The 118,553-nt window shown below is 57.2% G+C and overlaps 13 protein-coding genes across 17 annotated transcripts; 8 read left to right on the top strand and 5 right to left on the bottom strand.

The window, feature by feature from the left end:
- Positions 1–626: 626 nt before the first annotated feature.
- On the bottom strand, positions 627–1,508 carry FOXS1 (forkhead box S1). The gene has a single exon (XM_088523625.1). The coding sequence runs from the start codon at positions 1,506–1,508 to the stop codon at positions 627–629; it is 882 nt and encodes a 293-aa protein (XP_088379751.1).
- A 1,188-nt stretch (positions 1,509–2,696) lies between these two features.
- Positions 2,697–5,463, bottom strand: LOC104568584 (interferon regulatory factor 4-like). The gene is made up of 8 exons (XM_088523569.1): positions 5,264–5,463; positions 4,792–4,981; positions 4,342–4,445; positions 4,145–4,241; positions 3,763–3,864; positions 3,162–3,557; positions 2,967–3,085; positions 2,697–2,860 (listed from the first exon to the last, which is right to left on the bottom strand). The coding sequence occupies exons 1-8, from the start codon at positions 5,435–5,437 to the stop codon at positions 2,720–2,722; spliced, it is 1,323 nt and encodes a 440-aa protein (XP_088379695.1). The 5' UTR covers positions 5,438–5,463; the 3' UTR covers positions 2,697–2,719.
- A 2,132-nt stretch (positions 5,464–7,595) lies between these two features.
- Positions 7,596–12,163, bottom strand: DUSP15 (dual specificity phosphatase 15). Its single transcript, XM_010215477.2, has 7 exons — positions 12,142–12,163; positions 11,347–11,380; positions 9,405–9,487; positions 9,102–9,151; positions 8,792–8,866; positions 8,184–8,355; positions 7,596–7,808 (listed from the first exon to the last, which is right to left on the bottom strand). Exons 1-7 carry the CDS (start codon positions 12,160–12,162, stop codon positions 7,596–7,598), a joined length of 648 nt encoding a protein of 215 aa, XP_010213779.2. The 5' UTR covers position 12,163.
- A 952-nt stretch (positions 12,164–13,115) lies between these two features.
- On the top strand, positions 13,116–22,592 carry TTLL9 (tubulin tyrosine ligase like 9). Its single transcript, XM_088523626.1, has 13 exons — positions 13,116–13,130; positions 13,226–13,437; positions 13,540–13,651; positions 14,573–14,758; positions 16,464–16,532; positions 16,835–16,925; positions 17,590–17,630; positions 17,718–17,805; positions 18,596–18,654; positions 19,453–19,649; positions 21,303–21,416; positions 21,824–21,945; positions 22,494–22,592. Exons 1-13 carry the CDS (start codon positions 13,116–13,118, stop codon positions 22,562–22,564), a joined length of 1,377 nt encoding a protein of 458 aa, XP_088379752.1. The 3' UTR covers positions 22,565–22,592.
- A 2,140-nt stretch (positions 22,593–24,732) lies between these two features.
- PDRG1 (p53 and DNA damage regulated 1) lies at positions 24,733–26,367 on the bottom strand. Of its 2 annotated transcripts, none has more exons than XM_088523650.1 (5): positions 26,273–26,367; positions 26,080–26,155; positions 25,919–25,993; positions 25,687–25,767; positions 24,733–24,816 (listed from the first exon to the last, which is right to left on the bottom strand). In XM_088523650.1, exons 1-5 carry the CDS (start codon positions 26,312–26,314, stop codon positions 24,734–24,736), a joined length of 357 nt encoding a protein of 118 aa, XP_088379776.1. In that variant the 5' UTR covers positions 26,315–26,367; the 3' UTR covers position 24,733. The 2 variants fall into 2 exon arrangements, with proteins under 2 accessions (XP_088379776.1, XP_088379774.1); XM_088523648.1 differs by having other exon boundaries at positions 26,231–26,367.
- A 2,445-nt stretch (positions 26,368–28,812) lies between these two features.
- XKR7 (XK related 7) lies at positions 28,813–34,276 on the top strand. The gene is made up of 3 exons (XM_088523647.1): positions 28,813–29,252; positions 33,043–33,242; positions 33,330–34,276. Exons 1-3 carry the CDS (start codon positions 28,813–28,815, stop codon positions 34,274–34,276), a joined length of 1,587 nt encoding a protein of 528 aa, XP_088379773.1.
- Positions 34,277–36,930: 2,654 nt separating this feature from the next.
- Positions 36,931–41,806, top strand: CCM2L (CCM2 like scaffold protein). Of its 2 annotated transcripts, XM_088523651.1 has the most exons (11): positions 36,931–37,002; positions 37,070–37,339; positions 37,404–37,544; positions 38,261–38,444; positions 39,119–39,546; positions 39,622–39,757; positions 39,875–39,938; positions 40,357–40,359; positions 41,077–41,224; positions 41,323–41,461; positions 41,526–41,806. In XM_088523651.1, the coding sequence occupies exons 1-11, from the start codon at positions 36,973–36,975 to the stop codon at positions 41,804–41,806; spliced, it is 1,824 nt and encodes a 607-aa protein (XP_088379777.1). In that variant the 5' UTR covers positions 36,931–36,972. The 2 variants fall into 2 exon arrangements, with proteins under 2 accessions (XP_088379777.1, XP_088379778.1); XM_088523652.1 differs by lacking the exon at positions 40,357–40,359 and having other exon boundaries at positions 37,070–37,237; positions 37,461–37,544.
- Positions 41,807–44,095: 2,289 nt separating this feature from the next.
- On the top strand, positions 44,096–48,834 carry HCK (HCK proto-oncogene, Src family tyrosine kinase). Of its 2 annotated transcripts, none has more exons than XM_088523654.1 (11): positions 44,096–44,246; positions 44,576–44,666; positions 44,853–44,951; positions 45,048–45,151; positions 45,229–45,378; positions 45,460–45,612; positions 45,773–45,955; positions 46,156–46,232; positions 47,414–47,567; positions 47,809–47,940; positions 48,632–48,834. In XM_088523654.1, exons 1-11 carry the CDS (start codon positions 44,096–44,098, stop codon positions 48,832–48,834), a joined length of 1,497 nt encoding a protein of 498 aa, XP_088379780.1. The 2 variants fall into 2 exon arrangements, with proteins under 2 accessions (XP_088379780.1, XP_088379779.1); XM_088523653.1 differs by having other exon boundaries at positions 44,096–44,212; positions 44,533–44,666.
- Positions 48,835–50,164: 1,330 nt separating this feature from the next.
- Positions 50,165–63,788, top strand: TM9SF4 (transmembrane 9 superfamily member 4). Its single transcript, XM_088523570.1, has 18 exons — positions 50,165–50,219; positions 53,709–53,822; positions 55,324–55,423; positions 56,062–56,230; positions 56,310–56,439; positions 57,295–57,418; positions 58,218–58,336; positions 58,517–58,628; positions 59,083–59,153; positions 59,626–59,758; positions 60,291–60,372; positions 60,456–60,531; positions 60,879–60,962; positions 61,160–61,335; positions 61,690–61,753; positions 62,338–62,457; positions 62,981–63,070; positions 63,405–63,788. The coding sequence occupies exons 1-18, from the start codon at positions 50,205–50,207 to the stop codon at positions 63,552–63,554; spliced, it is 1,929 nt and encodes a 642-aa protein (XP_088379696.1). The 5' UTR covers positions 50,165–50,204; the 3' UTR covers positions 63,555–63,788.
- A 5,975-nt stretch (positions 63,789–69,763) lies between these two features.
- On the bottom strand, positions 69,764–72,281 carry PLAGL2 (PLAG1 like zinc finger 2). The gene is made up of 2 exons (XM_010221834.2): positions 71,981–72,281; positions 69,764–71,070 (listed from the first exon to the last, which is right to left on the bottom strand). Exons 1-2 carry the CDS (start codon positions 72,241–72,243, stop codon positions 69,849–69,851), a joined length of 1,485 nt encoding a protein of 494 aa, XP_010220136.1. The 5' UTR covers positions 72,244–72,281; the 3' UTR covers positions 69,764–69,848.
- Positions 72,282–76,850: 4,569 nt separating this feature from the next.
- Positions 76,851–81,780, top strand: POFUT1 (protein O-fucosyltransferase 1). The gene is made up of 7 exons (XM_010218517.2): positions 76,851–77,052; positions 77,854–77,975; positions 78,532–78,714; positions 79,120–79,232; positions 80,082–80,274; positions 80,547–80,789; positions 81,551–81,780. The coding sequence occupies exons 1-7, from the start codon at positions 76,851–76,853 to the stop codon at positions 81,737–81,739; spliced, it is 1,245 nt and encodes a 414-aa protein (XP_010216819.2). The 3' UTR covers positions 81,740–81,780.
- A 2,428-nt stretch (positions 81,781–84,208) lies between these two features.
- KIF3B (kinesin family member 3B) lies at positions 84,209–93,977 on the top strand. The gene is made up of 9 exons (XM_088523571.1): positions 84,209–84,274; positions 88,524–89,962; positions 90,558–90,659; positions 91,226–91,348; positions 91,468–91,586; positions 91,795–91,908; positions 92,578–92,683; positions 92,892–93,070; positions 93,328–93,977. Exons 2-9 carry the CDS (start codon positions 88,580–88,582, stop codon positions 93,419–93,421), a joined length of 2,220 nt encoding a protein of 739 aa, XP_088379697.1. The 5' UTR covers positions 84,209–84,274; positions 88,524–88,579; the 3' UTR covers positions 93,422–93,977.
- A 3,730-nt stretch (positions 93,978–97,707) lies between these two features.
- Positions 97,708–113,014, top strand: ASXL1 (ASXL transcriptional regulator 1). 2 transcript variants are annotated; one of them, XM_088523573.1, is made up of 12 exons: positions 97,708–97,819; positions 101,985–102,067; positions 104,683–104,791; positions 105,921–106,041; positions 106,117–106,214; positions 106,517–106,610; positions 106,918–107,070; positions 107,517–107,680; positions 107,788–107,884; positions 108,355–108,460; positions 108,935–109,550; positions 110,235–113,014. In XM_088523573.1, the coding sequence occupies exons 1-12, from the start codon at positions 97,760–97,762 to the stop codon at positions 112,992–112,994; spliced, it is 4,461 nt and encodes a 1,486-aa protein (XP_088379699.1). In that variant the 5' UTR covers positions 97,708–97,759; the 3' UTR covers positions 112,995–113,014. The 2 variants fall into 2 exon arrangements, with proteins under 2 accessions (XP_088379699.1, XP_088379698.1); XM_088523572.1 differs by having other exon boundaries at positions 105,921–106,214.
- The last annotated feature ends 5,539 nt before the right edge of the window (positions 113,015–118,553 follow it).

A 118,553-nucleotide genomic window follows, 5' to 3' on the forward strand; every position in this document is an offset into this window, starting at 1 on the left:
GCCGCGGCGCTGCCGGTCCCAGAGTGACGCCAGCGCTGGCCCTTGCCCTGGCGCTGGGTGGCCCCGCGGGGCTCCCAGGGCTCCGATGGCCTTGGAACAGCAGGACGGAGGCCAGGTGAGGGCTGGCACCTCCTAGCAGCCTGTGAGGGGTCCCGGGTGGGAGCTCCCCTGGCAGCTCCACCGCAGAGCTGAGGGCAGAGCTGCCGGCCGGGATGGTGAGCAGAGCGTGGGAACGCGCCAGGGCGGTGGGATCTGTGGGGCGCCGTGTCCCCCCGGGGCCCATGGGCACCGCGACGCCCTGGGGTCTGCACCGTGACTCAGCCACTGCCTCCCCCCGGCAGCCGCCTGCGCTGATTCAGCCCCCAGGAATCCCACGGAGCCGCCGCCACTTTCCCACCCGCAGGGACCAGCAGCGGCTCCAAGCCGGGAGCTGCTGCATCAGGGAAGGGAAACGCAGCCCCCACGGCCACTGCTGAGCCCGGGTCACTGACACACATGGAGCCCGGAGCGAGGCTGGAGCACATGGAGCCATCTTCAACGCAGGGCATGCGGGACCCCCTGTTTCCCCACGGAGCCGGGCGCAGAGACAAGAGCAGGCGGTGCTGGGCACAGAGCTTTATTGGGCCTCACTCGAAGAAGAACATGCCGGGGCTGCGGTAGAGGCAGGGGGGCAGCGGCAGCGGGTACCCGCCGCCGGCGCCGGCGCCCGGCAGCCCCCCCGGCCAGCCCTCCTTGTGCTCGGGGCCGCGCGGCGGCAGCGCCTCGCCGCTCACGCAGAAGCTCAGCGCCTGCAGCCGGCACTGGAAGCTGCCGCCCGCCGCCTCGGGCCCCGCGCAGCCCAGGCCGCGGCAGCCCTCGGCCTCGCCGAAGGGGCACGGCGGCGGCAGCGGCCCCGGTGGCAGCGCCGAGGCCGGCGGCGGCTCCCGCGGCTCGTACTGACCTGGCCGGGGTGCTGGCGGCCCGAACGCAGTCTGGGCGGGCGGCGGGAACGCGCAGGGCGGCCGGGCGCGGGGCGGCAGCTGGGCGCCCGCCACGAGCTCCTCGGCGCTCAGCGCCCGCCCGCCCTCCGCGGCGCCCGGCGCCGGGGCGGCCGTTGTCCCGCGGGCGCGCGGGGCCCGGGTGCCCTTGGCGCGCGCGGCTGCGGTGCCCTCGGCGGCGTCGCGCGGGCTACGCTGGCGGGTGAAGCGGCGGCGGCGGCGCAGGAAGCTGCCGTTCTCGAACATGTTGTAGCAGTCGGGGTCGAGCGTCCAGTAGTTGCCCTTGCCCGGCTTCTTGTCGTCGCGCGGCACCTTCACGAAGCACTCGTTGAGCGACAGGTTGTGGCGGATGCTGTTCTGCCAGCCCTGCTTGTTGTCGCGGTAGAAGGTGAAGCGGCCGCTGATGTAGCGGTAGATGCCGCTGAGCGTGAGGCGCTGCTCGGGCGCGCTCTGGATGGCCATGGCGATGAGCGCGATGTAGCTGTAGGGCGGCTTGGCGGGCTCGGCGGCGGGCGCCCGCTCGGGCTGCATGCTGCCTGCCGGCCCCGGCGCCGCTGCGGCCGGCCCCGCCGCCGGCCCCGTTAAGACGCGCGGCCGGGCGGGCCGGCCTCCGCGCGGGCCGGCACGGGGGCGGCCGCGGCCCCTCCTCTGCGCGGCCGCCCGGGGCGGAGCGGGGCTCCCCGGCCCGGCTGAGCCTCCCCTCCGGGCATCCCGGTGCCCCACGGCGGGGCAGGGCCCCTGCGCCTCGTCCTGCCCGTGGTGCTCGGCGCTGGCATCGCTCCCTGCCCGGGGCAGGACCGTGCAGCGCGCGGTGACACCGGCAGGATGGAGGCAGAGGGGCCGTGGGCAGCCGGACCGGCTGTGGCAGTCACTGTCGCCGCCGTCCCGCACCAGGGCTCCCCGGGACGGTGCTTGTGTCGGCCCCACACATCGTGCGGATCCTGCCCCACGCCTGGTCCTTGCACTACACAGGGGCCCTGCACAGTGCTCCCCAACCCAGGATCATCCCTGTCCTGATGCCGCATGAACCACCTCTCTGGAGCCACCTTGTCCCAGGGGAAACTGAGGCACAGGGACAGCGGGATGGGCTGCCACAGGGCAGAGCAGCCGCCAGCCCTCGCCGCTGCCAGCAAATCCCACAGTCAGGAGCGGAGCGCGGGATGGTGCCCACCAGTGCGGTGCTGCCCACGGTGCCAGCAGTGCGTGATGGTCTGGGCATGGTGGGTGGATCCTGCTGCCCTCCCTGCTGGCACAGGGTGCCAGGAAGCCGCTGGGAACACGCCGGGAAGCCCAGCTCCAGCTAGGACACCCAGTGCTGACAGCATGCTCAGTGCCGGGGTGACGGCGGTGACCCCCCATCCCATGCCGCGTGGAGTCTGTGCTACCAAAACACCTTTATTTCTACTGTGCCCTCAGGGTAAGTCCCCGCGGCGCCAAGGGGGAGGTCGCTGTGCCCCAGTGCATGAAGCAGTGATGCCTCTGGCAACCCAAAGCCCAGGCGGGATCTCCAGCCGCTCCCAGGGAATAAATACGCAGAGCAGGGCCCCAATCCCTTGGAATGTGCCAGGCAGACCAGGCAGGGCTGGCGCACGGAGAGGGTGGCACATCCTGCTGCATCCCACTGCAGTGCGTCCCGTTGCATCCTGCTCTATTGCATCCCGCTGTGTCCTGCTCTGGAGCATCCCACTGCATCCCACCATGGTGCATCCCGCTGCGTCCCGCTGCCGGCTGCAGCTGAGGGCTCAGGGCTGGCAGAGCTGCCTCAGGACGTGCACGATGTGGTGGGAGGCTCCGGGGGCGCAGGGCTGCGCGGCCTCGCGCAGCAGCTGCGGCCCCATGCGCTGCGCATGATGCAGCAGCTCCCGGGCGAACACGGGCTCCACCTGCGGAGGGACGGAGCCGCCGGGAGCGCGGGCGCCCGCTGCGCGGCCCGGCCCGCCCTGCCCCGTGCGCGGTGCCGGGGGGTGCCCAGTGCCGGCGCCTACTCACGTGGGCCATGATGAGCTTCTGGAAGCGGTGCCCAGCGCGCGTCGGGTACTCCTCGCCAAAGCACAGGTTGATCTGGTACTGCGGCGGGGGCTGCCCGTGGCTCAGGAAGCCGCGCAGCTCTGCGGGAGCCGGGGCTCAGCGCGGCCGGGCTCGCGGCGCGTCCCCGCGCCGGCCGGGCCGCGCGGCCGCACTTACGCTGCAGGAACTGCTGCGTGTCCAGCAGCTTGTAGGTCTTCTCGCGCTCCAGCTTGTTGGGCCAGTTGCTGTGTGGGGCCAGCGGCCCGTTCCAGTACACGCGGCCCTGGCACTGGCGCTTCATGAAGACGCCCTCGGGGGCCACCCAGAGCAGGACGCCGCGCTCCAGGTGCGGCAGCAGCCGCTCCAGCACGTCGCTCATGCCGGCCACCCGGCTGTTGCCGCCCAGCGCCCGTGGCGCCGGGAACTGGATCTGCTCCATGCAGGAGGGGCCGTAGAGGCGCTCGCTGTCGGCCGGCACGGCGCGCGACGCGATGCGGCAGCCCTCGGCCGTGCGCGTCGTCAGCTCCTTCACCAGCACGTCGCAGTAGTAGAGGCGCACGTGGAGCCAGCAGTCTGCGCGAGCGAGGCGTCAGCGCGGGGACGCTGGTGACACGGCAGCCCGCAGGGAAAGCTGCTGGGCGCCCCGTGTCCCAGGCGGGATTCCCTTGAGGACCCCATGTCCCCTATATCCCCCCCAGTCCCTGCAGCGAGGGCCAAAGTGGGGTAGCCAGCAGGGAACCCGATCTCAGCCCTGCCCTGATCCCGGACGGGCTCCTACCTGAGTGGTTGATGTCCTCAGTGGGGCCATAGGACAGGGGTCCCGGGAACAGGGGGCTGACGGACGGGTTCCAGCCATAGAAAAGGCCCCGCACGTGGTACCCTGGGTCGGGGCAGAGGGCAGGATGGTGAAGGGGTCCTGCGGGTCCGCAGCACCCGCATCCACAGGGGCTCTCCAGGCATCCTGGGGCGCTCCTCGCTGCTGCTGCATGTTTGGCAGCTCTCATTAGAGCGCAGGGGCAGGTGACGGGCTCTGCTCCCACGGAACCCCGGGGAGCTCCCTGAACCCCAGCCCCATCCTGCTGCTTCCCCGGAGCCCCGGGAGCCAGATCCAGAGCCGTCCACGGCGCCCCCGAACGGCAGAGGAGTTGGTGCTGCCTTACCCCGGTCTGCAGGGTGGGCAGGGGATGGGGTCAGCGGCGACGCCGTCTCCGTCTCACCCTTGAGGCTCTCCATGTCCGGGCTCCCCGTGGTGTTGCCCTGGCGGGACAGCGGCACCCGTGAGCGCGGCCAGGTGAGGACATGGCCGGAGGGAACTTGTGGGAAGCGGGAAGGGCTGGAGAGTGAGGGGAGCTCCCACCTTCTCTGGCCAGGAGCTGAGGTTGGTGCCAGAGGGCCCAGAGGGTGAGGGCCGGCTCAGCCGCTGCTCCTTGCAACCCGGCGACTCTGTGTGGCCATCCTTGTCTGTGGAGACACGGGAAAATCCGCTGAGCCCCGGCAGAACGTGGCTGGGCTTCGTGTCCTCTTTGCCGGGATCCTGGGAATCAACCCCAGCCCGATCCACAGCCCAGGGTGGCCGGAGGAGCCGCCCTGTGTCTGGATGCTCCCAGGATGGGATTGCATTAACGATGTGACCAGGGCACGGGTGAGCTTTTCTCCTCACCCTCCCGTCCTCCCTGCCCCGCTGGCTGCAGAGCGGCCTGGCCTGGCAGTGCCGAGGAAGAGCCCTGGGGAGGCAAGTGAGGCCCATGGGCCACGGAGGAGCCCCAGCTCCACAGCAGCCCCGTGCCAGGGGCAGCCGGGCACCCACCTGCATCACGGGCCCCATCGGACACGATCTGATAGACCTTGTAGGGCTCGGAGATGTCCAGCTGGCTCCGCTCGGGTACCTCCTGGAAGTCGGTGCTCTTGTTGAGGGCGCAGCGCAGCCGCGTCTTCCAGGTGGACGGGTCGGCCTTGTCCGTGCCCTCGTGGTACTTGCCCTTGTAGATGGCCCAGGCCTGGGGGGCAGAGGCGGCGGCTGTGGGGCACTGCGGGCAGCGGCTCCAGGGGTGTGGGAGGACACTGAGGACACTGAGGGGGGCAGCGGGATGCTGGGGAGCGGGGGGATGCAGGAGGAGCGTGAAGGGGGACACGGGGAGGGGGTCCCAGGGGCACGGGGGTCCCGGGGCAGTGGGGATACGCGGGGGTCTCAGGGAGGCAGGTGAGCGGGAGGCCTCGGGGAAGCGGGGGGTCCCGGGTGGGGGGTTCCCGGGGCAGGGCGGGTCCCGGGGGGCCGGTACCCTGAAGAGCGCCGCGTCCTGCTGCTGCCGGTAGTCCTGCTTGGCCGCGTGCTTCCAGGGGATGCGGAACAGCGTCCGCGCGCGGTTCTCCCAGCGCAGCCCCGGGTAGCGGCCGCTGTCGATCTGCGCCACCAGCCAGTCCTTGAGCCGCATGTGCGGCCCCGGCGCCGCCATCGGCCCCGCGGCGGCGGCGAAAGCGAAAGCGCCGCCCGGGTTTCGCTTTCCCTTTCCTGCCGCCGCGCCCCGGCCCCGGGCGCGCGGGTGGGGACGAGCGGCCGCCACCGGGGCGGGCACGGGGCGCCCTGCACCGGGGACAGGGCAGGGGTCACTCCGGCCCTGCGTAGGGGACAGGACGCCTGCACGGGGACAGGGGACACAGCACCGCTGCACCTGGGATAGGGGCACCTGCAGCAGGACACAGCACCCTGCAGCGGCATAGGGGTCCCCTGCACTGGGACAGCGCTCCCCTGCACAGGGAGAGGGGACAGGGCACCTCTGCACCGGCACAGGGATTCGGACCCCTGCGCCGGGGACACGGGCACCCTGCACCAGCCAGGACCCCTTGTGTCAGGCCCAGGGCACCCTGTGCTCCTCCTTGGCACCTCGCTGCAGTGTTAGGAGCCTCCTTAGAGCTTCCAGCTCCGCAGGGGAACAAGGGCCTTTCCCACTCCACAGGGACCAGGATCCCGCAGCACCCCGGGGTGAAGGGCTGGCATCCAAAGGCCTCCTGCCCAGGTAGAGGTGGCAGCTGTGATCCGTCCACAGGCCACCGCTTTGAGCGGTGTTTGCAAGAGCTGCTGGAGAAGCCCCGGAGTTTCCCGGTGCCAGCGTGACGGGCGTCCTGGTTTCGCTGGCTGCGTCTCAGCTCCGCTCCGCTCCTCGCATCATCCGCCCCCGCGGTGCCACGCGGGCCCGAGAGCTGAGTCGAACCGGGACCTGGTGCGAGGGCAGAGATGAGCTGTGCCGGGAGCCGGGCCAGGCCACGGAGCCACCTGACTCATCCCGGCCCTGCACAGCCCAGAACAGGGTCTGTGCCCAAAAAGAGGAGCCGCAGCCGTGGCTCCCCTGCCTGGCTCCGTGCCCGGAGGCAGCTCGCTGGGCGCGATGTTCGTCCGGGCGCTCAGCGGCCGCAGAGGTCTCAGCTCTGCCGTTCGCTCCCCAGCATCCTCCCACGCTGCCCCTGCCGCTCGTGGGGTCAGGGGGACCGGCCGCCCGCCCCTGCCTCCCGTCTGCCGCTTTCCTTTTCGGTTGTGACTAAGAGCGATTCGCGGCTGCTCGAAGACGGAAACCCTCGAAATGAGTAAGAAGCGACGTCGCTGTGGGCGCGGGTGCCGCTGGGCAGCCCTTGGGGCGCTGCGCGGACCCCGCTGCCCGCGGAGGCAGGACCGTGGCCGGGCTGGCAGAGTGGAGGCTGCGGCAGGCCAGGGGCTGCGCTGGGGGCTGCAATAGCAGCGGCATCGCTCCGAGCACGGCACCGTGTGGCGGCGGCTGCTCCGAGCTGCTCCGGCCGGCCTGGCCCTGTGGCCTGTGGAGCAGGACCGTGGCGGGGCAGGGACCGAGGCCGACGAGGGGATTTCCACCCGCCCGCGCTGTGCGGCGAAGGCTGCAACACGGCCCTGCCCCGGCCGCTCCTCGCACCGTCCCGCGGGCAGCACCGCCGGCTGCAAGGGGACGTGCCGCCGTACTGGGCACGGAATGCCGCGCAGGGCCCTCATGTCACTGTGGGGGACTCGCGCTGAGCGTCGCGCTGCACAGAGGGAGCTTTATTAACCCGCAAGGACCTGGAAAGTCTTCAAGCAAAGTGGCTTAAGGTTCTGCTTTAGCGAGGTCTGGCCAGGTTAAACATTTCTATTCCTGCTTTTTACAGATTGCGCCGTGGCGATGGGAGGAACCAGCCCCTAAAGCTACGGTGGCTGCTCGTGCTTGGCCAGCTCGGGCCGGCCCTTCACGCGCCGGGACCCGGCACCCTGGTGCTGACAGTGCCGGAGCCGCATGTCCCGCCATGCTGCTGCGGGCGGTGCGGCGCTGCCGCGGGGGAGAGCGGCTCTGGAACAGCACGTCTGCTCCCAGCCCCGTCCCCTGCCCCTCTTGCAGCCCCACAGCCTGGGTCCGGAGCTGGCGGAGTCTGCGGAGCAGAGCAGCGCGAGCGGATCCCTCCCGCGGCAGAGGGAGGCGACGTGCTCGAACTCCAGGGAAGGGAGAAGCGGCTGAGGATTCGCGTCCCCGGCTCGTGGGCTTGTACGGGCCCTCCTCATCGCTAGTGTTGCTGCTCATCAGTCTCTCTGAGGCTGTCGGGGAGTCTGGTTTGTCTCCCATCCGCCCTGGGCCCGGCTCACTTGAGGCACGCGGGGATGCAGGAGAACGTCCTCTTCACGCGCAGCAGCAAGGGAGCGCCGCTCTTGGCATCCCGGGCTCTGGGTACCAGTCCCTGCAGGGCTCCCTCCGCCCTGGCCGCTCCTCCTCTCTCCGTGGGCAGCAGGGCCTTTATTTCTTCCTCGTCATTGAAGGGGACGGCCCCGTACCTCTGCCGCAGGTGCCTCCGGACCTGGGAAAGAAGGAGCAGCGAGCGGATGCGCCTGAGCCTGGGAAGCACGGGGTTTTTTTCTGCCTCCCCAAAGGGGGTCTCCAGCCTCCCCTCAGCTGTGGCCTCCAGCTGTGAGCCCCGAAATCTGCTCAGTCAGGGCCGGACCTCGCTCGCCCAAGCTGAGGCGCTCAGTGGACTCGTGCCCAGCTGGCCATGCCCAGCAGAGCAGCCATACTGCACGGTGGGACTGGACACCGGCCCCACCGGGGATCTGGGAGCAACCTGGTCCTCCCTCGGCTCTGCTCCTGCTCTGGGAAGCCAGTCAGGCTGTGCCGACCCTGAGGACATGCACGAGGCCAGCAGGGCCGCGGGGACAGGGCCACCTCGCGCGCCCACCTTCCGCGCTGCGCCGCGGCCAAACTCATCCAGCTGCCGTCGAAAGCCGGGGTTGGGGTTGGCGATGGGGCGAACCGTCCTGATGGCCTCGAGCACCTCCGGGCAGCTCAGCTCGGTGACAGCCATGACGTAGGCGACGACGACGGTCGTGCTGCGGGAGATGCCCGCGAGGCTGCGAGCGGAGGAGAGCTCAGCCGCTGCCCCGGCGCGGCCCGCGCGGCTGCCTGCGCCCCTGCGCTTGCCCCTTCCTCCCCCCTGCGGCTCCAGCTATTTCGGTTCCTCTTCTCAGAGAACTCGCGCCCTGGGAGGCCGGAGCGCTTCCAAGGTCCTCTCCTATAAATACCTCCTTCTCCCTGGGGGAAGTGAAAGCATCGGCTGGATCCCTGCCCCTGAACTGTTCCCACTCGCTCGGCTGAAGCCAAAAGCTGCCCCGTCTCCAGGGCAGGCGCTTCTCCAGCCTCGATGGCCTCTGTAAACCCTGCTCGTACTGAGGCCACCGTCAGTCCCCATGTGGGTCCCTTCACGTTACGTGACAGGAGCCGAAGCGGCGGCCCCGAGGGCTGCGCGGCGCTGGGGTCGAGCGGTGCCTGGCTCGTCAGGGGCTTTACCAGTGCACGAGGCAGTTCCCTCCGCGCAGGCGGCACTGGTGGATGAAGCCGATGCATTCCCTGAAGTGCTTCTTGCTAGTAGGAAAGAGTCAAGCAGAGTAAGAGGCTGTGGAAGGGCCCGCGGCCGGGGCAGCCCCGAGCGCACCGGGGTGCGCGGGGGTGGCTGCTCTCGGCCGGCTCTGCTCCTCGGACGCTCCCTCCGGCCTCGGCCGTCCCCGCAGAGGGGCCGCTGAACGGCCGGGGGCAGCGTCCCCGGGAGCCCTCCCGGCTCGTGGCCCTGCCAAGGGGCCGCCCGTACCCGGGCACTCACATGTTGGCCTCCGGCGTGTCGGGCAGCGGGATGCGGAGGTAGGTGATTTCCTGCAAGGCACAACAGGGCCATGGCCAGCTCGGTGCTGCGGCCGCCGGGCTGCCGGGCCCCGCGCCGCTGGCCTGGCAGCAAACGAGCAAGCCGGGGATGTGGACGTTGTTCCTAGCCAGGATTCAAGCCAGGCTGGATTGCGGGAAGGCCGGAGGGGCTGCTGGCTCCCCGGCGCCGGTGCCGTGGGGATGCTCAGCCAGGGAGACGCTGCCGAGAGGAGCCAGCTGCCGACCCCGGAGCCGGAGCGCCTACCTGCAGCAAGGGCTGCGGGGACTCGTGGATGGAAACTATGTGGGTGATCTTGTTCCGGCTGAGCTGCTCCAGGTCCTTGGCATCTACGGAAGGAAGCAAGGAGCTTTTAGCACGAACGCATTCCCTGCCCTTCCTTTCCCAGCAGAGCGTGTGCTGCTCTCCGGTGGCCGCGCGCTGCTCCGGGCAGCCGTGTCCTGAACCACCCGGCGAGCATCGACGCACTTGGTAGCAGAGCGGACACAGGCAAATACGCAAATGCAGCCAGGAAATCTAGGAATGCAAACCCACACGATCCCGAAGCAGAGAGTGACTCCCTCCAAAGGCCTTGACCTTGCTGCTTGCGCTCAAGATGAAAACTCACATCTGCGCAAACACAGTCATCCGAGCAGACCTGTTTGCACTTGCGTCTACTTGTTCCCCAGCTTATGAAGGAAGCAGCGCGCTCCCCGCCTGCACCTCTCCCATGCAAACCTAACAAACAGCAGCCTAAATGATTTGCTTTATCTTATGGACTGCAGAAGTGGGGCTGCAGCCTTCCCTGTCAGTTCTCAACTCGCTTTAACCTGTTTGACTTCCTTTCCAATACCTGGGGAACCCACAGAAGACGGTCACTCTGCCCTGTGTTGCAATTCTTTCATTTCCTCCCTAAAACTGCAGGTCTGGACCTCAGGTGTCTGCTCCTTCCTGGAGAAACCCCCCAATTCTGGCGATGCTGCACTGCTGCTCCCGGGCTGGCGCAGGAGCTGCGGGGCTGCGCGCTGGCTTTGCTGCCCGAGCAGGACCTTGGCAGCTGATGTTGCACGAGCTGCTGGAAACACACGTTGGTCTCCTCTCATCTCACAGCTTTGGCTGGCTAAACTCCCCGCCTCTGCTTCTGAGCCTAAACCGCGTGGCGTGACATCAATATTTAATAAAAGGGAGTCCCAAGATCCACGCTTCCTTTCAGAGGTCACGTTTCCTCTGTGTGTCCCCCGCTCCGTCCTAGACCTGGACATCACCCATCACCTTTCCGCCTGTGCCCGACAGGCGGAATGAGGGTGATGAGAGTGACGTGGCTGTAAAGGCTACAGCCGGGATGGGACGTGCTTTCAGGCGAAGCAAATGTCTCTGTGAACTCTTAGCGCTTAATTTAGCAGCCTTAAATCTCCACCGGCACCCTGCGTTTCTTGGTGGGAACTGCTTTGGGAAGCGGGAGCAGCAGCAAACACTGTTTTTTCTTGGCAGACGTTCGCACTTAGTCACGGATTGTCCTTGACAGTGAAATCCCATCAGAGGAGGGAACTGGCGCACCCAGGGCTGACGCAGAAACTCTCCCTGCCCCAGCACGGGGTGGGTGCAGCTCCCTCCGGCTTGTCCAGAGCTGTCCCACAGCTCGAGGCTGCCTGAGCCTGTTCCCAGCGGGAGCCGAAGGGCATCCGAGCCCGGCCGGCAGCTCCCTGCTTCGCTCGCTTGTCACATCAGCTACATGTCCCCTGAATTGCACTGAATGCAACTAGGAAACCTCATTATGTAATGATGCAGCCTCATCACCCCCCAAACTGGCACCGAGTCTGCGCTGTTTCCCAACAAACTGCCTGAAGATTCCGTGCCTGCATCTGCTGAGGCCTCTCCGGACACGGACACCTCCTCTGCCGGCTCCCAGCCCCAGAGGGTCCCTGCAGCACAGCCGGGAGGGACCGTGTGCCGGAGCGACAGCACATGGGAAGGACAGCGCATGGGGGGGACCATGCACGGGAGGGACAGCGCAGCGGGATGAGGCTGGCGGAGGCAGCGAAGGTGGCCCAAGGGAGCCCCCTGCGCTGTCCCACGTCTGAGAGCAGGTCCCATTTAGGAGTAGCCGAGGCTGCCTGTGACCCCGGGAGCCCTGGGAGCCCCGGGAGCGGGAGGCGGGTGCCGGGGCAGCGTGGAGGTGGCAGCGGGACAGCCCGGGGGCTCTGCTTACCGATGAAGTTCCCGAGGTAGAGGCCGGGCAGCACCTGCGGAGCAAAGCGCAGGGTCAGGCGCGAGCGGCTCACGCTGGCAGGAGCAGGGCACCGCGCGTCCAGTTTTACCCTCATCTGTTTCTGCATTTCCCACCTCTCTCATTTTGGCTGATGAAAATTAACAGTCAGCTTCGTGCCTGTTTACAGCCGATGTTGCGATCGGCTTCTCCCGCTTTGGTATTTTGTGGGAACAGCACGTGGGAAGTGACCACCGCCAGAACGGTTGTTCTTCCTGCCCACATATGAAGGTATTTCTGTGGGTCTAACACTTTCCAGAGCCTTTTTATGACTTTTGAACATTTTAGACCCATTTTGCATTGTCAGGGTGCCCTTGGCAGAGTGACGCTGCTGGGCCTCTCATATCCAGGACAGCTCCCGGGGTGCAGAGCCTGGATAAAAGCACGTTCCTGTGTCCCGCACTGCTCCAGCCTCCTCCCGGCTGTCTGGAATGGGGCTTTATGGCTCCACCTGGAACCCCAGGAGACGTAGACAAGGAGAGGGAAGTTTCTGTGGGAAGATGCTGGCTCTGGTCACCTGTGTCCCCCCGGGGATGCTCCAAGTGCTCTCAGTGCTCACCTGGGGCAGAGGCCATCACAGCCCCAGGCTCCCCAGGACCTCACTCCCTCGCGGGGAGGTTTCCAGATCCAGAGTCCTCGTTCCCAGTCCCCTTGGCCCGGCTGTCTGCTCTGTCCCGGCTCCCCTTGGTGAGTCCCGCATCCCGCATCCCATGCGAGCGGCGCCGGGTGCCTCTTTACCTTGCTCATGCCGTTGCCCATGGTACGCGGGGCGGCCACTCTCCTCGAGCGCCGGATTTCCGTCCCAGTGGGATTCAATCCTGCAGGATGGCAGCCCTTTGCTGGAGCACCAAAGCTGCCGCCGTGCCTCTCCTGGCAGAGAGGGAACGAATAAGTCCAGGGGGACAGAAGGGCCGCGCAGGGAATGTGCCGTTGTCCCCGGCGGGCGCCCGCCTCCCGCCGCACGGCGGCTCCGGCGCTGCCTGACACATGGGCCGGGCCGGAGCCGCTGCGGAGCCGCGTGGGAGCGTGGGGGCAAGCGCGGCCCAGCGCACAAAGCGCCTCTGTGGGGAACAAGGGCCTTTGTGTGGCTGCGGACGGGGGGGACATAAGGATGGGGCAACTCTGGTCTGGTCCCCACCATCAGGGACGGGGCAGAAGCTGCAGAAGGCCACGGGCACTGGAGGGTGACAGGGCGCAAGGGGTGTCCTGGGGTGACCAGGCTCGGGGGGCGGTTACTAGACCCGGGGGGGTGTCATGCGGGAGGGGGTGTTGGACGGGATTGCCCACCGGGGGGTGTTGGGGGTGGGGACTGGCTCAGCGGGTGTTCTGGGGGGTGTCACTGGCCCGGGGGTGACAAGGAGGGTGCTGCGGGGGGCGGTCCCGGGCCCGGGGTGGGTGCTGGCTGCGGCCCCTACCCGCGGGCGCCCCCTGCTGCCCGACGGAGGCTTCCCGGTTACCATGGGGACGACGCCCCCCCCGTTGCCGTGGGGACGGCGCCCCCTCCCACCCGGTGACCATGCTGGTGGCTACGCTCCCTCCCTTCCGGTCGCCATGGGGACGGCGCGCCCTCCTCCCTCCCGGTTGCTATAGGGACGGCGCCCCCCACCCCCCAATTACCATGGGGACGGCGCGCTCCCTCCCTCCCGGTTGCTATAGGGACGGCGCCCCCCTCCCTTCCGGTCGCCATGGGGACGGCGCAGGCCGGAAGCGCTATGGCGAGGCGGCAGGTGAAGGGTCCCGTCCCGGTCCCGGTCCTGGTCCCAGCCCCGGTCCCAGTCCCAGCCCCAGTCCCATCGCGTCCTCACCGCTCCTCGCCCCGCAGGGCGCCGCGCCCCGAGCGCCGCCGGGCGGCCCGCGGCCCAGGGAGCGCCGAGCGGCGGCGGCGGCGGCGGCGGGGGGGCCGCAGCGCGGCGCGGCCGGGCCCGGGCCGGCTCCGCCGCCGCCTCCCCGCGGCTGCGTGCGCTTCAAGTGCGGCGCGGGCGGCGCCGTGCGGGACGTGCTGAGCCGCCGGCCCGGCTGGCTGCCGGCCCAGGGGTAAGCGGGCCGGGCCGGGCCGGGCCGAGGGCCGGGGGCTCGGGGCGGAGCGGCCCGCGCTGGGCGCGGGGGCGGCTGGTGGCGGGCGCGCTCTGCCCGCAGCGAGGAGCGCTGGGACTTCCACTGGTGCGACGTGGGCTGGCTGCACGAGCACTTCGACCACGCGTACCTGGACGAGCACGTGCGCGTCTGCCACTTCCGCAACCACTACGAGGTGGGCGCGCGGCGCTGCGGTGGGAAGGGGCTGCCTGGGGCCCTCTCGGTGCCCGCTCGCTGTCCCGCTGGCCTGGGGCTCTATGCCGTGTTCTGCCCCACGCTGGGGACATCGTGGTGCCCCCCAGACCCGCTGCAAACCTGAGGAGCAGCCGCCTCGGGGGTCCGGTTAAAACAGACGCTCTCTTCTATGGGCGAAGCTGCGTTTCCTAACGTAGCACCCACAAATCCCGGGCGTTAGGGTGGAGGCACCTGTTGCACCTCACTTTAAATATGCCCTGTCCTTTAAATATGTTTGAGGGTGGCTGCTTTACAGCCTGTCCTCCAAAAGGGCTGTACCTGGGTGAGTCTGACTTGTATTCGTGGGCTGATTTAGTTGTAACAGCTAAAAATCTTAGTGTTTCAGGGGTCTGGCCTGGTGCTCTCCTGGATGCCGCTTCCCCCGTGCAGCTGAGCAGGGTGGGCGCCTGTTCCTGAGCTTTGTGCTCGGCCCTCCTGGCAGAAACCAAGGCTGACAGGGGTTCGTGTTGCCTGTCTGCAGCCTGCAGCAGTTCAGGAGCTGATTCCTTTCCACTCAGCCGTGGGGATCGCGGCTTCCAGGGCAGCTCTGCCTCGAACGCCCTCAGACAGGTCCCGATGCTTGGGGTCTGTTCTGGAAATTAGTATGCAGACTGAAGAGTTACATAAAAATGGGAAAAAGAAGAAATCAAACATTTTTCTCCTCAAAGAGGGAAAAAGACCCCAATTCTCAACAGTACCTATATAAATGTGTGGGCTTCTTTTCCCCTCTGAGGAATCTGAGATACAGTTGATTCCTAGATGTCAACAGAAACATCTCAAGGGCAGTTGAAGGGAGAAGAGGGTGATGGTTCAGAAGACGTGAGCATCTGCTGAGCCTAATCTTATGTTTCTTTCTGCTCAGCTGACTCGGAAGAACTATCTAGTGAAGAATCTGAAGCGGTTTCGGAAGCAGCTGGAAAGAGAAGCAGGAAAGCTTGAGGCAACAAAATGTGACTTTTTTCCAAAGACTTTTGAAATGCCTTTAGAGTATCACTTGTTTGTGGAAGAGTTTCGCAAGAATCCTGGCACCACTTGGATTATGAAACCAGTAAGTTTGGTGCTGTCCCAGGAGAAGTGAGACAGAGATGAGGGATGCTTTCAATTTTTGGAGGGAGAGCAAGATATCCAGGAAATCTGCAGGAAGAATTGTGCATAGCAAGGTGGCTAGGAGCAGTGATGCTCGTGGCAGCTTCCTGCACAACTTGTACTACAAAAATACTTCATTTTGCCTAACAGTTTATTCCAGCAGTGGAAAAGTAGCTCTGTTTATTTTTTAAGCCAAAGTTAACTCAATGGTGAAAATGGAAAGTGCTGAATTTGTGTGTGAAGAAGTAGACTGTGCTCCCAGGGCTTTGTGCTTGGGGCTTAAGGCCAAGATCATGCTCTAAAACCTTTCAGTTCAGCTGCATCTGTGAAATAAAGCATGTGTGTATGCAGACCAGCTGCTTAATTGGACTTAATAGTAAAGCAGCATGCTTGGGGAGTCCTTAAAGATGGAGCTGTGGAAACATCTGGTGGTTTTAAAGAAATCCCTCTATGTTATGTGGCAGCCCTAGCAAGTCCAGCCAACCTACTAAGCTGCCTTTCATCCTGGGATTGTGAAGAGCTTACAAGAGTCTCCACGAGCAGCCTGAAGTGCAAGTTGGGGGGATTTGGTTGGCATTATCTGCTCTCTGCTTCGGTATTAGAGGCCTGAAGTGTAGCCTCATGTTCCAAATCTCATTTGTCCCTCAAGACCTGGATGGGCTGAATGCAGTAAGTTCCACTTCGGCTAATGTCCCGGGAGCGAAGGGATTTTGCTTCCTTTAGGAATGGTGATATTACTGTGTGAAGCTGTGAAATGCCTTGCTGCTGCCAGCTGATTCGGGACATTTAACGTCACCAACATTGTGCTGCAGTGTGCAATTAAAAATGCACCCCTCTGTGAGACCTGCGCGAGGACAGGCGTTCCGTCTTGCACAGAAGCTCTGGCAAGGACTCTGGGGCAGGACAATTAGCCCTGCTCTGCTCCCAGGCTCGTCAGGACGAGTGTGCCTGGGAGAAGAGGACAGGAGGTGACTCCACATTCTAACCTGTGAGTGACAGCCAGGAGGAGAGCAGCTAGTGATCACCCAGCTCTACAAACGAGCTCGTGTCAATTGGCAACAAAAAACCTTACATTAAGCTGATTTTGTGCCCACAGCCTCAATTAACACTGTGAATAACCAGAACAGAGTAAATGAGTAAACAAAAGACTGTGATTACTGAAATTATAGTAACAACTGAAACAGTTGGTGGCTGAAGGCGCTCTGCGGAGTCCCTCTGCCCAGGCCATTCATCTGAGCTTCTCTTCAGCCACTTTAAATGTACAGTACAGGCTAGGCCATCTTCAGGGTGTTCTGCTCTTGTTGGTCTTGTCCTCTGGAATCTTTCGTGCCTTTCCTGGTCAATTAAGCTCTTCTATGCATGCACAAACTGAAAATGTAACTTCAAAATTCCCAGGAATGCAGCGTTGTGTTACTGGCGTTTCCTCATAGGCTGTCTGCATGTTCTGCCCCTTCCTTCAGGGATATTTCTAATGCTTGCAAGTCTGAGCTGTTTGCAATAGAGAACTGTTCTTGGATCATTAATTCCCCCTTCCTCACCTTAACCTTAAATAAATAAGCTTGGATACAAGCCTGTGGTGAATCAGGTTATACAGGTCTTCTATACTCAAATTCTGGGTGATAGCAAGAAAACACTGAAGTAAATAACTTTACTCTTCTGTGTTGCAGGTTGGCAGGTCACAAGGTAAAGGAATTTTTCTATTCCGGAAACTCAAGGATATCATTGAATGGAGGAAGGTGAGAACTACTCTCTGTTCTTTTGGGAAATTCCGACTGGAATTTTGCTCTTTCACTATTACTTAAGCCTCTGCTTCTGCTAGTGTCTTGTTTTGTCTCCCTGGGCCTGTCTCAGGCAGTTATTTCTTCACAATTCTCTAGGGAAGCAACAAAGTTTCTTATAGTAGCTTTTCGAATGGGTGGATACTTCTTCTGGGATCTATCATCTTATATGGAAAATGGGCTTCAGGAAACCTATGGGGTTTTCACCTTCTTTTCATATACAGCCCTAAAGGGGAAATTGTGTGTGGTTTCTTTTGCAGGATGGGCTCCGCACAGATGATCAGAAAGATGAAACACAAGTAGAGATTTATGTAGCACAGCGATATATTGAAAATCCGTATTTAATAGGAGGTAAGATGCTCAGCTAAGACTATGCTTTTCTGATACGTGGAAAGCTACGTCCTAGTAGATGATGTTCCTGTTGGAAAAATAGGTACTCATAGATCTGTGTGGAGAATCGGGACTTATTTTCTCCAATTTTCTTATGGGCCTAAATGTACCTGAGAGTAATGTGCAGTGTCATGCTCTATAGCATGGTAGCTTTGTGGTTTGCCGAGAGGAAAAATTATAGAAGTTACCTTCTCAAAACATGACTGGCCTTGGTTGGTCCTAACCTGCTCTAGCTGAGCCTGCTTTGAGCAGGGGACTTCTATTAGCTGATCTCCAGAGGTCCCTTCCAACCTCAACTATTCCATGTTTTTAAAAACAAAAATCGCACACTATTTCTCTTAAATTAATCATTAATTCATTAGTGTTTATGCCCAGGTATTCATCAAAATAATTCAGAGGAATACTAACTTAAACCTTGCATTATTTTTTTCCAGAAACGTAAGTATCTAATCTTCACTTTTTTAAAGATTAGATAAATATTCACATATTTTCTCCCAAAGTGAAAAAAATGTGATTAGAATCATTTACTTCTGCATTTATAGACACATTTCTCATATTGGATACTGCTAATATTACTTGGCAGAATCAACTACTGTATCGTATTTTATATTTCTGTGTTTCACAGGAAGGAAGTTTGACTTAAGAGTTTACGTTCTAGTGACATCCGTAAGTGCAAAACACAATTTTGTGATTATTATGCCAGAACTGTTATTTTCTTGCTTCAATGCTTGGTTGCTCTTCTCCTGCTCTCAGTACATCCCACTGAAGGCCTGGCTGTACAGAGATGGATTTGCTCGCTTCTCTAACACACGATTTACTCTGAACAGCATCGATGATCATTGTATCCTACCTGTCTGCTTATGCAATAAAGAGGGGTAAGAAAAGGGATTTACCATTTTAATCTTTGGGGTTGGATCTATCTTATTGCTTCTGATTTCTCCCAACCTCTGTATGATCCCCCTGTCCTGTTGCTGCCGCTATGATTCTCTCATATCTCTTTTCATAGGAAGAATGGTCAACAAATGACTAGAAATGTCAGCATGAAAAATCCACTAGGACCAGTGGCAAAATGTCAGTTCTGGTTTTATTATTAATGGCTGAATTTTTGCAGCCTTTCTTCACTTCATAGAAATTAAGAACAGAATGATTCATTGAAAAGAACTATTCAATCTTTGTATGTGTCACACATGCTACTCTATTGAGTTTGATAGATTTTAGTTGATTAAAATGGCCTCCTAAAAGGCATCACACCTTAATCTGACAGTTTAAGAGCCAGAAAATCCCGCTGCTTCTCTCAGTGATAGTTCAGCAGAGTTCATCCTCACTCTGAGCCATTGCAGAGCGGTACAGCGAGCGTTCTTGGATAGAGGTGCACAGACAGAAGTAGCTCAGGACAGACATATATTCCATGGTTTTTTTTTCTTCATTACTTTGACTTGTTCATTTTCCTGTAATTTTGATCAAGGTATCTTCGTGTGGTATTGAATGTAAGATTGGGTGGCTGAAGCCTGCGATTAGAGACAGGGAGGATAATTAATCGGCATCGGGGCAGAAAAGGATGATTTAGAGCAATAATTCAACACGTGCTCGTTCATTTTCTGTCCCTGGTCCTTATCTCGGCGTCTCACCAGATGTTCATCTCACCAACGTCGCGGTGCAGAAGACAGCCCCTGACTACGACCCAGAGAAGGTGAGTGAGGGGCGCCGCCGGGGCTCTTCCCTCGGTGCCTGCTGCTCGGCTCCTGGCAGATGGAGCAGCCTGACCTCATCGTGCCAGCTGCCGTGCCGGGATGGCAGCCACTCTGTCCTGTCTCCAGATACCCATAAATGTGATTTCTTTGATAGAAGCTTTACAAGAGAGCGAGTAGGCAAGTTCTGCTGTAACGGTTGCTTTACAGCTGTCAGCCCATCTAGGAGGGTGACCTTTCTGACTTCAAGCACAATAACTTTCTGGTTAGTGCTCATCTGAGACGTAGCTACCTTATTGCTTAGCCCTGCGCTTCTAAGACCACAGCGGTGCAACAAGCTGAATGTGTCCACACACAGCTGTCCCTGTTAAGCTTCCTGTCTCAAGAGGGAGCAGCTGAAAGAGAGAAAAAATGATGTCAGAATCTTAGTGAATCTGAGGCAAAAGTCAACATTTGATAGTCATAGAGGACTGTGACAACCTTCCCATTTTACAGGCTGCTCCTATCTATAAATCTCTCTCCTCCATGGAAAGGAGTGTCTCTGCAATACATTCATAGTAGATGACATGGCTGCTGGTAGGTAACTTCTGGTGGAACCTTCACATTTTCTTCCAGTGCCACACAGTAATAGAGCTCAAAGATGTTAACTGCGCTGGGGGATTAGTGGCCCTACCTTTTGATGCCTGTTTTTTTACTAGGAATTTTTGTTTGGCTGTCGAGAGGGTGGTGAATTTTAGCAGACTGAAGGCATTGCCATCTGCTGGGAACAGTTTAGTGTTAATTGTGTTTGGATGTCTCAGGGCTGCAAGTGGATGATTCAGCAGCTCAGACAGTACCTGACTGCCAAGCATGGAGCAGACGTGGTGGAAGTTCTCTTTGCAGATATGGACAACATTTTCATCAAGAGCCTTCAGAGCGTTCAGAAAGTGATTATCAGTGACAAGCATTGCTTTGAGCTCTATGGATATGACATCTTGATCGACCAGGATCTGAAACCGTAAGGGTGCCAGTAAACATACAAGGGGTTGCAATAGCAGGCGAGCTGCTTTCCTGGGATACAGCACTACTTTGGGATGCTTTTGTATCCTGTGGTTAAGTGCTCGTAAACTGGCTTAATCGGCCAGTCCAGGAACTGTAAGTGAAAGGTAAAGATGTTTGAACTGTTTTGTATGTAGGAAGCTACAATCTGGAAGTAACAGAGCTGGTTTTGCTCAGAATCTCAGGGCTTTAGCTGAGTGCAGCAACATGTAAAATTTCTCTGCGCTTCCAGTGCTCTGTTGTGTAAACCTGCTATTTTAGGCAACATTTTTTTCCACCAGTATCAACATATCTCAAGCAGAGCAGCAATTACCACAAATGGTCTCTTCTGCTGTTTATGATTCTAGACACAGTCTATTACAGCAGCGTCCCATGAGCATTCATAAATGTCCAGCCACTGCTATTAGGCTGCTAGCACCAGCACAGACCCCTTTATCTGTGATACCCCAGCCAAAAGGCAGATCAGAAGTGAAAGAAAAGATCTTCTTCTGTTTAGAGGGGTGAGAAAAAGAGCTCCACAGGAGTTGAGGACTTAAAACAACAAGAACAAACAAAAAAATGTAATTTGACCCCATTTAGGGTGTTTATTTCTTAAACACAGCTCATTTCACTGGCTAAATGAGAAGTATGTAGCAATTAAAGATCAGCTGAAGGTCTCACTTTCATCTGCTAGGTTTTCAACCCAAATATTGCCACAGCAGGAATCTGAAAGTGCAACTAACTTGTCATTATCCAAGCTGAGAAAAACAGAAACCGCAACTAGTTCTTCAGAACTGACAAGCAAATATAATTGTTATTTTTCCAGCTTTCATCATGAAAAGCGCTCTTAGGAAGGACGTTTCCATAGGATGTATTTTATGCTGGCAGTGTTTATGAAGCCTCTTCTCTCAATTTTTACTCTTCTTCCTTCTACAAATTCAGTTTGCTGTGGTATCTGTTGAAGCCCTGTGTCCTGACAGCAAAAGTCCAATATTTCATGCACTGCCCCTGGGGACAGCTCTATTTCGAGTGAGCTCAGCTGTGGTCTTGGATGGCCCTAATTCATCCAGTCTAGTCTGTTCATAGCCTCAAACCAAATTACTGCTTAGACAGCACATAAAGAAGTGGAGTAACTTTAGTTGTTCAGGAAACTAATCTAACTGTAGTGAATTGGGATGAAAGTCATTGATGTCGCTGTATGTCTTGGATCCTGTTATTGCAATTTGCAGCTTTTACAGGGTTCTCACAGGAGAGTTATTTGACTATTTTTTGCATTGTCTAAGGAAACTGTTCCCAGGATACATCTGTGTAGGGTTAATGTTTATTCTGTGAATTATCCCCAGCATTTACTGCTTCATCTAGACTTTGTTTTTAACTTGTATACCTTTTTGGATGCTGGAGGGATTTTTTTTTCTTTATTACCACTGAGAACAGGAATAGAAACTTTGCAATAAGCTCAGAATGTTCTTTGGCTCAGCCTACGGGAATGAGATTTGGGTTAGATTTCCTATTGCTTCACATGCTTATTCCTGCCTCTAGCAGTGCAAAGTTTCTGTAGAGGGACTTTCTGTTAAGTGAACCATTGGAAAAATGTCCATCTCTCCATGACTGGCTGCTCATCTCTTCTCCTCAGCTGGCTTATTGAAGTAAACGCTTCACCTTCCCTCACTGCCAGTAGCCAGGAAGACTATGAACTCAAATGTCACCTCCTCAATGACACGCTTCATATTGTGGACATGGAAGGCAGGTAGGCAACATCTTTATTAAGATGCATGAAGTGGATGGTCTGGTTCTGTCTCTTCTGCACAACTGATCGTAATGCTCTAAGCTGTATAACTGTGAAGATTTTCCAAACATGGCAAGGTAAGCAAACATAGTGCCACTGTGGAGTGGGAAAACAAAGCAAGAGGGCCCTGAGGAGGAGGGAGTTAGCGCTGGAGCTGGGCCTGGCCCAAGGATGCTCCTTCAGGGTCTGCTCTGTGCTGTGCCTCCCATGCCTGCCCGGTGCTCAGGAGTGTGGTCGGTCTGTGAGTGACTTTGCAGCCGTGCCAGTGCTTCCAGCTGCTTGGCGTCGTCTCTGATTCCCTGGGAGTTTGGTCGTGTGCAGGCACGAGTGCCATTGCCCAGTCCTTCGCTGCACACTTGCTCTTGCAGGCTGACGGGGAAGGAGAAGCGTGTCGGAGGCTTCGACCTCATCTGGAGCGACGGGCCCGTCAGCCGGGAAGGAAACCTGGACACGCCGCTGAGCGAGAGCTTCGTGGCCAACTCCCACCTAGGTACTCGCTCGTGCGGAGCTGCAGGGCCCCGCTCAGGCTCCTGGGCTCCCTGTGCCAGCCCGGAGGGCGCCCATGGAACACGGGGTGCGGGGCTCTTGTGTGACAGAGTCCAAAAGGAGCAAACGTTTCCCAAGAGCGGATGTAAGTTACTGGAGCACAGGAGCGCTGTTGGAAACTATTTATAAAAGCAGTGGTGACAGCCTTGTTTATAGGCCTGTACTTCAAGCCACTGCAGACTTCTTCATGTACCAGCCTTGCTTCAAAAACTTCTCCACAGTGATTGCAGTAGCTGTTTATGGGGCACTTTTTGGACAGTGTGTTTTACTGATGTGAACTAGTTCTGGGACTCTTAAACCATACTTACAAGGCTAAGCACGTATCATATATTTCTTTTGTTATGCACAACTCAGGGTGCCTATAGTCATCTCTGGCTGTAGTTCCAAACCAGCGAACAGAGCAGCTTTACCTGAAAGTGGGCAAGTTCCTTATTCCTTCACAGGAATGAACAGTTTGGTCACGTATAACTGCAGCTCATGCTTTCATTACAGGCTGCTACAACGACAGGAAGAAACAACTGAAGCAGCTTTTCAGGAGTCTCCGTGCCCAGCAGAAAGCATAATGCTGACCCAAAACTTAGCGTGTGAGAAGTCCCACGGAAGGATCTCTCTCTTCCTCATGTTGCCGTGCAGCAGTTCCCGCTCTGTGGACATTGCTGCCTCAGCACAAGCCTCTTGGTCATCTTGGTTTGTAAGTTTAACTGTTGCAGCTCCCAGGCTGGAGCAGCCCTAATGAATGAATCCTGTCTGTTGTGTAAACCAAGAGCAGGAGTGCACGGAGTTTCCATACGGTCCAGTGAAGTGTCCTGGTTGTGGGGAGCTGTGGCTGGAGCCGACCCTATGGAAGACGAGTTCTCAGTGCTGTTCCCTGCGGTGTTGGGGCCCGGCAGGAAGGGAATCCCGCTTCCCACTCCGAGTGGGGCTGTGGATGTGCCATGGGGATGGGAGCAGGACCGAGGGGCTCTCGGGCCAAGTTTGCTACCTCCATATCTTAGAACCAAGTGGCTGGAAGAACTTGAGTAACGGGTGACACTAGCAGTGCCAGCTTCTTCGCTGCCCTTTGGGGACACTTAGTTTTGTACAGTGTGAGGAGACAGAGGAGCTGAACGCGTTCTGCCTGGCAAAACGAAGCTTTTAAGAAAGGCAGGCAGCTCATCCTCCTGCTGCCACTACTGTGGAGACGTGTCAGACCCTTAGACCTGCTGCCTCCCCGTGCCGAGACGCGGGCTGCGCTCCCGTGTGTGCGGGAGCGGCTGCGCTCCGGGGCTGAGCCAGGCGCTGCCGCCGCGTCCGCGGGGACGGAACGGTGTGAAGAGCTGCAGGGAGAGCAGCTCGGCTCAGCGCTGGACTGCGAGGAGCCCGGAGCGGGCACTTTAGCATCTGGCAAAGCTACACGATTTGAAAACTCACATTTTAAACTTACTTTCTTAATATATATTTTTTAGAACCCTTAGTTTAAGGAATCTGAAACAGGATTTTCCTGTCTAAACTCAGCTTAAGTTTCACACATATGTGGACCTAGTTGTCAATGCAGGGTGGTCTAGAGGATTCACGTCTGACATGGACCTGCAAGGCTGGTTAGGGAGTTAGGAAAACAAGGTCTCCTCTTTTGCAGCTTCTGAGCAGAACTTCAAGCAGGGCTGAGCAAGCAGGGGCTCAGCTGCAGCTCAGTGTTGGGCACCTAAAGCACAGAGCAGGAGAAGGAGCTAGGGAGACAGTGAGACAAGTACCACTTCCATGCCTAAACTTCCATATTTTTTTAACAAAACTTAAGAAGGTCATAAGAAGAAAGAACTTCTCAGGACCCAGAAACCTTCCTGTATGCAGAAGTCAAACTCAACTTTGTCCATTACTACTTAAGTTTAATTATTCTTGGTCTTATTATAGTCTTAACTTGTGTTGGGGGAGCAAATTCAGACTAACTAGGGTAACAGAGAAGATAAAATATAAAATCTTTGAGGAAACAACTACTGGTTAAATCACTTGCCCTTTTATTACAAGACAGGCAAGGCTATTTTAATTTATGTAAGTGTTTATTTTTAGCATTTTATTCCTTCATCCACTCTTGAAAGCCTTGTTTTCCCTGTTCTCTTGCCTTCCATGTTGACAGCAGTGTTTTCCCATGGAGACTGAAACGATGCTGCCTTCTTGCGTCCCTCCCTACACGTATTCTAAAAGATTCTCGAAGTGTTTTCCATGTATTGCTTGACTTTGTTCTAACACCCCAGGCTTACACAGCTCTTCCTTTATGTTTTGGACACACTGGATTCACAGCTCCTTCCCTCCTACTCCTGTTCGTGACACTAAAATGAAATAGCTGTGAAGCTAAATTACAGAAGATATTGCGTTAAAAAAAAAAAAGAGGGCAACAACACAACCCGAACAAAACACGCACGCTGTCAGGAATGCCCCATTTCTCAGATTTTAATAATCCCACTTCCACCCCAACAAAGGCAGTTTGTCAAAGGCCCTGAATGCGCCTGTGTTCCAGCATGTTCCTCTGCGCGGCTCCAGCATCTGGGCCTTATCCAGCAAGAAGGGGGGATGTTTTATAATCCCAAGGAATGGCAAAGAATGGGGAAGTCCTGGCAGTGCTTCCAGGGAGATACCCCTGGAGCAAGGTTGCAGGAATACAGCTAAAACCCTCCCTGGGTCGCTATGGGGCAAGGTGAATTCCCCGCCGCCAGCCTCAGCACGCCCCGCGCGGCAGCACCGTCCACGCTGGCGCAGCCTCAGCCTTCCAGGATGCGGTTGATGAGTTTCATTTCCTCGGGCGTCATGGGGTTCAGGTTAAATCCTTTCAGCTCGGCTTTGCCTGGGGGAAAGCAAGCGGAAAAGCGGGGTTTTGTGACAGCAAACGTTAAGGAGCCCTGGCTGAACGCCGCAAGGTTTGAGGGAAGGCAGTGCCGGCCCTGGAAGTTGATATGGAGTCCCCCGGAGCAGCCTGGAAGCCTCTTCAGCAGGTCTGTGCAGGGCAGCTTTGCAATGGGAGCCATGGGAGCAGGGGCACGAGGGGAAAGTGAGCGGCAAGGTGGTGCCGGGAACACGCAGAGCTCCGGGCGAACCCGGCCGCTCCAGGAGCGCACAGGGCTCCGGAGCGAACCTGGCCACGGGCCGGCCACTCCAGGAGCGCACAGAGCTCTGGAGCGAACCCGGCTGCTCCAGGAACGCACAGGGCTCCGGAGCGTAGCCGGCCGCGTGCCAAGTCGCTCCAGGAACACACAGGGCTCCGGAGTGAACCCAGCCGCTCCAGGAACACACAGAGCTCCCGAGTGAACCCAGCCACTCCAGGAACATGCAGAGCTCCGGAGTGAACCCGGCCGCGTGCCGGCCGCTCCAGGAACACACAGGGCTCCAGAGCGAACCCAGCCGCCCTGGGAACACGCAGGGCTCCAGAGCGAACCCAGCCGCCCTGGGAACATGCAGGGCTCCAGAGTGAAACTGGCCACTCCAGGAACACGCAGGGCTCTGGAGTGAACCCAGCCGCTCCAGGAACACACAGAGCTCCGGAGTGAACCCAGCCGCTCCAGGAACACGCAGGGCTCCAGAGCAAACCCGGCCACATGCCAGCTGCTCCAGGAAGGCGCAGAGCTCTGGAGCGAACTCGGCAACTCCAGGAATACAGAGGGCTCCAGAGCGAACCCGGCCGCGTGCCGGCCGCTCCAGGCGCCGCCGTGGGCTCTACCTTGGGCCTCGAAGAGCCGGTTGACCTTGACGCGCAGCTCCTTGCGCAGGGTGTTGATCTCCTCATCCAGCTGCTCCTGGTCTGCGAGCAGGGACAGGCGCAGGGGGGACCCCGCTGGGGCGGCTGGAGGGTCCCCCGGGCGCTGCCGCCGCGCAGGGACCTGCTCCCGTCCCCCGAGCGTGGAGGGGACGCGGCGGACGGGGCTGCCCGCGCTCCCCCCGGCTCCGCTCACCTTTCTGCACCATCTCCTTGGTCTTGGCCTTGGGCAGCTCGATGAACATGTTCCCGAAGCAGACGGTGGCGTGGCCTGCGGGCACGGCCCGTGGCCGCCTCGTTTACGGACCGATCCCCGCGCTGCTGCCCCGACTCCCCCCTCGCGGGCGCCGCGCTCACCCTGCGGCTCGGGGTCCCTCTGCAGCGCCCGCAGCGCCTCGCGGTTCCGGTTCCGCTTCACGTCCAGGTCCACGATCTGCGGAGGGGACGGGGGGTTGCAGGGGCCGCGCGGGGCCCGTGTCCCGTGTCCCGTGTCCCGGCGGGGCGGTACCTGCTGCCGCGCGGCCAGCACGTCCTCCGCCAGCTCCTCCACCTCGGCCAGGTAGCGCAGCACGAACGCGGGATCCCGCGCCATGGCGGCCCCGCCGCGCCGGTTCCGCTCGGGCCCCGCCGCGCTCCCCGCTGCCGCCGGGCCCGGTCCGCACCGCTCCCCGCCGGGCGGCAGCCGCGGCCGCGCGCGCGGGTTCCGGGCGGCGAGAGGCGCCCTCCGCCGGCGGCAGCGGGGACATGGCGGGGACCGTGTCCCTGTCCCCATCCTCGCCCCATCCTGTCCCCGTCCCCGTTCCCAGCCCCATCCCATCCCGTCCTTGTCCTCATCCTCATCCCAAACCCCATTCCATCCCTCTTCCCATCTCTTCCTATCCCATCCCCATCCCTACTCTCGTCCCCATCCCTTTCCACATCCCTGTCCCCATTCCCTTCCCCATCCAATCCTTGTCCCTAACCCCAATCCTATCCCTATCCCTGTCCCCATCCCCATGCCTGCCCTTCTTGCTGTCCCCATCCCGCCCTCGTCCCCAATCTCCTCATTCCTGCCCCGCTGGAGGTGGCTCTGCTCCGACAGCAGCTCCGGCCGCGTTGGCTCCGCTCAGGCTCAGCCACATGCCTCGTTTCTGCTGTGTCACCAGCACTCCCGCGCTGTCCCTGCTGGCAGATGGGACCCTCTGGAGCAGCAGGTGGCCCCGCTGTCCCCCCGCCAGGCCCCAAGGGGCACTCAGAGCCCCCGCTGCCCCATGCCGTCACGCTGCGTTGTGTGTGGTGGCCCTCATGGAGCCCTGGTCATGATGGGATCGGGGCCTCGTCCTTGTCCTCGCAAGGAGGCTCCCAGCACCAGGCCCTGCTTGCAGGAAGGGCCAACAGCCCAAATCCCAGTGGTTTTTGGCCACTTTTCCTTCCAGCCACTGCAGTTGGAAGTGACACCGCCCTCTGGCACCGACCTCCAGGTGGGATTTGCCCCAGGATGTTCCCGCTCCCGGTCCCTGTTTGGTCTCTGTCTCAGCAGTGACCAAGCAGGATGTCACCCTCGCCGCATCCTCATGGCTGTGGTGCTGCCGGCTCCATACGGGACACGGGGCTGATGATGGCTCCTTTCCGCACACTTGGCACCGCACGGGTGCCCAGAGAGCTCCCATCGCTGGCCCCAGGCGCCTGCTGGGCTCGGGCGCTGCCACCTCCTGCACCGCTCCGCAAAAGCCCCTTAAAATCCGGCTCCGCATCCCCAGTCCCACCGGGGCCGGCCGTGCCAGCCACGCAGCCGGCTGGTCACCGCACTCGCACCGAGGGATCCCACGAGGAGATTACGCAGCCAGGCAGATTAGCAGCGCTAATCACATAAGGTTGTTTGCTGCAGTTAAGTGGAGCTTTCCGCGCCGCCGCCTGCGCCGCGGTGCTGCCCATGGCCGCGCTGCATTTCCCTGCTCTTTGCTTTGGATAGAGCAGGGTTTCACTCTCCCACGTCCCCTGTCCCCCCTTGCCAGGTGGCTGAGAGTCCCCCGGCTGCGAGCAGCCGCACGGGGAGGCTCCTGGGCTCTTCATTAGGGCACTTGGGGCTTTTTCGCTGTTTTCCCTGTGGCTGCTGGAATCTGTTTGCATAAATTAGGTTTCAAACTACAGGCCTCATTTCCAGCCCCTAGGCCAGGGTGGCACTGTAAGCGCCAGCCTGGGCTGCTGTGGGCCGGGCACCAGCCAGGAGCATCTCCGGGGGTCGATGCTGCCCGAGGGGACGGCAGCGGCTCCTGCTCCCTCCCCGCTGGGTCCCTGCCTGTCCGTGGCCCCTCCGAGTGCTGGGCAGCTCCTCCGCAGGGGCCGTGCTCCAGAATGAGAGGACAGTGCCAGGGCCCTGCTCTGCACCGGGAGGACACGGTGCCCCTCTGTGCATCCAGGACCTGCTGCATCCCGCTCTGTGCAGGTCCCGGTGCCTCTCCATGCATCCAGGCCCCGGTGCTGGCCCTCCCAGGCCTGCCGGGCTCCTGCCTGCCCTGGGGCTCGCAGCGGGGCCGGGGGAGCCCGGGGGCCGGGGCGCTGTCCACGGAGCTGCTGTCCCTGTGCTCTGGGCAGGGGCCCGAAAGCCCCTGATGTCCCGGGGCTCCCAGGTGGGCCCCGGCAGGGGGAGGCGCCGCTGGCCCGGGCTGCTCCGGTCCCGGAGGGGGCCCGGCGGGGCCGGGCGGCCCTTGGCGGCAGCTCGGGGGATGGAATCTGCCCTTTCCATGGCGGGGCGGGCAGGGGGGCCCGGCTGCCGTTGCTAGAGGCACCGGGTCCGGGGCGGGTGGCGGGGCCGGGACTGGGGCCGGTGCAGGGACCGGTGCGGGAGGTGGCGGGAGGCGGTGCCGGCGCGGAGGGGCCGAGGCTGGTGCGGCGGGGCCGAGGCCAATGCGGAGGGCGGCGGCGCCGGTGCGGGGAGTGGCGGAGCCGGGGCCGGTGCGGTAGGGCCGGTGTCGGTGCCGGTGCCGGTGCCGGTGCCGGTGCGGGGGGCTCGGCGGGCGGGGCGGGCGCTGCCGGGGCGGGCTCGGCGGCGCCGTCCTCCCTCCGGAAGTCTCTCCCGCTCCCTCCTTTCTCCTCCTCTCCGCCGACAACATGGCCGCGAAGTCGGACGGCGGCGGCGGCGGCGGAGGCGGCCCGGCCGTGCGCCTGGAGAGCCCGGGCGGCGGCGGCGGCGGCGGCAGCGGCGGCGGCGGCGACGGGCGGCGGCGGCGCTACCGGCTGCGCGACGGCGGCTGGGTGCTCTGCGCCCTGCTCGTCTGCTTCGCCGACGGCGCCTCCGACCTGTGGCTCGCGGCCCATTACTACGTGCGGGGGCAGCGCTGGTGGTTCGGCCTCACGCTGCTCTTCGTGCTGCTGCCCTCGCTCGTGGTGCAGCTGCTCAGCTTCAGGTGGTTCGTGTACGACTTCGCCGCCACCAAGGACAGCGCCGGCGCCACCAAGGACAGCGCCCGCGGGCCGCGCGGCTGCTGCCGCCTCTGCGTGTGGCTCCTGCAGGGCCTCATCCACCTGCTGCAGCTGGGGCAGGTCTGGAGGTACGGAGGGACCGGCGGGGACAGGACATGGAGCCCGGCGTGGGATGGCGGGGACGGGGTGGGGGACAGGGCCACATCCACCTGCTGCAGCTGGGGCAGCTCTGGAGGTGCAGGGGGGACGGGGGAGGCGGGTGTGGGCAAGGGCTGTTGGGGTGGCGGGTGCAGCAGCAGAGGGGACAGCTGGATGCACTGGGGACGCTGGTGGGAATGGCCGGGACACAGGTGGGGGTGGTGGAGCAGCAAGGACATGGGTGGCGATGGCAGGGACATGGAGCAGGACAGCAGGGTGCAGTGGCGGTGCCAGTGGGGACAGTGGCGGGGGTGCCGGCGGTGCTGCCTGCAGCAGGGCAGGGCGGCAGGGACGCGGGCAGGTACGGGCGGGCGCAGAGGGGCGAGTGCAGCCGCAGCAGGGGCAGCCCCAGCAGAGCCCACGGGAGCTCCGGCGGGAGCAGCCGGAGGAGCCGCGGCCGCGCTGGCTGCAGGCCTGACTCCCGTGACGGGCAGCGCTGCCGGCTCCTGCGCGGCCCTGGCCATGGCCCCAGGCCCGGCGGTGGTACCAGATCTGCCCCGGAGCATCTCCCTGGTCCTGCATCCAGAGCGGGCTGCAGGCAGGGCCAGGCGGTTCTGCTGCTTGTCCCCCTGTGACTGTCTCTGCTCCCTGGGCCTGCAGAGCTGCGCGGAGCTCCGGGTGGCTGGTGGTTGCCATACTGCTTCCCTCCGAGCCACCCTTCCCTCCCGGTCAGCGCGGCTCCCTCCCGGTTCCCTCCCGGCTCCTCCCGGCCCAGCAAAGCGCGGTCTGCGGCCGGGCTGGGGAATGGCCAGGGCTCTGCCACGATTCAGTTCCTGGGAAAAGCTGCTGGGAGGGGAGTGGAGACAATGGCAAATTCCTGGAACAATGCTCGGAGCGAGCCACGCTCCCAGACGCACCGGTGCTTGCTGTGGAGCGGAGACTCCTCTAGTGCCTGTTGTTTCCTGCTGCTTTTCCGGGAATGCTCTGGGGAGCTCCAACTCTTCTGCACCCTGTAACGTGCTCCCGGCTGCAGAGCTGTTCCCGGCATGGGGCCTGGCCAGGTTTGCTGCTTTCTGGGAGCAAGCGGCCTCCGGATCCGCAGCGCCGCGGAGGCTCCTAAGCCAATTAAAGCGGTAACAGAGCGCTGACCCTCCAGGACACGCTGCTCCCTGACTGCAGCTGAGGCTCTTCCTAATCTCGGGATTTGCGATTTGCTCGGGTGAGCAGTTAAAGGCAGTTTGCTAAACCCATTAGCGAGGCTGGAGCTGGTGCGGGAGGCCGGGGCGGTTGGCATGGTGCGGAATTACAGCGGCACGAGGACCGCGCGCAGGGAGGCCGGGAGCTGCCCCCTCCCCGCTCCAGCTGCTCCCCGGCTCCTCCGCACCTCTGGGCCTCGGAAATCGATGGCTGCGCAGTCCAGGCCCCAGCTGCGCTGCAGCCGGCGCCGCAGGGAAGCAGGATCAGGGAATACAGCTGCCGGCCTCAGCAAGGCGGGAATGGGGGCGGTTGCAAGGAGCTGCTGAACGGGTTGCAATTGGCGGCCGCTGCCCCCCCGGGACGGTGCCAGTGGTTTGGATGTGTCCCGGGATAATGGGCAGCCGTGAGTGAGCGCAGAGCGCGTGCAGAGCGCGCCGGAGCCAGGCGCTTCCCTGCGCCACCCTCCTCTGGCTCCTGCCCATGCGATTCTGCAGCTCAGGGACTCGCATCCCAGGGTTTCGCATCCCCTTTGCTTGCAAAAGGTCAACAGCGTTTGCGCCACGTGTGGAAATGCCAAAGGGATGGGCTGCACCGCGGGGCTGCCCGCGCTGGGGACGGGGCCTTGCACTCCCTGCCCGCGGCCGGCACTCCCTGCCGGACTGGGAATGCCGGATCCGGATGGTGCCTTTGCTTCCAGCCCCATGCCCCAGCCAAAAGCTGTGTTAGGGCCATACCGAGTGTTCCGGCTGCAGGGAATGCGGGGCCGGAGGGGCTGAGCCCCAGCCCCAGCGCCGATGCTCCCGAACTACCTGGCTTTGAGATGGATAACGGATTAAGATGGCTGCAGCGGGAAAGCAATTTCCTCCTTGTTTAAATGAGGGATTAGGGAAAGATGTCCCAAATCACCCCTGAGGAGAAGCGTGCTCCGTGTCACTTGCGCTCAGCTGGCGAATCCCTCCCGCTTTTTCATCCAGTTATACCAGGGCCTGACTTCCTCTCGTGCTCTTTTCTCCCCAGCACTTGAGGATGGGATTGGGGCACGGAGCCGGCTCGGGGCCGGTGTGCGGAGCCGCTGGCATCGCTGGGGTTGCTGCTGCCTCCCGGAGATCCCGGGAGAGCCCGGGAGGGGCAGGCCGGCCGGGAGGGACGCAGCGGATGAGCTGCCCTCACAGCCCTCCGGACCCGCTCCACGCGGCTTCCCTTGCTGTGTTCTTCCCAGCACAAAGGAGGCAGTAATTAGCCTGGCGAGGCTGCTCGGGAGGTTTCTGCCTCCTCATCAGGTTTTGAAAATTAAATGATTCTTTTTTTTTTTTAAGCAACTGGTTCCGCACATCTCCTGCCGCTGCCAGGCAGCAGCGCTCGGAAGGGCTGTTGGCAGCTCCGCGCGCCCCGGGAGGCGGCAGTGGGAGCAGCCGGAGCGTCGGGCCGGGATGTTGGAGCCAGATGGGAAGCCGGGAGGCCCCCCCGGGTCCTGGGGCTCCGCGGGGCGATGCCGTCCCCGGGCGCCCGATTCCACCTGCGCTGGGGCCGCTGGAGCGGCCCGGGGCCGGCGCAGATGGTGGAGCGGGAGATCCGTGCGGTGCCTTGGCCGCTCACCGGGCTCAGAAAGGAGCTTTTTAGGGACAGCGTCAGGCGCTGCGAGAGCCTCCGGCGGAGCCGGCGGCCAGGCGGGAAGTGCCGGTGGGGGCTGCTCCGGAGCTGTGGAGCGCGTTCACGGAGCCGATGGAAAGGCCGCTCCGTGGGGCTGGGAGGGACCCTGCGGCCGGTGCCCTCTGCTCATCCTCGTGTTTGCATCGTCCTCCTCCTCCTCCTCCTCCCGGGGCACAGGGGACCCCCCTGCCCTCCCTGCCGTGCCCAGGGCCGAGGGGAGCCCCCGGGCGCGGGGCCTTGGCGGAGCCGCCAGCCCCACGCCTGGGCCGCTGCCGCGAGCAGATGGCCGGGCCGGCGCACGAGCTCCCGCGGCTCCTGGCGGGCGCTGCCGGACCAGCTGCTCCCTCCTTCCTCCGGGTCCGGAGGGGAAGACGGGCCCTGCGCCAGCGGGACAGAAATAGCCGCTTTGGGCAGCGGCCGGGCGCAGTGCAGGGTGATCCCGGACACCCGCAGCGCCGGCCGGGGCCGCGAGCCCAGCGCAGGGTGGGAGCCGGCCCTGGGCGAGGGGAGATGCCGCAGGGAGCAGGGACACGGCAGCGGGATGGTCCTGGAGCCCTCGGCGCGGGGCGCTGGGCTGGGGGCTCTGCGCTGCTGCTGCGACCACGGCTCCCAAGCAGTGCGGGCCTGGGGCCAGTGGGGCCCAGGAGTGGCTGGCACCCGTGTCCTGCATGGGCACGGGGACCCCCCAGCTGCCCAGCCCTGCTGGGACGGGGTGCCACACTCAGCATCGGCACCACGCTTGGCATTGTCACAGCACTTGGCATTGGCTCTGTGCTCGGCATCGTCCCCATGCTCGGCATTGTCCCTGTGCTCGGCATCGTCCCCATGCTCAGCATCATCCCCATACTCAGCGTCATCCCCATGCTCGGCGTCATCCCTGTGCTTGGCACCGTCCCCGTGCTCGGCTCACGTCTCTGTGCCCTCCTCGTGCAGGTACCTGCGCACGCTCTACCTGGGCCTGCAGAGCCGCTGGCAGACGGAGCGTCGCCAGCGCCACTTCTATTGGCGCATGATGTTCGAGAGCGCCGACATCAGCATGCTGCGCCTGCTGGAGACCTTCCTGAAGAGCGCGCCGCAGCTCGTGCTGCAGCTCAGCATCATGGTGCAGCAGAACAGCGTGGAGCCGCTGCAGGGTAAGGCCCCGCCATGGAGCCCCCAGCCCTTCTTGTCCCGCCACGGTGTCCCCCGCTGTCACAGCCCCTCTCCCCCTGTGCCCGCAGGGCTCTCGGCCTCGGCCTCGCTGCTCTCCCTCGCCTGGATGATCGCCTCCTACCAGAAGGTGCTGCGGGACTCGCGGGAGGACAAGATGCCCATGTCCTACAAGGGCGCCGTGGTGCAGATCCTGTGGCACCTCTTCACCATCGCCGCCCGCGCCATCGCCTTCGCCCTCTTCGCCTCCGTGTTCCAGCTCTACTTCGGCATCTTCATCGTCACCCACTGGTGCATCATGACCTTCTGGATCATCCAGGGCGAGACGGACTTCTGCATGTCCAAGTGGGAGGAGATCATCTACAACATGGTGGTGGGCATCATCTACATCTTCTGCTGGTTCAACGTCAAGGAGGGACGGAGCCGCTACCGCATGGGCATCTACTACGTGATCACGCTGTCGGAGAACGCCGCCCTCACCGTCCTCTGGTTCCTCTACTACGACCGCAAGACCACGTCCGACTTTGACGCCTTAATCCTCGTCTGCGTGGTCAGCTCCAGCTTCGCCCTCGGCATCTTCTTCATGTTCATCTACTACTGCCTCTTGCACCCCAACGGCCCCATGTTCGGGCCCCCGTCCGGGGGCTGCATTTTCCAGGAGGCGCCGGCGCCGGGGCCGCCGGCGGACGCGGTGACGAGCCCCCCGCGCTCGCTGCCGCGGACTACAGGCGCGGAGCGGGACGGGGCGCCGGCGGAGCGGGACAGCTGCGCGCCCGTCTTCCAGGTGCGGCCCCGCGCCCCGGCGCCGCCGCCCGCCCGCCAGCCCCGGACAGAAGGGCCCGTCATCCGCATAGACCTGCCCAGGAAGAAGTACCCGGCCTGGGACGCCCACTTCATCGACCGGCGCCTGCGCAAGACCATCCTGGCGCTGGAGTACGCGGCGCCCAGCACGCCGCGCCTGCAGTACCGCACGCCCGGCGCCCCGCAGGAGCTGCTGGAGTACGAGACCACCGTGTAGGGCCGCGACCGCAGGGGACGTCCCATTTCTTAGCGTTCTGCCTTTTTTTTCTGTTCGCCAGCACTGAGGTGCCGCTGGCGGCCCCCCTTTTTCCCCCCCTCCCAAGTCACTGCGGTGGGAACCTGTGTGGGTCCTTGGTGCTACTGCCCCTGTGCCGGCTGCTGCGGGGCTGCGGCTGAGACCCGGCAGCTCGTCACACCGGCCCTGTGCCCACGGGGCCATGGCTGAGACCTGGTAACTCATCACACCGGCCCTGCGCCCATGGGGCCATGGCTGAGACCCGGCAGCTCGTCACACCAGCCCTGTGGGAGGCCTCCCCTGCACCGGTTCCCCGCAGCTCCGTGCTGCCCGGGTGGTGCAGGATGTACCCGGCACTGTTGGGTGGCCGGGGACGGGCAGCTTCGTGTACCCAGTGGGATGTGGCAGGAGCGCTGGGCGGCACAAGGGGCCCCCACGTGTCCCAGGGTGTCCGCGCGGGGCCCCGGTGTCCTGGGCGCAGAGCCCCGGGGCGCTGCCAGGGCTGCGGAGGGGCCTGGGCAGTGGGACAGGCCCTGTGTCATCATCCCCGCTCCCCACCGGGAACCCGGCCACCGCTCCTCATCGTGTTGAGTTTGCTCCTGCCCGATGGGTGACGTTTTCTACCTCCGCTGGCGCTGACGGGCGGACAGGGCCCAGCGGCACCACAGGGTCCCCGGGGCAGGAGCCCCCCAGGCGCCTCGTCCGCCTGGGAGCGTCTCCGTCCGTCCCCTCCATCAGCACCAGCCTCCCCGCTATCCCGGGGCAGTGCTGAGCTGGGATCTGCCCTTCCCACTCCCTTCCCGCTACCCGGGAGCCCCTGCCCTGTCGCGGTGTGAAAGTGTCCCCGTCCCCAGGGCCTGGGTTGGCTGTGCCGGACCTGGGTGCACACGTGTCCCTGTCCCAGGGACAGGTATGAATGTGTCCCTGTCTCCAGGGCTGGCATGCCTGGCTGCACCCGGACCCGGGTGCACGTGTGTCCCCGGGTGTGAATTGTGTCCCCGGGTGTGAATGTGTCCTTGTCCCTGCATCCGCCTGTCCCAGAGGGCTGTGCTGAATGTACCCGCGCGGCGCCGTGTGCCTTGTCCCGTGCCCCAGCCCAGGGCAGCCCGCCGGGTACCCGCTCGCTGCGGTGCTCTGGTGCTCCCCGGTGCTCCCCGGTGCTAACCCGGCCCCTGCAAACTGCTCTTGGAGGCGGCTGCGGAGCGAGGCCGGGCCGGGCCGCCCACCACCACGAGCCTCCTTTGCCACCCCGGGAGCCACATCCTGCTCGGAGCAGCCTCCTGCACGGCTCCCAGCGCTCCTGTATCCCAGGGGCTCCGAGTATCCCGGCAGCTCCGCAGCCCCAGGTGCCCGGGATGCAGCAGCTGCCCGGCCCCGGCTCCTGCCCCGCTCCGTGCGGGCGCTGGGTCCCCGGGCGAGCCGGGCGCAGCGCAGGGGTCGCTCCTCTATGCATTCAAGCCACGGTATCCGCGGCCCCCGGGCTGCGCCCAGGCCCGGCGGCAGCCACAGTAGCGCCCGGGCAGCTGCATGGGCGCGGGGCCGGCCACGCGCTCCCCGCATCCCACCGGGCAATGCCGGGGCAGGCAATGCCGAGCTGGGCAATGCTGGGCAATGCCAAGCTGTGCCGAGCTGTACTGTGCCAGGCAATGCTGTGCCGGAGGGAGCTGGGCAGAAGGACCAAAAGGAGGGGAGAAGGAAACGCAACTGCCGGGGCCAGGACTCCGGGAGGGCCACGTGGGACCCGCTCCCCGCGCTCTGTGGGCACCGGCGGGACGGGGGCCACGCGGTGCCGGGGGCCGGCCGAGGCCTCCCCGCCGCTGGTGTAAATACTCTGTGTGTGCCACCTTCTGAGAGCGGGCGGTGAGCGGGGGCCGCGGGGGCCGTCCTGAGACTTTTTTGTATACCACAAACTTTTTGTATATTTTTAATTTTGCTGCGACATGAGATATTAAATTCATTTCAATAAGCACTGCGTGCGGGACGCCCTCCTTGGCGCTCGGAGCGGGGCCGGCACCGAAGGGGTGCGCGCGGCCGCGGGCAGGATGCGCCGCGCCGGGGAGGAAGCCGCCGGCCACGGCGCGGCCGCTGCCATCCGGCCTCGCGCAGGGCCACCCCCCGCCAAATGCAGCCCCCAGGCCCGGCCACCCCCAGGACTTTGGGGTCCCGTGGGAGACGGGGACCCTCAGGGGTCCCTGGGGGTCCGGCCCATCCGAGGTCTCCGCAGGTTCCCACCGTCCCCGCATGTCTGTGCCATTTGCTGCAAGGTCTCCGTGGTGGCACCTGCGGGTGCCCGGGGCGCCCTGCGGATGCTCTGGCTGGGACGCAGCGCGGGGCAGCACCTCCAGTACCCTGGATCCGTTGGGGTTGCAGCTCTGTGCAGATCCTGGGGGGCACAAACCAGCCCGGGGGGCACAGCTTTGGTGACACAGACACCGCGGGCACCGCCGGGGCTCAGCACTGGGGTGCCCGTGGTGCCCACGGGTGCAGCTCAGCTCTGGGTGCCACTGGGGAGCCCAGGGGAAGCCGGGGGGCCGGGGCTGGGTCCGGTGGGGCGGGCAGGAACTGGGCGAGCTCCGGCCGGGCCGGCGCTGGTGGAGTTTCCGACACAGGAAAAAAACAAAGGAGCCGGGGCCGGGAAAGGCGGCGGCGGCGGCAGCACGGGGGGCCCCGGCCGCGCCATGGACGGCGACGGCAAGAAGGGCAAGAAGGTGGGTGCAGGGCTGGGGCTCGAGGGCCACGGCCCCGCAGGAGCCCTCACGTCCCCGCTGCCGCCAGGGCTTCGTGTCACCCATCAGGAGGCTGGTGTTCCCCAAGGCGGCGCGGCGCCCCGCGCCCCGCGGCACCGGCCACCGGCGCCCGCTGCACTCCGTGCCCCTCTACCCGCCCGACTACCTCATCGACCCCCAGATCCTGCTGCACGACTACGTGGAGAAGGAGGTGAAGGTACCGGCCGGGAGCGCCGGGGCAGGGAGCGGCGGAGCCAGCGGAGGGGATGGATGTGGCTGCCCCAGGGATCTGCGCCTGGGCAGGACCCCATGGCGAGGGGTCCCTGGGGTGTTGCAGGACGATGGGTGTCCCAGGACAGTGGGACCTCCCTGGGGTGCTGCAGGACAACGGGTGCCCCGGGGTGGCCGGCGCCCTCCTGCCCGGGCTCTTGTCCCCGCAGTTCCTAGGGCACCTGACGTGGGTGACGGCCTCGCTGAACCCCTCCAGCCGCGATGAGGTGCTGCAGCTGCTGGACACGGCCAGGGTGAGGGGTGCGCGGGGCGGCGGTGACGGTGGCATGGCAGGGTGGCAGTGACATGACGGGGATGGTGGTGGCACGGAAGGAGTGGTGGTGACATGGTGGGAGTGCTGGTGGCACAGTAGGGGCTGCAGTCACATGGCGGAGGTGGCGGTGACATGACAGGGGTGGCAGTGGCACAGCAGGGCTGGCAGTGGCACAGCAGGGGTGGCGGTGACATGGTGGGGGTGGCAGTGACAGGGCCAGGGTGGTGGTGACATGGTGAGGTGGGGGTGGCAGTGACATGGCCGGGGTGGCAGTGACATGGCAGGGGTGGTGGTGGCACAGCAGGGCTGCAGTGGCACACCAGGGATGGCAGTGACACGATGGGGGTGGCAGTGACATGGCGGGGGTGACAGTGACAGGGCCAGGGTGGTGGTGACATGGTGAGGAGGGGGTGGCAATGGCACGGCAGGGGCCGCAGTGGCATGGTGGGGGTGGCAGTGACATGGCCAGGGTGGCAGTGACAGGGCCAGGGTGGTGGTGACATGGCAAGGTGGGGGTGGCAGTGACATGGCCGGGGTGGCAGTGACACGGCGGGGGTGGTGGTGGCACAGCAGGGCTGTCAGTGGCACAGCAGGGCTGGCAGTGACACCACGGGGGTGGCAGTGGCACAGCCGGGGCGGTGCTGACACCGCGGGTGGCGCTGGCCCGCCGGGGCCGCGCCGGCCGCTCGCCCGCAGCAGCTGCAGGAGCTGCCGCTGCGCACGGCGCCCGAGCAGGACGGCATCCTGAGCCTGTCGGCGCGCTGCCTGCTGCTCACGTGGCGCGACGACGAGGAGCTCATCCTGCGCATCCCCACGCACGAGATCGCCGCCGCCGCCTACCTGCGCGACGACGCCCTGCACCTGCTGGTCCTCAAGACGGGTGCGGGACCCCGAGCCCTCCCCGGGCACCCCCGGCCGGGGCCGGGCACCGCCAGGGACGCGGGGTCTGGCGGGGGGATGCTGGAGGCGCCTGCTGCCCCCTGCCCCCTGCCCCATCCATCACCACCCGCTGCCCCTGCCCCACTACAAGCCCCGCTGCCTCCTGCCCCATCAACCACCACCCACTGCCTTTGCCCCACTGCCCCCTGCCCCACTACAGCCCCCACTGCCCCTGCCCTGCTGCCTCCTGCCCCATCAACTGCCACCCCCTGCCCCCTGCCCCACTACAGCCCCCGCTGCCCCCAGCCCTGCTGCCCCCAGGCCCATCGACCGCCACCCACCGCTCCAGCCCCACTGCCCCTGCCCTGACACCCCCAGCCCCATTGCAGATCCCATCACCTCCAACCCCATCATCTCCATCCCCACGGCCCCAGCCCCACTGCCACCCCATCGCCTCCAAACCCACCGCCCTCCTCTCACTCCCCTCAACCCCGGGGTCCACTACCCTCAACCCCGTGCCCCTCATCCCACTGCCCCCAGCCCCACTGCCACCCCCAGCCCTGCCTCATCCCCGGGGTCCCAGGGCATCCCCAGGCCGGTCCCCAGGGCTGCGGGGGCCGGCGGGGAGCCAAGCGCAGCCTCCAGTGCCACATCCCCGCTCTGCTCCCCGTGCAGGGCTGGGAGTGGACGCGGTGCCCGCGGGCGGCCTGGCCGAGGCGGCGGGGCCGGGGGCGCCGGAGGCGGCGGGGGCGGCGGCGGAGGGTCGCGCGGGCGGCGCGGCGCGGCCGGGCGGCCCTGCGGAGCGGCGTCACACCATCTGCAGCCTGGACTGGCGCGCGGCGCGCCGCGGGCAGGAGGCCCGGCGTGGCGGCAGCCTCGAGCGCCCGGCGGCCGGCGGCAGCTGGGAGCGGCGCCAGGGCGGGCGCCCCTTCGGCAGCTGGGAGCGGCGGCAGCCGCGCGGCGGCGGCGGCGGCGGCAGCTGGGAGCGCGGCAAGGCCTACGGCAGCTGGGAGCGGCGGCACGCGGGCGGCAACCCGCTCGACCCGCAGGAGCCCTGCGCCGGCGCCTACTCCAACCTCGTCATCCTCGCCGTGGCCAACAGGGTGAGGCGGCGGGGGGCACCGCGGTGGCCGCGGGGACACCGGCCTGTGCCCAACGCCCGCCTCTGCCCCGTGCAGGACGTGGCCGAGGAGTCCTGCGCGCTCATCTGCCAGGTCTTCCAGATCATCTACGGCGACCAGAGCATCGAGTGCGTGGACCGCGCCGGGTACCACTACACCTGCACGCCCGAGCGGCCCTGGCTGCGCAGCCGCAGTGAGCGCCGGGGACCATGGGGACGGGAGCGGCGGCACCGCCGCGGCGGGGGCACGGCCGCGCGGGCGCCGTGAGGCGCTGCCGCCCCCCGTCCCGAGCTCGGCTCTCCCTGCCCAGGTGAGAGCTGCCGCACGGACGGGACGTACGGCTACGACGCCGACTTCAGCTGCTGCAGCTCCTTGTAAGGCTGCGTCCCGGAGCCCTGTCTGTGGGGTGGCCCTGTGCCATGGGGTGGCCCTGCCCTGTGGGGTGGCCCTGTCCTGTGGGGTGGCCCTGCTCTTGGTTGAGTGGCCCTGCTCTGGTGGGTGTTCATGCTCAGCTGGGTGCCCGTGGCCCGAACGAGGATCCATGGCCTGGACTGGGTGACCGTGCTCAAGGTTGGGTGTCTATGCCCAGGCTGGTGTCCATCACCACACTGGGTGTCCATGACCACATTGGCTATCCATGTCATGATGGGTTTCCAGGCCTATGGTTAGTGCCCATGCCATGGTGGGTGTCCATGTCATGGTGGGTGTCCGTGCCAGGCTGGGTGTCCATGCTAGGCTGGGTTTCCATGCCCATGGTGGGTGTCTGTGCCACCGGGTGTGCCCATGCCATAGTAGGTGTCCATGCCAGGTTGCGTGTCCTGTCCATGCCATGCTGGGTGTCCATGCCACGGTTGGTGCCCATGCCAGGCTGGGTGCCCTGTCCATGCCATGGTGGGTGTCCGTGCCATGGTGGGTGTCCATGCCACGGTTGGTGCCCATGCCATGGTGGGTGTCCATGCCACGGTTGGTGTCCATGCCAGGCTGGGGGTCTGTGCCAGGCTGGGTGTCCTGTCCATGCCATGCTGGTTGTCCATGTCATGGTGGGTGTCCACGCTAGGCTGGATGTCCTGCCCACACCATGCTGGGTGTCCATGCCATGGTTGGTGCCCATGCCATGCTGTGGTGGGTGTCCTGTCCATGCCAGGCTGGATGTCCATGCCATGGTGGGTGTCCATGCCATGCTGGGTGCCTATGCCAGGCTGGGTGTCCACGCTAGGCTGGGTGTCCTGTCCATGCCATGCTGGGTGTCCTATCCATGGTTGGTGCCTATGCCATGCTGGGTGTCCATGCCATGGTGGGTGTCCTGTCCATGCCATGCTGGGTGTCCGTGCCATGGTGGGTGTCCATGCCATGGTGGGTGCCCATGCCAGGCCGGGTGTCCATGCCAGGCTGGTGCTCACCCAGCTGCAGGGCGGCCCCAGCGCTGCCCACGGAGGTGCCCACGCGGGGCAGGGGGCAGCAGGCTGGGCTGCGCGGGTGAGGGCCGCCCGCCCTGATGCCGCCCTCCCGCAGCGACGGCTCCCACGACACCTTCGAGGCGCACTACAGCGGCGCCTCCTCGCCCTCCTTCCACCAGTCCCACCACAGCCTGGCCACGGCCGGCAGCGGCAGCGACCAGAGCAGCGCCGGCCTGGAGCAGCTGCAGGACTACATGGTGACGGTGAGGACACGGAGCCGGGCACGGCGCCGCGGCGTGAGCCCCGCGCGCGGAGCTGCCGCACGCCCGTCCCCGTGCCCATCCCCGTGCCCGTCCCCCAGCTGCGCAACAAGCTCTCGCCGCCCGAGATCCAGCAGTTCGCGCTGCTGCTGCGCGAGTACCGCCTGGGGCTGCCGGTGCGCGACTACTGCTGCGACCTGCTGCGCCTCTACGGCGAGCGCAGGAAGTTCCTGCTCCTGGGTGAGCCCCGGCCCCGCGCGCCGCCCTGCCCGCCCCGCGCGCGGCCTCATGGCGTCTCCCGCAGGGATGCGGCCCTTCATCCCCGACCAGGACATCGGCTACTTTGAGAGCTTCCTGGAGAGCATCGGCATCCGCGAGGGCGGCATCCTCACCGACAGCTTCGGCCGCATCAAGCGCAGCATGAGCACCACGTCGGCGTCGGCCGTGCGCAGCTACGACAGTTGCTCCCTGCGCTCCGAGAACGAGTCCTTCAACCGCATGATCACGGACATCACCCACGACATCGAGGCCCTGGCGCGCGACGAGGATGAGGACGACGAGGAAGAGGAGGACAACTACCTGTGAGGGCTGCTGGCACCGCAGGAGGCACCGGTGGCTCCCTGGGATGGGGCCCAGCTGGCGGCGGTGTGTGCTGTAATTAGTGCAGATTGCAATTAAACGGCAGGGCGGGGAGCAGAGCGGGTCCTTCAGGGGTCTCAACCAGGGTGCGTGAGGCTGTGTCTGCTCCGCTGCGCTGGGGTGAGAGGCAGCCACGTGTCGAGCCCGGGCACCCGGTGCCTGCAGGACCAGTACTCAGAGCAGGACACATTCCGGCACGGGAAGGGCCAGCTGGGGACATGCTGGGAGCCTGGAGTCTGTGCCACCCTATCGGGAAGGGAGCTGGGGCCGGCTGCCCCAGTCATGGCCGAGGGGTTTGGGCTCCTTGTCCCTGGCCAAGGTACACATGCGCACACGCGTGTGCACACGCACGAGCACGCGTGTCCCTGGGGTGGCCGTGCATGGCTGCCCTGGACCCCTGCTCTCTCGCAGCGCTTCCCTGCGCGCTCGCGACGTGGGGCCGTTTTGCAAGAGGAAACTCGCGCCCGGCCGCTCCACCTCGACTTCCCCCTGCCCCGCTCCGGCCAGTGGCACCGGGGAGGCAGGGGGTCTCTGGCAGCGGGTGGCAGTGGCCCCAGGGGGAGCGGGACAGCAAGCGGGTGCCCTGGCTGGGCGAGCGCAGGGGCTGCTGTGTGCGTGGGCGCGCGTCCGGGCGGCCGCAGATGTTGATTATTGCAAAACCACTGAGCATGCAAACTGCATGGCGCTCTCCTCCGCTTCCTGTGAAGCGCATGGGTTCGGCAGGGAGCTGAGGGGACGATCTTGCCATGGCCACCCAGACGAGGTGCGCGGGGTGGGCGGTGATGCCACCCCACAGCCCTGCCAGCAAACGGGAGCCAGGGCGAATCCGTCGCTCCCGACCTGCCACAGGGACCTGCGGAGATGCCGGTGCCCGGAGCACGGCTGGGGGCCGGGACCGGAGACCGCCCGTCACCGCTGTCACCAAAAGGTGCCCCGGGCGCCAGGGCCGCTGCCAGCGCTGGGGGCGGGGCCTCGCTGGGGGAGGCGGGGCCTCACCGGGGGGCGGGGCCCCGGCTGCTCGTCCCGGTGCAGCGGGAGCAGCGGCTGCCCCGGGACAGGGACGGGGACGGGGACGGGGGCAGCGGCGGCGGCGGCGGCGGCGGCGGCGGCGGCAGGAGCCCGGGCCGGCGGTCGGAGGTGAGAGCGGGGCGATGCCCCGAGCCCCACGCGCAGCGGGGCTGCAGCGGGGCGGGAGGCTCCGACGGGGATGCCCGGTGCCCCAAGGGGATGATGCCCGGTGCCCCAGGGGGGTGATGCCCGGTGCCCCAGAGGGGATGCCCGGTGCCCCAGGGTGCCTCGGTGCCCCGTGCCTGCGGGGACAGCCCCGGGCGCGATGCTGCCCCGGGCAGCAGCAGTGCTGGTGCTGTCAGGCGCTCGGGGATGCGCTGTTGGCACGTGCCAAAAGCCCCGGTGCTGCCGTGGGCCGCTGCGGTGCCAGGGGCTGCTGAGGCTCCCCGGCTGTGCCGTGACTCCGCTCCCCACAGTGGCATGGGGCTCACTGGCAGCTGGTCACCGTTTCGAGGCTGTGCCAGGTCTGTCCCCAGCGCCGCGGGGTCCCTTGCTGGGGCTCCTGGCTTCCTCTTTCCCCTCTACCACCCAGCTCCTTCCTCTGAGGTCTCCTCCGGGCAAAGGAGGCCTTTTCCGAGGGCTTTCCCCTTGTGCTGCGCTTTCTGCAGCGCCTCTTGCAAGAGGGAGCAGGGACAGGTCCCATGTTTGCCCTTGGGGGCAGCCAACGGCTGCGTGCGGCAAGGGAGGGCAGCGCGGGGTCCTGCAGGTCTGGCACGGCACGGCATGGCACAGCACGCCGAGGGAAGGGACCTGGAGCCAGAGCACCGCAATCCAGTGTTGCTCTCGCTGCCCTGTCCACGGCTGCACAGAGGGGACGCAGCTCGGGCCTGGCTGCTGCTTCAACGAGCACCGCGGGGCCGTCTGCCCGGCTGTGGCTCCTGTCCACGAAAAACAGCAGCGGGGCCATGGGCGCCCGCCCCGCGCTCACCTCTGACACTTCTCTTTTCTCGGAACAAGATCCCCTTTCTTTCCGCACTGAGGCTCTGCTGGGCTCTGTGGCCGCGAGCTGTCCCCGCCGGATGCCCCTTCCCCACGGCACTGCCGAGGGGCCCCGTGCTGTCCCCGGGCAGCTCCCATGGGAGCATCGCTGGTCCGGTACCCCGGCAGCTCTGTGCCAGCACGTGAGAACCGGGAACGGGCTCTACTCCCTCCTGGCTTGTTTGCAGGATGGGTTGTGCAAAGTCCAAGGAAGCGGCACTCCAGGAGAAGGGAATAGAAGCAGATCCGGGCCCCAGTCTCCAGCAGGGCCACTACGTGAAGGACCCCACCTCTGCCAGCAAGGGGGTAAGTGGGAGCTGTGCTGGAGCCGGAGCGGGTGGCACCAGGTGAGAGCGCTTTGCTCGGCTGGGAGCGCAGAGGCCGCCCGGAGCAGGCGATGCAACCCAAGGAATTACGGAGGGGGAAGGATGCTGAGTGGGAACAGCAGAGGCACCTGAGTGTGGGAGAGGGGACACTGGTGCCGGGCAGGTTGGGGCACTGTCGCTCCGGGCTCAGCCACCAGCGTGGGGCGCGAATCCCTGTCCGCTTCCTGCCTGGCCCCGCAGAGCAGCAGCGTCCCCACGGATGGCACAGACGGTGACAGCACTGGGGAGCTCGGGGGACAGCGGTGCGAGCAGAGCCCCGGCGCGGTGCCGGGGACTCCCCGAGAGGACATCGTGCTGGCGCTCTACGACTACGAGGCGACGCACACCCAGGACCTCGGCTTCCGCAAGGGCGAGCGGCTCCGCGTGCTGGAGGAGTGAGTGGCTGCTCCGGCACCATCCCTGATCCCGGTGCCAAGGCATTCCGTGAGCTCGTGTGGTCCCGGCTCGCTTTTTCCCGACTTTCCCCCTTTGCTGAGACCCTGCGGAGCCCTGGGAAGTGCCGGCTTTGTGGCAGCCCCGGAGCTGAGATCCAGTGCTCATGGATACCACTTCCCCCCCAGGTCGGGCGAGTGGTGGAGAGCCCAGTCACTGGCCACGGGGCGCGAAGGCTTCATCCCCAGCAACTACGTTGCCCGAGCCGGCTCGCTGGAGACCGAGGAGTGAGTCGGCCCCGGCAGCCCCTTCTCTCCACTCCAGCCCCGCGGCCGAACTTCATTCCCCATTCCCGCTCACCGGCTCCTTTGCTTCTGCTGCAGGTGGTTTTTCAAGGGCGTCAGCCGGAAGGACGCTGAGCGGCAGCTCCTGGGCCCCGGGAATGGGACAGGATCCTTCATGATCCGGGAGAGCGAAACGAGCAGAGGTGGCTGGAGGGCAGGGGGGAAGCGGCCGCGGCGGTGCCGGCTCCGCGCGCTCCCGCTCACGGCGCCATCCCAGCAGGCTGCTACTCCCTGTCGGTACGGGACGCGGAGCAGGCGCCGGGCGGCCCCGTGAAGCACTACAAGATCCGGATGCTGGACAGCGGCGGCTTCTACATCTCTCCACGGAGCGGCTTCAGCACGCTGCACGAGCTGGTGCAGCACTACCGTGGTGAGCGGTGCCCGCGTGGCGCGGCCCGGGGCCCATGTCCCCGGTGCCCGTGCGCGCGCTGACGTCGCCGCGCTCGCACAGGACAGAGCGACGGGCTGTGCCAGCGGCTCACGCAGCCCTGCTGCGTGCCCAAACCCCGGCAGCCCTGGGAGAAGGACGCCTGGGAGATCCCCCGCGAGTCGCTGAGGCTGGAGAGGAAGCTGGGAGCGGGGCAGTTTGGAGAAGTGTGGATGGGTGAGAGCGCCAGGCGCGCGCGGAGGACGGTGCAGGGTGGGAGGACGGAGGCCGTGGACATCGGTCACCCTTCCCCTTTGTCCGGGCTCCCCCGGGGCCACGCTGGGGTCCCCAGGGCTGTCCCCAAGCGGGGGGATGGCTGACGCCTCTGCTCCCGCAGCCACCTACAACAAGCACACCAAGGTGGCCGTGAAGACCATGAAGCCGGGCAGCATGTCGGCGGCCGCCTTCCTGGCCGAGGCCGAGCTCATGAAGACGCTGCAGCACGACAAGCTGGTGCGGCTGCACGCCGTGGTCACCAGCGAGGAGCCCATCTTCATCATCACCGAGTTCATGGAGAGAGGTGACCCGTGCGCCGGGGCGCGGGGCGGCACCACGGCCCGGAGAGGGACGGGGCGGGCGGCGAGAGCGGCTCCGAAGGGGCTCGGGTGTCTCAGCGTCCCGCGGGGACGGTGCCAGGGAGGCGCTGCGGGCCGACGCGATGCCGCTGGATGCCCCGTCGGGTGCGCCGCTGGCCGCCCGTCATCCCGGCCCTTCCCGCAGGGAGCCTGCTGGACTTCCTCAAGAGCAGCGAGGGGCACCGGCAGCCGCTGCCCAGGCTCATCGACTTCTCTGCTCAGGTGAGGGGAGCCGGGCCGGGAGCGGGAGGAGCTGCCCATGCCAGAGCGGGGTGGGCAGCAGGGCCGGCAGCCTCTTCCTTCGGGAAGCAGCAGGGCCGGCCGTCTTCCCGGCTAGGAGGAAGACCTGTGGAGAGGAAGCAGCACTCAGTGAAAGTATTTCTTTGGGGCTAATATCTATGAGTAGGGCTCAGGGCGCTGCTTTGTGCAATCAGTTCTGCAAATGCTGCCTCGTCACGGCTGCTCGGAGGTGCTGGTCGAAGCCGGGCACGCGCTGAGCTCACCCTGGTGCCACCACAAAAGCGGCAGCAAGGCCAGGGCTGCAGCCCCGGCTGCAGAGGCTGCTGCTGGCTGGCCCCAAGGCTGTGTCAGGGCACGCACACGTGCATGGCAGGGAGGCAGCTGCGCACTGACGTTTTTCCATCAAGCCGCCTCTTGCAAAGCGCCCGTCCCACTCCATAGCTCGGTTCCTTTAGCGCCCAGGTCCAAGCTGGAGCGCTGTGACCACAGGCAGGACCCCGGCGCGCAGGCACGCGAGTCACCGCGCGCGGCCGTGGCAATGAGCCTTCCGCTCCGGCGGTGCCTGTTCCCTTCTGTGTCTGTGGGTAGCACCTGCACGCTGTGCCGGGCGCGTGGGGACGCGCGGCGCCGCTCGGCCCGTCCGCGCGGGGTCCTGCCCCGGGCAGGGCGCTGCCCGCCGCGCTGCGGCCGCCGCTTCCTCCACCTCGTCATAGCAAGAGCTGGAAGAAGGTCACGGAGCCAAGACGAAACTAGACACCAGATGCTGACAGCATCCGGGCTCGTGAAAATTTGGCCCAGATTTGGGTTGTGGTCGTGCGCACTTTTGTTCCTCTCTGCACTGGTCAGGAGTTAATAACTGCACCCAATGTTGCAGTTGATGTTGCAGAGATGGAGCTGGGAGGGTCTTCAGAGCTGAAATGGGTTATATTTCCCCTGGTCCTCCGAAATCCTTATCTGTTCTACAAGGGGCCCCCTGTATGGAGAGCGGGTCCCAAACAGGAGAGTGAACTGGGCTTCCTGCTGGGACTGCCCCGTGCCCGGCCGCGGTGCAGCCTCCGCTCACCCTGCTCTCCAGAGGCAGATAACCCAGAAGCAGTTACTTTTAGGGGTTTTGTGGTATTTCTGAGAGAGCCTTTGCATTTTTCTTATTCCCCTTTTTACAGATTGCAGAAGGGATGGCTTTTATTGAGAAGAGGAACTACATCCACAGAGACTTGCGAGCTGCCAACATTTTGGTCTCGGCAGTGCTGGTGTGCAAGATCGCGGACTTCGGCCTGGCCAGGGTCATCGAGGACGACGAGTACACGGCCCGGGAAGGTGCCTGGGCCCAGCTGCTTGCTGAGCTCACTGGGGATCCCTCACACCCACTCACCAACCTGCAACTGGCAGGGGCCCAGGGAGGGCTGTGCTGCATGAGCAGATACATGACTGGAAGCTGCTCTCATTTGCATCTCTTTACATGTGTCTGATTTGTTTATTGCTTCTTCCCCATATTTCACTGCCATTTGCTCGGTATTTGGGTTATAACTTGTGTTTCTCATTGGCTCTCTTTGTCCAGGTGCCAAGTTTCCCATTAAATGGACTGCCCCAGAAGCCATCAACTACGGATCTTTCACTATAAAGTCAGACGTCTGGTCCTTTGGGATCCTCCTGACTGAGATCATTACCTATGGACGCATCCCATACCCAGGTGAAATGCCTCTTAAAAATCTTCTTCCAAAAGGCGTGCTTCATCTTCCAGGCAGTGTTCATGGTCCCATCCATGGGATCTGCTTCTCCATGAAGTTGGAGTGCAGGAAACAGAGCGAGTGGTGAGAAATCCAAACCAGAGAAATTCAGTGCTCCAAGAGAGTGGCATAAGACAAGATCTCAAGATGATGATTGCCTGAGTGAGGCATGGAGAGGAGCCCAGAGTCTGGGGCAGCCTCTGGTCAGAATGCACCTTTCCTTCAGCTGCATCTACTGCTGGGACAAATGCAGCCCCTGGATGGATAATCAGGAAGAGTCTTGAACCGAGGGACTCCTCAGTCAACACTAGCTCTTCTCACTGACCTGGAAATGCGTGTGAGGTGTAAGCCAGCCCTGGGCTTTTCAGCTTCCTTGAGGCAGAGCTGAGGTCTCCTGTGAGGAGCCCAGGAATGAACCCCAGCGAGTTCAGATTTAGGGCCCCTCTGCACCTCCTGTAGCAACAATAGTCAGATTTGTGTCTCAGCATCTCAGTTGTTTGTATTTTCCCAGGAGTGAAACGAACTCTCCTTCCCTCACCCCTTTCTCCTCTAGCCCGTCCTCTTCCTCCACTCTCTGCACGGTGTCAGTAGGATGGTTTTGCCTTTTAACCCACGACGTATTCACCCAGCTCCTACCCTGCCCTGTCTCTCTAGGGATGTCGAGCGTGGAGGTGATCAGGGCCCTGGATCGCGGGTACCGGATGCCCCGCACGGAGAACTGCCCAGAAGAGCTCTATGACATTATGATGAGATGCTGGAAGACTAAACCAGAGGATCGTCCTACCTTTGAGTACACACAGAGCATCCTGGAGGATTTCTTTACTGCCACAGAGAGCCAGTATCAGCACCAGCCGTAACGCAGAAGCTTGGTGAAGCAGCAGAGCCCTCGCACCGCGCACGCTGCGCTGCCCACGGCCCCCGCGCGCGCACGGATCCCGCGTGCCATTCCCAAGGCTCCTGCGCCTTCCTCATCTCCCAGCCCAGAAACCAAAAACTTCCTGAAATGGCTTTATTGGATCTGGAGGCAGAATGGACCAGAGTTCGGGCAAGCCTCCCTGGGCTGTGCTGCCGCTGGATTAGCTCAGCATGGTTATTCCCTGTGCTCCCTGCGGATATTGGGCTGCTGGGGAAGCCCGTTGCAGGGATGCATGCGGTGGACGGTGTTTAACAGGGAGGGCCTGCCTGCGCCTGCTTCAGCTAAGAGGAAAAAACAAGAGTGTTTTCGATTCTTGAGAGATTTTATCACGCCGGTTTGCAGAAGTAGCGGCTTGGCCTGCGCTGTGCTGGCGCCGCCTGCCCCAGAGGCTCCGCTCAGAGCCGGGCACTTTCCCGCTGCCAGGAACGCTCCGCTCGGAGCCGGGCACTTTCCCGCTGCCGGGAACGCTGTGCTCCCGGCCCAGGCACCACCTCGGGGACCTCTCTCCAGCCAAGGCCAGGAAGTGCCTTGCCACCGGGACACCCTCTCCGAGCGTTATCCGTGATGTTCCCGCACCTCCGTAGCGCGTTCTGGGGCACGGTGCTTTATCACAGACACAACTCGTGTAGATACATAGATACATATAAGCTTTGTACGTCAGACTGATTCTCTGCATGACTGTCCCGAGCAGTTCCTGGGGGTGACAGCCCGAGGGGGACGAGGACTGGAGCCCCTCGCGCCCGGAGTCCCCCCAGCGCCCCGCGGTGACACAGCCCATGCGCGGTCCCCGCGCTGTCGGGGCTGAACCCAGCCTTTCCTGCACCCAGATTCAACGTTTTTGTTCACGCTTGGTATTTCATAGAGGTTATCTGGGGACTGGAAAGGGAAGAGGGTTTGGGGTTTTCTTTTCTTCTTTTTTTATTTTTTTTTGAGAGAGAGAGAGTGTCTTTCCTGTATTTCTGATAAAAACAGACTTCTGAGGCTGTCTATTTTTCTCTTGGAGACAACTCATAACTCAAGAGCTTCTATTTTCAGCCCTGACAAGTGTCTTATTCTGTAGCCAACACAACTTCCCAGCGTGCCGCGGCGGCCGCCCTCGCTGCAGGGCGAGGGGGGCTCAGACCCCCCGTCCCTTCCTTCCCCCTCCCCAGATCCCCCCGTCGCCCCCGTCAAGGGGGTCCCGGCCAGGCCGCAGCGCCCTCATCAAACATGGCGCCCGCGGCGTCGCGGCCGCCGTCGCCATGGCGATAAAGGTCGGCAGCCAACGGGCGGCCGCTTCCGCCGACGTCGGTGGCGACACGTGGATGCAAGATGGCGGCGGCGATGGTGAGCGCGGCGGCCGCAGGGCCTCCCCGGTGCCGCGGGCGGCAGGGCCGGGCCAGGCCGCGGGGCCCGCCCGGAGCGGGGCGGGGGAGCCCTCGGCGGGCCTGGCGCCGGGAGGCCGCTCCGCCGGGAGGCCGCTGTTCCGCCGGGCCCGGGCCGGCGGCTCCCGCGGCCGCGTTTCGCTCCCCCTCCGCCTTCCTCGGGCCGCGCGGGTTCCCCTCACCGGGAGGGGAACGGGAGTCTCGCTGGGACTGGCGGGACTCGGGGAGAAGCGGGGGTTGGCAGCGAGCGGCAGTTCCGTCCCGGGCAGCTCCGCGGGCCCTGGCCGGGGCGGGCGGCCGTGTCTGCGTCGTTTCCAGCGCCTGAGTCGATCGTGCTGGGAGTCTCCCCGTCGCCTTCCCCGCGTGAAGGGCGAGGAGGCCCCCGAGGGCCCTCCTGGCGCCCAAGGGGCTGCCTAAAATCCGCGTGGACGCGCTCGCCTCCCCCCGGAGGCTCTCGGCAGCTCTTCAGCCCGCGAGCCTGAGTCTCTCGGAGGTGCAACAAGGATGAGCTCGGCCGGGTGGTTGTTGAGAGCGGCTGATGGAGCAGCCTGAGGCGGCAGGCTGGCGGCGCGGCCGGGGCGACGAGCGGGTGGCACCAGCGCTGCACGTGTCCTGCAGGTGCCACCCAGCACCCAGGAAATGGTGTGCACGGGAAGGAGCTTTGGGGCGCCCCGCCGCAGGGGTGGGGGGTTGTTTCTTCACCCGAGTTCTAGGCTTGAGCCTTTCTTCCCATTCTCATTAAAAAGCCTCTCGTTAAAAGGCTGCTTGACACTTCATTAAAAAGACTCGATGACAGCGCCGAGATGTCAGATCCCCGTGAGCCTGCTCAGGTTAACTGCCACGTGTAGGTCATGTTTTCCCTGCCCCTCTTCCCAAATGCCTTTGAAGCACGAAGTTTTGCTGTTTGATCTGCACCTTTCCCTCCTCTGCAGAAAAGAGGTGGGAAATTGTCTGGTACTTGTCGTCCTTGCTTATTTTCCTGCTTCCTTTGAGTAAATATTTTATTGTCTTCCTAAGTTTATATTTTGGAACAGACTCGAGCTGACCCCGGTTCAGCAGCAGCCCTGCTGCGTTGTGTGCAGATCGTTTCCAGCGCTGACGACTGGAGGCTCCTTGGTGTCATCCTGGACATGCTGCTTGTGCTGGGGTGCCCGGAGCTGGTCCCGGTGCCCTTGGCCGAGCCCCCAGGCAGGGCGAGCGGGAGCAGCTGGGGGCTCCGTGCCATGAGCTGGCCCCTGCTCTGGGAAAGGGGTGTTTGCTGGTGGGTTTGTGCTCCTGTCCGCTCTTCCTCATGGACAGCCGTGTCCATTTATCCTGTCACTTCAGCGCATGGTTCCCTGGGGCCGTGGGTGCAGGGCTGTCACCCGAGTGGTCCCTGCTGTGTTTTGGGGTGCGTTGTTGGTTCGGGGCGGTCTCCCTTGCCGTCTTAGTGCAGGGCTGCAGTCCCCGCGTGCCGGAGCTCTGCGCTTGCCTCGGGCGAAGCCCCGTCCTGCGGCCTGCAGCATGGCCACCCAAAGGTACCTCACTAGGGCCGGTAGCCCTGGCCTGTGCCCACGTCATCCTTGCTTAGTCTATTTCTTTGTGTGGGGAAGATGAAGTGTGTCCGTGTCGGTGAAAGCTCCCCGCAGCCGAGGCCCCGGCCTGACCCCTGAGAGACCCTGCTGAGCCGCGGGTCCAACGACTGCTGCTTGGGAGCCTGTTCTGGACGATCTCTTCCCGCTTTGCTTCCGAGGCTCCCCTTGCCTGCCGCGTAGCTGGCTCCCGTTTCCGGAGAACAAGCGCCCGCTTCCTAGCGCTGCCCTCCCCAGCACCCTCTGGTCCTTTCTGTTGCCTGGTGCTCTTGGAGTTATCAGCATCTGTGTGTGAAGAGCCTGTCCCCTGCCAAAGCCATCAGCAAAACCTCCGTTTTCCGGGTGCTGCCTCTGTGGAGCTCGCTCAGGGCAGGGATTTGCTCCGGGGCAGGGCTGCTCCTGTGTGTGGCTTTGGGAAATGATGACGTGTTCTGCGTTTCTGCCCCTTCGCTGACGGGGAAAGCGAGCTCTTGGCTGCAGGCAGGAGCAGGGCGCAGGAGGAGACGCCGTGTCCGCACTGCGCCTGCCCCAGAGGCCCTGTCCTCATTGGCCCCAGAGCCATAAAACCCTCTTTTACAGGAGGAGAGAGGGAAGGGCTTAGTGTGCAGGTGCAGGGAGCAGGAACCTCCGTTGTTAGCCTGCATCAGTGTTTAAGTCCAAGTGATTTAGAAGGTATTTTAAAGGTATTTTAATTTTGTTCTGTATTTAGACTTTCCGGCTACTTTCCGCGTAAGCTTTCTATCCGCTGCAATCGCGTTAAGCAGCACTTGGACTAGGTCTGGAGAGCCCTCTTGTAAGCAGGAAAACGTGTGTCTGGTAATTTAGTGTTACCACATGGCAGGTGCATTGCTAACCTGGTCTTGGTCCGTGCTGGGTTGCTGGTTTAGGGACACGAAAAGCTCCCTCCACCGCGCTGGGGCTGGCGGCTCCTCCGCTCCCCACTCCCGTCCCCTCGCTGCTCGGAGGCCACTGAGTTTTCCAGCCTGAGTTAAACGTCGCATTTACACGCGACAATTTCAGGGTGGGCTGAGTCTTAGTGATGCAGAGATTGAACAGGAGTTGATATTCTAATCCAGCCATTCTGCTGCTATCGAATGTTCTATAAAGCTTATTTTTATTTCGGGGCCTTTCTGCTCTTGTACGCGCTGTGTGGGGTTGGTGGGGTAGCGGCACAGACCAGTGAAATGGCAGGGTTGGTTAAGGGCTTCGCTGCCACCCGTGTTAGGCTGTGTCTGGTTCTTGCAGGATCCTGTGCTGAACTGAATCAGCTTGCTAACCGACCCTTCTCCCCACCCTCTGAGAAGGGGGTGACTCTTTCTTTCTTTTTATTGTTATTATGATTATTTTCTCCGTGTTGAGCCCTGCATGGGGGAGAAGCCTGTGGGCTTGGAAGGAGGGCCCGTGCGAGCAGCCCCGCTGGGTGCCGTGATCTGGGCAGTGTCAGGCCATCCCTGTAGAACTACTGCCCTGGGGATGTGTGTGAACAGCAGCCTGTCACCCGCCCGGGGTGACTTCCGCAGGGCCTGGTGCCAAGGCCAATGCCCTGTTCACTCATAATCCCTGGCGTTACGCTGTTCTTCACGAGGGCTTTGCTGGACGGGAGTAGTAAAGTCAGATGATGGCCTGGTAAGTGAAGCAAGCTACAAATATTGAGCTCGTCCTTCTCACACCTGGACAAGCACAAAACTTTCCCAGTTATGCAAAAACAGCTAATGAGGAGCAGACAGACCGGAGTGCCGCGGCGCAGTTCGCTTTGCTGATGGCTCCAGCACGGCCCTCCTCGCCGCCCGGGGAAGCCGTTCTGTCGCTGCCAGCTCTGATACTGTTCCCATGTTCCTAGCTGCTGCCCTGTAACGTCACTCCTCTCTTCGTTCCCGTAGGAAAGGCTAAGGTACTTGCTGGTTTTGCTGCCGCTGCTTCACGGTACAGGCTCTTTCTACGTACCCGGTGTGGCTCCTATCAACTTCCACCGGAATGATCCCGTGGAAATTAAGGTAGGGTGGACTTAGATGGAGCTGCTGGTTTGTTTTGTTTTTCTTGTTTGTCATAGCAACTAAGTGGGTCTGTCAAGCCAAACTGGGAACTGATTATTAAAATTTGGGGCAGATATTTTCCTTTTCATAACATTTGTGTTGGGGGAAAAGGGGCCTTCAAGTAGTTGCTGTCATCACTATGCCCTACTATTGCCATCTTGACTCTTTCTTTCTCCCCATTTCTTCCAAGCTCCTTCAGCAGCTGCACCAAAGTCCTCAAGGTATTGCTCTACTGGGCAAAACAGCCGCCTTTTTTTTCTCATTCTGGTTTTGAAGTGAATTTTGTCAGGGATTTTCTCTGGTATTATACTGACTCTCAAAGTGTTGATGGAGACTGAGTCTGTAGGCTGAAGTAAGGGGTTTGAATTGGCCTTGGCAATTTTCTCTTTACCTGATTTCCATGTGCTGTGTCTCCAAGTCATGTGAAATCCACGATAATCCAGCCCAGGTGCCGGCATTCGTCCTGGAGCATCGCAGGTCTGACAGCCCCGGCTGCGGAAAAGCCCTTCCTGGCAGCGACTCATGGGACTGCTGCTCCCGGGCAGGCCGAGGCCGGGCTTCATTTCCAGGCACCAGCAGTTTATGGCCCTTTTCATCTGTTTTTCTACAGATGTGGCCTGTGTCTCGGCACGGCTGGCACCCTCAGGGGTGCTGAGGTTGCTGTCCCTGTGTGGAGCGCAGCACAACTCGCTCTCTGGCCGCAGGCTGCCAGACCTAAGCTATTTTTAAGCAAGTGAGACTGGCCTGTGGCTACAGTAGGGTTCCTTGGGGAAAGGGCCATTGAAATGGCTGTTTGCAAAGGCATTTCACGAGCCAAATGTTTTTTCTGTGGATAAGAAGTTGGTGAGCTTGCCAGCACTCTTCCAATAAATGAGCTTGGCCACGGTACAAAATACTCTGGCTTTCCTGAGCAACTGTGGGCTAGGCTGCGTGTGGAATGTCTGCACTTCTCTTGGGCTGTGTGATTTGTGGTTACTCTCCCAAAACGTTTGGGTTTTGCCACTGTCCGTTGTTTTTCCGGTGTGATGGTGCCCTGGCTTTCTTTCCAGCGATGAAGGCTGCTCGGTTTTTCATATCAGTGGAGGTCAGACCTTTAGGTCCAGTGTGACATTTTTGAGACTATAACTGCAATCTTATGTGGAATGAGGCTCTCAAATCTCTCAGGCCCTTTGATTTGCAGGATTTCATTGGGTTGTAAATTGGTGAAACCAATTCACCATGCTCTTCTACAGGTATTTCCTTATTAATAAAGGAATTGCTAGCAAATCAGAATGCAGAGAACGTACAGCTAGAAACTATGCGAAAATGAAGAAAACAGGAGCTCTCTCGGGATTATCTCCTCTCTTGCTGCTTCCACGAGTGAACTTTATGGGGATTGTTTCCGTGTGAGCTTCCGAGGGTATGAAATCACCCGAGCTCTTTCACGCAGATAATCGTTCTGTGTTTTTTCTGCTCTTGGCAGGCTGTGAAGCTCACCAGTTCCCGCACGCAGCTCCCGTACGAGTACTACTCGCTGCCCTTCTGCCAGCCCACCAAGATCACGTACAAGGCGGAGAATCTTGGTGAGTGTCTGCGGAGCGGCAGCCCCCGCGCTTAACGGGCTGCCGCTTACAAGCTACGTGAGGGTTTGTTTACAGGAGGAGTAATTGCAAATGTTGTAGAATCACAGAATGCTGAAGGTTGGAAGGGACCTAGAGGTCATCTAGTCCAACCCCCCTGCACACGCAGGGTCACCTAGAGCACGTGGCACAGGGCTGTGTCCAAACGGGTTTTGAAGATCTCCATGGAAGGAGATTCCACAACCTTTCTTGGCAACCTGTTCCTGTGCTCTGTCACCCTCACTCTTAAGAAATTTTTCCTTAAGTGAAAGTAAGTCTCACCTCTAATAAACTGCCTGAGGAGAGCCTGCTCTAATTTGTTAAATGATGACTGCTTGCAAACTAGAATATCCATGTATGAGAATGCAGAAGCACCTTTCAATGGAGTATCTGTAGCTAATTTCATAAGCAGTGCTTGGTATGTCAGACAAATAACAGAACCAAAATACCCTGTGTTTTTTTCCACCCAGCTGACGTCCATAGCAACACAGGAGAGTTGCTCTCCACACTGCAGTGCTCTGTATGACTAAAAACCCTGTGGCAGGATGAGTGGCGAGAAGCCCAGCAGCCCTCAACCCTGCCCTTATTTTCCTGTTTTCCAGGTGAGGTTCTCCGGGGAGATCGGATTGTAAATACACCTTTCCAGGTTTCCATGAGTGTGGAGAAGAAATGTGAGGTTCTGTGCAACTTTCCCAATAAGCCAGTTACTCTGACAGTGGAGCAGAGCAAGCTGATCGCCGAGCGAATCAGGGAAGATTACTATGTCCATCTGTGAGTCATCTCGAGCACGGGGTTGTGTCAGTGGGATTCTGTGTTGTGGACAAATTTGATCTGAAATCTGTGATTTCAGCATTGCTGATAACCTCCCAGTGGCAACACGGCTGGAGTTTTATTCAAGTCGTGAGGAAGAGGAAAAGAAGAAGGAGAAGGATGTGCAGTTCGAGCATGGATACAGACTGGGGTTTATGGACGGTAACAAGGTAGAGAATCCAGCTGCTGACTAAGGGGTGCCTTGAGGAGCTCTGGGTGTCTGTCAGATGAAGTTAGAAGTTACCAAAGAGCATCAGGGCTGGGATTGCAATCAAGGGGGTTTTATGAAGGTATGTGATATTAGGAAGAAAATAGAGACGTGCAAATCGTACAAAATGGAACATTTTTTTTGCTTGTAAATATCTTGGGGAAGATGCCTAAATTTGCAAGTGAAAAATCAGCATGGCTGTTGCTGCCTCTGTTCAGTGGCTGTGTGCCCTGTGGATGAGCTGTTTGGCTGAACAGCTGCAGTTCTTGTGCATGGAGCAGCTTAATGTGGCTGGGCAAAATTGCTGCTCTGTGTGTGAGAGCTTGTATAAATATATATATATGTATGTATATAAGACTTCTGGAAGTGCAGGCCTAGGACAGCTGTGTCCTCACAGGATGCGAGTACTGTTTGTTTGTCTGGAGGAGAAAGCAGCCAGGAAAATTGAGGTTGTAGCTACCAAGGTGCTTCCATCCTGACTCTATGATTTTACTGCCATTGAAGACTTCACTGAAAGCACAGTTGAGATGTGTCTTTTTACTGGTATTCTCCCAGCCGGAAATTGACCCCAAACATCGTTGCTGGTGCTTGCAGTGGTTGATATGTCACCTTTTCAACAACTCTGTTCTCCCGCTTTGTTTCTTTATCATTGGAAAGCGTTAGGGAGCCTGGTCTTGCTGTGTAGCACATCGTGTCTGGAGCAGTTGGAGTCTTCAGTTTCCAGCGCTGAAACTGTTTTCTCCAGCTGTTGTTTCTAAACATTGCCTGTTCTTCCCTTGGGACACTAATGCTTTTGTTTAATGTCAATCCATTTTAGTTCTACCTGCACAACCACCTCTCCTTCATCCTTTACTACCACAGAGAGGATGTGGAAGAGAACCAGGAGCCCACCTACAGGGTTGTGCGCTTTGAAGTGGTACCCCAAAGCATTAAAGTGGAAGGTGAGAGATTTTTAGGCAAGAGAACTGGGGAGGAGAGTGTCTTGGGGGGTTGGGATTTGCACTCCACTAACATGAGGGTGGTAATTGCTGCTTCCATTGGAGATCTCATGGCACAGAAATGAGGGAGTCTGTATTGGAAGACCAATATAGCTTTCTATTTAGTAAGGAAATACCAAAAATAGGGATATATGTTAAACTGCAACACATGGGAAATGAATAAATTTCAAGAGATTGGGGTTGTTTTTGCGCTGTCATCCTGTAGTGTGCATGGCATCTAGCTGGCATCGTGGCCCACGTCCCCCTGGGACAGAGCAGAAGGTGTGCCAGTCCAGAGACCCCCAAGGTGTTTGGAGTTGTTCTAGAGGGATTAAAACTTAAAATGAACTTATGGGGTTAATCTTCTTACTTCAATGAGCCCAGTATGAAATGGGAATCTCAAAGGGAGAGCTTGCCCATGTCAAAATCACCCCTGCAACTCCTCCAGGGCAGCGGGCCCTGCTGGAGAGCCCTGGTTTCTCTGGGTCCTGTGTGGAGCAGAGCACTTGTTCCCTGATCCAGATCCTTGTCTTTAGAGCCTCCAGGTTTTCTCCCTCTGGTTAAGGAGAGGCTCTCACATAGCTTTCCTGAATGGTTCGTTAATGCCACTCCATTCCTGATTGGAAGAACGTTCTTGGTAACTGCAGAGCACCTGGGAAGGACCTGGGAAGAGCGTGTGGATAAATGCAGCGCGGTGACATGTGCGGGGGGCTGGTGTGGCTCAAGGGAGGTGTCACCTCCTCTGCTCTGTGTTCTCTCGTAGACCTGAAGGCTGATGAGAAGGGTCTGTGCACCCTGCCCGAAGCTGCGGGCTCTGCTCCTCAGGAAGTAGATCCTTCCAAAGAGAACCAGATGCTCTTCACCTACTCCGTGCACTGGGAGGTGAGGGGGCGAGGGCAAGCTGGCTGGCAACTACCCACCCCTAAGTGGCCACGATGGTTCGTGCAGGGGTGCCCTGCTGCAGAGGGAGGCGTGGGGAACACCCTGGTGTGACATGGCATGGGGCTGGGCCAGCTCCTGGGTGCCAGAAGGGCCTCTGCTCCTGTAGCGTTGTTCTTTCAGGAAAGTGACATCAAGTGGGCTTCCCGCTGGGACACCTACCTGACCATGAGCGACGTGCAGATCCACTGGTTCTCCATCATTAATTCGGTCGTGGTCGTCTTTTTCCTTTCAGGTGAGTGGAGTTTGGCACGAGGAAGCCTCTCCCATTTATCTGCAGGGAATTTGCTGTGAGCTTCAGCTGCAGCCTGAGGAGGATGTGGCCAGATGGGAAGTGTCAGAGGGGCAGGAAGGGAGTGTTAGACTGTGTCAAACCTGCCAGTCTGGGCAGCACCTTGCAGGGTCAGACTGTCCCTCACCTCTGTGCCCAGACTGGGGCACCTGGGGGAGGGCTGGAATCCCTGATGTGGTTAACACACATCTTGCATGTCCACTTTTAAGAAGAATGCACAGGAAGGCCACAGTGCCCTGTTCCTATGCGAATGCTGCCTCTGTCCCCTCTGGGGTTGCTCCTGTCCCTGCCGAAGGCTTCCTCGGCCAGCCCAGAGCCACGTGTTTGGGCAAGCCGTGGAGTTACCTGGCGGGAGGGCCAGCTGGAGCCTCGGAGCCAAACTCAGCTTGTGTTTCAGGTATCCTCAGCATGATCATCATCCGCACTCTCCGGAAGGACATTGCCAACTACAACAAGGAAGATGACATTGTATGACGTGTTCCCTTGTGAGGCTGGGATCCGGGCGGGAGGGAAGCACCAAAGAGGGACCCACTTTGAAGGAACTGGATGCATTTTGTCTTCCATTTTTCCAGTTTTGCTGTTAGCCCTGAGGATGGCATGGGCAGTTCTGCAGTGCACTGTCATGACACTTTTGGTGCTCTGCATACAGTGGCAGATCACCAATTTGGGCATTTTCTGACCTAAGTAATGACTGCCGACAGTTTTGTAAATGGTTGCCTTGACATTGGCAGCCCAGGCCTAAGCTTTGTATAGACCTTCTATATATAATCTATACTTTGTATAGACTTAAAGCCTAGGAGGAAAGAGGTTTCTTAACTAGAGTGATGTAATTCTTTAAAAGACCTGGTTACAGGGGATTCACCAGTTAGGCTGGCTGTGGTAGGACACATTTGCACTCGCAGGCTGCATCTGAGTACATCTCTTCCTGTTCTTGCTGCAGGAAGATACCATGGAAGAATCTGGTTGGAAACTTGTGCATGGAGATGTCTTCAGGCCTCCACAGTATCCTATGATCCTCAGCTCTCTCCTGGGTTCTGGGATTCAGCTCTTTTGTATGATCCTGATCGTCATCTGTGAGTGGCACATGCTTAGCTGGGGTGTTGTAACGGGAATAGGGACGTTCTCATTGCCTTGGCGTACGCTCGCCTTGGCTCACGTCAAGGCCTGCTTCTTGTTGCAGAGTCAATCTAGGCTGCAGGCCTGTGCTCAGCATTTCTAAGTTTCTAGATACCATTTCCTAAATTAAGGCCTTCTGTGTTTGTATTTTATCAAGTTATGAGGAAGTGATTTGTGGAGAAGCTGGGTGGTAGCAGGCCGAGGGGCTGCTGCAGATGTGAGCCTTGTCCTCTGCGCTGCACCTGTTTGATTCTCTGGGGGAAAAAATGAGGCTAGAGCATGTTCTGTAGCTCGAGATCAAAGCTGGGGCCTTCTGTCTGGCTGCTGCTGGCGGCTGTTGATATATTTTGCTGCAGGGGAAATGAGATCTGTGCTGGCGGCAGAGTGATTCCAGGCCGCCCGGGGTGTCGTGCGGAGCAGGGCCCCCGGAGCGCGCGTGCCGGCTCTGCACGGACGCCGGAGCTGTTCTGCTCTTTTTACCTTCCACAGTTGTTGCCATGCTGGGGATGCTGTCGCCTTCTAGCCGGGGTGCGCTGATGACTACCGCCTGCTTTCTCTTCATGTTCATGGGGTAGGTGTCCCCCGCTGCCCGCCGCAGCGCCACGTTCTCCCAGGGAATGGAAAGTAACTTTGCTTTGGCTTGTTTTTATCCAGGGTTTTTGGTGGATTCTTTGCTGGCCGCTTATACCGGACTCTGAAAGGACACAGGTGGAAGAAGGGAGCTTTCTGTGTAAGTCTCCTGGTGTCTGTGCTGGCTGGTCAGCCCTGCAGATGGGTGGCACCTGCGGATAAGCTCCAGGTGTATTGCTGGATAGCCGGGTGCGGCCTGGCTGGATCACAGAGATTTGGTGCGGATTGAGGCCAGAAAGGGAGGACACAAGGGCATGTACGATAGTAACATGATTATCAAAGATCTTCCCAATGTACTTCACAGCAGTTTTACAGTACTACTAAACAGAGGATGGGAAAGGGATGTTGCTTCCATGTGTGCTTCATCCTGGCAAGGGACTCATTAAGAAGAAACATCTGGTTCATTGCGGTCTGACGTTTTCTCTTAACTTGTGTTTGCCCTTGCAGACAGCTACTCTGTATCCGGGTGTAGTCTTTGGCATCTGCTTTGTCCTGAACTGCTTCATCTGGGGGAAACACTCCTCCGGAGCGGTAGGTACCCTCTGTATCCTGGAAGTGCTCTGGAGAGGGAGGAGGGTGACGGCAGCGTCAGGGAGTTGCTTGTTTTCCTGACAGCTTTGAGAGTGTGGGTGCCAGTGCCGTGGTTAGCTGGAGAGCTGCTCTGGCCAGTGATTTCAGGTGAGGGAACTTTCTGGAAGCCTCTCTTGTGACACTCGGCGTGGTTCCAGGTGCCTTTCCCAACTATGGTGGCCTTGCTGTGCATGTGGTTTGGGATCTCCCTGCCCTTGGTCTACCTGGGTTACTACTTCGGATTTCGCAAGCAACCGTATGACAATCCTGTACGGACCAACCAGATCCCAAGGCAGATCCCGGAGCAGAGGTGGTACATGAATAAATTTGTCGGGTGAGTGATGAGTGTCTAGGAAACATGGTGAGTTGAGACCCCCTGCCCACCTCGGTCTCTTCAGGCTGGTGACCATCCCCTCTCGGCTGGGCTTTGGACACAAGCAAATTGCAGATAGACTCCCCATGCTGGGCGCAGTAGGACAGCCGTAATCCTGACAAGTGCAGCGACTCTGCGTGTAGAAGTGGCATGCACCAAAAGATAGGAGTAGCAGTACCATTTGTTGCCTGAAATTTATTCCAGTAATCTTGAAGCTGCAGAGCTCTTGTAGGAGTGCTCTTGTGTCATTATGTGTAACTTAATAGCTAGACAATTACTTCATGCTGCTAACAATTTTCTTTTCTCATTCTGTAGGATTCTTATGGCTGGTATTCTGCCGTTTGGAGCCATGTTTATTGAACTGTTCTTCATTTTCAGTGTAAGCATTAAACCTACCTAGTTTCCGAATAGGATACCTGTCACGTCAAGCCACCCCAGTTTGGAAAGGAAGGGGGCACCTGCTTGGCATGGGGACACATTCCTGTACCTGCAGAAGGGGGTAACGGCTCCGCTTGGGGCCTCCTGGTGTTGGTCCTGGGGCGCTGGGCCCCGGGGCTCTTTGGCCTGTGTTCCTGCTGGGGGTCCCAGAGCCGTCTGTAGAACATTCTTGGATTATGTGAAGCAGCAAAGACCAAAGGTTACTCTTACATCCCGTCTAGGAGGGTTCCTAGCCTCAAAACATTCCAGTGGCACTTTTCCAGCAATTATACCCATTTTAACCTTTCTGTGGACAGCAATAGGGGAAAAAATGGATATGAACAAGCTACCCCGTAGCTATCTTGGGGCACCTTGCAATCCGATTCTTTTTGAAGACGTGTTGTGAAGTGTGCCTGATCCAAGGCTCTGTCTATATGAGGCCAAGGGGGCCCTTATATCTCCTAGGGTGCTCTAGTAGAAGTTAGTCTTGTATTCCCTGTTCAGCTGCAGTAGTGTGGAGCCAAAGTCCTGCTGTGTCTCTTTCAGGCAATCTGGGAGAACCAGTTCTATTACCTCTTTGGCTTCCTCTTCCTGGTGTTCATCATCCTGGTGGTGTCGTGCTCGCAGATCAGCATTGTCATGGTGTACTTCCAGCTCTGCGCCGAGGTGAGCCGGCCCCGCTGCCGTGCGGGAGCTGCAGGGCCCGGCTGCTTCGGGGCGCCTGCAGGTCCCATCCCGGTGGCCCTGCGCCCCCAGCGGCCGTAATGTGGCCAAAGGAGCGGCCTCCTTTGCATGCCCAGGAGAGCTGAAGCTCCTCAGGATATCCGGAGCTGAGCAATGGGGTCTTCACATCGGAGACTCCGCTCGGGGCAGGATGCTCTGAGCTCATGTCTCTTCCTGAAGCAGCAGCTTCGTTTCACCTCTGTGCGAGGGGAAAGGCGAAGCCAGAGGCTGAGCCTTGTTCTTGGGGAGCAAGTGCTGTAACGCTGGCCTGGTGTTGCTTCCCTCACAAATTTTCATGCTCTTTGCTTGGAAACACTTCAGTTCCTACCCCTGTAACAAAGCGGTTAACCACAGCTTGGAGGTGGGGATGTTTTGGAGGAAAACAAACAATGCTCCCACGATCTCAAACTTCCTGGCTCAGAGGCCCAGGAGTTGTGGGGTAATGCTGAGGCTTTTCCCCTCTCAGGATTACCGCTGGTGGTGGAGGACCTTCCTGGTGTCTGGAGGGTCTGCCTTCTATGTGCTGATCTACGCCATCTTCTACTTCGTGAACAAGGTACAGGCAGCCCCGCTGTACAGAGCCTTTGCCCTTCCAGAGATCTGGAGAGGATCTGGAGGAGGAAGGAGCAGGGCTGCCTACTCCTAGTGCATCTTAGGGCAGCTCAGCAGACAACTGGGCTCATAATCCTGCCCCAAGAAAGGAGCAGGCCGTGAGTACGGGAGGCCCTGCCTGTGCTCAGCTGTGAGTGTGACTGTCCCTAACCCTCCTGTGAAGAGGTCCCTCTCATGGAGGGTTCCTTCTGCTTTCCTGGCTGAATGTGATGTGGGAAGGCTGGGGAGCTGAACTCCTCTTTCCCTGTATTCACTTGTTTTCTCCTGTTCTCTCTTAGCTGGATATTGTGGAGTTCATTCCCTCCTTGCTGTACTTTGGCTACACCGCCCTCATGGTCTTGTCCTTCTGGCTCCTCACGGGCACCATTGGCTTCTATGCAGCCTACATGTTCGTGCGGAAGATCTACGCGGCCGTGAAAATAGACTGAAGCTGCCCAGATTGAGCAGAAAGGAGACACCTCCGTCTGCCTGTCCTCTTGGGAGCGAAGGGGCATCTTCTCCCCACTCCTTTAAGGAAACAAAACCCACTGGGAGAGTGACAAGAGAAATAAATAACTCCTCATTTTGGAATGTACCTTTTGGCACAGCCTACATGGATTCTGGGCTACTTCTGGGGGGAAGAGGGGTCTGTAGATACCTTGCATTTTAACTTTATTATCCTATTCCAATTTTGAGATTTTTTTTTTAGCAGAGAAATGTCCCTCTGTATAAGCAAACACCCTTTTTTGTTGTTTTTTTTTTTTTTTATGATGATGAATGGATTTGAAACAGCAGTGGAAATGCTTGTGAAAATGTCTTCTTCCAGCCCCGAGGGTGCTCTAGGATTCAGGGAGACTCTTCAGAGCAGGATCAGGCCGAGTTTCTGTCCTGCCTCCGTGTCTGCGTGGAAGAGGGAGCTGGACTGCGGCAGCGCGGAGGATCCCGCGGCTCCGGCGGCACCGGCCCTGGCTCCGGCTTGGTCACAGCTCCACGGAGGTGCCGCTCCGGGCCTGGGAAGCGCGAGTGGGCGCTGAGAGCACGAGAACTGCAACCGTCTGCATCGCTGCCTCCCTCGGCCAGCACGAGCCGCCCCGGATGCGTCTGTGGGGAGGTGGGATGTCCTGTCTGGTGGAAGATGCGGCAGGATGCGGCGTTCCCGTGGGAGCAGCGCGGCTGGAAGGTAACTCCAAGGCCTTGCTCCGTGCCGGGATGGTCCGTGCTGCCGTGTGGGGGAATGGGGCTTCCTCCCTGCACCCCCCGGGATGGCACAGAGCCCCGTGGGGAGCAGCCCCCTGCGGTGCCACCTCCGTGCCAAGGACCCGCCGCAGCCCCGGGGACGGGACCACGCGCCCTCGCAGGCTGCTGCTCTCCCCTCCGCTCCACGTTCTCTACCTCCAGGCTGCAGAAAGAGCGTTCACCCCACGGGTTGTGTTTTGTCCTTCTTTGCAAACAGTCCAAGATTCCTGGAATAGCTACTATGGACTATTCCGCAGGGCTCCTCTTTTTCCATGGCTTGATGTCTGAAATGGCACGTGGGAAGTTGCTTTTAAATGAGGTTCAAGTTTTATTTTGGTCACTTAAATGATGTTTACCGGTAAAAAAAGGTTCCACGTTGCAGTGAAGGCTCCTTCCATCCCTAGATTGGCTGGATTTGGAGCTCCAGGGGAGAGTTTTTGCTCTTGTGTTTTCCCATATGAGAAGGAAGGTCTCCAGGAGCCGCCGTGGGCAGCTCGTCCCGTGGTGGGTGCCCGTGGCAGGGGTTGGGGGCTGCCTTTTACCCAAGTCCGGGAGAGCCCCCCGGGCCTGAGAAGGACCCAGGTGGCTCCTGGTGGCCTTTGCTTCCTGCAGGGAGCTGTCCCCGATGGGGATCGGGTCCTGCTCCGCATCGGGTCTATACGGTCTTGCCCCATAAGGCCATCAGCCGCCCATCGTGCCAAAATTCAATCATCAGGGATGGAAAAGGGAGCGTAGATGCAGGAGCCGGCTGTGCTGTGGAGTCCTCCGCTAGTTCTGATTCCCAGTCTGAGATTTCTTTTTTTTTTTTTTTTCCCCCCTCTCCTCGCTGCTCCATGGAGGGGTTCCAGCATTGCTCTCTCTCCCCGGAGTGTTTTCTCTGTATTCTTTGTAATTTTTAATTAATGTATGTATTCTTTGTGTCCTACTGTAAATAAATCTGCCATTGTCCTGTTGTCCTGCTCTCCCGGGGTTTCTCCAGCCGCCTTTGGTGAGTTCTCACATAACTGCCTCGGGTTTTGAGCGCCCACGTGCTCCTTGCCCCGTCGCTGCGGTTAGAAGCAGCCCGGGGTCCCCACGGACCCGTTTTCCCCAGTGGCCGTCACTGAGGGATGCAGTTGGCTTTCCCGGTGGGTGGCATGTCCTGGGCATGGCCACGTGCTGTAATTAAGATGCCACCAACCAAGTGGCACTTTGCTTCTCGTGTCACGGGTTGTGGAGGAGGCTGCTCAGGCAGCCCCTTCTCGCAGGAGAACCGCGCGCTCTGGCTTGCGGAGCACGCGGGGATGGAGCATCGTCACTGGCAGGTGACACCGGGGCGGCGCTGTCCCTGCGCCCCCTCCCCAGGGCTGGGGGGCCCTGGGGCTGCCCCGGGCAATGCAGCCACTTTCCCTCGCAGAAGCAGTGGGGAAGGGGGTCCCTGATTCCCTTCTGCGTTTATTTAAAACGATCGTGTCCCCCCCGCAAGAAGACACTTGGGGCAGATAATTCAAATGCTTTTTATTAAACAACTTTGTTGTAAAAAATGCTTTCAATTTGAACTCCATTTTGTAAAGCAATGCAAAAAAACCTAGAGATGAACTGTGTATTTCCTAATGGCACTTGAGTTTTTTACAGTCTAGAAAACTTCTTATAAAGCCCCCCGCCCCGAGTATCTCATTAAAAGAGGTTATTTGCTGTGTGTAAAAGTGCTAGGTTTGTTTTTAGATTTTTTTTTTTTTAAAAAGGCAAGGTTTAACCCCAGGTTTGGCCTTGAGCGTGAGCCCCATCCGGCCCCGCTCCCCGGAGTGGCGCCCGTGGGACTCGGGCCCGGCTGCGGAGCCGCCCGTGGCTCTTCCTCCAGCAGCAGTTCCGGAGCGGGGCTGCCCGGAGCTCCCTGCCCGGCCGGCAGCCCCGTCCTCCTCTTTGGTTGAACAGCCTCGGTCAGGGGGGATGCAGCAGCACTGCGAGAGCAGCGGCTCTTCCTGCGCCCGATTTTGGCGGCCACGTGGAAGGTTTCCTGCCTGAGCGGCCTCCCTGGAGCTCCGGAGGCCTCGGCGGAGGCTGCTCCAAGGGCTGCGTGGAGGAGGCCGCTGTGGAAGCGCCTGGGCGGGAGCTGCGACCTCTCCAGGTGGGTGCAACCACCGGCTGCGGCGGCACCAGGAAGGATTCCTGGAAATGCCGGGTATCCACCTGGGAAGCGCAGGTGCCCTGGCAGCGGGACACAGTGCAGGGGAGCCCAGCGGAGGCCGCGGCTGGGGGGGCTGCCCGGGCCAGGGCTCACACGGACGGTGTCGCCGGGACCCTGCCGAGGGCTCCGCATGGTCAATCCCTGTCTTGGGAGGATGCGGAAAAGATACCGGCCCCGGGCCTTGGGCCTCTGTTTGAAGAGCGCTGTCACCTTCACCCACTGCTCACTACGGTCCCCCTGTCTTCATCTCATGACAGAAAGCCTTGCTCTTTCAGGTATTTTTGGTGTTTTTAGGCCCTTTCTGTGACAAAGCTACTTCCTTTTTCCATCCCATAACAAGCGTAAGGGGATGCTGCTGCCTCGTGCACAAGTGTCACAAACATACACAGCTTTTCAGACTGTTAAGCATCGTTCTCACAACACAATAAGTTTAACATTATCCTTCATCTGCAATTGCATGAGCAAGGACTCGTCTCAGATGATTTATAATCCTTTTATAATAATTTATTGAAGTTCAGTGCGCATTTCCTAATGGATTCTGAAGGGTGCAGCTCCTTCAAAACGTTCTCGTACGAACTAGCCAAAACTTTCCAGTAACCACACAAAATAACCTCTTGTGCGAGTGAAGTGCTCGGTGCTGGGCACTGAGGCAGTCTCACTAGTTCTAGAGTGGCTGGGAAACACCCGCAAAGCCCAGGCCCATGTGGCGCTCGGGGCTGGTGCCCACAGGCACCCGCGGAGCTGCCGGCCCTGCTTGGAGCAATCCTTGAATTCCCGACTGCGCCCACAGCCTGCTCGGGAGAACGGCTGCAGAAAGCAAATCACACGTGCAAGTGGTAGTGAACTGAATTCCGTTTATTCTTTGACAGGCTACTGGGAGGGAAGAGATGTCTGGCTCTACATTTAGCTGCCGCTGCTAAAGAAATTCCAATGGTGACAGCCGGTCAGAGTACAACGCGGGCACAACGCGAGAAAGCTGAATGTTGTGGAAAGGAAGGGAAAGATGTAGGATGGCATTGCATAAATCCCACACATCTTCATCTGCTGGAAGCGATCGGTTCTGACCACTTATTTCTCAAAAACACAAAAAAAAAAAAAAAAAAAAGAAATCTCTCAGCTGAAGATGGGTAAGGCTGGCGAACGCGATGACATGGGGAAGCTCTTTACTTTGCAAAGAGAAAAGCACTAGATTGAGGTATTCAGTGGTGGCAAGCAGGAGACGAGCTGAGGTGCCCTGCTTACCTGTCCTGTGTAGAGAACAAGGCACTCGTTGGGCTTGGAAAGGCAACGCTGGAAGTGGAGCAAAGGAAGTACTGCATTCAACTCGGGGAGCTCATTGCCACAGGATATTGTTGAGGTAAATAAATCTTATATTACATTTTGATACAAAAGTATTATTTGCAGCATTGCTGGCTAACCTAAAACAACTGATCTATGTTTTGGAGAATCAATGGATCACTAAATAGTCATTCTGGGAAGAATCACTAAGCTAAATTAAAAATAAACTTCTCGAGTAAAACGGAAGGGGGGGACAAGCGCGTGAAGAGCCGCAGCGGCCGTCGCGCCGCGGGGCCGCCGGCATGGCAGGAGGACGCGGAAACCCGACGGGATGCGGCTGCGGGGAGGAGGGACGACGGGCTCCGGCTTCACCGAAGGAGCTGAGATAACAGAGTAGAGGTAGACTTTGCATTTTCTGCATTTATGGAGAACAATATTGATAGATTTCCTGGTTTATATTGGCCTATGCTGATTCCTCTGTGCTGAGGTATGAGTATCTGCGTGCCTGTGCTCGCAAACGTGCACGAAGGCACAGCAACATTGACCTCCATGCTACTGCCTTGAGTACAAGCGCCCAGGAAAGGGAGGCAGCAATTTCAGCAGGTGCTAAACGGCACGAGCAGCTCGGGCCACCTCCTGCTCCGGCGCTCGGTGGGTAAAACACCCATTAAAACCCACGAGAGAACTGAAGAGGGGGCCCAGGGAGCGAGGGAGGCAGAAATTTCAGCTCGGGAGGCAAAGCTTGAAGAAAGAGAGAACAGAAAGGCCTGGGGCCCCAAATCTTGAGTGAAAAGGCAACTGCGTGTCCAAGCCCTCCGCTTTTGTTAGAACTATTAGTGTTGGGGAAAACGTTTCAAATACAGTGGCAAAGTGTAAGTGAACCTGGCACCAATTATTTTCTCCTGATTCCTGGATGTCATCAGCCTAGAACGGAGGTTAAAATGAACCTCCTGAGCTTAGCCGAACGGTACTGACCTCACTGCACGGTGCAAAGGAGCAGCCCTGGCAGCGCGCGCTCCGCTGCGGCTCCCGACGCGGCGCTGGGGTCCTCGTCCCGGCCGCTCCAGCCCCGGCTCCTCACGCGGCTCCGGCGCCGCTGCGGGCTCGGAAGGGCCGCGCGACCCGTCGGCTCCATCCCCACACGAGCCGAGCTGCGAGAGCTGCTCCCGCCTCTCGATGCACAGGGATACACAGAGGGAATATGCAAGAAACTGCCAAAAACAGCGGCAGGGCTGAAACGGTCCAAAAAAGCAGTGTATTTCCCCATGGGGGAAGAATGTGAAAGTGAAGAGAAATCAGTGCAACCTGACTTCGTTGTGTAAACAGTGTTCTAGCCACACCAGATAGAAAACCAGTGTATTCTGGTGCCTCCTATTTTTGTAGGGGTGGGAACAGATTTGTGTTGTGTAAACAATGTTCACTGTAATGAGTTTAACCTAATGGCTCCGTAAAGAAAAACGAGGTGCTGCGTCTGAATTTGCTGCGTAAACGGTCTAGCTCCTTAACACTGATGTGGAGTAGGCGGTACGGGGGGAGTTAGCTGCGCTGGGCGAGAGGACGAGAGGTAGCGGGGAAGGGCGGCCTCCTCCCCGACGCTTCGTACAGAGCCGTGTCCTTCCTCCTCCCTCTCCTCCGTGGGGAGGTTTCCATTATTTTGCCAGAATTGCAGTGTGATACAGCATGAAATGGAAGTTGGACTCTTCACAAGCTTAGCCCAAGGTGAGAGTCTCAACTCCTTCTCAGGGTCAGGCCCTTGCCCGAGGGGAACACAGCTCCAGCATCCCGGGAAGGTCAGTGCTAAGTGTGGCTCTTGATTCACAGATTAAAAATTAGATAAAATATATCCAGTCTATTAGCTGAAATCTTTTCACTGTACAGGACTGGGACTTGCCCGGGGGTATCTGCTGTTCCAGTCTACAAGTGCTCCCTGCAGCGCTCAGAAACCTCCCGTGCGGATCAGCGGGGAGAGCTCTCGCGCCCCGAGGGAAGGAGGAGTTGTGCGTTTTTAAGGCTCTCCACAAAAGGTGGCTGAAAGATCTGTTCTCCAGTGCTACTTTTCAGCTTATTGGAATGCCTGGTGGAAACGTGGCAGTGTGGTTGTGCTCAGGCTGGAGGTGAAAACGGGGGGCAATGAATGAAGGGGACCAAAGTTCAGTGAGGCCCCAGTTCCAGGAGCTTCTTGAGGTTGATGTTGCAAAGTGGAAAGCAGTGGCTGTGTCTCCCCCTGCGAGTAGCCCATGACCAATCCCCCTGAAGACACGGGCGGATTGCAAGGAGGAAGATTTAGGGGGAGGAAGCCGAGAAGATGAGAGAAGTCCATGTTAGCAGCACAGAGAGCCTCGGAAAGGTTAGCGGGGCTCTTGGAAAGCAGAGCCTCATCCAGAGCGGGCGGCTGAGGCGAAGAGGACTGAGGCTCACCAGCTGAGAGAGACAGGCTGCCAGGGAAGTCTGACAGGAAGCTGTCCACCTCGACTTTGGGTAGTTTCTCAGGCAAATATGAGGTAGATCCAAGCTGATACTTTGGAGGAGGTTGCGGTGGGGAGGAGATGGGAGAAGAAGACTCCAGAGGATAGCTCATTCCCATGGGAAGAGAGTTAGGAACCAAAGAATGGGGCATCCCTGAGCTGGGCATGGTTTGCAGGTGTGTGCCGTACATGCCCACGGGCAACATGCCAGGGAAGCTCTTACCACCCATCATGTCTCTGGATGCCATACACAGGACCGGACTCAACTCCTCCTTCACGGCTACAGAGGAGCCGCAGCTGAGGAGACCCAACATGTCCACAGGCTCCGTCTTGATCTTGAGCAGCTCCTGCGAGTGGCTCTTCTTCATGTGCCGGGTGAGGTGGTCCTTGCGCCCGAACCGCTGGGCGCAGTACTGGCACAGGAAGTCCTTCCGCCCCGTGTGCACCACCAAGTGTCTCCGCACGTCCTTGCGCGTGTAGAAGCGCCGGTCGCAGTGGTCGCACGGGTGCTTCTTCTCCTTGGCTCCGCCGGAGGCGCGCCGGGAATGAGCCTTGAGGTGCTCCAGCAGGACCTGGGTGCTTTCGAAGGTCTGCAGGCAAACCTTGCAGCTGAGGTCGCCGCTGGCGGCCGCGTGCATGGCCAGGTGCCGCCTGAAGCCCAGCTTCGTGTTGTAGTTCTTGCCGCACTCGGGACAGTGCAGGGCCTCCTTGTTGGGGTCGTGGGTCTGCAGGTGGTTGCGCAGGTGGTCTTTGCGGTGGAACATCTTCTCGCAGTACATGCACTGATGAGGCTTCTGGGCAGAGTGCGTGGCCATGTGCCTTTTGGGAGGAAGCGGGAGAGTTTAGCCCAGAGTCCAGCCCCCTGGAGAACACACGCTGCTTTCTCAAGATTCCACTGGGCTCTGCACTTAAGGGCACCAAACCCCCAGCTGGAACTGGAGTGTGACTAAAAAGCTGCTGCACAGCCAAGCCAGGCAGTGGGGACTGCCCAGGCCCGGGAGCACAACGTGTCCCACAACAGCCACGAGTCCGAGTGGTGCCTGCCCTGCCCAGAACGTGTCACCCCTGCCCCGAGAGCTCCAGGCATCTACGAGCTGCTGTTCTCTCTGCTGAAACTGCCACAAGGGGAAATGACAAAGAGAACCCTGGTCGTTTATGACGAGAAATGCTCGTCCACGGGTGAGACCACCTCATTTCATCGAGAGGCATCAGGTTGTGGCAATGTCTGTTGACTACCACTGAGGACTGATCCCGCCTTGATACCTTTTTAATCTATGAAACCGTGGCTCATCCAGTCTTCACGTTCCTAATCATCTTAGAATATATTTTTCTACCGTATATTTCAATACACAAATGGAAGCTCTACTTCTTTATGCTAGAGCAATAGTTGCCATGGAAATGTTCCTGTGATTAAGGTTACAAAGGCAGGACCTACGTAATCTGAGTGCTATTCTTGCTTTTCAGGTTGTTTTTCACTTTATGCTTCAATTTCCTTCTTAGTAATACAGAAAATATCCTGAGCTCAGGATAAAATGTTATCTGAGGCCTTCTGGAAGGGGCTTACGCAGATGCCAAGTATGGTAATGTCTGGCACTCGGCTGCTTTGCTGGGTAACAAGGGCATTCCCCCTCCTCCACCTTCTCAGAAATTATATGAAAACCCATCAGGAGGGGTTTTCCCCACCCGGAGCAGGCAGAGCTGCTCTGCAGAGGCACCAGCCGTTACCTACCTGTACAGCTTGTACTTAGAAGCAAAGGCCTTGCCACAGTGCAGCTGAGGACAGTTGTACGGTCTCTGCTCAGCGTGAGAGAGCGTGTGAGCTCTCAGCTTGTCCACGTTAGGGAAGGAGGTCTCTGATATTTCACACTGGCATTTTCCCTGACTTGCGGTCTCTTCCCCTCTTGGCCTGGGGACTATTTTCCAGCCTGTCTCCTCCTCCTCCTGCTTTGCATCTTGAATCCAGTTGGGGACAGTGGGGAAAAATGCCGTCATGGCAGGTCTAGTAGAATGTGGCCATGTCCAGCAGAACTGGGGCCTGCGGGTGTCCGGCCGCGCCGCTGTCCGGGGCAGCCGCCAGCTGGGACCTCCTGCGGCCACCAAACGTCGCTACGAGCAGGACATCTCCATCTGCAACCACAGAGCAGTGGGGTTAGGACACGGCCTCTCGCACCCGCGCACAGACACACACGGGGGGTTCAACGAGCACTGCAACCACGCGACGGTGCCGTGTGGCCTGGGCACACACCAGGGACGCTGCCACCCCTTCGGCGTGTTTTGCAGAACAGGACATGGTTGTGTGACAGCAGACCGGCCGGAAAGGGCTTTGAACAGGGAGGTGCTGGATTTGAGCCTAACTCAGGTGTGTATCTACCCTCCATGGGAGATAAGTGCCAGCAGCAGGTGACGCATTCTGAGCACAGCAGGGATAATTTACTGCTGAGCAGAAAGACATTAAATCACTGCTCTAGCACAGTGCATGAGGTTCTTTTCTCCCTTAACTCCTGTTTCCCTTGGATTCCTCGAACAATTTCTGAATAACTTTTATTGTCACTATTAAGAGCCAGTGACACTTGCTGTATTGTTTTCTTTGGAAATATTGCAGGTGGGTGTCTCTCTGCAGCTCTAATTACCTCATCTCTCCCAGCTTTTTTGCAGATCTCTTTTCATCCCTTTTTTGCAGTAACTTTGAAGCTTATTCTCACCTGCTCTTGATCAATCTCCATGTGGGGTTCTCTTCTAGAGCTTTTCTGAGAAGCTAAGGTTCTCATGCAATTTGTTTTTTTCATCCACTCTACTCCAAACCTGGCGAGCTGGTAAAACTACCTCCTAGCAAACCAATCTGAATTACTGTACATGGGTCAACAGGATTGTGGATGAAAACCTGCTGCCATCAACAACACCACATCCTTTTTCAAGAAGCTAATAGATGCTACTTCTCTTCAGAGCATGATCAGTCACTGTGTTTTTTCTACTGCAGAGCAGATTCTACCTCTCAGGATTAGCAGATTTTCTACAGTAATGAATAAATATCTCTCTCATACTATCTCATCCACTCATACAGAAGGTGAAACTGTTTCCTCTCAACAAAGTATACCTCCTACAACCTCTTCATCTATGGGTACTCTCTGTTGGCTTTCCTATTGGTGAACATCCATATTAACCGCTGTTTGCAGGCTGGTCTTCAGTTGCGTTTGCCTTGTGAATAATATCATGCATTTTTATATGGTTCCACCAGCCCCAGTCACCACCCCTGGAAGGGGGTAGCTGGAATCAAAGGCTCGGAATGGATCTCCTGCCTTGCAGTTAGCTGCCTGAGAAACTCTCCTTAAAATAGCATCAAAGCCTCAAGCCCTGTCCTCCAGGATTGCTTCAGAGTGAGGAGCTTCCTGCCTGCACACCAACACGAGGGCCGTTGTGGGCAGGATGTGCAACTGCAAGGGAACAAACCTCACCACGAAGACAGCGCGCCGGAGCGCGTGAATAGCTGCAATGGCAACAGCTCCACAAACAAATCACGATACCTCCAATTGTTCCCTCGGGGTGGGCACACTGGGAAAGGGCATGATTCTAGGAAAATGTTTCACTAAACATGAGGTTTCAAAACGACCGTCAAGAGCAGAACTTGATTTTATGAGGACTCAGCCTTCTTGAGCAGAGCACAGCACGGAAAGGACTAAAACCGCGGAGATGTCACAGGGTGACGTGCTGGCTCCTTCTCCCTCTCAGGATGCAGGTGTCCCGGGCTTCAGAGCCATCCTGTTTTGTAGGCATCTAAGACTATGAATATTTCACCTCTGTATGAGATGGGTTCCAGAAAGGACAGAGGTTCTGTCTCCTGCTTCAGAGCTTTGTGGGCGTTCCAAGAGTCTCTTCCACTTTCGCCAGGTATTTGCTTCTTTCCCTTTGAACAAGCTCAGCCATCTGTTCCAGTTTCAAAGCCACCTAAAAAAAAAGACAAAGTTTGAATGTTGCTGTCTTTAATAATAATGCACATAAACTATCATTTTTTCAGAGCAGAAACCCAAATACCCACAAATGAGGTAAGAAATAATTTCCTTGTAATCAACTACTGTAAAATTTCACGAACCCTCCTTTAAAATTTTAAAGTCCTAGGAGGAAAAAGGGCTAACTGTTTGGGTCTGTTTCTAATTCTGAATACTTAATACAGGACGCTAGCAGCTGTGCAATAAGAAATACAGATGAGGAGCTTGCATAGTTTCAGTGCACTTCTATTGCAAACTGGTTCAGTTAAAAGTAATAGCATAAGAATAGGAACAGATCTTAAGATTAAAGTCGTAATTCATGCTTGGCTAATAAAATCTCTGCCTGATCTATATTTTCATTTTAAAACGATCTCAGCTCGTTTTTTTAATGCAACATTTTCCTAAAGAATGTTTCCAGTGTGCTCACTGTTGAGTGTAACTCCGCAGCCACCAAAGAGAAATAGTCACTTTTTATTTGGAACTCTTGGGTATACTTCATCTATACTTGTCCAGAGAGAGTCGTTTTGATCACAAATCTACACCAGCACAACAGGTTTGGCGCTAGTCCTTGAAAGTCCTTGAGAAATACTTCCAGCCCAGAAAACTCGAGAGCTCTCAGATCGGACGGTTCCGAACGTCCCAGCTCCAGGTCACTCTTTCCCCTGCAGCTCCCCAGAGGACAAGAGTTCGTCACGGTGAACAGAGAGCTGGAAAAAGTTTCACCCATCTGAATGCTGTGTTGCCATCAGCTGCCACTTAATATGAAATATTTTATGTCTTTATACGTCAGGTTTGTGCGAATTAAAGCTAGAACAAATCACATCAGGTGATGGAGCAGAGGCTGTGCATGGGATTCCAGCCGTTTCTCCTCAAACGGACAACGCTACAGTCTGAGCTAGCACAGAGCACACCCGGCCCAGGGAAGCACAAGCTGCGCTGAGGGTTTGTTCCAGGTCTGACCACGCTGCGAGGAGGGCTCCCGCACTGCCAGCGCACGCGGAAACCTGCTCTGGGACCAGTTAAAAATATCAGGAAAAGGTGCCTGGATCAACTCCCTGATCCGATGAAGAACAGGGATCTGCTCCTTTCAGCACAACAGGTGCAGCGCAGCAGGAAAGCTGCCGGGGGCTGGTTGTTGAGCCTGGTGTCGTGGAGCTGCAGTTTCTCTTTGCACAGAATCGAAACAGCCCTGGGGCTGGCAGAGGCCCCGGGCCCTCGGCTGCGGTGCTGCCCGAGCAGGCGGTGCCAGGCAGGTCCCGCGTGCCCGGCGCCGTCGTTCCCGCGTGCCGCAGCCCCGGCCAACGCGCTCCGGGCACCGCTGGAGCTTCCTGTGTTTCGCTTCACGCTGGCAGCCCTGTCGCTGCGCCGAGGAGCCTCCTGCAGCTCTGGCGCCTCCCGCACGTCTGTAAGAGCCCTGCGAGCCGCCGCCTCCCTCACGCGTGACACGAGTTTGTCCGTCCTTGGGGTGGCTGCTGAGTCTCGGTGTGGCCTGGCCAAGAAGCAGCCCCGGTGCTGCCCCTTCTCCTCCCGGGAGCTGCTGCTCAGCCCAGGGTTTGTGCTGGTGCGAGGGCTCCTGCGCTGCACAGTGCAGGTGCAGCCGTGTACAGCCACAGCCACGTACAGCTGTAGCTACGTCTAGCTGTAGCGGCGCACACCTATAGCGGTGTGCGGCCGTAGCTGCGTACGGCTGCAGTCGCGCACAGCCGCAGCTATGTACAGCCGTCGCCGTGTACAGCCGTCACCTCGCATAGCCGTAGCTGTGCACAGCTGTAGCTGTGTACAGCCATAGCCATGACCGCACACAGCCAGGCTCTATACAGCTGTAGCTGCGTACAGCCATAGCCGCGCTCAGCTGTAGCCGCGCACAGCTCTACCTGCACAGCTGTAGCCGCGCACAGCTCTACCTGTAGCTCTGCACAGCTGTAGCCACACACAGCCATAGCTGAGTACAGCTCTACCTGCACAGCCGCAGCCGCGCACAGCTTCACTTGCACAGCCATAGCCACACACAGCCGTAGCTGTGCACAGCTCTACCTGTACAGCCGCAGCCGCGCACAGCTCTACCTGGCCGCGCCGCAGCCCTCCTCTCCCGCCGCCGGGCTCGTCCCCGCTCCGCGCGGTTCAGCCTGCAGCACCGACGGGGCAGCCCGGCCCGCGGCAACCACCGGCCCGGGCTGCCGCCCCCCGCTCACCGGGGCTGCCCGCGGCCCCGGCGCCGCTCGGACCCTCTTTCCGTCCCCCAAACAGCCACCCCAACACCCCAACACCCCCCATCCCGCCGCTCTCCCGCCGCCGGGGCTCGCCCGCACGGCCGCGACGGGGCGGCCCGGGCACCCGCAGCGGCCCCGGGGGGGTGAGAGCGGCGGTTCCGCACGTGCCCCCGCCCCTCCCCCCGTCTCCACGGCGCACCGCGGGGGGGGGTGGGGGCGGTCCCGGCCTCCGCCGCCGCCGCGCGGGGGAGGGGGGTCGGCGGGGGGTCGGCCCCGCCCCGCCCCGCACTCACCCGGTGCCCCCGGGCGCCGCCCGGCGCGGCGCGGGCTCGGGCTGCGCCCGCCGCGGCCCCATTGTGCGGGGCATTGTGGGAGCGGCGCCGCCCGCGCTCCCGCTTCCGCCGCGATGGGCGCCGCTTCCCGCGAGCGCGGCCGTTCCGGCGGGCCGCGGGGCATGCCGGGAGCGCCGCGCGCCCCCGCCCCCGCCGCGCTCATGGCGGCGCTCGCGGCGCTGCTGCTGCTGCTGCTGCTGCTGCTGCTGCCGGCGGCGGCGGCGGAGCAGCCCGCGTGGGACCCGGCCGGCTACGTGCTCTACTGCCCGTGCATGGGTGAGCGGGGCGCCGCGCCCGGCCACAACCCGAGCCCCGGCCGCGGTCCCGGCCCCGCTCCCGTCCCGCTCTCTGTCTTCGTTCTCCATCCCCCATCCCCGCGGTCCCGATCCCCTTCCCCATCCCCGCTCCCTATGCCCGATTCTCTCTTCTCGGCCCTACTCCCAATCCCCCCTCTCCGTCCCCGCTTTCCATCCCTGCTCTCCCTCACTACTCCCTATCCCTGCTCCCAAGCCCCAGCCCTGCTCCCTATCCCCATCCCCGATCCTGTCTTCCCAGCACCACTTCCAATTCCCCCTCTTCATCCTCGCTCTCCATCCCCCATCTCCTCGGTCCCGTTCCCCTTCCCCAGCCCTGCTCCCAATCCCCTTCCCTGGTCTTGCTCCTGATCCCTGCTTTCTATCCCCGCTCTCCTTCACTACTCCCTATCCCTGCTCCCAATCCCCTTCCCTGGCTCCGCTCCCGATCCCTGCTTTCTATCCCCGCTCTCCCTCACCACTCCCTATCCCTGCTCCCAATCCCCTTCCCTGGCTCCGCTCCCAATCCCTGCTTTCTATCGCCGCTCTCCCTCACCACTCCCTTTCCCTGCTCCTGATCCCTGTGCCCCAGCCCCGTTCCCCACTCTCCATCCCCAGTCCCCATCCCTGCTCCTCCTGCCTTGGCCCCGCACCCTATCCCTGCTCCTGCTCCCCACACCCCATCCCTGCTCCCCATGCCCCAGCCCCACACCCCATCCTGGCTCCTCGCGCCCTGTGCCCCATTCCCGCTCCTCATCCCGCTGTTTTGGCCCGTGTCGCGCAGGCCGCTTTGGGAACCAGGCCGAGCACCTGCTGGGCGCGCTGGCCTTCGCGCGCGCCCTCAACCGCAGCCTGGCCGTGCCGCCCTGGATCGAGTACCGCCACCAGCGCCCGCCCTACACCAACGTGAGTGCCGCGGCTCGGGAACGCGCTTCGGCACCGCTCCGAGCGCCGGGGGCTCTTCCTCGCGGTGCCGGGCGCGCGGGGTGGCTCCTGCTCGCGTGCGTGCCCTGAGTTGCATTAACCAGAGCTGGTGTTTCTCTGTTATCCACTTAGGCATGAAATTGCCCTGAATGATCCCACATATTCATTCTGTTTCCTATAACTGATTACAACATATCCCACCCTCGTGCCCCTGTGCTCTTCTGGTGGTCCCTGGGGGTTTTTCCGGACCCCTGGTGCTCATCTTTTGGGGTCCTTCTGGTGAACTCTGGTAACTCACCTCCATATATGGTGTCATTTTGGCTCAAAGAGCCCTGGTTTGGCCCCACTGCGCAGTTTCAGCTGCTCCCTTGATGGTACCCTGGTCCTTATCTTCCTCTTCACCCGCTGCTTGCTGTTTTGTCCCTACTCTCATGATGTACCAGCAACAGCAGCAAAAAGCACATCCTGGGGTGCATCCAACGCGGGGAGCGGGGCGGGAGCGGGGCCGGGCGGCTCAGGCTGTCCCTGCCGCCCGCAGCTGCACGTGCCCTACGGCGAGTACTTCGAGCTGGAGCCGCTGCGGCGCTTCCACCGCGTGCTGAGCCTCGAGGAGTTCATGGAGCGCCTGGCGCCCGCGCGCTGGCCCCCAGGCCGCCGCGTCGCCTACTGCTTCGAGGCGGCCGCGCAGCGCAGCGCCGACCGCTCCGCCTGCCCCATGAAGGTGAGTGCCCGCGGGCTCCGCCGCCTCCGTCGTCCCTTTGTCACCGAGCGCGCGGGCTGCGCCGCTGCCAGGGTGTGGGTGCCTTGGGCTTGGCTGTGCAGGAAGGTAAATAAATCCCTACGGAAAAGCTTATCTGCTGCTGGTCCGTGCCCACGTCCCGCCCGTGCGGCGCGTGGACGGTTTGGAGCTGCTGCCCCCAGTGCCAGCTGTGGTGCTGGAGGTTTTCGAGCAGCCTTTTCACTAGTTCCCAGCGGGTTTTTGAAACGTTTCCCGCTCCTTTCCGTGGTGGCGAGGGCCGCTCCGTGCGGCGCTCCCTGCGGAGCTCCCAGCTGCCGGTGCCTCGTCCCGTCGGTGCCGCCAGCCCTGCGCGCGTTACATCATGGAGTGCCCATCTCTCCTCTGCAGGATGGAAACCCCTTCGGTCCCTTCTGGGACCAGTTCAAAGTGGATTTCGATAAGTCTGAGCTCTTCAAGGGAATTTCCTTCAGTGCCGCGTACAAGGACCATTGGATCCAAAGGTACCGGAAGTTGGGAAAATATTTACGGGCCAGTGGAGGGTTTTAAAATTGTGCCCTTACTGTAGGGTCTTGGTCATTTGCAGGGAGGAAATTTAAGTGTTTGTTAAGTAACATAACTGAAAACCTTAATGCCTTTTTTTTTCCTTGAAATACTGGCTGAATGGGCCCTTCCTGCAGACAGTGCTAGGTGTGAGCTCTGTTAGGCTGATGGATTTCTGAGCTGATAATTAACATTTAATGACTGTGTTTATTGATTAAGTGCTTTATTACCCTTCAAAAAGATCTTGGTTCTCAGTTGCTGATCATGAAGCTTTGCAGGTTGCACCATGTTATCAGGGCCACGAGTGACTCTGATCATATCAGTAGGATTGGGTGACAGTTGCTGTAGCCTGGGATGAAAAACATACAGCTCTCGTTGCTTGCTAGTTCGTTACTGCACATGCCAGATTCTTATCTCTGTATTGTCCATCGAGTGCGGTTAATCCCTTTGTTGGGAGGTCGAGGTAAAACGTGGTATCTGAGTCTCTTGCTTCTGTTTACGTGGCGTAACGAGGTGGGTTCATCTGTGTCAAGTGCTGTGTTTTCAAGGGTGCATCATGATTTCCATTGTAACCTTCAAAAAGTCAATGTGCATCGTTCTTTGTGCAAGGTTTCAAACTTGGAATATGCGGCTAAGTCACTTTCTGTGCAGGACTAATGAGCTACCCAGCTAATTAGTTCAGGCCTGACCTTGGCGCCAGTTTTATACGTCCTGTACGAATGTTTGTGTGTTGTTCTGACAGGAGCAGGAGCCCTGTCTGTTCAGCAGATACGGGGAAGGCTTCTGTTCTGCCTGTTTTGAATTCATAGGTTTCCACCATCTGAGCACCCCGTCCTCGCCTTACCTGGAGCTCCAGCCCAGTTCCCAGTCCTGGAGGAGCACCGGCCTCTGCAGAAGTACATTGTGTGGTCTGACAAAATGGTGAAGCAAGGAGAAGCCTATATCCACTCTCTCCTGCTTAGGCCCTACATAGGAATCCACCTGCGCATCGGCTCGGACTGGGTATGACTCTGGGTTACTGCTTGTTGATGTAGTTCCTGTTGTTGTCGTAGGCTGGTCATTCCATGGAAAAGACCATCAAAAAAGGAACTCTCGTTCTGGGATGGTGAAACTCAGCTGGCATTCAGTAACGCGCTGTTTGAGTGGTAGAGATGCTGCTGGGATTCATATTTCAGACAGGCTCTGTGTAACTGTGCCGGCAGCGCAGGGACTTGGTGCTGTTTTCCTTAGCTGCTGCCATTGAAACGTGGTGTTTTCTTTTCTTCTTCCAATAGAAAAATGCTTGTAATATGTTAAAGGATGGGACAGCTGGGCCTCACTTCATGGCTTCTCCTCAGTGTGTGGGCTACGACCGAAACACGGCGGTGCCTCTTACCATGGACATGTGCCTGCCAGGCCTCAAGGAGATCAAGCGCGCTCTCAAGCTCTGGGTGCAAAAGACAGATGCTAAATCTGTGTATATTGCTACTGATTCTGAGCCCTACACCAAGGAAATACAGCAGTTCTTCCAAGGAAAGGTAAATATTTCAGAAACTCATTCTAGCAGGAATGCCCAGTAAAGACTTTCCTTGGTTTCTGCTCTGTAGCTGCCCTAAGCAACACAGTTAGCCATGGAACACGTTTTTGGTGAAACTGAGATGATGTCCTGCAGCTAATGGGAAGCATTAACGTGACCTGTTGTTAAAGAAAAACACAGACCATCTAGCGAGGGAGTCAACGCACTGAGCAGCCATAGGGCTGCGGGTCCTACCTCGAGATACTGGGGGGGATTTGGAGCCTTGTACTAAAATGCAAACTAATAACTGGCTGCTCTGAGAACCTCAGCCTCTTCTCTCCTTGGATGGGCACTTGAGCTGGGTGTTTCCCGCCTCTCTTGCAGTTTAACTCTGAGAGACAGTCTAAAAGGCAGCCAGGATTAGTAAGTTCTGTGACTTTTGCAATATGCCACCCAGGTGTGGGGCCTGTATATCCCAGACAAATCCTAGCATGCTCAAGTGAGTTTTGTTCACAGCAATAAAAATAAAACTAACTTCCTGGAGAACTCTCTCTTCCTTAGAGGTTGAAGAGCATCATCCTGCCAGGCAGTGAAGTTCTCACCGAAAAAATGCTTCAGTTAAATAGTCTTGACTTCATAGAGCAGTTACAGGGCAACTTTAGATAGAATCCATGCCTTTTCCTGTTGTAAATCTATGTTCCCATTTCTAGTGCTATGCTAAAAGCTTTGGATCATACAAATAGATGACTGGTTTAATTTATTTGCCTTATTTTTCCCGTACAGATCAAAGTTGTGAGCTTGCAGCCTGAGGTGGCCCAGATTGACCTGTATATTCTCGGCCAGTCCGATCACTTTATCGGGAACTGCGTCTCTTCGTTCACCGCCTTTGTGAAGCGAGAGCGTGATGTGCATGGAAAACCCTCCTCCTTTTTTGGCATGGACCACCCGCCGAGGTTACGGGATGAATTCTGACCCAAACTGAATTGGGCTTGATAGTTCTCAGAGCTCTGGGCTCACTACCTTGCTGAGGGACCCGTCAAACACCGTTCTGCTGTGTGTAGAGCGCTCAGCCAGACTCTGGCTGTGGACTGATTTTCAATCTTTTTTTTTATAGTTTTCACAGTGATTTTTAGACGGCTCTGGCTGACTTCTCAGTTCTCCCACACTTCTGGCACGAGATCAGACAGAAAGGAAATTTTAAATCATGTAGTTTATAGGAAACTACATAGTTTCCTGTTCTCATTATTTGGGATTTGACAACGATTATGATCAAGCAGCTGCTCAAATTTATTCTCCTTCTTGTTCCCCCTTTTTTTTCCCTCTTAAATCTTTGTCAGTTTACCTAGAGATATTGAGAAGCTGCTTATTGTGCAAAACTGACCATACATTCTCTTTAGCGCACAGTATTTTCAGGAAGATCATGGAAGGCTTGAGAGAAAATCTGGGTTTTATCAAGTATTGCTGCTGCCTTATTAGACCCAAATCACCCGTGTGCCTCAGTTCCCATTCCCCTGGGAAAAGGGGTTTAGCATCTGCTTCCCAGTGGCTTTGTGAGAGTCCAGGCTCATGGAGCTCCCTCCTCTGAGGTGCTGGGGACACGCAGTGGGCTCAGGGTGTGACGTTGTCATTGCCAGTCCAGCCGCCCTTGGTCTCTGCTCTGCCCTGGGGAAGGAGGGTTTAGGGGTAATTTTTGTAGACAGTCTTGAATGGAAACTGGGGGCTTTGTAGCTGTTAATTTAAGGTGGATGTTGATGGTAGAAATGTAACTTTTTAAATAATTTTTTATTTTGAGTTAAGAATTAGTGTAGGTTGAAGTATGTCTTATCTAGGTCCATGTTAATGGTTTTCTGATTTTTGTTGTGTAAAATAATCCCTCTGACAACAGTAGGATTATTTCCCATTGTAGCTTTCTGCAGAAAATGTTAGCTAATAGCGGAACAATAAGCACAAGAAAAATCAGCTTGACCTAGTACAGTTTGGTGCTAGTAATGGTGATAATCCCTGTTAAATCTCAATTTGACTGATGTCTGTAGTTATTCCAAAGACTTTTCAAAGGCTGAGTGTAGAATTTACTGTTTACTTGTTAAAAATGGTGAGTAGTTAAAGCTGTGGGGCCGTGGTGGCTTCCTCTGATGGGATCTTATGATCTATGTAACGCGCTCTCAGAGCGTTTACTTGGGGTTAATTCTGAATGCCTCTTCTTTTCTTTTTTTTTTTTCCCTCTCCCTTGGGAAGTGTTCCTGTGGCTTGAAGGAATTTGAAGGTTCACAGGAGCAAAAGAGGCCAAGTGGAAGGAGTTACCTGCGCTGTTAGGGTGGCATGAACTTGTGTCTTGATTCCTCAGCGCTGCTTTCCAGAAACGCGTGGGCTTTGGCTGTTGCAGGGAATCTAGCAGTTAGGTCGTGCTGTAGGTGAGCAATGAGCTGACATCAGGTACATGTTTTTGGCTAAAGCACGGGCAGTTTCTGTAGCTGAAGGCTGCTGTTGAGGAACGCGAGGTCGGGAGATGGCTGGTGGCCGGGAACGGCGTCTGCGGCGGAGAGGCCCTCGCTCCAGGATGTTCCCCAGTCCATACACAGCCGCTCATCCTGCATATTCCGTTTTTTCTTACACTATTCTTCCCTAATGTGGGCAAAACATAAGCTTCAGACTCACGATCAGTCATCCACGCCTGGAAAACTGTTAAACGTGCAGCCCTATCAGCCGCTCTCCCTCTGCCCGCTCCGCATGCTGCCCCGCCGAGTTAGAGGCATCGATGAGGAGGGGGAATCTGCACAAAATGGCGATTTTCACCAGCAAGATGGAGGTGGCCCAAGTCTCGCTGATGGTCACCAGTTTTAGTCTCCCTGTGGTGCTGTGAAAGGGTGCTGGGGGGCTGCCTCGCTGTGCTCGCGCCTTCCCAGCGGGCTGGACTGCTAGGGGGCAAGCAAAAATAAAGCCAATTTTGTATTTTTGTACCAGTAATGCAGAGTGAAGCTGGTGCCTGTGTCAGTGCGTGGGCCTGGGCTCCCCAGCCCCCTCTTTGCTGCCCCTGTGCTGCTCCCCCTGCGGCGGTTCTGGGGGGTCCCCTTTGTCTGGGGAGGGAGAAAGAGGGCCCTGGGCCGCCGGGGGTAGTGGCAGTGCCTGGGGGTGGTGGCGGCCCCATTCTTCCCGTCCCGGAGACCCGGCCGGATGCCTCCGCGCAGGGTCCGGTCCCGTGAAGGGTGCAGCGTTCGGTCCGGTCCCGCGGGGGGTGCAGCGCTCGGTCCGGCCCGGCCCGGCCCGGTCCGGTCCATCTGGACCGGTGTGTGTGGGGGGGCGTTGCTAGGGAAGCGGCGTGGCGCTGCCCCGCCCTGTCGCTAGGGAAGTGCGCCGGTTGCCAGGCGGCGGTCGCTAAGGAAGTCCTGGCTTGGGGGCGGGCGCGCGCGTTGCCAAGGAAGTGCGCGGGGGGGGCGGCGGGCCCGCCCCGCCGTATCCGGTGCGGCGGCAGCGAGGCGGCCGGGCGGGGGCTCCATGGTGACGGCGCAGGTGAGGCCGGGTCGGGGCGGCTGCTGCTGGGGCCGCGCTGCGCGCCGGGACCGGGGCGGGACCGGGGACCGGAGCGGGGAGGGAGGGAGGAAGGGAGGCAGGGAGCGGCCCTCGCAGCCGCGGCTGTGAAAGCGGCCCCGCGGCGGCCGCTCGCACGGGCCTGGCCCGCTCCTGCCGAGGCACGCGCTGTGCGGGGTCAGCGCTGCCGTGGGCACGCGCGTGTGGCGAGGGCGGGAGTGTCCCCGTGTGCACACGCGTGTGGCAGGGACAGGAGTGACCCCGTGTACACACACGTGTGGCAGGGATACGAGTATCCCCGTGTGCACACACATGCGGCAGGGTTATGAGTGTCCCTGTGTGCACACATGTGGCAGGGATACGAGTATCCCCGTGTGCACACACATGTGGCAGGGTTATGAGTGTCCCTGTGTGCACACACGCGTGGCAGGGATACAAGTGTCACCGCGTGCACACATGTGGCAGGGATATGAGCGTTCCCGTGTGCACACACGTGTGACAGGGATATGAGTGTCCCTGTGTGCACATGCGGCCACCCAGGGCACCGTCTTGCCCACACGCGCGTGCAGGTTGCGGGGCACCAAGCGCTCTGTGCCTCCCAGCTCAGTCCACGGGGCCGTTTCACCCCACGCTGTCCTGAAGGAGCCTCGTCGCGGAGGGGAGGGTTTGGTGGCATCAGGGAGCTGGAAGCGAGAGGGACAGCGGTGACAGTGTGTGGCCGTCACAGCAAGGAGACGGAGCCCACAGCGTGGGGCCTGTGAAATCTGCGCCCAGGCAGTGCTGTCCACACGTGCCTGCTGCTCCTTCAGCCTCCAGGTGCCTCTGAATAACTCTGGAAAAGACAGCAGACAATAGAAGGATAATAAGATTTGTTTAATTGTAGCCAACATCTCTTAGAAAGCCGCGCTACTTATCTAAATAGTATTTTGGCTATTAAGCTTGCTATAATAAATTAAGGCTTCTCTTTCCTGAACTTGTGCCTAATTTAATTGTTTGCCAATGTGAACGTTCAGCACAATAGTGCAGGCAGGTGAAGCCTCATTTGTTATATGAACTTAACCGGGGAAAAAAAATGGCCTGGTGTTTTTGGAGCAGTGGGATTATCTCAGGTAAATAGGGAATAAGCATATATTTGGGAGTGTAATTACTCATGAGGAGTAGAGGCAGAGTTGCTTTTTCTGTGCGGATCAGCCAGCAGGGAGGTTTGATCTGGGGCTGTCGGTCGGTCGGGAGCCGTGTCCCTGTTCATGGTGCAGCAGCACCCTCGGATCCCTGGAGCGGGCTGGATTCCATGTGCAGCTTGTCAAGCCCTTTGGGAGGGCTGTCCGGTCTGGTCACCTCCGCAGACCTTCCTCTTCTTCCCCTTCAACTACCAAAGGCTTTGGTGGGAATTACAAGGGAGCGTTGTCCTGAGGGAAAGCCCTGAGGACACCGAGGGAATTCCAGAGGTCATATTGACTTTCCAAACAGGTTATTAACTATGTTTAGTTGTTGCCCTGATGTTATTTTTGGTGGAGCCTGACATAAGGATATTGGGGTAGAAATGTGCTGCTTGCTTTCCCAGTCCTCTCGCTCTGCTCCTGACGTTCTGTCACGTTGTTCGAGAGCATCTCCTGAGACAATGTGCAATTACTGATTAAAAAAAGACCCAAAAAACCCATAGGTGAAATATCTCAGTTTTGCTGCAGATCCAGCTGATAGTGGAGTAGCAAGAAAGTCCTGAGGAGGCCAAACCGAATGTGTTTCAGTACTGCCTGGGATTTCCACGTGGTATTTGTTCCACATTTACTTGCACTGTGTGCAAATATTCAAGATCCTACCTGAAAAAAAAACTTTTTTTAGCGCTTATTAGAACTTCCCTCGTTGCAACAGTCCGTGCAGTTGCAGGTCTCCGTGTAAGGCTGCCGCTTAGCTAGGACACAGTCGCCTTGTCCCGGTTGAAGGGCGCTCCCCGTGCGGGTGGCTGGTTCGTCTCTACAGCAGAGTCAGGAACAGCCGGATCCGCAAGCGGGATTGGTGCGACGTGAGGTTAGTCTGATGGGGAATCTTGGAAAGCCGATGGCACTGGAGCGGGCGGTGTGGCAGGTGGGAATGCACTCTGGAGCGGGAACGTGCAATGAGCTTCGCTCCGGAGTGGGAATGCGCAGTGTGCTTTGCTCTGGAGTGGAAATGTGCAGTGAGCTTCACTCCAGAGCAGGAATGCGCAATGAGCTTTGCTCTGGAGTGGGAACGCACGATGTGCTTTGCTCTGGAGTGGGAACGCATGGTGAGCTTTGCTCCGGAGTGGGAACGCACGGTGTGCTTTGCTCCGGAGTGGGAACGCACAATGTGCTTTGCTCTGGAGTGGGAACGCACGGTGTGCTTTGCTCCGGAGTGGGAACGCACAATGTGCTTTGCTCCGGAGTGGGAACGCACGGTGTGCTTTGCTCCGGAGTGGGAACGCACAATGTGCTTTGCTCTGGAGTGGGAACGCACGGTGTGCTTTGCTCCGGAGTGGGAATGCGCAGTGTGCTTCGCTCCGGAGCGGGAATGCGCGGTGAGCTTCGCTCCGGAGCGGGAATGCGCGGTGAGCTTCGCTCCGGAGCGGGAATGCGCGGTGTGCTTCGCTCCGGAGCGGGATTTACGGAGCAGCCCGTTCAAAGTATGTTGTCAAAGGAAAGGTGCTGGCATAGCTGCTGTGAAGCGGTTCTGCTCGCAGGGTTTGGGACAGGTGGGATTGTCTTCTGTTTCCCCTGACCAACAGCTGCGTGAGCTCGAGCCGGGGAGGTTCCTGGTGTGAATGTGCAGAGCCTGCCTGCAAGATCGGTCACGCGAGAGGAAGGACAGGGTGAGCTCCTGTTATGGAGTGCTTTAGCATTCCTTTAATACAATTTTTGTATGAAAGGAGCTACAATCCCCCTTCTAAAGCTGAGAAAGGCAGCTGCTGGCAGTGTCCTGCGCCCAGCACGCTCTGGGTGCCCTGGGGTGACAGCACGTGTGGCAGGTCATCCCATCGCCCTCGGCTCTCTGGAGAGCCCTACCTGGGGACATTGCCCTCCCTTTTGCGTGGGTGAATGGGATTTTGCAGCAGATCCAAAGCGCCATCGCTCCTGACAGAGGCATTTTGGCCAGGATGGAGCGGCTGCGAGCAGAGCACGGCCCAGACCGTGAGGATGTGTCCCTGCGTTGGTCCCCCTCGTGGGCAGTGCTAGAAGTGACTTCCAGTTTTGTGGCACCAGAGATCTGACTTTACGGCCCTGAACAGCCGTTCTGGGGTGCCACAAATGTGGGTTCCCCTGGCATTCCAGGCAGCACCAGTTGCCAACTAAGGTCAGTGCCTGCCTCGTTGGAGCCCTTGCGGTAGTTGGCAGCATTAGGAGGTGGCGCCGTGCGTGCCTCTTCCACGTGTCCTTTGCAGGGAGCTGGACTGCAAGGCTGCGTGCATATTTTTGAAGAGCAGTTATCCTTTGTCACTTGAGTCTTTGTCACTCAATAAAGTTAACTTTATTTTCCCCCACTGCAGGAGTGCAGAATGTGCAGGAGCCCTGATGCCCTGGGAACGGAGCCAGGGGGAACTGGTTTGATCTTTGTCTGAGCAGTGTCCAAAGGGAACACCTATTGCTGTATCTAGGCTTTGGGAACGTGACTGAAAAAGTTTCCGTACAGAGGACAGAAAAGTCCCTGGGCTGCGTTCGGAGATCTGTGTTCCTTAACAAAGCCAGCTAGGAGTTGGAAACCCTGCCGACACCTCCCATAGTGTGCACAGGGGACTGGCAAGGTTATCACAGTGTCTCATGAGGATGAAAGCGTCTCCTCCGCAGACGGGCGGCTCCAGAGGTGCCGTGTTTTCTGCCCTCGCTCTGCGGCCCTGGGGACAGCTGAGGCACCCTATGTGCACGGCCAATTCCTTTCAAGAGCCTCTCCATGGCACAGAGTTATTTTCTTTACTAGTTTAGAAAGCATTATTACTGTCCTGAGGATCCCTGCCACTTGTAAAGATATGATTCGCTCCTGCTCCTTTGCAGCACGGCTTGTATAAATGATGCTGATTGACACGCAGGCTTTTGTGACATAATGTTGTGTCAGTTTAGCGCTTTTAACAGTTTTTTTTCTTGTACATTAAGTTGTGAGGGATTCTGAAGCATAAAAATAATGAATGCAAATGCCGCTCAAATAGATGAGCTGAATCTTTGGCTTTTGTCACCCGCTGAAAAGTGCATTCACATATTCCTCTTGTGTTTCTTTTTCTTAGGTTCCCAGTATTGGATCATCCGTTGGTCAGGTCACACCAGCCGCAGAGCTGCTGTCATGTCCAAGTTAAAGAGCTCCGAGTCCGTGAGGGTGGTGGTGCGATGCCGGCCGATGAACAGCAAAGAGAAGACGGCCTCGTACGAGAAAGTCGTTAACGTGGATGTCAAATTAGGGCAGGTCTCAGTGAAGAATCCAAGGGGAACAGCTCATGAACTGCCCAAAACTTTCACCTTTGATGCTGTGTATGACTGGAATTCCAAACAGGTTGAACTCTACGATGAGACCTTCAGACCTCTTGTGGACTCTGTTTTGCAAGGATTTAATGGGACAATCTTTGCATATGGACAAACTGGGACAGGGAAAACATACACCATGGAAGGAGTGCGTGGTGATCCCGAAAAAAGAGGGGTCATCCCCAACTCATTTGACCACATCTTCACCCACATCTCTAGATCTCAGAATCAACAGTACTTAGTTAGAGCCTCTTATTTGGAAATATACCAAGAGGAAATCAGAGACTTGTTATCAAAGGATCAGTCCAAGAGGCTGGAGCTGAAGGAGAGACCCGACACGGGTGTGTATGTCAAGGACCTGTCCTCCTTTGTTACGAAGAGCGTCAAAGAGATAGAGCATGTCATGAACGTGGGAAACCAGAACCGCTCGGTGGGTGCCACCAACATGAACGAGCACAGCTCTCGTTCCCACGCCATCTTTGTGATCACCATTGAGTGCAGCGAGTTAGGGCTGGACGGAGAGAACCACATCCGTGTCGGCAAACTGAACCTGGTGGACCTTGCAGGGAGCGAGCGCCAAGCGAAGACCGGGGCGCAGGGGGAGAGGTTAAAGGAAGCCACTAAAATCAATCTCTCCCTGTCAGCTTTGGGCAATGTTATCTCTGCCCTCGTAGATGGCAAAAGCACCCACATTCCGTACCGGGACTCCAAACTAACCCGGCTTCTTCAGGACTCCTTAGGTGGCAATGCCAAGACTGTGATGGTGGCCAATATAGGCCCTGCCTCTTACAATGTAGAGGAAACACTTACCACACTGAGATATGCCAATCGTGCCAAAAACATCAAAAACAAGCCAAGAGTCAACGAGGATCCAAAGGATGCTCTGCTGCGAGAGTTCCAGGAGGAAATCGCTCGGCTAAAAGCCCAATTGGAGAAACGGTCTGTTGGCAAAAGAAAGAGGAGGGAGAGGAGGAGAGATGGTGGGGAAGAGGAGGAGGATACTGAAGAGGGTGAGGATGACGGGGACGACAAAGATGACTATTGGAGGGAACAACAAGAAAAATTAGAGATTGAAAAGAAAGCTATTGTTGAGGATCACAGCTTGGTAGCAGAAGAAAAGATGAGACTGCTGAAGGAGAAGGAGAAGAAAATGGAGGACCTGAGGCGAGAGAAAGAAGCAACAGAAATGCTGAGTGCTAAAATCAAGGTAGAATTCTTTCTGTCAGAAGGGAATTTAGGGTTCTGGGGAGAATGGCAAATTTCCCAGTTTCAAAACAGTGATGAGTTAAGCTTAAGTCAGAAGATTTTAAAATAATTATTTCTAGATAGAAGCTGAAATTATTTTAATTTGCACTGTTAATTTCATACTTCAACATTCACAAGTTGCTTTGTTTTTATGTGCTGTTCTTATAGGATCTTAAGCAATCAGCAGAACAAAATGTGATGATAAATCTTTTTTACAAGCCATAGCACAAAAATGCTTCATTCTGGAATGAATTATTAAAAAGTTTGGTGGTTGTTGTGTTTTCCATGAGCGTTTGCATTTTAGTTCTTCAAGCTTGCCACACATTGCAGCAGCGTGTGATTCTAAGCAAGTTACTGTTTTGTTAATGTTACAGTTTTATAGGTATTTCAAGAAATAGTAATTCTTGAAGCAGGTGACTTAACCAGGATGCTAGGTAAGGGAGCTGCAATCATAAGAAGTTGTATACACAGGAGAAACGGTTGTATTCTGTGGAAAGGATTGATTAGATGGTCCCCGGGGGAGAAACTGAAGACCTTTTCTTTCTTTTTCTCTTTAGGCAATGGAAAGCAAGCTTCTGGTGGGAGGGAAAAATATTGTGGATCACACAAATGAACAGCAGAAAATCTTGGAACAGAAACGTCAGGAAATTGCGGAACAGGTACGAGAAAGAACATTTGTTGTATCTGCAGAACTTTCCTGGAACACTATATTGGGAGAAACTGTAAATGAATTCGCCCAAGATTAACCCTGAAATTTGTTTAATAGCAATCCTTAATTTCAGAAGAAAGGGGAAGTGGCTGGAAATATCTCTGTGTGATGAACTAATTGGAAGACCCCAGAGAGTGACAGTTCAGCACTTAGCTCAAGGGAGGGATATTCACTGTGGGATAAAAGTTGGTTTTGTCTTACGCATTTTTCTTGATGATTGTTTAACTGAAATGTCTAGTATGGATTGATAAGAAGGAAGAAAGAATCTAAACACAGCATTTAATTCCTTTAATTGAAGCCTGAGCACTTATTCACACTACCTGATGACAATTCTAATAGGCCCTTCAGCAAAGTAAAGATCAAGAAGAGCACTTGGTATTTCTGGGGCAGGAAATAGGAAGAGCTAGAAGCTAAAGCAAAAGCCCTGAATCCCAGGGAAGTAAAAATACCTTGAGTGTTGGCTTCATGCATGTCAGGTGCAGTTGTGGTCTCTAATATAGTATATCATGTTTTTAGAAACGTCGGGAGCGAGAAATTCAACAACAGATGGAAAGTCGGGATGAGGAAACACTGGAACTGAAGGAGACCTATAGTTCTTTACAGCAAGAGGTGGATATAAAGACCAAAAAGCTCAAAAAGGTAAATCAATAAATAAATAAGTAAAAATCCATGCACAGTGGGTTAGGAAAAACTCAAGGTGTATGTGAAAGTGAGGAAAACTGAGGAGTTATAACTTTGACTCTTCTTGTTTGTGCCAGTTATTTTCCAAGCTGCAGGCTGTGAAGGCTGAGATCCATGATCTCCAAGAAGAGCACATCAAGGAGCGTCAGGAATTGGAACAAACCCAGAATGAGCTCACCAGGGAGCTAAAGCTAAAGTAAGTCCCAACACTTCCCTGCCTGCCGTTAACTCCAACAGAGAAAGTTTCTTTGGATGGGGAGTGGAAGGAGGGAGAGCATTCCACATGCTTGCAAAACGAGATTTGAGCATAGGAAACATTAGTATTACTCTGTGGAAGACGAGTGGTGAGGTAGGTCAACCATTGATTTTCCTGTGTATTTTCCATTTTTTGTGTTTGCCTACAGACACTTGATTATTGAAAATTTTATTCCCCTGGAAGAAAAGAATAAGATCATGAACAGATCGTTCTTTGATGAAGAGGAGGACCAATGGAAACTGCATCCCATAACCCGTCTAGAGTGAGTGTTATCCTAAACTTTTTCTTAGGCTGGGATTATAGGTCATGTCAAGCAAGCCCCCGGGTTGTCAAGAGTTACCCTGACAGAGAGATTGAACTGAGATTTAAACTGACCCTCTCTTTTTTACTGCGTTATAAAATAAAGTTCTTATTCTTCTTAGTAGACTGATTAAAACAGGACTGTAGCCTTAAGAAAACTCTTGGAATTTTCCAGGTGATCCCAATAATTATATGTAATTTAGATACAATTTTGCATTTGCCGTTAAAAGGGCATAAATCCATATTATATTTCTTTCCCATTTTAAACAAGAAAGCTCTCAGAAATGATTGTTCAAGAGCTGTGGATAGATCTGACCTTCTACACAGGAAATTCCCTAGAGCAAATTTAGAAAATTGGATGCAACTGAACATATCTGTGGTTTGTGGGGTAAAAATATGTAGAAATCCTCTGTGTTGTTGGGGAACAGATAAGACAGGATAACTATCTCACCTCATTGTCTCTGGTTGTAGAAGATATTGTGGAGGACTGTTCCTAGAAATGTAGCGTTGATGTTTTCTGCCCACTTGGGACATATTTCCTTGTGGGATTTGCACGTGTTTTCACTTACGTAGTCAAAGAGGAGTTTTGGTCTTGGTGTGTAATGGACTGAGTGTCATCCTTGTTTTGCAGTAACCAGCAGATGATGAAAAGACCAGTCTCAGCTGTAGGGTACAAGAGGCCATTGAGCCAGCACGCCAGGACATCCATGATGATCCGTCCAGAAGCCCGGTACAGGGTAAGCCTGGGTGCGGTTACAGCCTTCAATATTCCCGTTCCCGATCAGAGGGGGCATGTGGATTCTGAGGTTTGATGGTTCTTTTTTATGGGATGTAAATTTTGAGTGCCTTCTCTCTATTTATAAAGTACTTTAGAATAAGCTCATGGAGGGAAAGATTCATTCGCATGAGAATGTGGAGCCTTTGTCTCTGCTTCTGCTTTCTCAGGCAGAGAATATTGTATTACTGGAGCTCGACATGCCTAGCCGAACCACGAGGGACTATGAGGGTCCAGCCATCGCCCCCAAAGTTCAGGCTGCACTAGAAGCTGCTCTGCAGGATGAAGATGAGATACAGGTGGACGCTTCAACCTTTGAGAGCACTTCAAATAAGAAATCAAAGTCCAGGTAAGCTGAATTTTTAACAAGCAGGCTAGCTAACAGTAGAGGGGTGAATACTGCTGCCTCTGTCTGCGCTTGTCAATAAGGCTGAATTGGCTGTAAAGCAGAGACAGAGAGAGGGGAATGTAGGACAGAAGAGAAAGATGAGAGTGGTTAGAGAATAAATCCAGTAAAATTTGTCAGCTTTGGGGAGATTAATTTTGATGAGTAACAAGTGACATTGTTGGGTTTTTTTGTTTATTTTTTCGTTTTTACTTCTTCAGGCCTAAAACTGGAAGGAAATCAGGGGGATCCTCTTCAGCAGGCACCCATAGTTCTCAGCTTTATCCACAGTCACGAGGGCTGGTTCCAAAGTAAACCCAGCAGCTCCTCTCCAGGGTGTGTGCAGCCTTTGCCTCCTGAGAGCAGAGACAAGTAAAATCCTGCAGCGAGAACTCCCGGCCAGACTCCAACCCCCTGCCCTGGCCATGGCCTCTTGGCTGTTTAACTGACTTGTGCCAGCCCAGGTGCACTGAGCCACAGGAAGATACGTGTTTGCAATTCAGCAGTTGGCCTCTGTGGGAAACAGATTTTAGTTAGGCGATCAGAAATGCATGAGGTACGTTACCGTGTGTCAGCAGCGATGGGAAGCATGGGGATCACCTCACAGCGTCACCGTCTCTCCTTCTGCACTAGCCCTTCTTGCTGCACTGGGCTTTATTTTTTTATTTTTTTATTTTTTTCTGTTGGGCAATAAGAAGATAGAGTTGAAGGTCATCTCCACAGAACCACCGCTACATGCAGAACTTCATAGTGAGAACCTAATGCAGTTAAAAAGCAGAGGGTATATCCAAGCTAGATGTCTTTTTTTTTTTTTTTCTTCCTGCTTAAAAGACTGGCATCATCATTTGGGATTAATAAATTGGTCTGAACAGCCAGGATGGCAGCTGTCATCACGCACTCACAGCTAGATAGCTAGGCCTCCTTGTACAAATGTAGAACAAAAAGGGGTCCTGGGAGCATCTCTGTGCCCTCTGGAAAGGAAGCAATAGAAACTGAAATCCTTTACTTGTTTACAGGCCTAAGTTAAGAGCTGCTCTAAACTGACCTCCCCTGGCGTTACCCTGTCAGTAGGAACCACCTCGACAAGGAAGGCACCTGCAGCCCAGCGGCAGCACCGCAGCTCTACTCCTCCCTCTGCCCCTGGCATTTTAAGCCAATCTCCATTTGACCCTTTAAACTTGGGGTGGTGGGTGGCTGTTTTCCCACATCTCCCACTGTTCCTATGAGATGGAGCCTTGGCTTGGAGCCTTCTTCCTGGCAGGCTCACAGGGCTGACTCTACTCTCCCGTTTAGGCTGGGCAAAGAGCAGTTCCTTGGTGTGAAGCTGTCTCTGAGTGCACTGTTCTTGTATGTATGGAGCCTGCCCTTGGTGCCTAAGGAGGCCAAGGCGTCGAGTCCTTCTATGTCTCACCTGTTCCGCACTACAGCTCTTCCCTTTCCACCTCCCAGAGCACGCGGGGCTGGTGGGAATGAAGGCCCCACGTATCCAAGTCTCAGTGATGGAATCTGGCGTTAATTCCGGGGGTTGCACTTTGAAACAAGGGAGGACGAGCTCCTGCTTTCGAGGGTCTCTTTCTAAAGCTGCCCGATGACTGAAGCAGGCCATGACGCTGCGGGCTCATGCAGCCGGGGAGGAGGTGGAGCTGCAGCAAGGTGCTCCTGTCTAGTGTCTCACAGCTCTGCTGTCCGTTTTAGTTCCGTGTGTGTTGAGACTTGGGATGTTACTTTTCCTGGTTGCTGTTGGCTGTCATCCTATGAATGTTTTTACCTGTTTCCTCTCCCTCACTGATGACTTCCTCCAGACTGACATGCGCGAGGGTGTGAGGACTTGCCTGGGTGTAGAAATGCTCTCGTGTGTGGACTCTCCCTTGTGTGCTCGTTACGAATCCGCCGAGTGACTCGTCCAGGCTGGAGAGCTCCATGGAATCTGACCCCGTGAGCAGAAGGCCCCGGCGCGCAGCAGAGCTCACCTGCATCCTGCGGGCACGATGCCTCGGTGAGCTGGCTGCCCGCTGGGCCCAGGGGAAATTCTGCCTCAGCTGCTTTGATTCATGGAGTGCTTTTCTGGATCACCAGATTAATATATATATATTTTAGTTTTGGTGGAGGAAAGAGGGGTTTCCCTATAGCTGAAAGAGTAGCAATCTGACAGATTTCTTTCAACCTGAAAATGGAAACCTGGCCTAATCTTTCTTTCTGTAAACCACTATTTATGTACAGAGAGTCCTTTAATTGGCTCTTGTTGCATAACATAGTGTCACCTCCTTTCCCTCTCCCTGCTTTTCCCCTCTATCACATAATCTTCTGTACTGCAGCATTTTAAAAAGATAATTGTATGGTTTAACTGAAATGAAACAAGGGGGTTCTACAACCTAAAAAAGCAACATAGTACATATACACATATATGTACCTATCTGTGTACACATATGTTTCTATATGAATATGCATGCACAGACACAATTGTGTTTGCACATGTGCACACTTCTTCGGTCACTGCTATTCCACAGGGAATTCTGTATTGGCACAAAAGCTGAAAACTCCCCTTGTGGCAGGTATTGGTACAGTGGAAATCACAGTGCAAACCCAAACTGTTCTCGTTTTAGTGTTAATAAACTAGCTGGTTAATATGTCAGAAAGGCTCTGCTTTTAATTTTGTAGAAATTCATTAGCAAGGTGAAAGAAATTCAATAGGATGGAAAAAAGAATAAAATTGGATATTTAGTCAGTGTATTTATATCAGAGCTGTGGATAGAGATGTGGTTAGTGTATTCATGGGCAATCTCAGATTGTTACAGAGCTCTTAGACTCTCATTTTGGTTGACTTACCCATGAACAGATAGGCAGAGGCACTGATACCAAGATAATATTTATTGTTATAGCTCTAGAAAACGTCCTGAGTTCTGGTGTGAAGTTTTTTAAAAAGATCCTGCCGAGTTTGCGTCTCCCTGGGCGTTATCTGCCCCATCTGGGCTTCCTGCAGGGTAACAGCCAAGGACAGGAAATCCAGCAGGCTCCTGGAAGAGGCCCTTGGACAGTGTGTGTACTTGGAGACTCTTCACAGGAAGGCTTAAAATCCTTCTCCTCTTTGCTCTTGTCTGTATAATGGGATCTGAAAAGGAAGCATAGGAATTAAAGCACTTTCTTAAAATCCTTAATATAGGTTGGATTGCCTTTTAAAAAATATTTGCATGCTGCTTGAATCGTCAAACCACACACTTCTGTCCCAGCATTCTGGACTACACTGACGCGTTACACAGATCAGGCGTCTCTTCTAGAGGGCTTTTGTTCCTGCGGATGTAGGAAACCTGCCTTCACCCAGCACAGGGCGTTCGGCGGCTTTGAGACACCTCTACACTGGGCCTGTCCTCTCCTCTCCTCTGTTTGCCATGCACTGGGGCTTAGAGGAAGCAGTGTGACTCTTGGACGTGCTTCTGCTGGGTCAAAACGCCAGCTGGAAGGACATAACCTGCAAAGCCATAACTAGACGCCGGATGGGGCCGAATGAGAGCGCTCGTCCCGTTTGCGCTGTACAGGGTGGGTTTCACCCTCCAGGCGCCCACACCTTCTCCAGGCTCCCCCTTTCTGCAGTGTGGAGCCCAGGGCTCTCCTCACGTCCACGGGGCGCCTCGCAGCCCCCTGGAGATCCACTGACCTTGGCCTTCTCCTAGGTGACCTGTAGACAAGGAACCTGTCAATAGTTCTGTCCATAGGTTTTACAGCTTATATTTATTTGTATCATCTCTTTCTTTTTTTTTGTCTAGGAATGTAAAAGTGATCCTCAAATACGACGTGTAATAAAGGTTTATGGCATCTATGAGAACGCGCCCTCTTTTTTGGTATTTCCAAGTGAAAGCTGACCTCATTCACCATGTGTGTTACTGAACCCCATGCGTTCTGCTTCCGCAGAGAGACCGTTTCAGAGCAGGGCAAGTTCCCACCCGAAGGGCAGGGTGTAAAGGCGCGGGGCCCGCTGCTTCCGGCGGGCGGGAAGGGGGGGGGCTCTGCGCATCCGGGGGCACCGAGCGCGCCCCGGGACAGGCGGCGGGCGCTGAAGCAACGTGCAGCGAGGCTGCCCCGGGTCCTGCATCACGCGCAGCCCCGGGGAGGCGCAGCCAGAGGCCGCGGGCGCGGAGCCGCCGGGTCCCGCTGCGCGGAGCTGCCCGGAGGCCCCGCGCGCGGCCTGAGGCGAGCGCGCAGGCCGAGCGCGCGGCCCAGCATGCCTCGCGGCGGCGGCGTGGCGCTACTCCTGCCGGGAGCTGTAGTTCGGCGGGGGCGCGCGCGGCGGGCGGCTCGCGGCGGGCGGGACCACAGTTCCCAGCGGCCCTTGCGGTTTGTTTTCCTTCAAACGCGGCCGCGCGGCTCGCGCGCGCGGGCCCGCCCTCTCCGCCGGCGGCGCGCGGGGCCCGCCGTGTCCCGCCGCGGCCACCGTCGGCGAAGCGCCGCCCCGCCGCCGCCGCGCCGAGCCCTTTGACCCCGTTGTTATGCCGGGCCCGAACCGCCGCCGCCGCCTCCTCCCGTAGCGCCCGGAGCCGCCGCCCCGCCCGCGCGCCCGCCCCGCCCCTCCCCGCCGCGCCGCGCGCGCCGCCGCCCCGCCCCGCCCCGCCGCCGCCTAACGGTCCGCGCCCGCCGCCCCCCGCGCCGCGCGGCACCGACATGAGGGACATGAAGCAGCGCAGGAAGAAGGAGCGCACGTGGGCCGAGGCCGCCCGCCTGGTGAGGCGGCGGGGCGGCGGCGGGCGGGCCGGGACGGGCCGGGCCGGGCCTCGCGCAGGCCCCGGGGAGGGGGTGCCGCCGCCGCGGTCCCGAGCGGCCTCCCGCCCCTCTCCCCGGTGCTGCCCTCGCTGCGACGGGGCGTGGGAGGGGGTGACCGGGGCCTCCTGCCGCCCGCGACGTGGCCCCCTCCCCGCAGACCGGGGGACCCCGAATCTTGGGAGTTTTGGCCCTAAAGAGGCAACGGCCCCAGGGCAGCTCCCACCCCAGGGCTGGGGCCTCAAGAGGACACGGGGCCACAGACCCCCCATAAACCCCCGGCAGAGCCACCCCGTGGCCGGGGGTGCCGTGTGCTGGGGGTTCCAGCAGGGCCCCCGCCAGTCCCGCTGCTCGCCACGGGCCGCCCTTCCTTGCTGGAGCCCCATTTCTAACCGCAGCGCAGCAGCTCGCGGTCAGAGCCGTTTTGACCCCGGGAACAGTTTGTTTTCCTTGTTTCGGGTGTCTCGAAACTCGGGCGGGAGGAACGGGAGCCTCCTGAGAGGCCTCGCGCGGAGCCCGAGCGCTGCTGCTGTCAGAAGTTCTGTGTTGGTCACCGGGGCCGGAGGTTCCTTGGGCAGCGGCGATGGCCACGCGCAGGCGTCGCAGGTGACGCTGCACGCGGTGGCCACGCTCTGCGCGAGGTCGGCGTCCTCGTGATCAGAAGCGGTTTTGTTGCTTGTTTTCAGAACATCTCCCAGGACCTGTGTACATACCTCTCTTTCCCTTGGAAATCTGTTTATTGGGAATTGAGACTTAGAAGTTGATATCGACTTGATTGTGTTTCTGGTGTCTGCTGGGATGTGGCTGGTATTCAACCACCACGCTGGAAAAACAGTCATTTCTCTCTTGATAAAGAGTTGAAATCACATCTCAATCATGGACGCCTTTTACAAACTGGGGAATATGGGTGCTAAAACAACTTGAGCATCTTTCCAGCAGCAAGTGGAGCTGCTCAGCAGGGCGTTCACTGGGTTGAGCTCTGCAGGTTGAGGAACTTGGGGTGGGCGCTGTCTTTTAGTCTCCTTTTAGTGTGAGTGGGGAAAAAATGTGCCCGCTTTGGCCTCGCTGCCTTCGTGGCACATGGAAATAGGCCTGTGCAGACAGATAAATGCCAGTGTTTGGGGTCCGGAATGATCCTGCTGCCTCTCTGCAGCTGCAAATGGGTCCCTGGGGCTTCCTTTTGTTGGCTCTATGAGGGTGCTTGAGTGCTGGTTTGAGAGGCTATGGGTGTATTTGCTGTGTAGGGCTCGAATATCCATAGGAACAGCTCTATAGGCCTTGGGGGGGGCGGGTTATCTGCTTGTGTTTTCTTTGGTGGTCGTTTCTTTTGTTTTCAGCTGCTGGGTACCAGTTGGACCTGCAAAGGAAATAGTGTGGATGAGCCGCTGGTGTTGAGGGTGTTCTGGGATGCAGGATGATGCTCCTTTGAAGAGGGATTTTCTGGATATCACAGAATTTTCTTAAAGCTAGCCAGGAGGAATCCTAAGCGAGCTGCCTCTACCCACCTTGCCTCAGCTAGCATGATCCTTTGGGCGAAAACACTCATTTACACCCTATGGTTTAGCCTGAAAGCTGGAGAGAGGCACAAAGTGGCCACTGTGGTGCTTGGATGCCTGAATTCCAGGCTCTGATGGGCTGTAGAGCGGTTTATAGACCGCCAAAATGTGAGGCAGAGCTGCAGCTTCTAGGAAGCCCCCTCATCACATAGTCCCCCAGCATCTCTCCGTGCTGGAGATGGGCCCTCCGCAAGCAGAGCTCCTCTGGCCTGGCCCCTGGCCCCCAGGTGCACGAGGTGTCTGAGCCCCGACCACGGCTTTGAGCACTGGTGAACCAGGAATAGACCCATCTCACACCAGATTATCCCCTTAGCGAGCCCTGCGGCTGCACTTCCAGCTCGCAGGACTCGCTGTGAACCCACTAAAAATAGATCTGTATTTAACGCTAGGCTTACACGTGCTCCCTGTCAAGACGCTTTTCATTTTCCTTTCTGGCACTCGCTATTATATTTTGTATTCCTCTAGGTGTTTCCAAGAATTGCAGGCAAAAGTGCTTTTTGGTGGTGCTGCTCTCACAGAGCTAACATGCACGTGCCCTAAACCTTGAAGGATTCACGGGGACACGCAGAGCCGTAGGACTCCCCAAGAAGTGCTGCTGGGGCCAGACATCTCTGCTGCCAGGAAATTATTTGGGGAGTGATGCAAACTTTGGTAACTATGGATGTAGGAACCCTTGACTACCAGCCCTATAAATAATCAAGGGGAAAATATCTTGTTGTAGGGAAGGAAGAAGCTGGTGCTGTTTAAGTCATAGCTCCTGTTGAAAGGTTACGCTGGTAGTTCCAGGATGGAAATGCATGGGGATAATCACTGGAGACGGGACTCTGGGGGCAGGGATGGAGGTTCCTCTGCCTCCTGCTGCTTGTGCAGCGGTTTCACCTGCCTGTGACTGCAGCTTGTTCCCCTGTGCACGGATCCTGCTGCCTTGTGCAATGTTGTTGATGCTGAGGTTTGGGCTCTTGTTTTGCTTTGCTTGCTGCTGCGTCTGACACTTGAGAGGGGTTTTATAAGCTGTGAAGAATTTCCTTATTTTTCCAAAAGGGGCCTGTTCCGTCTCCTGGATCTTGTGTTTGATTCTCGAGTGACGTCTTTCCCTGTCAGATGTTTATTCCATCTGAGTGATGAGGGGTGACAGTTTGTGCGGAAGGCATAGCAGAAATGTAACCTATGGAGTTCTTTGATTAGCGGAGGAAAAAAATGTGATGGAGCTGCATTGGCTCAGAATTAAAATTGTTTACTCTGTCTCAACATGGTTCGTCACTTTGATCTTTTCTTCCAACTCCTTGTGTTTTCCGTGTGTTTTATCTCAGGTTACGGAGTTCTCACATTGCTGTCCCCTGCCAGGCTAGCGCTAGGGATTCTTATGATCTTCAGGAATCTGGAAAAAGAGAAATCTAGGGTGGATATGATTTAAGAAATTATGTTTATGCCATATGTTGTGGGAGTGCAGAGCGGGGTGACGCAGGGGTGGGTTTTTGTGTGCTGTGGAGCACGAGGGTGGCAGGGCCTGGCCGCGGGGACGCTCGTGCCACCGCCTTCCCGCCCGGCCTGCGGTGCTTGTCACGGGCCTCGTCTGCGTCGGGCCTGGAGGGCTCGCAGCCCCGGGGCTCTTTGCCCGCTGCTCCCCGGTGCCCGCTGCTCCGGGCACGGCCCGGGAGGTGCTGCGAGTTGGGCAGCCCTGGGGCGACCGGCTCCCGAGGGACGCGGAGACTCCCGTCTCCCGCAGCTCGCTGCTTCCTCTCCTCTCATCCATGCAAGTGTCTAGCCCTCTTTTGGGATCCCGCTGAGTTTTTGCTTCCAAAAGTTGAGAAGCAGAGGATTTTACAGGCTTAAGAGCAAAAAAAAAATTAAGAGCTGCTTTATTTTTTCCATATATAAGTGATGATTTTGTTCTTCATACGTTATGTGGAAGGATGAGTTGTTACTAAATCCCATACCTTTCTGATGTCTCGTGTTACTCATTTTCTTCCTAATGCAGATCTCCAAATCTTTATCTGGTGTCTCTATCCAGAACTTCTCCCAGTGCTCTGTTGTTGTTGTTCCTTTCTGAATTCTGCCCTTCTCTGACAAGAATCCTGAATTTTACACCTGCCGGCCCTGGGGCTGCGTGCGGATGAAATGGGTGCAGTGTTTCAAGGAAGCGGCACTGTTGGGCCCTGTAGTTTTGCCACAGTGTTTTTGTCCTCATCAAGATGCTGCGTGGAGATGTGGAAGGTGCCTGAGGGCAGAGCGGGCTGCCCCTCGGTTCTGGAGGCCGCGTGCGGTACCGGCCCAGCCTGATGCAGCCCCAAGTCTGGTAAAGCTGCCGCTGACTTCCATGTTATAGGGTCAGGGCCAAATTCTGCTGTTTTTCTCTTTGTGTTTGTCGTTTAGTTAATTGGGTAAGAAGAAGGTAAGCCCTGTGTAACGCTTACTGTAATCTCATTTTGAGATAGCCTGAATTTTTTTATTGCGTCTTTTGTAGGTAAATAACTTAAGAGGCGCATTACTGGATTTGAACCCCAGCTTATGGAGTAATTCTATGAATGTAGAAATAAATTCTGTCCTGACATCTGGTGTTTCTGTCCCATCAGGTGCTGGAAAACTACTCTGATGCTCCCATGACCCCAAAACAGATTCTGCAGGTCATTGAGGCTGAAGGCCTGAAGGAAATGAGGTTAGTATTGATCCCGCTGCCTGGAGCGTGGGGGAGGCGTGTGGAGAGGCTTGGGCTGCTTCGTGCCGTTCTGCCTCTCATCTCCAACCCACTTCTCTGCTTCCTTTTTTATTTTTCTCTCTCCTTTCCAGCAAAGTGATTTGGGATGACAGTACGTGCTGCCTGATTATCCTTGACAATAACTGGAATCTTTTATCGGATTTTTTAATTGTATGCAGAAACCCCTTTATCCATTTAGTGTAAAATAAATGCCTTGCAGATCCGACTCCTGCATTGTGTTATACCACTTTTGTGCTTCTCTTGTAAGTAGCTCCCAGTAGCTTCCACTAATGTGGTTCTAGTTCACTAACGGTTTCCGTTCCCTCCCCACCTATTACTTCATTTCTAGAGCAGCTGTTACCTTTGGGGAGAGCAAAGAAAGTGCCTTTAGTTTGCATTAGCATTAGCGTGCTGGCCTCTGCTTACATTCTAGAGCGCTGTAGCAGCGTGGCCATTGCTGTTGTGGCTCAATGCCTGTACGGAGGAAACCTTTCTCACCTGCAAAAGGACCTGCTAGGAAACCTAGGACACAGCAGAAAGGAAGGCTGTTTTCCATGCTTAAGTTCCTGTGAATTTCCATCTGTTTCTGTGACTGGGTGGAAGGGAAACAGAAAGCGTCTTGCAGATCAAACACGTGGGTAGCTGATGGTGTAAGTGTCTCAGGGCTGTGTGATTAAAAAGAAATGAGTTAGACTGTCAGCACAGAAGCAGGGGCCCTGGCCCGCGCACACCGCCTGTTCGTTGCCCAACCCATTTGCTCCCTCACCCTGCTTTTGTGAGCATCGACGTGGCTGCAGGCGCTAATCTTGATTTCCTCTGGGCCCTCGCTCAGAGCGGTGACTTGGTTCTGCTTCGTGTTGGTCTCTGAAGCAGCTGTGGTGCTGGGACAGCGAGTGACACCATGACGAGATGGGGTCGAAGCGGAGGAGCTCCCGTGGCCAGAGAGGGGCCGGTATCGGAGCCTACTTGTTCCTTGGGATTTTTACCATGTGGACCCTTAGCAGGACGGCTGTGGGCGGTGGTTTCACAGCCCCGAGCTGCTTTCAGATGGGTTTTAACAGAAACCTTTGTGCACCTTTTGACATTATTCAGTATTCTGCATCTTTCTCTTCTCAGTCCCGTCCCATCATAACTCCTGTTGCACTAGCAGATAGCTAAAGATCTGCATGAATAGGCTGTCCTTACTGTAAAGGTCCTAGCAGGTCTCTCTCCATGTGTTAAATTTTCTTGGTGTTTTCCCTGCTTGACGAGTGGTTTGTCCCAATAGATGACTGAAAACCTGACTTTGCAGTATGTGTAAACATAAATCCCCTAAAGCTAAATTGTTTGTTTAGAGGTCCATGTTCTTCCCCTAGATTATCTGCTTTTGCTTTCCCTGTTATTAATTTGTCCCTGTAAGAAAAGTTTGCTTTCTTCAGAGCGTATTTGTCCGCAGAGCACAGGCCATGGCCGCATTTAGTTAAACACATGGCAGATTTTGTTGGTTCTAGTATAGAAGAGCTTCCTGAAGCTCTATTTCCTGAAGGAAATAACTTGGCAACGGAAGGGATGGTTTCCCTTGGAACTGATGCTCAGCCAGGGTTGTCCTGCCCAAGTGCTGGTCCCCAGGGAAGGGATATGGTCCCATGTGCCTTATGCCTGAGCCAGGTCATTTGCCCCCAGCCCCATTGCTGAGTTCTGGCTCCTAGGAACGTTTTGACTGTTTGCTCTTTGCTGTCGTTTCAGAGGAAGCTCTTTGCTTTCATTGTAAAAAAGATACAGCTAATATTTTGTCTGTGGTCGATGTTGGTGAAGAAATGTCCCCAAAGCAAATGCCTTCAGGGTGGAAACAAGTTCTAAGTCCAGTTCTCAATCTGAGAAATGCTGCTCTTTGAAATGCTTGGTCTCGAGCTGGTTTTCAGTTTCACTTTTAATAATGAGCTCGATATTGCTTTAATGTCTTTTCCAAGTAACTAGATGTGTGCGTATATGACTTAACTGGAAAACCTGGGATTACGTGGCACGTCTGTCAGGGTGGGTGTAGGATGGCTGCCTTGATCACAAGTGGCAGAACCGAGGGGTTAGCTGGGACGTGCTGAATTAGCACCAGAGCTTTTCTATCCACATCAGCTAGGGCAGTTTTGATTGTGACATACTGAGGAAGAGATGTTCTAGAAACACGTAGGTGTGCAAGTTTTTGCTTTCTCTGCACCTTTACACTGCTACTACTTTGTACTATATATTATATATTTTTTAGTAAAAATGAATCCAACTCCAAAGAATTCCAGCAATGAAAGGAAGGAAAGACGTACCAAAAGTTAGAAACATCTAAGAATGACCTAGAGTGACTTCTCGAGTTAGCACAACGCTTCCTGTTTTCTGCAGGCTGTGATGTGTTAAGGTGTACAAGTCAAGAAGGAAAGCAGTTCTGTTCTGACCCAAGTACCTGCCTGTGAAGTTGATGAGCATCATTGTGCTGCCTTCAGTCAGCTGAGGGATGCCAATTTAAACAGTTCTTTGAAGTTGCTTTCTTCATAAGACCTTTTTCTCCCCTTGAAATCACCATCTGCCCCCTGTTCTGCCCCTCTCTGTTGCAGTGGCACGTCTCCGCTCGCCTGCCTCAATGCCATGCTCCACTCCAACTCCCGGGGAGGCGATGGGCTCTTCTACAAGCTGCCTGGACGCATCAGCCTCTTCACACTCAAGGTACATTTCGAGTTCCTGCCCTCGATTGAGGGCTAAGGTGCGAGTTCTGCTTTTGTGTGTAGCTGAGTGTTAAACCGTCACTGAACATCGTGTGAGCTGAACATGCTGCGTGTGAGATCATCGTGTGGAAGAGTGTCTGGAATTCATTGTTGTGTTTTAGCGTGCACCTTTCAGCTGTACCCAATTTCTTTTTTTAAAAAAACCTATTGTTTAAATCACGGAAGCAAGATAAACCCTCTTATTTCAGTCCTTGTTGTTCGGTTGAGGTGGCTGTTTAACAGAATAGTCCTGTTTGCTCCCTTTCCACCAACCGCAGGGCAACACAGTCAACCGGTAAATTATACCAGCTTGAAAGCGTGTAGCTACAAATGAAATCTTGTTAGGAAACTGTATATTCATTTTTTCTGGTTGTTTGCTTTGTGTTTCATGACATTCTGCTTAGAATTGGCATCACCCTTTTCCACAGACCTCGAGGTCTGCCTGAAATATTTTTCGTTCTGGCTTACTGTCCCAGTAATCTTAAATGTTGGAAATGTTTCTGGTCTCAGATTTTTCTTTTGTATTGTTCTGTCCTGCTGGATTCCTTGACATTTGTCTATTAAGCTGATACTTATCTCGGCTATTTCACTTGCACCCTTTTTCTGCTGTCAGCAAATTCAAAGGGAATTGAAATGGATTTGATCGTACAAATAGTAAATACATTTCTCAAGCGTGGTGTCTTAGTATCAAGCTGCTCTGATGCCACCTGTCCTTTGGTAGGAATAATTAGACATTTCTTTTTATTAATGAACTTGTGAAACTGTTCAGTGAAAAATAAGCAAGCAATTACTGAGCTTGTTATGGATATATCTGAGTTAGGCATCTAGGAAAGGTCTGTGAAGCATGCTAATAGTGTTGTATTTTTTGTCTGGAAAGCCAGTGTAGATTAACCTAGAACAGAAGCCATCAGCTTCATATATTGGGAGCTCAAGCATCCTTAAAATATCTTTGCGTATCAAATGGATTAAAATAGGGAAGACAAAAAAAGCTGAACTAGAACTGTAGCCGCGGAGCTGCGTGTTCCCTTGGTCTGACGCACGTGACGGGAGGGAGGAATCGTGGTCACTGGTGTTCTGCTTGGCCCCTGTAGAAGGATGCCTTGCAGTGGTCTCGGAACACGTCCGTGCCGGACGGGGAGGAGCTGGAGGACACAGCGGACGCGGAAAGCTGTGAGTCCAATGAAGCAAGCACTGTGAGTGGTGATAATGACGGTAAGTGTCCAACAACACTCGTCTTAAAACGTAAGCATCTGCTTCGGCCTCTGAGGGAGTGCACTCCTCTTCCAGTGTCGCTCGATGAAACCTCCTCTAATGCCTCCTGTTCCACCGAATCCCAAAACAAGGGACACTCCACTGCCAGGGAGAGCTACAGAACAGCCGCACAGGTAGGAAAACTGGGAATGCTGGGAAACGTAAAGCCTCAAGGAGAAGTTTAGTTACAGTGTAATAGTTGGGTGTGAGGAGGGTTAGATGTGTACAAATGCCTTGGGGTTGTGGGGTTGTTTCTTTTACTGCGGTAGAGTAAGGATCATATCAGGGAGGTGATTTTGAATTCTGTGCTATCAAGGAAGGGTTAATGACTGATACCTGAAGATTCAACGGGGAACAAAGCAGTTCTGTAACTGGGAGAAGATTATCTTGTATCTTGGATTGACATTGTTTGTTTTCTTTTCTTTTTGGACCACAGACAGCCAAACAAAAGAAGAAGACTGGTGTAATGCTGCCACGTGTTGTCTTAACACCACTGAAAGTAAACGGGGCACACATGGAGTCTGCGTCGGGTGAGCAAGTCTTTTGTTTTTGATGTTTCTGTGTGTGTGTTTTGTTTTTAATGACTGCATTTTTTGATCAGTAGTTCCTAGTTATCTGCATAAGCTTACATGAGAAATTCCTCAATGCCTGATGAGAATGCAGATGACTACAGAATTGTGCTTTGGTTAAGGACTAGTTTATCTTGATCAAAACTGGGCAATACCCACTAGCGGTAGATCTGTTATTAGTGGATAACTGTTGTATGCTAAAATCGCTCCCCAAGTTGGGCCTCTGCTGTTCTTGACACTTTTTTTTGTGGAATTGTTTTGCTCTTAGGCTTTGCAGGAAGGCACGCTGACGGAGAGAGCAGCAGCACATCCAGCAGTAGCAGCAGTTCCTTGGCCTTGTGCAAAGCCACCATGCGCAGCAGAACAGAAATAAAAAGGGATCCTCCACAGCTGTTGAGGGGTATCCGAAAGCCCACAGCTGGTAGGTGCTTCTGGTTAAAGTCAGATGAGTAACTGGCTGTAAAAATGGACAGTGCTGATGTCTGAGGGAAGAGTGTCGGGGTTTGCTTCCTTCAGAAGGCAGATGGCAATCTTAGGGCTCTTAGGCCAGACCTTCCTCTCCAAACCATAGTGAGAGAGTTGTCCAGCTCTTGGCCTAATCTGAAGAGCGGTGTCAGGACTGTCAATGTACTTGCAGATGACAGAGCTGTGGCCAACTCTGACCATTTGGTCACTCTAACCATCAAAATTGTAGAGGTAGCTGTATTATTAAATAGTCTGAGAGCACCTTTCTTCATACTTGGTTACTACAATCTTTTCTCATATATCTTGCTCCTTTTGCTGCAGTATTTGGTGGCGTGGGTTTTATGCCCATAACAGTGACTATTTTTATTAAAAAGTGTTTATTTGCTGGCCTTTAAACTACAGGGCAAATGAAGCGAAACAGGGGTGAGGATATTGACTTTGAAACCCCAGGCTCCATTCTTGTCAACACAAACCTGCGAGCTCTCATAAACTCCAGAACCTTCAATGCACTCCCATCACACTTCCAGCAGCAGCTGCTTTACCTCCTTCCAGAAGTGGACAGACAGGTACGGTGTGCGGCGCTCGGTGTTTTCCCTTCGCTGTGGTACCTCTTGCTCTCAGAAGAGCAGGAGCAGATGTGTTCTCTCTGCTATGCTTTTCTTTTCCCCCTTAGGTCGGGGCCGATGGGCTGATGCGTCTCAGTGGCAGTGCTCTGAATAATGAGTTCTTCACCCATGCTGCTCAAAGCTGGAGAGAGCGGCTCGCTGATGGTGAGCAGATTTGCTTTCCTGGCTAGCTGACGAATTAACTTTGTGTTTTTACAGTCTTGATGTTTTGTTTTCTTCTACATTTAGTGAATGTGAATGTAGTCCAGTTTTGCAGTGTCTCTGGATATGTTGCTCCCTTCCCACCTTTTAAAATTAAAGATACATTTTTCTTGGGCACTGTGACATCTTCAGAACACACTGGCAGATGTGTAAAGGAATACTGGACTTACCTTCCTTTAAATGATGACCTCTGCCTAGTAAAATACCATACTCAGACTCACTTGAAGCTGAGTTACTGTTGTCTTTCTGTGGTTGCAGAGAACATAGGGATCCGTACTAGGGTGGAAAGCAGAGCAATAACAGAAAATCTGTCCTTTATATGCATAGCTATTACTGTATATTTTTTTAAAAAAATCCCATTTGCAAAACTGGCTTTATTTGGAACAGTACTTTAGTCTCTGACTTCCCTGTAGGTGAATTCACCCATGAGATGCAAGTTCGAATTAGACAGGAAATGGAAAAGGAAAAGAGAGTGGAACAATGGAAAGAGAAGTTCTTTGAGGACTACTATGGACAAAAGTAAGTAATTTCACCTCGTTGTTCCTGTTTTATTCAAGGTGGGTTTTGGAGTGTGCCTGATCCTTCTATCCTACTAGAAGAAAGAGCATCAATTCCTAAAAAAAAAAACATGAGTTGTGGAATGAAGTGCTCAGGCTGTTGCTGCAGGAAAATCCTTAGATGAAATTGGCTGGTTTACAATAGGGTTTTATAACCCCTCTATTCTTTTTGTTTTCAAGACAAGTTAATATTTTTAACTTTCCATAACAATTTTTTACACTTTCTCATTTTTCTCATTCCCTGTGACAGTAATGCAGGATAGCAAATATACGCGTTATTTCTTTGCAGACTGATTTAATGAGGTTTTGATGAGTGTCTGCTTTGTATCTATGTGCTGCTATGTATAGCAGCGACAGTAGGGCTATAAATAATAGATTATATGCTTCTGGCAGAGTGGACTTTGTCTTTTAACTAGTTTGCGTGTTTGCCCCATAGACTGGGCTTGACCCAGGAAGAATCCCAGGAGCAGAATCTGGTGAAAGAAGATGCCGAGAACAGGACGGGCCTGTCTGCCAAAGGGGCAGCGAGGCTGCCGCGCGGGCCCGCGGCGCGGCAGCGGGACGGGCGCTTCAAGAAGCGTTCCCGGGCGGATCTGCGCTGCAGAGCCCGCCGGAGCCTGTACAAAACACGGGAACCCGAGCAAGCGGAGGACGACAAAGCGACTGCTCCTGTGCTGCCAGCCTCTGCGCCTTATAAAGAGACCAAGCCTGAGGTGGATCTAAAGAAAGACGATCTAACGAGCGCTTCTGCTGCGGTGCCGAAGCCAGAGAGTTCGGAATTGCTTCTCTCCCCAGAGGCTTCCAAATTGCGCGGTAAATCGGAAGATCCGTCGTTGGCAGCTGCAAACAGAATTCCCAGTTTGCCCCAGGAGAACTTAGCTCGGGAGTCCAAGGACCAGAAGAGGAAATGCTTTGAGGAGGCTGCCTCCGCGTCCTTCCCCGAAAAGAAGCCGCGGCTTGAAGATCGTCAGTCCTTTCGTAACACAATTGAAAGTGTTCACCCAGAAAAGCCACAGCCTACTAAAGAGGAGCCAAAAGTCCCACCCATCCGGGTAGGAAAGAAAATTATGGTTGTTCATTATTTTAATTCTGTCATCCTCAGTAGCATCAAAACAATATTAAAATGTCAGGGGTCGTCATCTTTGTGGAGTGAAAGAGTTTCATTGATAGAGCTGGCTAGGTTACTCTAATTGCCTGTCTAAATAAGATAGCAAACAACAGTAAAGAAAGGAATGGAAAAATCTTTCCAAAGTCCTTGCACAAGAGAATGGGGTAACCTTGGCTTACTCTGTTAGTTTGCATTTCTGTGGAGACGGAAATCACTTTCGGAACTAGCCGACACTTTTCAAGGGAGGCTTTCAAATCATGTCTGGTTTCCCCAGTGTCCGTTTGCTGGGATAGAACCATAGTGTTCTCCTGACTTCTCCCTCCTCGACTAGAGACACCCGTCTCGTTAGCTTTGGGGTAATCCTCTCCATGGGTAGGAGACCATTTTGGTTGCTAAAGACCTGGGTGCAAATTACCCATCTCATATTTATCTGGTAAAACAGCATTGTGTGAGTTCTGTTTGTGATGTGACAGAACACCTAAACAGAGGTTATGGGGATTGTGCACACTTTTGTGCTAAAACTTGTCTTTTAGTAGGAATTTTGACTTTTTTTTGTCATTCTTGTGATGAGAATCACCGTGAACAGGTATGCTGGAGCACTGGAACTAAACGCTTCTCTCTCTTTCAGATTCAACTTTCACGTATTAAACCACCCTGGGTGGTTAAAGGTCAGCCCGCTTACCAGATATGCCCCAGGATCGTCCCCAGCGCGGAGCCCCGCGGCCGCGGCGGCGCCCGCACCCTCGCAGACATTAAGGCCCGTGCTCTGCAGGCCCGAGCCCAGCGCGAGGCCGCCATCGGCGGCGGCGGCGGCCCCGGCGGGGGGCGAAGCACCGACAAGGGAGGCGGCGGAGGGGAGCCCGGCGGCCGCGCGGGGCACCGGCGACCCAAGAGAGCTCGCGGAAGGCGCGCGGCAGATCTACGGCGAGCACAACTACTGCCGCCTCCCCGGCTGAGCGCGGGCGAGGCGGCCGCGCCGGGGCCGTCGTCCCCGCGGCGGGACGAGGGACGGGGCGCTCCGCAGGGCGCCGCGCGCGAGGCCCGGCCCGAGGAGCTCCGTGGAGCCGGCCCCAGCGGCGCCGCCGTCGACGCTGCAGCTCGTGCCAGGCGGGAGGACAGTCCCGAGCCCCGCGACGTCTGGACCGCGACGCCCCCGTGCCGGGTATCGCAGGACGGGCCGAGCTCGGCGCTGCCGGCGAGCGGCCCGGCGTGTTCTCAGGTGCAGGGAGCCGTGATGAGGCCTGCGGGAGAGAACCGGGTCGCAGCAGGACGGAGAGATGGCGGTTCTCCCGCAGCACAGTTGAATTATCCTTCCGATGTGAAGGAAAGCTCCTCCGGTTGTCCTAATCTTCTGCTGGAATCCTCATCAGATGGTAAAAAGTGCCGTGAGCCAAAAATGATACCTAGATTTAGATTTAATGGCTCTGAAACGTTTATGGAAAAATGTGTCGCTGACAGTGATAACTCGAAAGCAGTGACTGCTGGAGCGGAGAAAGCGGTTCCTGCGCTGCACAACCTTGCACACCTGCAGGCAGAGAGGGAGCCTGACAGCAAACCAAATAACGAAAAGCAGAACACAGGGGCGCTGGCGAAGCCCTTTTCACGTGATGATTTCACTTCTCCAGATAGGATAGATGCTTGTGAAAAAGTCCCGCAGCTGAGGGAGATGGGACCCGGAACAGAACCAGAACCTGCGTGTCAGCCCCCGAGAGAGGCTCGAGAGTTCACGGCAAGTGGAGATGATGAAGTTCAGAGCACACACAGTGAAACAACAGACACTGCGTCGGATTTTGAAGCTGATGTAGCTGAGGAGAGTGTAGAGATGGATTTATGTTACAGAGGTGTCAGTTCAAGGGAGGCAGCTGGGAAAGATTCCTCCTGCCAAAGCAATGCTAGGAGATGTGGCAGAATTCGATCCCAGCCGTCCGTGCAGACGGAGGCTCCCGGCCACGTGGATTTCGCCTCTGCCGCGGGGATGAGCAGCCCGTCCCTGTCCCCGGGCTGGGGACCGCGCGCGGGCGCTGCCGAGCCCGGCCACCCGCTGGTGGTGCAGCTGCTCGGGGGGGATCTTCCCCTGGAGGAAGTTCTCCCAGGATCTCAGCCCGGCATCACGCTGGGAATCACGGAGTCCTCTCCGGAGAAGCAGTCGGAGAGCCCCCCCGTGCAAACAGAGAGAGGTGCCAGTGGCTATTTCAGCAACGAGTCCTCTCGGGATGCAGAAATAAAGGCAGGTGCCCTAAGCAGGAGCGAAGACCTGCGCTCTGGGAGACCCCAGGAAAAGCCGTGTGGATCAGCAGCAGCGCTGCCCAGAGCAGAAGGGATGGAGGATCCATCTATTCCAGAAAAGCATTCCAAAGTTGGCTCAGCTTTAATCTGTCAAGATCAACGGGCAGTTGTGGCAAGTGCCTCTCAGAAGCCTGAAGACGTGGGCCTTAGGGAACGAGCACTTTCCTGCAGCTTGGAAGAGCAAAAGGAGTTGACCAAGGCCCATCGGGTGCTGGAGCACAACCCGTTAACAAGTGTCATCACCGGTAAAAGCCCAGAGAAGGTAAATCCATCTTTAGGGCCCAGGTTTTTATCTCCAAATACAACTTCTTTTGGACCAAATCAGATAGGAGGGACCTCAGTCAGTAAAAGTTATCCCGGAGTTCAAGGCAAAAAGCTTTTTGGTTCTGGCTTTCCCTGCAACCCCAGTGTTAGACTGCATCACTCAAGGGCTTCGGATCAAGTTTCAACCATGGGAACCTCGTCCCCCGGCAAACAGATTCCTCTGAGCAAGAGCTGTGCATCTGGAGAGGGGATGGCAGCTGTAAGGGAGGGATGGACTTCAAAGCAGCACACGCACACCCTGGGAGAAATAAAAAATGAGAATGTGTTGGCGTGTGGCGGCCCAGCCAAGAATAACGCGGAGAACCGGAAGGATGCGGCACAGAGCCCCGCAGAGCTGCGGGAGCATCCGCAGGGCGTTCCCCTGGTCATGGACTTGCCGTTTTTCAAGTTTTCAAGAGAACAAGGAAAGGGGCACAGTCATCCTTTGGAGCCTTCTTCCATACCCTCCCAGCTCAATATCCAGCAGGCGTTTTATGGGAAGCTTTCGAAGCTGCAACTTAATTCCACCAGCTTTAATTATTCATCCAACGCTCCAGCTTTTCCCAGAAGTCTCGCTGGAAGCATGATGCAGCTGACCCACAAAGCGAACTTTGCTGCAAACCACAATACATCCCTCTCTGTGCAGATGTTTGCAGATAGCAGCAGCGTTGAAGAAATATCATTCAAGTGTTCGTGCAGCCTTAAAGCCATGATCATGTGTAAGGGCTGCGGGGCGTTCTGCCACGATGACTGTATAGGGCCCTCGAAGCTTTGTGTATTGTGCCTTGTGGTGAGATGATAAATTATGGCCATGGGACAGACTGTATATTCAGTGTGTGTATTTTGATAACGACTGTTCCTAAAACCTGTACACAGAATACTCTGTTTATAGTAGACATGCTATTACACTTGTTTGGGTGAGGAAAGCTGACTTGGCTTCCCCCTGAGATTGCAGCGCGGAGCCCTGTCCCGCTCCCAGGCGCGCTCGGAGCTGGGGGTTACGGAGCGATCCCGGAGCCGCCGCTCCGCTCTGCTCCGCGTGGGAGGCCGCTCGCTGCAGCCCTCCCGCGCCCTCCGCGGAGGAGACCTTCGCATCCAAAGACCTGGACCAGGGTGTTCCGTAAGGGCTGCGTTGGGCCCTGCAGTCTTCCACCCTCTCGGCACCGCGTTGTGTGGCCCCGGCCGCCCCCTCGGCCGCGCGTCGCCCCCAGGAAGGGCCGCGGCTCCCGGGGCTGGTTGATGTGGCCAGTGCTGGCCCCGCGCGGCGGCCCTACGCCGAGGACCTCGATGTGGCAGCGTCCGCCCGCGCGGGCGTCGAGCTGTTCATCTGTGTGACGATCACCTAACATTTAAGGCAGTGTTCTTTCCTTTTCTAATTTTTTTTAATCTTTTCATTCTTGGATGTATAAAGTGAATTATTTGACTCCTGTAAGTATCCTCTATGCATCTGTTTGATCATGTATTTATATGTTGTACACAGTACTGGCCAACTCTGTAAATGGATGTAATGTACATAGACCACGAAGGGTTCTTTTTTCTTTTTTCTTTTTTTTTTCTTTTTTCCCTTGGTTTTCAGCCTCTCCAGCAGTATTGCATTAAAGTGGTGTTAGTTATTAATCCGCATCCGTGCCCCGCGCCGCTGTGTTGGTGTCGCCGGCGCCGCTGCCCTTCCCTCCTCCCTGCCCTTCCCTGGGCTCTCCCGGGTGCCGTCACGGGATGTCCCCGCGCAGCCGGCAGGGACCGAGCGCGGAGCCCCGGGCAGGAGCCGCCGCCTGTCCCGTCCCCCCTGGCCTTGTCCCCTCTTCCTCCTCCCTCACCCCCGCGCTTCCCAAATCACAACCTCCCTCTCCAGAGGCACCCGAGGGCTGCGGAGAAACGTGGTCCGAGAGGGTCGAACCTTCCTGCGCCCGAGAGCTGGAGGGCGGCGCCGGAGCCGCGGGAGAAGCTGCCGCCCAGGACAGGGAGCGGCGGCTGCTCCGGGCTCTGCTCCGGGGCTGCTCCCTTTGCAGAGCCCGCCAGGGCCCTGCCCGCCTGTCCCTTGTGGCGGTGGAAGAATAAACACCGTAAAACCTGTGCCTGTGCTGTCAGGCCTCTTTTTCTGAAACCCTCCTCTGTGCTTTTAAACCAATATCCTTTTTTCTTTCTTTTTCTACCTGGCAGGAGCGCTCCAGAGCTCTTCAGCTCAGGTGATTGAGAAGGGACCTCGTGTTGTTGCCTGAACTTTGTTAAATCATTTTTTTATGTGTTACAGCTAACGGAAGGCAGCGCGTCCCTGCGCTTGTGTGGGGCTCTGGGAAACGGATCCTCGGAGCTCCGGAAGCTGCCGTTGGGATACGGGGCTGCTGTGGCACAAACCCTGTGCGGGGACGGGGACGGGGACACCGGCCCTGCAGGGTGATGCCCTGCAGGCCCCTGCGCTAAGGGAGCACCCGGAGCGTTGGCAGGCGTAGCTCTTGTCCCTGCTGTTTTATGGCTTTTTATGTTGCTGACTTATTGAAGTCTCTGAAAATGTTTTTGAAGGAACATAACAACAGTAATTATGTTGGTGTTTAGAGCCACCCATAAACCCAGGTTGTTACGTTCCTGGTCTCTCTTTTCTAGGCAGCTTTTGAAACGAGTCCCGGGAGCTGCGACGTGGTGGATCTCTGTCCTGGTCCCCTTGCGCGGATCCTCCCAGGGCGCCTGGTGACTTCACGGGCAGGGGGACTCCCTGGGGACGTTAGCAGTGTCCCGGGACGTGTCCTGCCCCGTCCTGCGGCCGGCAGGGCTGTGCTTGGCAGAACCCCGCGCGGGGCAGCAGCGACGCTGCCCTGCTCCGTCGGCGCCCGTCGCTGCAGCGGGGCCGCCCGCGCCGTGGGGCTGCTTGCCGACCTCAGGAAAAAGAACGTTAGGAAGCAAAAAGGGGGCAAATGCTGAGAATTGCTGCATGCGAGTGCGAAGGAAAGTGCTTTTGCAAGTACAGGAAAAGGTTTATGGTTTAAAACGCTGAATTAAATAAAGAAGTGAAGATTTATCTATAAGTAAAGACCAGTCCTCGCTGGAGCCTTCCAGCAGCAGCAGCTGAACCCGGCAGGAGCCTTTTGCCCTCAGACGGCGCCTGCACTTTGGCAGCTGCTGGTTACGGAAGGCGAGGGCGGCCCACGAGGGGCTAGGGGCGACCGGGAGCTGCTGGCAGCTTTTGGGGAGGACCGAGCACTTTTGGGCAGGCTGCAGTTCGCTGGGGTTCTGGGTTTGGGTGATTTGGCTACAAAAAACCGGCGTGGCTAAGGATGCCCAGCAAACTTCAATAAACTAAAAACCAATCCTGCAAAAAGAAAAAATCAGGCTTTAAAATATCTGAGTAACTATAGGCAAGAATTTTGCATTTTATTGGTGTGGTGGACGATGGCGGCAGGATTGCCTCTCTCCAGCACACAGGAGCTTGGAGGTTCCCAAAGGAAACGCACCATCCCTCGGGCTTCCCAGGGAGCAGGGACGGGTTTCTCCTGGATCCTACCCGCTCCGTAGCGCGTTCTCTGCCCCGACGGCGGCGACGGCACCAGCGGAGCTGCGGGAAGGGACCCCCATCCCGTACGCGGCCCCGCTCGCTGCTGGGAGCGACGCCGTGCGGGACTCGCTGTCCCCACGGTGTTCCGGGAACAGCCGCAGCGCCCGTCACCCGCGCGCGGCGGTAGGGACACCCTTTCCCGGGAAGCCTTTGGGATCCACGGGATTTGGCGGTCCTGGGTCCTCCTCCCGCTCACCCCATCGCTGAGGCAAATTGGGAGGGTTTTAGCTGCATGGTACTTGGAGATCAACGCTTTATGGATGCAAAGATTTATTATACTTAGTGAATAAAGCTGATACGAAAAATCAGTATTTTCCATGAGGAGAGGGAGAACTTTCCACAAACTTCAATGAAAACTCCATTTTTTTCCACAAAAAAACAGACATTTCACAAAATTAATCAATTTTGTCAAAATATAAGTTAAGCATAAAATTTGTGACTAGCCCCACTTATGAGCGCTAACGCCGCTATCTATAGGAACTGCAGCTGTCTGTTACGGAATGGAAAGCACAGCTTACTTCAAAATCATGGAATGATTTCTGTTTTGCCTTGTTTTTTCTTTTTTCTCCTTCAAGCCCCAAATTCCGGGCGTGTTTTGGAGCCATCCCGGCGCCCGCTCGCTGGGCCGGAGCAGCGGCTCCGAGTTGGTGGTGGCGCAAGTGGCTGGGAAGCGCCTGGAAGCCGCAGCTGGAGCAGCCAGCGCTTGGATACGGGAGGAAAAAGCCCTTTTTGTTATACAGTGTTTATTAAGTAGATTCAGTCTTATATATGATATACAGATTCCAAAGAAAAAAAAGGATTCCACATACTTATGAAATCAGTGCATTTAGCAAGTAATACCATGGAGATAACAGCTTGATTAACAGCTCATTGGTCTTTGTTAAGTGAGGGGAACAGGGAGTTGGCCTGTGCTAATCATTCCACAAACAGAACAGAATTAAGTTGCATCACATATATAATAGACACACATTCTAAGAATTAAAATATTAAGCCACATTTACTGGAAAAATCCACAGTATATAACACAAATAACTCTTATCAAGCTCGTTGAGGAGGAAGTGCTCATCTGCTTAAGAGCCACATTAAGTTGCATAGGTGCCTATCTGCAAAAATATCATTTCAAAACGAATCAATTGATTAAGCAATAAAGTGTCACCTTAAAAGCTGGATTAAGTGCCATATGCTTCCCGTTTGAGCCCTCCGGAAAGCCCCGGCTTTCCGAAGATCTCTCCTCTGCTTCATTTCGGAGCCCCCTGTCCCGAGGGAACGCTCTCCTGCCACCTTCATCTGAACTTCCCATCTTGGGCCATTTAACCACGTTAGTTAAAGTGTGTTTCCAATTACGCGGGATGAGGGTTCCCCCCGGCTTCCTCGGGGGCTCCCGCCCGGCTCGGGCGCTCCGGGAGCAATTCCCCCTTGGGAATTGCAGCCCCATCTCCAGCCGAGCGGCGCGTGCGGATCCGGAGCAGCGTGTGGCTGGGCTAAGCAGACGGGCCGGCTCGGGGCAGCTTCCTCCTCAACAGCAGCTCGTGCAGAACACACAGGGGCCGGGAGTTCTGTACATGTAAACAGTACACTTTCACTGAGTCCAAAATCAGGAGCAAAAATACAAAGGTTCACATTGGTCTTAGGTAGATACAGGCGAAGAACTGAGCTGTACAGCTCTCAAACAACCAAACAAAAGTTTCTAAAGCACCACTAAATTATATAAAAATCAGACCATGGACGGATTGTAGTTGATATTCTGGTGAAATACTATGCTACCTTGTAAAAAGTTTTACAAAAAATTACAAATCAAAAGTATATTAACCCTCTGAGTTCAAAGCAGCATTTATTTTTATTTTTATTTTTTAATGAACTGGTACTAAATCCAGCGGCCGCCTCTGGGAGCAAAGCGGCCCTGTGGATGGGGAGGTACAAGTGACATCTGCTTGGGGTCCTGGGAACGTGTTCCCATGCTGAAACCCTGTCATGGGAACCGCACATCCGGGCAGGATGGTGGTGGTTAAAAAAGGGACAAAAAAAAAAAAACCTCCGCCGCTGATTAACTTTTCTTAAACAAAACAAAGACCGTCCAGACCATTTGCTAACCCAGCATCCTCCTTCCACCTCTCAGCGATCTGGCAAGCCGGTGGATCCTGCTCCTTCCCGCTTGTGGCGACCCAGATGGGATTCCCAGCCCTCAGCGCCCGGCGCTGGCGCAGGCAGGACGGGAGCACCGGGGCGCCCAGGAGCTCCCCGCAAAGGAACCGCGAAGCTCGCGAGAGGGTTGGGAACAGAAACCAAAAATCCCCGGCAAAGCCACGGCCGGTGCCGCGTGTCGGAGCTCGTCACGGCCGCGGCTGCCCCGGGGCTTCGGGAAGCGGCGTCGGTACCGTCGGGCTGCGCACGGGCTGCGCTCCCTCCTTCCGCGCGGCCGCGTCTCGCGGCGCTCCAGCAGCGCCCTCAGAGGTGCAAGAGCTACTACACGTTCCTACTGCTACGACAGGTTAAAGGGGATCTGGTAAAGACCGCGAAACCTCGCAGAAATGAAACCCTAAACGAACTGTATCTGATGGTACCTGTTCGTAAGCCCCTGGGTCACCTCTTTTGGAGTTGCTGGATGGCAAATTTATGGCTAAGGTTGGTGGTGGCCCCCGGCAGGAGCAGAGGCAGCGACGCGGTGACACCCGCAGAGAGAGCCGGGGAGAGCGATTGTCTCGGCCTCTCGCTTGAGCGTCAGGACTTCCCGAGCGGCCGCGGGACGCGCCTTGAGAAGGGTCGTTACTTCATGGTATTCACACAAAAATAAATATTTACATAAATTCCACG

This window comes from Tinamus guttatus, unplaced genomic scaffold (genome assembly GCF_059628265.1).
Source record: "Tinamus guttatus ecotype Peru unplaced genomic scaffold, ASM5962826v1 Tinamus_guttatus_pri_ptg000194l, whole genome shotgun sequence".
Taxonomy (NCBI): domain Eukaryota; kingdom Metazoa; phylum Chordata; class Aves; order Tinamiformes; family Tinamidae; genus Tinamus; species Tinamus guttatus.

Bases quoted from the DNA above. Each gene is read 5' to 3' on its own strand.
- FOXS1 (XM_088523625.1), bottom strand. From the start codon at position 1,508: ATGCAGCCCGAGCGGGCGCCCGCCGCCGAGCCCGCCAAGCCGCCCTAC.
- LOC104568584 (XM_088523569.1), bottom strand. From the start codon at position 5,437: ATGGCGGCGCCGGGGCCGCACATGCGGCTCAAGGACTGGCTGGTGGCG. The intron at 4,982-5,263 runs GTACCGGCCCCC...TCTGCCCCCCAG, and splicing joins AGGACGCGGCGCTCTTCAGG to GCCTGGGCCATCTACAAGGG. The intron at 3,086-3,161 runs GTAAGTGCGGCC...CGGCTCCCGCAG, and splicing joins CACGCAGCAGTTCCTGCAGC to AGCTGCGCGGCTTCCTGAGC.
- DUSP15 (XM_010215477.2), bottom strand. From the start codon at position 12,162: ATGGGCAACGGCATGAGCAAG. The intron at 9,152-9,404 runs GTAGGCGCTCCG...TGTGCCTTGCAG, and splicing joins CCCCGCAGCCCTTGCTGCAG to GAAATCACCTACCTCCGCAT. The intron at 7,809-8,183 runs GTGGGCGCGCGA...CTTCTTTCCCAG, and splicing joins GCCGCGGCGCAGCGCGGAAG to GTCCGGAGGCACCTGCGGCA.
- TTLL9 (XM_088523626.1), top strand. The intron at 18,655-19,452 runs GTGAGTGAGGGG...TGGATGTCTCAG, and splicing joins CTGACTACGACCCAGAGAAG to GGCTGCAAGTGGATGATTCA. The intron at 21,417-21,823 runs GTAGGCAACATC...TTGCTCTTGCAG, and splicing joins ATTGTGGACATGGAAGGCAG to GCTGACGGGGAAGGAGAAGC.
- PDRG1 (XM_088523648.1), bottom strand. From the start codon at position 26,314: ATGGCGCGGGATCCCGCGTTCGTGCTGCGCTACCTGGCCGAGGTGGAG. The intron at 25,994-26,079 runs GTGAGCGCGGCG...CCGTGCCCGCAG, and splicing joins GAGGGACCCCGAGCCGCAGG to GCCACGCCACCGTCTGCTTC. The intron at 24,817-25,686 runs GTAGAGCCCACG...GCTTTCCCCCAG, and splicing joins CCGGCTCTTCGAGGCCCAAG to GCAAAGCCGAGCTGAAAGGA.
- XKR7 (XM_088523647.1), top strand. From the start codon at position 28,813: ATGGCCGCGAAGTCGGACGGCGGCGGCGGCGGCGGAGGCGGCCCGGCC. The intron at 29,253-33,042 runs GTACGGAGGGAC...CTCCTCGTGCAG, and splicing joins CAGCTGGGGCAGGTCTGGAG to GTACCTGCGCACGCTCTACC. The intron at 33,243-33,329 runs GTAAGGCCCCGC...CTGTGCCCGCAG, and splicing joins CAGCGTGGAGCCGCTGCAGG to GGCTCTCGGCCTCGGCCTCG.
- CCM2L (XM_088523651.1), top strand. From the start codon at position 36,973: ATGGACGGCGACGGCAAGAAGGGCAAGAAG. The intron at 39,547-39,621 runs GTGAGGCGGCGG...TGCCCCGTGCAG, and splicing joins TCCTCGCCGTGGCCAACAGG to GACGTGGCCGAGGAGTCCTG. The intron at 41,462-41,525 runs GTGAGCCCCGGC...CGTCTCCCGCAG, and splicing joins CAGGAAGTTCCTGCTCCTGG to GGATGCGGCCCTTCATCCCC.
- HCK (XM_088523653.1), top strand. From the start codon at position 44,096: ATGGGTTGTGCAAAGTCCAAGGAAGCGGCACTCCAGGAGAAGGGAATA. The intron at 44,213-44,532 runs GTAAGTGGGAGC...CTCGGGGGACAG, and splicing joins CCACCTCTGCCAGCAAGGGG to CGGTGCGAGCAGAGCCCCGG. The intron at 45,379-45,459 runs GTGAGCGGTGCC...GCGCTCGCACAG, and splicing joins GCTGGTGCAGCACTACCGTG to GACAGAGCGACGGGCTGTGC.
- TM9SF4 (XM_088523570.1), top strand. The intron at 53,823-55,323 runs GTAGGGTGGACT...TGCTCTTGGCAG, and splicing joins ATGATCCCGTGGAAATTAAG to GCTGTGAAGCTCACCAGTTC. The intron at 63,071-63,404 runs GTACAGGCAGCC...GTTCTCTCTTAG, and splicing joins TCTTCTACTTCGTGAACAAG to CTGGATATTGTGGAGTTCAT.
- PLAGL2 (XM_010221834.2), bottom strand. From the start codon at position 72,243: ATGACGGCATTTTTCCCCACTGTCCCCAACTGGATTCAAGATGCAAAG. The intron at 71,071-71,980 runs GTAGGTAACGGC...TCCTCCCAAAAG, and splicing joins TCTAAGTACAAGCTGTACAG to GCACATGGCCACGCACTCTG.
- POFUT1 (XM_010218517.2), top strand. From the start codon at position 76,851: ATGGGCGCCGCTTCCCGCGAGCGCGGCCGTTCCGGCGGGCCGCGGGGC. The intron at 80,275-80,546 runs GTATGACTCTGG...TTCTTCCAATAG, and splicing joins TGCGCATCGGCTCGGACTGG to AAAAATGCTTGTAATATGTT. The intron at 80,790-81,550 runs GTAAATATTTCA...TTTCCCGTACAG, and splicing joins AGCAGTTCTTCCAAGGAAAG to ATCAAAGTTGTGAGCTTGCA.
- KIF3B (XM_088523571.1), top strand. From the start codon at position 88,580: ATGTCCAAGTTAAAGAGCTCCGAGTCCGTGAGGGTGGTGGTGCGATGC. The intron at 91,909-92,577 runs GTGAGTGTTATC...CTTGTTTTGCAG, and splicing joins CATCCCATAACCCGTCTAGA to TAACCAGCAGATGATGAAAA. The intron at 93,071-93,327 runs GTAAGCTGAATT...TTACTTCTTCAG, and splicing joins AATAAGAAATCAAAGTCCAG to GCCTAAAACTGGAAGGAAAT.
- ASXL1 (XM_088523572.1), top strand. From the start codon at position 97,760: ATGAGGGACATGAAGCAGCGCAGGAAGAAGGAGCGCACGTGGGCCGAG. The intron at 106,611-106,917 runs GTGAGCAAGTCT...TTTTGCTCTTAG, and splicing joins ACACATGGAGTCTGCGTCGG to GCTTTGCAGGAAGGCACGCT. The intron at 107,071-107,516 runs GTAGGTGCTTCT...TTTAAACTACAG, and splicing joins TATCCGAAAGCCCACAGCTG to GGCAAATGAAGCGAAACAGG.